The sequence below is a fragment of the Filicampus tigris genome, chromosome 3, assembly GCF_054856515.1.
Source record: "Filicampus tigris isolate MCC_2025a chromosome 3, RoL_Ftig_1.0, whole genome shotgun sequence".
Classification (NCBI taxonomy): Eukaryota; Metazoa; Chordata; class Actinopteri; order Syngnathiformes; family Syngnathidae; genus Filicampus; species Filicampus tigris.
In genome coordinates this window covers 11,558,772-11,702,950 of record NC_141219.1, presented here as the reverse complement: position 1 = coordinate 11,702,950, position 144,179 = coordinate 11,558,772, and the positions used below count along the sequence as shown (strand labels likewise).

Sequence of the window (144,179 nt, the reverse complement as noted above, 5' to 3'; positions counted from 1 at the left end):
AGTGTGTCAGCTTTGACATCACCAGACACGACAGCAGGCCAGTCGTGTGCCAGTTCAGTCCAAGTCTAATCAGGCCGCCTGCACATCTGCCCTATCAGTCTTGGAAGCATGTCCAAACAAAACATTTCTTTGTTTGTATTGGCACTGGCCACGCAGCCCACTCTCTAACACTAATATAAGATTGTGGCCATGCGGGTTGCATGATGCATAGGACGATACCACTGCAGATGGACATCCAATTCCAGTAAAATCAACATCAAGAAAATAAAGCCAAAATATCATCACAAAGTTCAACTTGTCGATGTCAAAGTTGGGTCTTCTGTCGCTTCAAAACAAAACGGTTGGACTCCATCAAGCGCTGAATCGCTGCCATGTAAAGCATGTACTGCGCAGAGGTTTATAATTATGCCCCCGTGACCGCCTCCCCAACCCCAAGGGAAGAGGACACAGAGAGACAGAGAAATATGAGTGGTATCTCCATCTCGAGAGTCCATGACCCCAAAACGTAAACAGTGTCTTGAGTGTTAAGACAGGAGAGGACCAAGTGCGACAAAGGCCCGCCGCCGCTAAGTCGACGCTGCCACCTCAGGACCCTCCCAAATCACCACACGATTGACAATTGAGACTCGACCACTTTAAACTTGAAACCTTACAACTTGTTTTTCACATTTGTTATTCATTTGCATGCAAATACTCGGACTTAAACTGCTACACAATGTAATTGTTCCAATGAAACTCTTGGGCCATAAATTCCAAAAGGTATTTCGGCACAAACACAACACCATTCATCACTAAAAGGCACCATGCCTACAGGGAAGCATGGTGGTGGCAACCTCAACTTTGGGGCTGTTTTTCTTCAGCTGGAATTATCTACTTAATTAAGTTTTCGAAACAGCGGTTAGTTTTAGGATAAAAACGTAGAGATTATACTTGAAACAAAAAAAAAAGTCAGGAAAAGCCTACTGGAACAATTGAACTTTATTTAGCGGAACAATTGAACTTTATTTATTTATTTCAGGGGCACTTTAAATGGCGGCAGGTGCGTGTTGACTCCCATTTAACATGAGTCTGACTGTGATTGCTTAATTGTGAGCACAGCCACAAGAGAGTGTGCACACTTGTGAAAACACATTATTCCAATGATGTAATTTCACTTTCCCTTTCATAAAGATTTTTTAAAAATATATGACGTTGTACAGGTTACAGTAATGCAGTAGTGTCAACTTCATGTATGCCCTGAAAGCAAACAGATTTTTTAATTTTTATTTTTTTTATATTATCACCTCAGTCGGCATGTATTCTTCTGCTGCACTGTGACTTTCATTTAAGTCTATAGTCTTCCAGCATGGTCTGATTATTCTGCCTTGAGCCGAGGGTTAGGGTTAAATACGTTCTTAACCGATGATATAATATTTCCAACCATAAGAGACTTGTTAGTATCTGTGTTCTGAATCCAGAGGACATTTTTAGCACAAAGTCCGCCTTACATGTGCAGAAATCCCCTGCTAGACAGATGAGGCGAATAGTTTTATAATTAGCAACAAAGCACCTCAACAGAACACCCGTGAGATCCCTGCTTTGTTCTGTTTTTCTGTTTATTTGTGACATCTGAATATCTTCACCGCTGATTAATCTTCCATGTGTTGATCATTGAAAATAATTATCTTCCGTAATTATGGAGGTAAAACACCATCGAGCGAATAGTGTTACAAAGAAAATGGGGGAGGAAGGGGATGGGAAAGACAAGAACTGAATGGAGAGCGCGGTGGAAAGTAAGAGGGGGAAATCTTGGCGGTTCTTCTGGGTGGTCCCCGTTAGGCAAAGGAAAGAGGAGAGGCAGACAGGCATTTGTAAACTGTAGAGCAGCTCCACGCCACAGTGGGGCAAAATGGCATCAAAAATCAAAAACATGACAAACTGCTGGAATGCGATGAATCGGCAAAAGTCAGGTAACACGCGATCTACTGTATGTACACTTTCCTTGAAAAGCAAAATTGAGGAAATGGAGAGCAGTTTGCTGACTCAGGATCCCCCCAGACACACTCCAAACACACACACGCATACGTACCTAATAGTAAGCTAGAACAAGTAGGAAATGACACAATTTGCTCGTGATTCCAACTGTCAAACATGAGGATGTTGACCCCTCCTGAAAAGGAGCAGTGGAACCACAAAGCAATCAACTGTACACTGAAACAGGTTGGCGGCCCAGTAGCGGAACTCGTTCGCTCCTTCGGTGGGGGACGCAGGCACGGGGCTGAAGTCCGGCCGGCCGGTCGGGTTGAGGAACAGTGGGAAACGCGCGCGTCTGGCTTTGTGTTTCTGCTCGCCACGGCACGCTGGGAAGCATCGGAATTGGCAGGGAGAGGCGGGCGAGCGGAGTCTGCTGGCAGGCGCTCATCATCCCTCACCACAGGAAATCAAAGCAAACAATCAAGACCTTACATCCTGTCCTCGAGACCGCACCATGCTCTGATCGCGACGCTTTCTGTGTGCGCGTGTGTGCGAGCACCTCATATTTCTCAGTTTGTGGGACGTAAATCTGTTAATACAGTCGCTTTGTGGGGACTTGAATAGCATAGAATTTTAGGGTGGAGGCTTGGTGTCAGATGTGACTAAGTTGAGGCTAAGTCAAGGGGAGGTTAAGGGTAAATGAGGTTTTTCAGTTCCAGGGTAAGTGAAAGGCTATGCCACTGCCTTTTCACCTAATGAAAAAAAGAAAGACTGGTTATAGGGGACCGCCATTCAGGAGATTCATGAATCCTGACTTGTCTTTGCAATGTCTACAGGGGGTTCCAGTTGGCTTGTTGATATCAGCTATCTCTCGGGGCTCCCCAAGAGCCACCAGCCAGAAACAGCTCATAAGAGGACCTATGCGAGGGATTCACGACCATTGTTTTTGCGGTGTCTAAAGCATTGCCATTATCGGTCATTGATACGGGCCAATGTCAACAGCCGCTTGGGGTCGCCTTCAGATCAGGGCCCTGTGAAATCGCTGCAGTTGTCTGCCCTCTTGCGATGTCAATTCTCTAGATCGTAATGTTGTAGAATCTTCGCGATTCCAGTATTGAGCCTTTTAGACGCTTTTGGGTCACCGTATCTCTGGCTGATGTTTGTCAACATGGAAGCGAATCAAAACAGTGGCCTCTTCAAAGTCGTTTTTTTGCATAGGAACTTTCCTAACCTGACCTGTAAGTACATGGAGGAAAGGCTGTTTGGATTGTAAAAATGCTGAGGAAATGTGCCTCAATGCAACCTTTAACGCACGTTTAGCATAGATTACTCCTGACCAACCTTTTACGAAAGGATCATAACTATAAATCCTTTACGGCAGCTATATTAAAGCAACAGGCCACCCATGAAGTTTACTGACTTTACACAAAGATGCTCAAGAATAAAAATGCGAGAGAAGAGAAGAGAAGAAAACACCAGCCTTTGGATTTGAAATTAGGCCAAATCATGATGGTCATTTTGCAGCCCATATGTTACACCATAACAAACTAAAATGCCAACTTCTCATTTAAGAAAGACTTCTGGGGTAGTGAATTTCCACATTAACATAAATTTACTCTCTTAAGTGATTCTCACAGTTGGTGACAACCTGACTGAAAGAAATACGACAAGCATGCATGGATCGAAAGAGTGGTTTTTTTTTGTGCTTCTTTCAAAAATAGTACTTTCACACTTGAGACCAAAGTCAACAAAACGCGTCGGCGTGAGTTCGGTTTGGAAAAGTGTAGTCGAATTAATTTTTATAAGTGTATTCGTATGTCTGAAAAGGAAGCACCTCTACATCTCGCCTTTTCCGCAAAGGTTATAGAAAGGTGCCGCAAAGGACGAAAGATTTGACTTTCCATAGAGGCCCCAAATCTAAGTCAGTGTTGGTGTTATTACAATCGTTTGTGGTTTTGTGTATCACTACGCCCATAATGAAAATGTCAGTCTGATGTACGGGCCTCAAAGACCTCAATGCTCAGTAGGACCATGATTTTGCAACAATTCAAAATTATGCCAATGTTAAAAGGTATTTTATGGTTCAAGTTAAGGGTTAAAAAACAGTTAAGCCGACGTTATAGGAAAGTTCAGGGCATTAAAGGTATTAAACCACCAATAGCATCTTTTAATCAGAGCTCCTATTCCTCTTCATCCTCTCGTCTTAATCCACTTCCTGTGGCCGTGTACCCAGCCCTCCCGCCTTTCCCCACGCTTCCTCCCCTGCAGGTTTTCTCAGGTTACCATGCGTCACCGGCCCAGACAAGATGGGGATTCTTTCAACGAGCAAATTACAGGCAATTAGGAGCCCAAAGGATAACGTTTAGCAAGCAGGAGAGAGCCAAAGTAAGAGGGAATAGTGTGTATGTTTGTTTGTGTGTTCAGTACACACAGACCACTCAGGTACCGCAGTCACAGAGTCTCGGCCTCCTATATTGAGCCATCAAAATGTATATGCGTTGTAAGTGTAGTCTGCCAACATACATTTACCACAACAAGCCCAAATTGATGAGATTAGATCAGGTAAATTAGAAGGAACGGGGAAAACGAAATCGTCGTCTCCTGCTGGTGAAGTTTGATTTCTCGAAATTTCTTGAATGAGTCCAATTTATCCCGGACGAGCATTGTGCTAAAATCACATTTGGTTTGTGTTGCAGTTGAGTAGGGGTTCAGAAGGTCAACTTCATCACTGCTAATAAGATGAGGCCTCATGGAAAACAACTCCAGATGCTTATTTCAGCTTTTATCACACCAACAGTTATGTAACGCTATTAACATTTTCAAGTTGGTCCATCTTTGTATCCTGAGTGTCACTTGGACACCACCCACTTGGTGCTGGCCTGCGATGTGTTTGATATCGCTGTTAGAATTGGTAAACAATTATAGCAAATTAACCTTGGATGTCCTTAGGTGAGAGAGCAAGAGAGGATGAGTCCACAAAGGAGGCCACATTCCGCTTGCAGTGAACACACAAGAAGCGGCATCATCATTGCAGGCCCATCATTGCAATCAGGGCTGCATCACAAAATCAACGTTGTCAGGGCACGCCAAGTCCACTCAGGGCTGCCGTGCTAAAACACATCTCCAGCTGGTTTCTTTCACGTTTTCTCACAAAAAAAAAAAAGCAAGAAAAGGATGAGAGCCTGTTGCAGGGTGCGAATCGACTCTTGTTGAGTGAAACTGGTTTGGATTAGCTCTGCATCTTGTTTAATCTGACACTGAAATTGACGTGTTGCCACGCTGGCCGTTCTGCGTGTGTGCTCCATGCGTGCGCGTGAACTTGGGCTCGTGCACGTACCTGCCGCCTCGCTGCTGACCGGGAATGCCGGGAATGCGCCGGACTCTCACCCCACCCTGTCCCACTGGCCCAGCCCACTCCGGAGGGACGCTGATGGGGAGCAATCTAGGGGGAGGGAGGGGGCGGGGGGGACCCAGAGGGAGGAGGTATAGTGACAGTTCAGTAACACTCACCAGAGACCTCCGTCCCCTCACTGCAGAGTGGCATCGCCCACCCTCAATGCCAGAAGGGAGAGTTTATTTTTTTTAGCTCCAGCTTTCCCTGAAAGAGGACCACCGAGAGCGGGGTCTTGTCGACATAATGCTAAAGCCTCTTCTTGGTTTGACGGAAAGAGATTCATTGGATGGGGAACAAAAGTTACGACAAATACTGTATAGTATTTGTACAGTATTGCCTCTAATGTAACATTTGAGTGGCTGGTGCTCCACCACTTTTCTTTATGCAAAAGGCCTACGATTGATGTCAGAGGGAATTGTTATGTTAGACATAGAACCTCTTTATTATCAAACACATACAGATGGTGATACAGTGGCCACCTGGGGGCAGTATAATACAGACATGCGTAAACACTTGATGACGGTCACAAGCTCTTTAAGATACAGTAATATTAGCTGTTTTTCATGGGGAATAAACAATATATGCCTGTGGCTATTTTGATGTTGTCTGTCTACATGTGCAGTACCACCATTTGTATTCAAATCGGTTGCTTAAAGGGTTATAACACGATGACACAGAGGATAGTTGTTAGCCCGTCGTTGGAGTTTTGCATTGCTCGTTCGGATTTTCATAAGGAAAAGCTATGTGGCTGTTTTAACTACATAATGCGTAACTCTCTTTGTTTTATGTTTAATTTGACAGTAAACGTCAACTTGGAGTAGTATTAAACTGCTGGAAGCCTCCTACTTGTTGGGTCAAATAGAATATCAATGCACCACTGTATGCGGAAGAAGAAGGGGTGACAATATTGCTAACAAATAAATCACTATTGAAATATTGCAAGGCAGGTTTGACCAGTAGTAAGTCAACTCATCTTAGTGGTTCAATTTAGCTTCACTGAGTAAATAAAAAGGCCCAGAGAAATATTTGTTATTGAGTCACTGATTGCAGCATGTGCATAAAAGTATTTCTCATCTCGGAGGATATCTCCATCCGAAATCAGATCCAATCTTCCTCCCTAGCAATTAAAACACTCACCACTAATAACCCACATCTGTTCAACATCATATTTATTTTACAAGGAGGACGTCAGTACCACTTGATTTGGCTTGTTCAGCTTTGGGCTTTTAGAGCCGAGCTTTGGCTACAGTAGACTTTCAATAAGCTTGCAGGATTCTGATAATCAAGTGTAACTAATTAAAAATGGATCTTTGGAACATTTTACCCAGTCATACTGTTTAGCTTTAAGAGCAGATTCAGCAGATTACCAGAAAGTATTTCATTTAAATGACTAGTTCAACAAAATAAGTACAGGTAAGATTATGGCGTTACAACATAATCCTGAATACAATTATGTCTGTTTTTTAAAAAAAATAATAAATGGCAATATTTTTATATATGGATCAAAAACATTGATTGGCATTGTTGTTGTCATACTTACTATTGTGGTTGTAGTTTGAAGTGATTTAAAACTGCATCACTCTGAGAAATCCACCTAATGAAGTGTCCAGTGAGCGTAAGTATAGTTGCATTAATAACATTGCTAAACAAGAATGACTTACAACTCAACACTTAAGGGACTAAGCCCTGCGATTTTCTCTGTATTTGTATGTATTACGATAGTATGATGGACAATTTTTGGACCTAATAAAAGTGAGCCAAAGCAAAACAACCCTAAAACACTTTGATGTTCCAGTGAAATGTCTAAAACGCAGGTGCGTAATCACGCTGATACAGGGTGGGAGTGAGACATTTAAACGCCAGCGATTACGCCACTGTTTTCTACGCTGCCAACAGTTACACAATGTTCCTCACATATCAGTGAATTATACATGTTTTCCACTTGGCTTGCATTTGAATCACCAGGATTCCTTTTTTTTTTTCTAATCGTTCTATCTTGTCTCCAGCCAAGTCCCTGAGATTGCTCTTGATATTTAACATAAACTGCCTATTAGTTTTTATTTTTTAACATTTGACAAGTGCAAGGAGTGGTGGGTGTGTAGGTAGGAAGGTAAAGTAGGTCAGTCTGCTGATTGATTGGTTGGTTGTCAGCTTGGTAGCAGTGGTGGGTAGAGAGGCCACAAATTGCACTCAAGTAGGAGTACGTTTACTTTGGAGTAAAATGAATCAAGCAAAAGTAAAATGTAGTCCTCCAAATAATTACTTGAGTAAGAGCAAGTATTCATGAATGTCAACTAGGCCAAAATATGAAATGGTAATGCACAGATTCTGATTTTGTCCAACAATACCAGTTTAAGTAAAACACCAATTTATCATTTATAAAATAACAAATCAAGGCAAATTCTGCCATAGGAAATTGTTTTAAAATACGTTTCTAAGTTTATATTCATGAACCAGCTAAATATACTTGAAAGGGAGAGGTTACATAGCCATTTTTTTCTCTGTTAGTTATACCAGTTTTCACAAAATAAGTCACTCTGAAAATGTTGCTTCTCTGACACGCTCCACCACCTTCCCCAAAATTACTCAAGTAAATGTAACATGTTTCTTCCCACCTCTGGTTAATTAGTTGATAGACGGATTATGCAAAATGTACACTCCGGATTTTCTTGGAATTTGGTGGAGGGGTGGCAGGTACGGATCTGGATAAAAATACGGAACAAATCATTATTTTCCTGTTGTTTGAATTGTTTGAATAACAGGATGTAAATAGTGTCATGTCTAACAAACGGACAGATTGTAGTGTTTATTTTCAAATCATGAATTTATTCAGAAATGAAACATTCTCTCTGCTAAAAAATCAAAAATGGTATGCTTCTGTCATCTTATGTTGTCCTCCACGTATCACCTATTCTGATTTTTTTCTTCTTCAGAGCACACGCTCCTGATTGCAGAAATTACAGCTCGCCACAGTGTGGTGGGACAAAACAAACAAACATTTCAACCTTGGCAGAGGTATGTGCTCCACTGAGTCCCATTGTATTTTTATTGACCTTTTTTGACCTCTACACCTCCAGTTTTTTTTGTAATTTGTGGACTCAGCAACATATGTGGCCGCAGAGATGGTCAGTCAATGGGAAAAGCCACACTGACCATATTAAAGCACAGACTGTGCACACACACAGTGGACCTTGCATTACCAATGTTAAAAAATAAACACTCCCTTGCTCGTCTGAGGGACACGCTGAGCACCGATCCAGAAATCGGCCTGCCCCCACAGGGCATTGGATGTGTGAAGCCCGGGTCCAGCCTTCCTGTCTAGACCAGTGGAGATGGGGTTAATAAAACGCTAAACGCTGTCTGAACATCGACCGCGGCGTCTTTCGTCGGCTCATTCCTACCGTCACACCTCCATACGCACCTTGGTTACTTTTACTTACCATCCCGCCTCCTCCACCTCTTCCCACCCACATCTGCTTTGCCCGTGCTCATGTGGTCTCTTTTCCATGAAGAAGCATCATTTACGAGTAAATGGCGGTCAAGGGTTGAGCGCCTCGGCTCGTCCAACTCTGTAAATATAGTGGAGCGTCCTAGCTAGCCAGGAGAGGAAAATGCGTGAGCGTACTTAAACAGCGATGGGATCGTTTCTGCCAGCAAAGCACCTGGACGGCGTGAATCACTGCTTCACATAAACAGCAACTTCAAAATGATAGCACACGTGAGCAGTGTACTAATGTGTGGGGACACATGCATGACACTTCTGACATTGAGCACTTGTGGCAAAGAGCTAAAGAGGTTAGGCCAGGTCCACACCAGAGTGGGTATTTCTAAAAAAAAAAGTTTATTTTCTCTGTGTTTTGGCCTTTTTGTCCAAATTTAAACTCTGTCTTAGTTCACTGGAAATTGATTTTACTCAGTTTGTATCTTATTGTGACCCTTACCAAATTTAGTTTACGTTTATACTTGGGCTGCACTGACACCACTTTTTTCAGTACAATTACTTGAGTTTGAGTAGTGCTGATGCAGAGCACCGACAGTTGATAATGCCATTAGGTCTTGCAATTTTGATGAAAAATTGTTTAATTTCAATCAAATATTATGTTGCAGCAGGGTCAGAGCCAGAATGTGGCTGATGGCTGGGCCTGGAAAAATCTGGGTGCGCCTGAATATTTCTCTCACTGAGCACAATCCTCCCATCTCAACACAACGTATATTCAAATAAAATGATCAACTGAATAATATGAAGTTCAGATCTTCCTTAGACAACCACAATTGTGCCATTCTTAATAGTCAATAGAATAAAAAACACAAATTCCAAAATAATGCAATAATTTACAAAAAATGTAAAAGTACATATTTTTTTCATGAATCTCTTTGGGTGGGTAGTCTGTCAATGTGGGTGGGCCTGTGCACACCTGTGTTGTAGTATCGCAGCATTTACAAGAGTACGAGTACAGTATCGGCACAGATACCAATACTTGTATCGTAATTGATATATCCCTGTTTTGTACGATATCAATCGTACAAAACAGACATATTGTATCATATTATGTCAATTCACATGGCATTTGTCAATGTTTGCTTTATAGTGAAATGAAAACATGAGCATAAAAAAAACCCCTCCAACTTTTTCAAGTTCTCATTTTTGCACTCCGAAACGATGTCATATAAACAGATTGGGCAAACACATTTTAGTCATTTTTAGTGAAAATGTGTGAATGCAAATGTGGCCTTAGAGTGGGTTGCCAAGATTAAAAACTAAAATGCTGTAATATCATATATTATCATTTTCTTAGCAAATATATTCTTGTTTGTTGTAATAAATTCATGTCAGTGTTTTCCTTATCATTGTTTTAAATGTGTGTATTTAGCAACGCTTTGCCCATACATTAAATATTTTGGGTCCTGGGATGGAAACCATTTTGGTTCCATATCTGGTATTAGTGTCATTGGTTTAGTTTATTTTGTTCATTTTAGATTCAAGACTAACTCCAGTTCACTATCAATTCCTCATTTTCTTTCACGTGCCATTGTGTTGTTGTACTTTTTCCAAAATTGCTCCTGATTGGCCAAAATAGCATTAAGTTGAAATGACACAGTGCTTTGGCATGCTCTTGAAAATGTGTTTGATGGGTATTAAAGAAAGTGATGCATATTTTGACACCAAACTAAATAGATCTTATAAATGCACATACACTACAACTTACTGTGTAAAATAATTTAACACATTTTGTGTTTGAGGTCAAAAACTTAGCTCAGTCTAAGCCAGAGAGGATGAAATAAGAGTACAATTACATCTTTGTTATGGACACATTTCGATATAGGCTCTTTCACGACAAAACTAATTTGCTCTCCAAAAGCAGTTTAAATGAGTCTTACTGCACTTGGCTCTGCATGTATTTATCTCTGTGAGACCAAGACTCTTCCATGGATCATTCCCACTGTCACTTTAGCTCCAGTTCAGCTGGCTAATACGTAAACACATGCTGTCACACACCGGCCCATCAGCCAAAGCTTTCCAGGCCCTCCAGCGGAGGGGGCCGCCGATCCAACATCACTACCCAGGTCGGACCACTTTGTCAGGTAAACAGGAGTTCACCGACAGCCCGGGCGCTGACAATGACCATGTTTTATGGCCGCATGGCTGGGCTGGGATAAACACTGTTACTACGAGAGGCTTGTGCATGTGTGCGCGCGCCCAAAAAGAAAGACATATTATCTGTTTAAACTCCCTCACTGCTGCTCGGCCACACAGCAGGCCTGCTGCTTATTTCACTTTAGCTTACACAATCTGGCCTACTCCTCGTATCTGCAATACTTAACATTTTTTAGACCTTTTCAATCCTACATCAAGTGTCCGTGCTCTAGTGGCACTGCTGTGTTATTGTTGTAGGCAGTTCAAATTTATATTCAGCAAAACGATAGTCCGCCACGTTCGACCAGAATGGTTCTGTTGTATTTCAGTCACAGTGCTACTGATGCTCAAAGAAATACCATTTATGGTTCATATTCTCTTGGGGGATAAAACTGCGCACATGCCTGTTTCTCAGCTGCCTGTCAAATTAATGCAAGTAAGTCAGTAAGTAAGTGAGTAAATTTTATTTAAATAATACTTTTCACGGAGAGGACTAATACAGTGCTTGACATTGGTAAACTACAGACATACTTAAATGAAACACAATATATATTTAATGCTTTATAGTTAATACAAGAAAAACAAATCAATCAAAACACAGACAAAAACTTTAAAATACAAATACCGTAAAATAAAAACTAATTAAAAAATACTTTTAGGAATGTCAATTTAGCTTTGCTAACGTATTAGAATCCTAAATAAAGTCCTAAATAGTCTTAAGGGGTGCTGTTAACAACCCTGCCAAATGTAGATGATTAATATAACCGACGAATATATAAAATAGGTTCCAAAATCGAGAAAAATCAATTGATTGTATCTGCTCTCAAACACTGATTGCATGAAAACATGCCCTGTTGGGAAATGGATGCTACTTCAGATACACATCCTACACATCCCTACATGTCTGAAATTTGAACAGGTAGGGATATAATTTTATGGTTTAAACTTTAATTTGTGAAAATATATCCACTTAAAGCCTACTTAGTTGTCACGGAGCTTTTACAAACCACAACAAAGAGGCACACTAGAGATGTCATGTCAGCTGGCTATCCAACGGTTAGATGTATTTTCAGAATGTGTAAGCAAAGCTAGCTAGCTAACAGCACACCAAAATTGCAACTGATGACCACTAATGTGAAATAAGGCATTCAGGTCCTTATATAGTGGGGGATGAGGGCCCCAAGTGCATCACACAGCCCTGCTTTAGCTGAAATGGTGAAAAACAGTTTAAAGCTAAATCTCCTAAATTCATTCTCAGTTTTTGCAGATGTTGTCAGCAATTAGATCAAAATGTGTAAAATGTATTTTGAAATAAAACTCAGAATTGACCTTCCAGGGTTTTTAAGCAAAAGGCAGTCAGCAGACCGCAGTGACCTCTCAGGACAATAAAATACACCAAGTACGGAGGAGCTTGACCATTAAAGGCTCTGTAAGTGACTGCTCAAATTTTGTACTGAATCCTAAATTGTATATTTTCGATCACTCTCTCTCAATTGTTTGCTTACACCATGATGTGAAGTAAGACCACAGTCAAACAACCACCGTGTCCCAAGGCTAAACCACAACGGAGCAGAGCTTGTTTTTTTAAGACACTTAAATTGAGACAGGCTCAATGACAGTGGGTGGCTTGAAACTGGAGCATAGCTTGTCATACTGTACGCCTTTTAAATTCCCATATCCCAGCAAGCATTGCAGAATGCGTGGAGAGAGAGAGAGAGAGAGAGAGAGAGAGAGAGAGAGAGAGAGACATAGACATTTTTTCACATAGAGTATTTGATCAAAAATGTCTGATATAGCTTTTTTGGGAGTTTGAGCAATGGACATGAATGCTTGATTCCAGTTAGCTCAAAGCTAAACTTGAGCTGAACCGCTGACCTTTACTTTGTAGGCGGTGCTGCAGCCAGCTCACTTGCGCTCTGGAAGCAGCTGGGGTGTCTTCACTGCCAGCACATTAGCACACTGTAAATCCAGCTGGGGCCATGTCAGCATACAGGCCCCCCCTGCTGCACTGCACACCTCACACAATGATGAGCACCAACTGAACTGGGATCAGCATTAAAATTTGCTTCAGATAGTCAGTCTCAGTGCAGTACAATATATTGGCTCTTTATATGAAATAACTCCCGATATGTGAATAGAGTGGTACTTAGAGTTAAGAGTGACCAGACTTGTGAATTTTTCAAGATATGAGTCATCTCTTGACCCATTCTTTCGTCTTCGGTTGTCAGCAAAAATTGAAGTTACTCACGCTAAATGGTGGCAGCTAACTTCACAACAAAGAGCAGATAGTGAACAATTCAATACAAAGTATCTTGCTTCAAGCTCTTTATCATTTCTGCCACTTGAAATTTAAAGAGTGTACAAACAAAACACATAACTTACAAAATTCTGTTAACTTAATGCTAGCATACAGTACAATGCAAAACACTATAGATAGGCTAGCTAAAGGTCAGGCATCATCATCACATGTGAACAGACAATATAATAATAATCATCATCATTCTAATATAACTAAAGTTCATACACGTTTTATTTTTATGTTACCTTATGATTTTGGTCAAATTAAATAAAGAATACCCTCTATATTTTCATTTCACAAAAATGGTAGCTATGTTCCTATATTGCCACAAATGCGTGTGTTTAAAATCTCGAGTCAGTTAAGAAATACATAGTTACTCCCCGGCCCCCCAACAAATGTAACTTAAGATAAAACAAAAAAATGTCCATTCACGGCTAGAGGTTGCAGCATACCAGTGTTAAAAATACATTTAAAGATTAGGGAATATAATTGTGTGATGAATTAGTACAACATACACATGGAGAATTCTTTAAATTGCATGTTCAACAATTTTTGTCTTTGAACACCAATTCAGAGAGTTAATAAACTATCATCGCATTGGACACACCCTCCAAATGTCACCCAAACTCATCTTGACTCTTTAATTGACTGACGGCGGAAAGCAGCGTATTATTTCGAAACTTGTATCCCTGCTACATTTCATACATGTGACGTGAATTTATTAGTGAACAATTTCTTTCTGTATTGCATCCACACAGTTGGAACAAGCAAGCGGACATATTCTGCAACCTGTGTGGTTCTGGGGCCCGAATGTAGCTGTCTACTTGCACGCTGATTAACCCTGAGAGTGTTTGGCCATTAGAGCACGATCTACCGAAATCAAACCAATATGTGAACTCTATGATTAGTGTCAAATGTATTACAACGCCTTTCACTCAGAAACCAGAGCTGCATTCCAGCCCTGCTCCCCATATCTCTAGTACTAAATACAAATAGTCTACAGTGAGAGGAGAGAACAGGAGATACAGTAACGCAGGGTGGGAGCCATCGAGCAGCTACATTTTTTCCAACCGATTCATTTTTGAATAACTTGTCAGCTGGCTGCACCTTCATACGCACACACTCTCAGTCAACTAGAAAACTAGAAACATGTCGAAGAAAACAACAAGTGTGTAGACCGCAAGTAAAAGTGATCAAAGATGAGTCGTAAAATAGATTGAGAGCAAAGTGAAGGAATAAAGTGATTTCTCCGGATCACGCACCCACAGTGATGTGCTGACTGCAAAAAATAAGGTCAATAGACATGTTTGCGAGTTGCGACGTACTCGGTTCAGATCAGATTTTATGGCTCCCTTTTCCCCAGGAGACAGCACTGTCCTGTGCAGCGCACTAATCTAAATTGCAGGATCCTAATTGAGATATGGTATCATGTATCTAAGTTAGAGCCTGTTCACATGAAGGCAGAGACCAGGCAGGAAGTTGGCGATAGGAACAAATTGTTAAGAGGAAGGAAATGTTTAAGTCCAGATAGCTTTTCGGACTCTGTTCTAATATTACGGTGATTTAAGACACTGTCAAAGTTGACCAAACCACATTTGTCCTTGTCCCACAGCAAATGCCAGTGTAATTTCCTACAATAGTATTAGTCTTTTTTTTTCAATAGGGTGAGTTTGAGATGCATGTTCTTTACAGAGATGAGCGCTTTACCCTATTTTGCCGATCGGTCCTCCGTCCTCCATCCGCGACCTGGGCACCCTTCCGTCATCGTCCCACCGTCCTTATTCATAAAAATAATCGTCCCCCGAGCCCGTCAGTCCTCGTCCTTTTAAAGGGCATTCATTCTTAGATTCCGACAGTCCCCGCCGCAGCTCAAATAATTCCTGAAATAATTGAAATAATTCCTATAACGATTCAGATTCATATTTATAAATTAAATACAATGGCATCCACCACACATGTGCACGGTGTGCAGAATATGTCTGCTTGTGCCCTGATCAAATTCACCAAAATCGTGTTACACTACCTGTGCCAATGATTATTTGTGGTTCCAAGAAGGTGTAAAGTTGAGTCAAGTTCCAGCCACCAAATGGTCATGTGCGATGGTCGCATGTCAAAGGAAACGCCCTCTGTACGCCAGAACATTTGTTTCAACAACTACAGTGGCCCAAAATCGAAAAAGATAGTTAGTACTGAGCTGGTAGACACTGAAAGATTGGTACGCTATGCCGCTAATACAGGATTTTAATTTTACATAAGGAAATCTTGTTAGAACTTCTCACTTTAGGTGATACACCTAGCCGGATAGCCGCGTTTTTCAAGTTGTACGTCTTGACCAAATTCCCACAGCCCTCTTCCTGCTACAGTGTCACTCAAACCTTAGTGGAGTGGCTATGGAACCTTGTGAGAGATTTATCTTTGCACACTCATGCATACTTGGCATGCATATACATGAATAAACAAAAGCCACACACATCCTTAACACGCACACACACACACACCCACATACATGTGAAGAGGGATAAATGGGAGCGATCAGCTGCTGGGTCCGTGTACCAGCGTGAGGGTCACCAGCCGTGGGCCGCGGTCTAATGCCTCTCGCTGTCTGACTCGTTGTCAGCCATGGGCAAACGCTGCCGCCCAGTAGTGACGTGATGGGACAGCGTACGTTTCCAGTGGTGAGATTTAACCGTGCGTGCGGACATGCTCTGAGACCTGTGGAGGAAATTCGCACCACCCATTGGCTTCTTTGTCTCATGAGTGTCGGGAGCGCTCGGCCACACGCATCTTATCCAAACATCGGACTCCACTCCGTGACACAGCGCACCTGGTACTTCGGCCTCTCTTTCTCGAATTAGCCCTATGAAATCCTTCTGTATAGTACTATTCATTGGGCGAAATACAAATTTCATTGATGTTCTTCTTTCTCTTTTCATTGTTGTAAATCTTTATATCTTTATATCACCAAAAGATGGAATCTTATCGATTCCACTGCTTAAATAGGTGACACCACATCAGATATCTGGTGTCAGTCTGGTGTGAGTCTCTGATTAATTGCGGGTTATTTTGCTGTTCAAAGTTGGCTGCTCTCCACTTTAACGCAGTTCCAGCCAGATCTACTGTATGTGACAAGCATACCATATCACCCAATCACTTATATCAGTGTTTCACGTCTACATGTCTGTCGTGAAAGCTTAGCAATTAGCATGGCTTCTCCGTGCTTATGTGGCATTCTGGATTAAAATAAAAAAAAAACTCATGCTGAAAGGACACTTTCAACACTGCTGGATGAAAAAAATTCAACTTCAATTTCAATTGAATTTATTTAAAAGGGACAGTGCAATACCTGTGTAAATGTATTCAGCTAATTTACGAATGTACTTTTGTATACACTTGGCAGGTGACTTAAAACATAAACAAGTGCAAGTAAGAAAATGTAACCCAATGAATAAATAAATGACCCGATATGGGTTAAAGATCGCAGTATGGGCAATAACCCAAGGTGGGTTTAAAATAGTCTTTTTTAACCCAGCAGTTTTTAGGGTGTAACTTTCTATGCATGTAACGGGGACAAAGTCGAGTTGTTAGTCATAAAACTATAGTGGTAGTTCAATGCATGTACGTTAAACGTAAGCCCTTTTTTTTTTTACCAAGCAGAACGGTTCCAGTCATGTTGGGACAATTCGCTTGCAATAAATGTGTCAGCAGCATTCATAAGCCACACAGGATTGTGATTGTTCCCACCGCACTGGACGTTGATTTCCTCTGACAAGAATATGAGTGCGTTTCGGTACTTAATGGAGCGTGACAAGCAGCCTTCAGAGTCCAAAAAGCCAGCCACGCAGTTTGACTCACAGGCCACTCAACTGAAGCCCTTCCAGCCTTTCTCACATTGCCTCTCGTCACATTTCGACCTTCTCGTCCACCCCTGGAACCTTCTCGTACTCTGCGACAGAATTAGAGAGTCCTTGAACCATGGTGATCACGCTTCCTGTTGCAATTACTAATAAGAAGCAGTGGATGGGGCGCACGACAGAGGAGGAGGAGCTTTGGTGACAAGCGCAGCAGGAGCAGCCATAGATGTTCACAGAAAGAAGCTGCCAAGTTGTGGAATTTGCTAGCAAAATATTTTTTTGCCTTTCGGATAGCAAGCGTGCTTCCAAGGTTAACATATCAGAGTATGCGAGGAAAGCTTTTTGTTGTGATGTGAGGCCCAATATCGTAAAGAATAAGGAACATGCTTTCAACAATACAAAATAAAGAGGTTGCAAAAAGGTTCTGTTTGTATTATTGTTTTTTTTAGACTAATTTCAAAGTAAATCATGGTCATCCTCTCCTCACGCTCGTGCCAGACTGACGCAGAGCGTCATCTTATCCAACTTCATGGTCTTCAGGACAATTTCAAGCATAAACCAGCTGTTTATTTTTGGAATGGTCTGTGTTAAATCTAATTTCTGCAGGATGGGTGCTGGGAGAACTCGGAATCCCCTGCAGCTTTGGAGGAGGAAGAGGAGATATGTGACCCCGGGAGGTCAGCAGTCCCCTCTCCTAGGTTACAGGGGCTCCTGCGCGAGGGCTGGGCCGTGGTCAAAGGTCAGTCTGCTCGCTCATTCTACCCTGCCCTGGCGCCTGCCGGCACAGCCCTCAATTTGTAAAGCGGTACAGGGTGACCCCAGAGGGCCTCTCCTGGTTTCCCTGGCCAAACACGGGTCTTAAACACTACCAGCCTCCCTCGAATTCCCCTCCTGTCTCCCCCATCCCAAACCAGGACCTGAAGTCAAGCACACACGCACACACGTACACGTCCTTAATAAGAGGAATTACCCCAGGCAGGGACAGCAGAGAAGAGGAGGGGGAGCAGGTATGCCGCCATCTCCGCCTCATTACTCAGTGGATTTATGTAGGATAATACGCCCTGTGTGTAGTGGCGCGCTTGAACGCTTAACTTCTTGACCTTCACTGTAAAGAAGTAAATTAATAAATACAAAGCTACGCTCCGGATAGGAAGACATTTATGAAGCCGAATTAGTGTGGACTTTCGGATTAGCACCAGGTTGACAATGCAGTGGTAGAAATACATCTTCACTTATGGGTGTACATGTCATGATCTGTGTTGTGTCGACTTTGTTCTGATTAGATTGCCTTTTGTTCCATGTTGCTTGTATGTCTCATTAGGTTCTTGTTTCCACCTGTTCATGTCAGGCCGGTCCCTTGTGTCAACCTATCTGCTCCTTTCAGCCACACATGTCATGGCTCTTAAATTTGAGGGTGTTTCAAGCCATTAAAGACACTATGATAATACTCACAGGCACATATTCTTTATCTTATTGCAAAAAAAAAAAAAAAAGGCTAATATTACCGCAGTTTACCGAGTCAGTTGTGAAACTCTTCTTTGTGTGTGTCTATATGTTTTTATTATTCTACCCCCTGGCGGCCAATGCACACACACCAGAATGAGCAGCGCAGTTTTATTGTATCAATTCATTATTGAATGTTTATATGAAATACAATATTATTGAGTGCTATTTTTTCTTATTGAATAACACATTACAAAAATGTATTTTTTGGGGGGTATTTTGTGGGGGTCTGCAACAGTGTGGCATTAAATTTCATTTCAATGGCGAAAGCTGATTTAAGATGCGTTTTGAGCTACAATTGTGGCACTTAATGAATTAAATTCGTATCCCAAGGCGCTGTTGCATAGTGTCAATAACCTTTTCCCATATCGAGCAATTAAAGCATTATTCTACCCGAACGCGAATAGGCGTCTGACAGCATCATCACAACATGGCAACCATGCACATGCCAGGGTGCGGTCAACAGGAGATGAAACGGGACATGGCGGTGGGTCTGAAAGTGTCCTAATCCACCCGCACCCAACATAATGTCCCGTCACGTCCTGGACTCTGGGGGCTCTCAACGGGCTGCTGAGACTCGGAGCTGGGGTCTGATTCGGCCCAGCTGGAGGAAGCGGGCGATCAGAGTTCAGTTGGTGCAGACAGAAGTAAAGTAAACAGCCGTGGTCATTGGGCAGGCCGTTAGCAGGCCTCGGACAGATGAGCAGGGGGCCGGGAGGACCACACACATACTCGCAGAGGCAGACCACACAAGGGCCAGGGCTCAGGGGCCTACGCACGCTACAACACGCCCCATCAACGGGGCTCCCCTGTGGGCGAAAGCATGCTGCAGGTCAGGGCGGAGCATCGTGCTGTGGAACGGAAGAACGACATACTGGTACGGAGATGCTCGGCACCTCGCGCATCACACACAAAACAAAGTCATTCCGAGAGAGAAACTGACAGCCGTGATGCAGTAATCACATTCCAACCAGGTTCCCAAGTATGTTACTCTTCCACTGCCATAAAGTCATAAATTGCAGTTTAGAGAGCGTCCGCTGGGATGTTACAAAGTCAAATTATAATTTGTGGCATGTAAGGATATTTCAAAAATGTGTTTTATGATTGTGGTTTGTATCGCAAAAAGCCCCAACAGGGAGCTAACCACATCGAACAAGTGAAATTGTTGTTTAATCACTGGTCTTGGATGGAGTGGCTTTTTCCTAGAGATATGAGCCTCGGAACAAAAAATACATCAGTAGAGTGGAACCTCTAAACTTGAATGCCCCTGACGTCGTAAAGATACATCTCTCGAGTCCTCTTGGACTGTCCGGTCAGCAAGGGATCATAGAGTATGTTTTTCATTTTCTTTCCTTTTTCATCTGGGGTTTTTGCAACACATCAAAAAGAAGAACCAGCCAGGTCAAAGGGTATTGTGTTAGGGTTACATGAGTGAGTGAAAACCGAGGGACACAACTAAAGTGGGAATTTAAAGTAAATATTTTTTTTTCCCAAGAAAATAAAGTGTAGATGGGATAAAGACTAATACAACTTATGCAAATTGTATTTACTGAATATGCAGTCAGAAAAAAGTGCAAGACACTTTGCTTAATAAAACAGGAATTTTATAGTTTATTTTACAATGCAGTTAGGCATTTTAAATGGCCCTTAGGAAGAACATCAAATACACACAGAAAGTTACGTGCAGTAAGCAGATTCACATTTAAAGCAGCAACTCTCAAGCTTTACCATTTGTGTCACCACTTGATGATAGTTTTTTTTTTTTAACAATTTGATATTGCAAGTCATGAGTCCTCATTACACTTTCAAGTATTTGACTGTTTTTACAGCTTAATATCACTGTGTTTACATTGCTTTATTTAGTTTTTGGTTGTTGTTGTTTTTTTTTGCATTAAGAATGTAAGATGTTACTGAAACATTGTATAGTTAATAGATGTTTTATGATGGCACAACCTGAAATGGATGACTTCCATTTCCATTATTTCCAATGGGAAAACTATCCAGAAGTCCAGACATTTCGGTAGAGGTCGACTAGTGTTCCAGAACAGATTGTGTTCCCCCTCATAGGTTCCACCCTAATATATTAGACACTGTCTCTCATTCACACACACTGAAATAAGATGGCAAACACATTAACACATGAAAGCTAAACAAAAATAAATGTAGTGCGCAAACACACACTCTCCCTTTCTCTCTCGCTCGAACCATCCGTCTCTTGCTTTATCTGGACAGTGTCAGAATGACCCATGGGAGAGGCAGCACGCGTATGTGTGTGTGAGCGTGTCTATGCATGTGTGTGTGCATGACATACACATGGGTGGAGTGAGGAGTAATGCTCTCAATCACAATTACTCCCTACTGCCACCAGTCACGCTGCCTGCCTCGCATCTCGTACACACTGAAACACACACCCGCGCGCACACTGAAACACGCACACACACATCAACGCAATGAGGCACAAGGTCAGCATTTTCCCTCCGAACACATGATGTGAAGCAGCGAGGTCCGACTTTGGTGTCGGAGCTCACCTCCGATGAGGATCCGCCGCAGCTGTCGGCGGGATCGGGCCGAGCCATCTGCCTGCTTCCAGCACACACCCTTGTGTATCAACACAATACCTCCCTCCTCTTTTATCGCTTATCTCGACACTTAATACCGCATTTGTGATAACGAATGACAGGTAGCCGGGGCTGGATCGCTCCCCCTCTGGCCTTTATCTCATAATGGTACGAGCTGCATTCTTCCATCCAGCACATGGCTCTGCAATTCATCATATGTCTTCGTCACAAGGTGGCCAGCCTACCCACGAACACGTTTTTCAGGCGGGTTTAAAATGAACAATAAAAGCAAGATTTGCTGGTAATCTGCATGCAAAAAAAACAACAACAAAGAAAAACTTAACTCTGAAGCCGTCGCTGACGTTGGCGTTTTTGAACCATGAGAAAGCTGTTGCACACACTTTGGCTCGGGGTCACGCTTGGCAAGGACACAACGAGGGTTCAGTGTCTGGGCAGGAGGTTGGGGGTCAGGTGGGGTACAAGTGGCTGAGATTGGAGGTCAGGGATGAACGTTTGAGGGGAAGGGCACCATTCTCAAAGGCAGGAGAAGTTTGGGTCAGGGTTGGGGGAAGTGTTTTTTGGAAGCAGGGCTTTTCAGACGTAAAGCTGGACATTTCTTATCTTCTGCCAAGGAGCTGGTGAAGGTCACACAGAGAAGTGAAATATGGCTGTCAGGTACCAGGGAAGTTTAACACAGACTCCTTCCTGACCTGCCACAAGAGCGTCTGGGTCCCCCACGGGTGACAGGATGGGGGTCATGCCCTGTACAGGCTGAGAGGAGGTTCTCACGCACACACACAAACACCGCACATTCCTATAAAATATGATGAGTCAAGAAGATTTTCTGAAATAGTGCTTTGAGACATGTGTAACCCGACTGACAAGTTTTTCAGGTACGAGCGATCGTTTCACTAATTTTGTTACGCTTTGACTTGCTTGTAAAAATTCTCGACACCAGTGTTTTATGGGCAGTGAACTCAACGCAAGATAGTTCAGATAGCGAACAATTCTTCTTCAAGCTGTTTAATGCCACTTGCCAGTTGAAGTTTGCTGTCAAACTAAACACGAAACCAAGAGAATTGCGTAATATGTATTTAAAACAACCACGCAACTTTGCCTTCTGCTAGCTTGATGCTAACACCGTACACACAATGCAAAACGCCACAAATGGACTAATAAATAATTGAACACAACAGATGTGGACAATACAACAATAGACACAGGCATATTTTAGAATCTTTCTTTTTTTTGTTTCTTAATTGTGAACATTTCAGACATCAAAATTGAATCCAAGCATGTCTTTGTTCAAAGCAATGTAGAGACTGTACATATAATATAAAGTACACATAAGTCTAGGTCAAAATATTTCACAGGCATGACCTCCAATATTGACATCAGAGGCAGCACTCAGGCTGACTGCAAGTTGAAGGACCTTGGCTCCGACTTCTCCATTGTTTGATGGAACAGGAGACTCGAAAACCGGTCCTTTATGAGACTCGCACGTAGGCCACTTCCCTTCAACCCCGACATCCCCAAGCTTGTTCTCTGGTTCCTCTTCGGAAGAGGAGGCCCAACTGGTGGGGAAAGCGTGCAAACGGGAGTCAAGCTTGAGACTCAGTGGCCAATGAGGGGCAACATCAAACAGAACTCATCTAAAATCTTTTGGTATGATGGCAACAGCAATGTCACCAACTTGCTGGTATGTGTGTATCTAGTCATATGAGGGAGTAAATGTGCATATGCAACTATTAGTACATATGCCAACAAGGGAGCGATTCAGATTTTCCTTTTCTAACAATGACAATAAAATATTTGCTAAGAAATTTGGAAACGTCATTATATTTCATTTTGATTAAAGGAATGTAGGTTTAGAGCATGAACTTGTATTATTATCATTATTATTATTATTTTTATTATTATTATTATTATTATTGTGTGTTTTTGTAATGCATTTGTTTAAGAAAAGTACTGAGCTAAATTACACAAAGTGCCTGTTAATGTTTTATACCAATCATGAAAAAGATGTACAGTGCATTGAAGATTTGTTTTCCCACATTTACAGTGATAAGATTGCAAAAGCTTGGGCATTTAAAAAAAATCTATATGTGAACAACACTTAATTATCTTGTAATGATACTAATAATAATGATAATACAATTCAGACCAGGTTGGTATCTCTGTAGGGGTAGAATAGTCGTGATTCAACTTAGCAAGCTCTTCCTTTGACGGGATCCTGAGCTGTTCAAGTGACATTCTTGTTGAATGTCATTTTTTGCTGACTCAGTATGTTTGTTGTTGTAGTATTTTTAGTATTTTGCTGGCCTATATTGTCCAACTATTTTCAACTGTTCTTTTTTTTTTTATTCGATGAAATCCATATTATGATTTATATTAATGCTTCCTGGCTGGAAGTTCCAGCCCTCAAATTGAAAGCATAGAGATGAGAAACACCACCCAGCTTTCACTGTGAAACCTTTTTCTTTTTCTCAGTTAGTGTTCTCTGTCTTGTTCACAACCAAGGCGATTTGCACGGTTTATGACTGACACATGACGCATGAAACCTTTACAGTCCATGCTCAAAATAACACCCACGCTGGTGCTTTGACACATCTGGCAATCCTAACCCTTACAGCATTAAAAACACACCAAAAAAATTGTTTAGTTTGAATACAAATTAAAAATACTTTTAGGACATAAAATATAGTCAAATATATTCAAATAAATGAAAATATCTACGGATGCCAAAAAAATATAAGGAAATGCAAATTAAAGTACTGTTACAATGCAGTTGTATTTAACAGTTAAGTACATCACGTTTTCATTTCTGTTTTTTTCAAAACATTTAGGAGACATTTTTCTTCACGTTTTTATGTTTTTATGTGTATCAGTGCACAATTAATGTTCAAACTGTGAATTAGGTTACAGTGGTTCAAAAGAATATCAGCTATACATTTTAGGAGTAAAACCTCTGCTTCATTTTTGCTGAACACTTATGCCCACTGGACTACTGTATTTTAATGTTGGTCATTAGGGTGGTACTTTGAGAGTCAAGTGTTTTTTTTTTTAGTTGGAATTTGGTGTAAAACGTTTTAGAACAGCTAAGTTGTACACCATACATTGTGTTTTGCGAGAAAAGTTGATAATTACAATATTGAAATCCATATATTGTAATGGATCCACACATAATAGCATATTACCATAACCAATATTGTATTCAAATACCGATGACGAACTTCCCATTTATTGTTGGTTAGTTTATTCCCAAGTGATCACAACGTGTTCACTGTGTGTGAAGGTCTTGCTGATAAACCCCTCTAGAGGGCGTTAACATACTTTAAGGGTCTGTGGGTTCTGCACAATCAGTTCACTACTCCTAATGATATAAATATCTGAATTAATTTCAGTTTGTTATTTTCACCACAGACTTAAGCGTTCATCTGTGGATTCAAAAGCTAAAAACGTTGCTCTAATGAGGAGCATGCCTGCCCGCTTGTATCTCTGTCTCGCGCACGCATGCACACTCACACACACACGCATTCAATGACCGGGTCATCATTCAGAGACACTTTAGTGTGCCTGTTGGCCTTTCACATATTTTCACATATCTGCTGCACTAAATGCTCATAATTGATGCATCTGTCTGTCAACTTGCAGCACATGATTGCGCTAAAACGGTCCTGTGAAGAGAGAAGGCAGGGTGGACATGCAGGGTGGGGTGGGGCGAGGGGGGTATGCATGGGGCAAGAGTCTCACAGAGCCCTTATATCTAATGATTTGGGGTCCCGGGGTCCCGGGTTTTTTGGCTGTGTGGTCTTGAGCAGACACAGCAGACTCAGTGAAAGGCAGCCCCCCTCTGGGACAGAAACAACATTCATTCTGCAGATCAAATGGCAGCATAACACTCAGGTCCACATCAGATCTCAGCACGGCACAAAAGAGCTGTTATGTCACTCAATATCGGACAGAACAAGCTTTTAGAAAACACACAAGGTCAGTGTCACCCCAACATGCAAGCACCTTCTACAATATTGCACTTGTCCCGGGACAACACAATTCTGCTGTACCTTAAAAAGGACTTTGTTAATTGCTGCCGTGTCCACATTTCTCCTTCATCTATTAATAGAAAGTGAAATGCAATACTGTGGAATCCAGAGATGGAATAAAAGCCAAGGGGATCTGAGTGATTGCTACTATAAAACGTCTCCCAGGCCTTGTAGAGCTGTAAAGGACCAAGTAGAGATAGTGGGACAGGCTTGTTCTCAGGCTGCAAACATGCGCCTGGCTGCCTTCAACGCTGCTCTGTCTCGTCACTTTTTCCCTCTTCTCGCCCTCGTTTTTCCCCTCTCTTGCTTGTTCTTTTACTCGCTCTCCTCTTTTTTCTTTGTCTGACGTCTCTTTTAGTACTTTGTCTCACTGTGGCTCTTCTGGCCCATGAGGCATACAAGAACGCTTGGACAGGGCTATTTAAGGATGTGCGTGCGTGTGCGTGTGCGTGTGTGAGTGTGTGTTGGTGTGTGTGTGTGTGTGTGTGTGTGTGTGTGTGCGTGCGTGCATTTGCCAATGCGTGTGGAGGGTTAAGGCAGAAGTCTGGGGAAACAGTAACCAGAGTGTGTCGCCGGAAGGTGCCGGATGGGTTCACAGGGACTCCGGATTGTTCTGTGATCCATCATGCAGCAGAGAGTTCAGCAACTCGCGCTGCCATTCACAAATCAACTGCTTAAAGTTCCAAGTTAGACTTAAAAGTGCAGGTTTACTGATCGTTTCTTTAAGCATATTTTGTCTTTACCTGGCTTTGTCTTACACTTCTGAGGTGTGGTTTATTTTTAAGTCAATGTGCGGGGAACACAAATTAACGTCATGGATCATGCATGTGTTCAATGATATGACTCTAAAGCAATAAATGCACATGCCAATAAGTCTTTATCATATATATATATATATATATATATATATATATATATATATATATATATATATATATATACAGTTCATATTGTACATAGTAACGGTAGCACCAAGACTAATTCAACCTAAGTGTGAGCCGTGCTTTTATTACAGCTTGGCTGGATTAGTGTTTTGCACTTCATTTTGGAGTCAGCCAGCTAGCTTTCCCTTAAATATCACCAGTTGGCTCAAAATGCTGCTGCTTGCTTGCTTACTAACTAAAGCATTTCCATTTTTAAAATTGTCTTAATAGTGTAGTGGTACACACGCCTGAGTTGTGTGCGGGCAGCGTGGGATCGATTCCCGCTCAGTGACAGTGTCTATGTGTGCCCTGCGACTGGCTGGCGACCAGTTCGGGGTGTAGTCTGCCTTCGCCCATTGACGGCTGGGATAGGCTCCAGCAACTCCCCGCGACCCGATATAGGATAAGTGGTTTGGAAGATGACAAATCGTCTTAATACCCATGTTTATTCTTTGGCTTTCAACTCGTGAGAGTCTGCACCTGTTTTTGTGTTTTATTGTTTTGTATTGTCTGGTTTTGTTTTATCTTGACATTGTTTTATATCTTGTGTTTGTCTGTTTGTACTTTGTTCCAGCTGTGGTTGTTTTTGTTTTTAAGTTTTTGAAGGCCACAAATAAGTGTTACTTTTTTTTACCCATGTAAATTTTGGGATTTATCATTCATTCATTCATTCATTCATTCATTCATTCACTCATTCATTCAGTTCAATTCAATTTCTTTACCACTGCTCCACCAATTAATTTTTCCATAGTCTCACATTAACACATACGCACACACTTTTTTTACGATTTTGTTCAGTATAATTAAAATATATGTTAATATACATTTGTTTATTTTGTGTATTAAACTATGAATATGCACCATATCATTGCAACAGCATTTTAATATGATATGAGGGCTGCAACTAACAATTATTTTAATAATCAACTAATGTATCCCTTCTTTTATTTGATTAATAGATGAATCTCCGTCCTTACATTCAAAAATAGGACATCGTTTGAAATTGACAGTGCATAAAATGTACAAACATAAATTGGTTATCATTCAGTTACTGGTTTGGTCCATAACGTATCAGAAAACAAGCGTGTTTTCTGAAGTAAAAGCAGATGTTTGCAAATGTTGGATTGTGGTAGAAACAAAAGATAATCAGTCTGCTTTCATGGAGGACTACATACATCAGACATTTACTAATGAGAGTCTAAAATTAAGAGGATTTAGACTAAATAAAGGTCACAGTTGTGTAATTTGAGAATAAATTGTTTCACCTCTATGTGATCTTCAAGGTAAGCATTCAAGTAAACGCAGATAACATTCACATTTTGCAAAGTTTATACAAACACAACTCTGAACTCTAACCTTAGCAATACCGCTAGCATGAACTCAGTACATGTCCTAGCAGGGCCACCAATCCAGCAAATTCAAACTCATTAAAATTCCTTTGTTGACAAGTTTGGTGTTTATGAGTGAATACCTTAGTTTTCTTATACCTCTTTATTTGTATTGTGTGTCTCTCGTGCAAGCGTGTGTGCGTGTGCAAGGAGTCAAGTGCCGTTATTCAGCGCTCAGAGAGGTCTCAAATGTCTGTTTTTCTGACGTGTGCTCCATAAATATTTGAAGTGGAACGAGCTGTGCTGCGTTGTAGGACAAATCTAATTAACCTAGAACTTCCTCAGGGTTTCTCTGTCTCCGGGGCAGCATGGGTGTCTTTAAGTTGCCTGTTCACTGGCTTAAAAGGGCCTTCAACTAGGACACCTGAAGTACTGAATAAATAGCATAACTTGGTGAATATTAGTAAACGATAAAACAATCAGCCAACCAATTAGGGTTCCAGTTTTGATTTTTCCACACTGTACAGTTGGCGATATCAAATATTGTTTTTAAAAGATTCCATTCAATGTGCAAATGCTGAGACAATTAATGTTGTTGACATTGCTCCTCTCAGCTTAGCGTGCTTAATGGCCTAAAAGTCATAGCTTTAATGGTTGCAAACTCAATCAAACAACAAAATTCTTCAATTGTTTTAGATGGGTGAGCTTTTACTAAACACTTATTTACTACTTACTAAACGACTATTGCTTCTGATATACTGTACTTTACCATTCAAAAGCATGACCATGGGCAGACAATCAATAATATGGCAGCGATGGCATGACATCAGAGCACTTACTGCCGCATTGTCATCACATTTGAACTCAACAAATTACTGGATGATTTGTTAAAGCAGAAGGCAAGGCAAAAATGTTATTTGCAATAATACGGTGTATGTGCCTCCACTAGTCGAAACACGGTGTTCTGATTAATATCGCAATAGTGGAATAAGAATTAAGTAGATTTAGCCAGCTGTTTTTAATATATCTCAAGGGACTGCCATATTGGCCTTACAGTATATCGCCCTTTGGCGTCGACTGAAGTTGGTGCCAAACAGCCCTCGGGTGCGCATCGCAAATGTCACAAAACCAAACCCAGAAAACAGGGAGCTATGATGATCCAATTCCCAATCCTTCCAAGCGTACTCCGGTTTCCTCCCACATTCCAAAAACATGCATGGTAGGTTAATTGGACACCCTTAATTTTAGGTGTGACTGTGAGTGTGAATGTTTGTTTTCCTCTGTTTGCCTTGCGATTGGCTGGACACCAGTTCAGGGTGTACCCCGCCTACTCCAGCATGCCCGCCACCCTACCGAGGATGAGTGGTTAGGATAGCGGATGGATGGATGGATGGAGGTTGCTATGACAAAAATTAATAAATGGGCGATATCTACGGCAGGTTGGACGTATTTCCAGTGGAAAGATTTGGAGGCGAACAAGCTTCCGGTTTACGTTTATTCCAAGCTACCGAGACGCCATCTGGAGGAAAAATAACCTCATTCTTACAAGTGTGTTAAAATTAGGCTTTGTGATAGGCAGAGCTGGGCATTTTACTAAAAATGGAGTGTCCATTATTCATCATCCGTCTGCAGGATGAGTACGATTCCGTCGTCTGTCATTTGCCTTTTTTTCCAGCGGGAAAAAAATAGTACCCGTCTATTGGCCGGTCCACCTCTAATTTTAAATGGGCGTCCATTAGCGAGTTTGACTAAACTTTCACTAGCATCCACCCGACGAAGGTAGTGTGTCCGTCTTTCTCCATGTCTCTCCTTGATCAACATCCCGGCGAGTCACGAAGTTACACACTTTCTCACTCCCTCTCTCCCCGGTGGCTTTTGCGAGGCAATGAAGTAAGATTGAGAAACACTGGAGACTATCCCATCTGATTTTTGGCAAGAGGACTGGTCGCCAGCTGAGTGCAGGGACCTAGTAATTCCCACATTCCGTGAAAATTTGTGGACAACAGAGATTACATTCAAGCAAGTTGATTGGACTCTTTGTAATTTATGATCCTCCAACGTTCTTCTCTTTTTGCATAGTTTAAGGTAGAGTAGGTCAATTCATCTTAAAATGTTTTGCAGGTTCACTTAAAGAGTAATTTGTTGTACTAACATGCGGTGGTAATGTGAAACTAATAGTTGCATTTTGACACAGTTCCTTTCAAACCGCACAAGAAAATCATTCCTGTGTCTTAACCGGATAAAGTTGCAACTCTTACAAAAGTAGCCTATGATTTAGTGGTACCCGCATTTAGGAAATAGGGTGCCTCTAAAATCCCAAAGTGCAGCTGATTCCAAGATAGGCCTCAAATCCTTTTAGCGCGATGAGACCATGAGACCTCTTCTTCTCCCCGCCAGTGCTGGAACACCCAATTGAAGAGAGCACTTGGGTGAGCACGCGCCGTATGAAAAGCCAATGCATGGACCTCATTCATGAGGTCCGGTCTCGGTCGCTGATTTCATTAGAGCGCACCACACTATTAGAGCGGCCTCAGTTTGCTTGGCTCTCGCTCTGAGCCTCACATTTCCATAATGCTGGAGAGGATTCCGTTTCACACACCATGAGCACATTCAAACCATTTCCTGCATAAACCACTGGTTGAAGTTATTAGACATTTTCACAATAAATATAAAGGCAAGTCTGGCCAGAGGCACGTTTAAGGAGGTTAGCTCGAAAGCCACGTCAAAGCGTAGGGTGTTTCCTCACTCTTTGACATCATTGGCGTGTACGACTTATCCCCTACTTCACAATGACATGGGCTGTCCATTTATTTGTTTGTGACCAATTCCATTGCTTAAAATGTTGATATGTCATGCCATTGGGCCAGTATTGTAAAATGTCTACAGCACACACAAAATAAAAAGCAACACATAAAATTCATCCCAGAAGTGACTTGAGTAAATGTTAACAGGGTAAATTTAGCTCTTTACTACCCACCTCTTCTGATCATCATATAATTCAGTTTTCATCTGTATAATCGATGCAAAATGGATGATTAATCTGGAATATCCATTTTGGACATAATGAAATGTAACTGAAAATAAGACCACTAGACACTTCCTGTATCTTGTTATACTTATATAGGATCTTTTTTATATTAATTCCCTTGGATGAAAAAATAAAAGAGAAATTGCGCATCCCGATGAGACCTATCTGCTTTGGGAGAAGTATCCTAGATCTTCACCATCCCATTTTGCAGGTGTAAAATATTTCAGCCTTGACAGCGATCTACAGTAAGATCTTTAGCTGCTCTCAGAAAGTATTTTTCTTTTTTTTTCCTTTTTTTTTTTGGTACCTGTCACATACTTTTTTTCATTCGGTTATTATTTTATCCATTCTAAACAGTACTGTCAGTCCTCACCTCCATAGAAAGTCATCGGATATATTTGTAATATGGTTTTACATAAAACCAGAGACTACTGAATAGTTCTGAACACTTACCACGCAAACAGAAGGAAGAAGAAGGCGGCTCCAGATGTTCTAACACATGCTGCAGCGGGGAATTGGATGAGACCTTGAATTAAAAAGCATCACACACTGAGCATACAGTGAGCTTCCTCTGCGCCTCTTAGAAGTGCGATTCCATTTCACTACATACCACCACCACCGTGCCACTGAGGACGTATAATGAGAAGGTCCAATTAGGAGCTGTAGGACAGCATGAAAAGTTGGAGAACAATACTGCTTTTCTTGGGATTTCTCCGTTACGTTGGCACAACCTGAGACTGTGCGTGTGTGCATACATGGGTGTGCGCAAGTGTGTGTGTGCGTGGGTGTGTGTGTGTGTGTGTGTCCAAGATGGAAATACAGCTCATACACTTCAGTCTCACTTTGTTTTGGTCAATTAATCATGGGGATCGATGTTACCCTTCTCTGATTAGCATAACACACAAACACACTCACACAAAGGCACACACACAAAAGCCAAAGACAAAGGAATTCATCCGATGCTCAGCACTCACTATTCGCAATTGAGAGGCATGTTTTTCATTCATTCATTTTAATTCATCTTTGACTTTTACAAGGCTGCGCCTTATACATTTAATGTCTTAATTTACGAAAAATTTGCAGTCCATTTATCGCCTCCCACCTACAGCCGGGGTACCCTTCCAACTTCGACAAACTACAACTACCACCCACTTTGTAAACAATCACATTTACAAAACATAATAATGATGAAATGTCTTCTTGTGAGGATTGATTAGGATTTTTTTTTTTTTAATACATACAATTTTATGTTTCATCAGGACATTTTTGGAGCTTCGTGCATCAGTGTCAATGATAAACAAATACAATATATTCTTTCAAATAGCCTCAAAAAAATAAATCAGTATAGTATGTGAAACTAATTAAAGTGTTTTAACAACTTAAAGTCTCTCTAATTACGCGCAAATAAAGCTCAGATTTGCTGGTAGTCTTTTCCTGACATTTTTGTGGTTGTTAGCAGAAGCCTGAAGTTTTTAACATTTCTTAAGAAACTGCATTATAAGTCATACTGATTGAATGTCAAAATACTCCCTCAAATGTAAAAACCAAAGGAAAGTGATGATGGTAGCTGCTGTTGCACTCTACAGACTTGACATATGTTCATAGAGAACAGACACAAATTTGCACAACCAAGTTAAACTTGCCTATGATGATGCTGTCAGTGTAAGCGAATATTGACCATTTCATTTCAAACTTATGCAAAATGTATCTGCAAAAGTTGTAATACATACTTCTCATAAAATACATTTACCCTCGTAAAATTGCTCCTTTATCCTTGAAATATTTTTATTTAATTTTCGTAAGATTATAACTTTTTTTTTTTAGAATTCTATGACTTTATTGTCTTTGAATTTATATTTAAAGCACATTTTATTATGTTGCTGAGAGAGAAACCACTGGGACACCGTTAGGGCGTAGGTGAATGACTCATACAATAAAGTTCCAAAGTCGCAACTAACTGCGTCATCAGTTACCCAAAAAAAAAAAAAAAAAAAAGGGATTATAAATAACCCATTCTAAGTGATGTGGTGCTTAGGCTAATTTCCTCTGATAAACTAAGATGGAAAAAACCCAACATGTATGAACCGGATGAGCTGACAAGCATCAAAGAATGTCTTTGTAGATAGAATAATTATTGAAGCACTTGTTAAGAATGATGCTCTAATGGATAAATACTGAATTGCTGATTTTTTTTAACCTTGAAATAATCACCCACTTCTCTCCTCTTTTCCTTAACTAGACCTTATCTGGGTTACTTGATGATGAGACAGCGTGAGTTGGATGAGGGAAATAGAGAACATACACGCTATGTCGTCAAGTCAGATAAGCACTCTGCGTGTCTGTGTGTGTACGTGCCCGTGTGTATTCTTTTTCTGTGCACGTGTATTTCTGTGTCTGTTTGTGTGTTTGGGTTTGCGTATGCTTGTGTGTTTGTGTGTGCATTTAGAGGGGTTTGTTTGACTTTGTCTGTTCGCGTGTTTTCATGTATGTTTGTGTGTTTTTAATTTGTGTGTGTGTTTTTTGGGAATGTGCGTGTATTTTGCAGTGTGATTTAGTGTGTATTTTGTGTGTGTGTGTGGGTGCTTGTGTGTGTGTGGGGGGGGGGTGTGCGCTTGTGTGATTGTTTATGTGTGGCATAGAGGAGTCTGGGTCTCTGATTGCCTTTGCCGGGCTTCCCACATTAAAGTGGTCTCTGCCCCAGGGAAGAGATTCCTGACTGCATGGCAAAATGTGGAATATGGCAGGAACAGATAGGGGAGGAGGCGGTAACACAGGCGGGAGGAAGGGGGACGTTTTAGGTAAAAAAAATAAAAATAAAAAAAATAAATTAAAAAAAAAAAAAGCTGCCAAAACAACTCCCAGGCTTCATCTGGCCTGCATCCAATAGTCTGACACACACTTGTTCAGTCTCTTACAAACACACACATACATGGGCTGGCTTCGGCCCCCACCACATGTTCCTAAGTGTGGACCGCACAGGGGGTAGAATCCCACCACGGTAACCTCCCTGCCCCCATATCCCGTTCCTGTCTTCCCCCTCTCAGCTTTAATTGAGAAGACAAATGGATCTTTCAGAGCTCACTACCACGCCACCATACATCAGTCATGACAATGTTAGCTTTATAACGGCGGGCTCGCTGTGAGCCGAGCCATGTGTTTGGCCTGTGCCACACGCACGAGCAAACACCTCGGTACCATGCTAATGGCGCCCCACTAATTGCCTGTTGTTGTATTATTAAAGGTAATTTCGGCTCTAATGGAATTCATTCAACATTGTGCGTCAGCCCCGCCCACGCAGACGGACAGACAGCGGAGCTGAGGGCCCTCTCCGCTTACGCCATGCTTTGAAATGTTTTTCTCTTCTAAAAAAATACAATTTTCAGCCGACGGGAACTTGCAACGAGGAGTCACTGCAACTGAGCCACAGTCATTTGACACTCCGAACACTGAAGGCATCGCAAGGATTTTATATTGTTGTTTAAATAAACACATCGTTAGAGTAATAGCATAATTGCCTAAGTCATTTTTAACTTACTGTCAAAATATCAATAAAAAATACCAATGTGGTTGCTAAAAATCGTCTCAGTCATCCAGGTCACGGTTCAATCAAGGTAACTGGACTCTTCTTGTTTGTTGAACTTGTTGTGTTTTTATTTTCAGAAAGCATTCAACTATGACTGAGGCAACTATGCTAGAAAAGTGAGGTAAGCCACCATTTCAAAATGCCACACTTTTGAAAAAAAATAATGAGAATGCCTGTTTACTCTTGAACACTATATACAAGTTAGACTTTAAAATCAAAATAACAAAAAAAAACAGTTTGTATTACTAAATATACTACTAATAAAATACTTTGTATTACAAAATAGCTGATAAAATGCCCTTCGGTAGAAAAACACAGCTTTTAAATATAAGACAGCTTGGATAATTTGGATTTTTCTCAGCAACATTAGCAGGAAAAACATTTTTTGGTGAGCAAAAAAAACTGCGACGGCTGTTGTTTAAAATATATTGCACTCTGTCTTTGGCAATAGTATAACTGGTTATTTTATGCCGGTGTATTGTATTTTTACCTTAACAAATTGGGCTGCAAAAATGATTCAAAGTACCTATATTTCTACTCATAAAACAGAAAATAAATGTAGGCAAGATCATCAGTTTAGATCTACTGTAATTGGCACAAATATAGCCATACTTAAAATGTCCTCCACATAAATATGAAGGGGCTGAAACAGGCCGGTGAGTTACGGTTTATTAATGGCGTAAAACAGTCATGCGAACCTGATAACGCTGAATTACAATGCCGTAGTCAAATATGATGGACCGTATCAGAATATATCATCATAAAGAAAAGCAGACGCCCCTTGGACACGTGAGAACATTTCCAAATCTGACCAAATTTACGTATTATGCTGCCGTGCACTGGAGACATTCGAACACCCTTTTACAATGTCAACATAAGGCTTATGATTGAAACAAACTTTGTCGGTCTTGCTAAGTCCTCAGTGATCATGTGTCATGTGTCATCTTCAACACCGCTTATCCTGTACAGGCTTGCGGGGTGGTGCTGGAGCCTATCCCAGCTGACTTTGGGCGACAAGACCCTGAACTGGCCGCCAGCCAGTACACAGGACACACACAGACACCGTCACTGAGCGGGAACTGAGACCACGGTGTATAGTGCTACTAAAAGTAGAGATCATGGCATTTATTCAGCTTTTTGCCTGTATGAAAAGAACAGTCCACCAAAATCGAAGTGCAATTTTCTGAATCTGAATGTGTGTCTTTGTAACATGTTGTATCATACTTTGTGAACCAAGACGTAGCCTGCTATCGAACAACGGCAAACAAACAAACAAACAAACAAACAAACCCAAATACTATACAGTAGCCTACTCAATTTTGTCAACAGGCCTGAGCGGAGTTCTGTTGTCTACGAGGTGCCAATCAAGGTCACTTTTGTCTCAACGATGTGTGAATAACTCATTTACACAAAGCCCCAAATGATTAATCATATTTTTTTTAATCATTCTTTTTTTTAGCCTTTAATCTCCAGTGAATTTTCTGTTTCTCCTTTGACACATTTCTCACATTTAGTTTCCAGCACTTCCACAAAATGTCCCACTTTACTCCTTTCTTTTTACGTCAGCGCCTGTGTTTCCCAGCATAGGAAGCCAGCGTGGTACCCTGGGATCCTCTTAGGCTCTGTGAGTGTAATTGTGCTTCTTCCTGGTCCTTGCTCCCATGGTTTGTCGTGCCCGGTGTCCAGCATGCCGATCCTCTGACTGGACTTATACTGTCATCTGGGGGCCCCAAAACACCAAAATAAGCATCCTCCCACCCCTCTTCTGCTCACTCTATTTGCTACTGTTCAACATTAACATGGTTATAACAAAATGTCTTGCCCTGGGCACGACATCCCATCGTTTTATTGCTTTGAGCATGTTAAGAGGTATAATGCTTATTACAGTGGATTCTTTAAACGTTTCTATAACTAATAAAAAAGTCTTCCACCTACTGCTTTTCTCTCACCAAACTGTCCGTGCTTTCTCTCTCTCTCTCTTTCTCTCTCTCTCTTGTTCCCAGAGGCATGTGAACCACAGCCAGGGTTTTTATCAGCAGGCCTTCCCAGGAGAGGAGGCTACAGGAAGTTGTACGATGATAAAAGTGGGCCATTAGTTGTCCAGCACTGGACCTCAGGGTTCATTACCCCTTTCCTCCAATCTCACTGTGTGACTGTATCACAACATAATCCCCGACACACACCCATGATATAGCTTGATCTACGCCAAATTATTATGTTCATTTCATCTCCTCTGACAATGGGAATATTGAAGAACTTGAAGTAAAGCTGCAAATCAGGATCACGTAAACACTCAGACAGATTTAACGACCAATCGGGGCTATAATGTTATGATTGATATCCAATTAGCCCAATGTTTGCATGAACAGAATGTACAAAATCAAAGTAAGGGGATTTCGAGGGGAAAATCACAGTTGGATGATTTTTGTAGTCCAGATTTAGTTATCCTATAGCCGAAACAGAATCATAAATCACCTTGTGATAATACTGCTAACTAGCTCTGTGTAATGTCGACATCATTAACCTCTGTCATGGCTGAGCAATAATGCCAGATAACTGCATCTACCATCCATCACATTGCTCCTCATCTGGATAGCCATTAAGTCGTTTTTGCATTATTCTGCTAAAATAGAAAGTTACAAACGGAAAACAAACAGATCAATAAACGGTGGTCAATATTCATGAAAACAAGACCCACTCCTTTCACTTTATGAAGGTAAAAAGTCTTATATTTAGAAAAGTTTTCTGTCCATGGACAAACAGGATGAGTAGTAGACATACATCAGAAGTTATGTAAAGCAATTAGACTCATATTCTATCTCAGCAGTAACATACAGAGTAAGCTACTTGTTGCCATTAATGTGATGTTAATGTTTGTTTCAATTACCCTTATTCTTGTATGACTGTTGAGAATTATCAATAAAGGTTTAGAATGGTGACAGTTTTCACACTTGAACAAATCATTTCTGATGGAAACGTTTTTTGTTTTTTTTTCAAAATGCAAGCAAATTGGGCTTGCATCCCCAAACAGTTGATGTTTGACCCAAGAGGTTCCACAGTATTCATTCTCCAATTTTCCAAGCATGTAGGAGGTTGAACGCTCACTTAATCCTCAACAGCATTAAGCTATTACTCAGCATTTCGCCGAGCAGAGCGAGTGGGCGTGTGGATTGAGGAAGGATGTCAACAGCTGCCTACAGTGTGACGTCACAGCCTTGAACGCTACTGATGGAGCGCCCAAGAATAGTACACAAAATCACGGAGTTGTGGCCCTGGAATAGCAGAGCAGCCGCGACGCAGATAATTATTTGGCAGAGACGGTCTCATGAAAGTGATGACAGCTGATAGAAAGAGCAGCTGGATACAGAAGCGACAACTCAATGCTATTTAGCACCCAAGTACAGACAACAGTTGGACATGAATATGACTGACATGAGAGGGGAAAATTATTTATTGGGGAGCAGAAAATAACATTCACCCATTCCATTGTTTAGAAGCCGAATTGAGTGTAACATGGAGACAATTCTGGAGAAATGATCCTCCTCGGGACCTGTCACGGTTAGTCGATGCAAATGCTTTCAGCAACAAGCCTTTCTTCGCTCATCGTCATCTAGCCCTCTCTCGAGAAGAAGCAGCAGCAAAACAGACCAAAATCCAGATGTCAGGGATTGAGTCAGAGCAAGCGTCAAGTTGCATACTTGGTGTGGTTTGACCAAATCCAAGAGTGTGAAGAGGGAAGCCTTAAATCAAGATTGAAAAATTAAAACAGAGGTAGCTGCTGAAATACGGGATGCCGAGTAGCAAAGGCTCTAGAACCTTCTGACTTCTATTTAGCTGTTGGAGTCACAAAATACCAGCATGTTGTGAGTGTAAGGCTCCGGATGGAACATAAAGTACCAAAGGTACCAGGTCTTAACTTCAACAACAAATGGTAAAGCAAAATGTAATAAAGGTGAGGTGAGATAATGACAATGATGTAAAAAAAAAAAGCCACAAAAACCTAATGAAAACACAACCTGTGTGTCTTACTTTTGTCCACTCTCAATTTTTTTTAAAGTCTTGAAATGAAATCTACCTAGGTTAAATTTAAGATAAAAACATGTTCGCACTTAAAATGCACCAATGGCATTTTTAAATTTCTTACTTTACTAGCGGTACTAAGATAACAAGTTTTCTCCAGAAAAGACACCGCTCACTCTAGCTGAGTCTCAGTTGTGAGTCTCAGAGCGAATGGAGCCAATAAAATGTGTTTTGTTGCTGCAGACATTCCTTTGCCAATCCAGAGAGAGCAGTCAAATGACCCTGATGCTCTGAGGACAACAACAACCACTCCTAATCCTCCCTTCATCGTCTCTCCAGTTTCCTTATCTGGTCTCTGCTCAATTACCCTGCGTTACAGATGGTATTAGAAGCCTCAAACACACAGCCTGCTGGAGGTTGAACTGGGAGGAGGTTCAAGCTGCTGATGGCCCTTTAACCCTCCCAAAACAGAGATACCTTCAATTGGTCTCTGTTCATTACACGCACACTTTTGTTCCCTAAGAGTCATCTTCATGACAATTTATGCTTCTGGTCAAAGGTCAACTCATGGTCAGTTTTTTTTTTATATATATATAAAATATATATATATATATATATATATATATATATATATATATATATATATATATATCAGAGCAACAATCCTAAAGAATTTGGCCACAATGTACTGAATGAGCATTAAATTGTTAGCTCAATGTCGTGTTAGAATCTCCCTTCATTGTTAATTCCCCTAAGAATACAGTACTTCCTGTTTCATGCAAATAATCCACTGCTTATGCTACCCCCGCTACTGCTGGGCCAATGCCAAGCACGGCCTTCATTGCCTTGACAAGTACGGACGGAGCTCGAGGGCAGCTAGTTGTTGAGCCAAGACGAATTTTATTGTTACATGTCTATGCATTACTTGCACATGTAAAAGCATTACTTAATGTGTCAAATATTTTATTCAACTGCGACGTGAATAATTGAGATTAATTAATTAATTACAAAGCCTCTAATTAATTAGATTTTTTTTTTTTATTGACTCACACCACTTCTACACTTTTCTGTGATGCAGAATGTTTGTTGATGTTCACATCTCTTACCAACTATGATTCTCTTGACCTCTTTCAGTAAGGCTCTCATGAAAGTATAAAAGACAAGGATCTGCCGCTCAATTTGATACATTCTATTTGCAATCACAAGGTGCCATTGCGGTGAATGGAGCAGGGAGGACTGCACAGAGAACATGTTGTCTGTCTCTGGTTTCCCTCCTTTTAAGGCAGCACTTGTGTGGGAGCTTTGTTCTGCAGTGCAGCAATGTCAAATTAGCGGGATTGCACAGATTTCCAAGAAGACACAGCTCCAGAGCATGAATATTAAATCTCTTTCATGATGTATAAATGATTCTGTTAGAGGCCTTTGAGACTTCCCCATTTCACCACGATCTTCTATTGAATGTACTGTATGAAATGCATATTGGTCAAGCTCGCACAGTTAAGAATGCACTAATATTAGCATTTAAAATGCACAATGTGGCACCTTCACTTAGCAGCAGGACTAAGTTAAAAAGCTGACTGTGTAATGATGAACAAATATATTTGAAATTTCTGAAAGTTTTTTTTATAGATTGATATTTCACTATGACAGAGTGGACATTTTATGCTTGACAACATCCATCTACACAAATATGATGAAAATACTGACTCTGTAACTATGCATTGTGTCAGCATCCACTGCAGAAAGACTGCTGAAGAATGCTGGTAGTAATGTCACTGAAGACATTAGAGGTTTATTTAAAGGAACAGCTACTCCACAATGATAATGACAAGGATTGCTGTGGAGAATGAAACCATGTTAAAAAAAATCTAAATCATATACTGGAAATCCAATGAAAAAAATTATGAAATGAAAGAAACACCTTTTAAGAGACTTACACAGTACGAGTATGTGTGCAACTTCTTGGCTACTTATAAGACCTCAGTTTCATCATTCTGCTCCATTTTCATGATGACTGAGTGAGTCTAATGAAAACACCAACGGAACCACAAAGTGATAATGACCCAAATTCCAACTAAATTGTATAGAATTAGGCCCAAAATACCTCCAAAGCCATTCCATGAAACCGATTCTTGGGATATCATCCTCACCTTTGGTGAAGCAGAGCTCCATCCTGATACAAATTGATTCGTTCACCTCTTAACCTTCTTACCCACAGAAATGACAGCCCAAGTCTGACTTGGTGAGATTGTCATGTGATCCATCATCCAGACTTTATCTCCCTGTCAACGCCCGGCTGCTTTCAAGAGCTATCACACCCTTGGTGACAGCATCTCCTCACCTGTCTATCCATCAGACCCGAGACGTATCGCAGCATGTTTATCAGTAATTAGGGCAGGGGGGTGGTGGGGTTCAGACTGAAACCAGCTGTGTGAGACCGCTGCAGGACTTAGTCAGCTGACATGAACTCTGATGATGACAGCCAGTTAACGTGATTTTTTTTTTTTTTTTTTTTTTTTTAATAGGGGGATTGGTATTTTTTTTTCACCCATGGTCTAATGATCAAGTGGTGGTTTTTGGTCCAAAGATGTAATCAACACGACGGCGACTAAGCTTGTTAATTAAGGCAAAAACAGCAGTAACACAATACCTTAAGGGATGAGCTAACACACTACGGTGTGTGTGTTGAATTGATTGATCGCCGTAAAAGAACTAGCACGATGAACTCAAAATTCACAACTGTAACAAAAAAACTTGAAGGTTTTTTTAATGTGTTCATTGGCGAGTTAAAGTGTGTCACATTTGGTATGATGTCTCATTACAGGGAAAGCTCCCAAGGTTGAAAAAAGTCCACTTTGGGACACTGGAAACAATTTTCCCCAATGGAAATAATGGTGCGTGTGGGTGGGTGTCACAGACATAAAACCATTATTAACCTCTTATTAACCATACAGGTAGCATGTTAACATTATTAACCGCGACACAAGTATAAACAGAACATCAAAACAATAACTGGACTTATATGGAAATTACTGATGATGCATATAGTGTAGGACTGTCAGTATTGAATATTTTAGGAATTGATTATTGCATCAATTGATCGAATAGTAGAATAAAATTGTTGTTTTTTTATTTGGTATTATTTAGCACATAAACAAATCCAAATAAACAACAATTAAACAAGAGAATATGACAGGGAGTGATGTTGTGCTCATCAGCCTTTTTGATCATGAAAGCTATTCTTGAGTACTGATTAATGTGAAGAGCAAGCAATATGCTAAGTCCACTTCTGAGGCTGCTTCAGCTTCAAGTACATGTCAATTACAGATTATTTATACAATGGCTGTAAATAATATTTTCTTTATAATGGATTAAACGATTATTTTTTTTCTATATGCTGATTATGATTCAGTCACTGGTTTAGTAAAGAAAAAACTTCTGTCAGAAAATCGGAAAATATGTTGATCATTGTTTTCCAACATAAAATCAGATGTTTGTCACCTTTAATGAAGGACTTCATAAATATTTATAATAAAATATCATTTTATTAGACAAATGATTTTGTTTTTAAATTAATCTAAAATTATATTTACAATTGAGAGGCTAAAATCTGAGGATTTGCACAATTGTACGTTGAACAATGGCGCTAAATGAATAATCGATTATCAAAATAGTAATTAATTTGATAATCGATTAGTTGTTGCTGTATGATTTAAAATATGTCTCAACTAATATAATATTGCTATTGTTTTAGAAATGTTAACTTTTATGTAATTGATATGTTGTTTCCATGTTCATTAACTTTAATTCATCATAACACCAAGGAATTTTATTTCAAAAACTCAATCAATATTGAGATTACAAATGTTTCGTGAAATATACCCTTTTTTCCTGATTCCCAAAAACTATGAATTTGGTTTTCGAGATATCAAGAGAAATTTAGTCACATCAAACCATGATTTAAGATTTTCTAACTCTCTTCCAAATTTACACAAAAAATTTTTTTTTACCCAAAAACCAAATGTGTGCCAACAGCAAAAAAAAAGGCATAAAAGTAATTGTAAATCGCACATTTCATTGACATATAGTCTGTATAGTTTTGGACCAATAACTGACCCTTGAGGTACTCAACATGTAACCCTTTGAAATTCTGACACAATGTTATTCATTTTTACACATTGTTGTATATTTTCCAACTGGCTTTGAGCTATGAATAGCTTATCCCCTTATCCCCTACTTCCGCCAATTTCCCCTACTCCAATTTCCCAAATAATTGACTTTGGTCTATTGTATCAAACACTTTCTGTATATCAAACATATTCTGTAGATCGAGATACAAACTAATAGAATATTCATTATTTTCATTTGCATTTGCAATACCCTCGACCATTTGCATCACTGCATATGCAGTCGTCCTATTTTCTCTAAACATAAATTGTTTCTCACTCAAAATTATATTTTTATTAATAAACAAATTCAGTTGATTCACAAATAACTTTCATAATATTTTGGAAAGCTGGAGAAGTAGGGATACTGGTGTACAATTTTCAATGTGACATTTATCACCATTTTTGAAGATTGTAATCACTTGCCAATTTCAGTGAAATTAAAAATAAAAGACTGAAATAATTATAACTAGGATGTTGTTACATTCAGAATTAACTAAACACATTGAAAGTCATGTTAAATAGGAGTTAGTACGTCCCTGCCACATTTTAAAGTTCCTATGATTAGCACCAAATAGAGTTCAGATGTTCTAGTAGGCTTTTTTACAGGGGTGTGTCGACTTTTTGGATCTTTGTCGCTGACATTGGCTGACACCATGCAACATACACGCCCTGCGGTGGAAACACAAACCGTATTATGTCCAATCAACCTGAGAGCGCCAGTTGTTGGCTGCTATTGGTGGAAGCGTAGTCTTGCTACTAAATGCATCACTCGGAAGTCGACGTGAATGCTGCTGATTAGTGTGTAGGTGCATGTTTGCGTGTTGCTCTCTTATGCGTGTGTGCAGAAATTTGGACAGGATCTCTCATGTTGTTCATGTGTGTTCCACGTGTTCCAACCACATTGATGCAAATATTTAGAGCGGGTGTAAAAGGCTCTTGATCTCCCTGCACTGTTTACTCTCCTGTTCTCTCTCATTCAGACTTTTTTTTTCTTCATCCTGACTGAGTGATGAGGGCACGGAGTCGGGGGCAGAAAAAGAGCAAGCGAGCATGGAGGAGCCAGCAAGGAGAGAGCTTACGTTGAGGAGCGAGAGGTGGTCTGGGGGGGCTTTCAGTGTGATGGATGACTTGTCATCTTACAGAAATCAAAAGCCTGATCTACCAGTCTCTTATTTGGCAAAGGCCCACCGTGTAGTGGTGGAGTGAGGCCCGTTGGGCTAATTGTGAAGTCATTTGACATCTGCTGACATCTGAAAACGTATTAGCTACCTCTGCGGGAGAGAGCGAGTGAGAATGACAGAGAGAGAGAGAGAGAGAGAGAGAGAGAGGGATGGGGGGGTGAGGGCGGTCGTAATGATCCCCTGCTTGATTTCTAAATGCCGCTTTGGGTGAACATGCCGTAGCAATGAGAAGGAAAACACGGATCCCGTTACAGAACAAAGTATCACATTTGTGGTCTTTGTCATCAGCGTGTGCTGCAGTTTGATCAATGGTCTTTGTGTGGTGATAACATGAATGTGTTGCGGAAACTAATGAGCTTTGCTGCTGGGTGGCCTGCAGGACACCTCACTCATACACACACACACATTTAAACACACCCCCACACGCACACACAATAGACCTACATCCTCGTCATGATCAATAAAATATGTCAGCAACGCAACACCATCTATAATTGGGAAATGAAAAGAATATGTTTGGAAGAGAGATATGGAAATTTGAGGGCAGCAGTAGCTTACTCCATAATTACTTTGCTGTGAAGGTCACAGGTTGGAGACCACTGCAGACCAAACTATGGAAACTGGGACAGGTTGTTGGAGAAATACAAGTCCATTTCATGAGGACAGCTCAAGGTGCCCTTGAGCAAGGCGCTGCTGCTGTCACCGCCTTGATCGATTAAGCTATGCATTGTGGACAAATTTGTCAGAGGTGTTCATTTGTTTTCTAAAAAAGTGGCAAAATCTTTGTTCAGTTTTAGTGATGTCTTTGTCAGCAGTAGTATGCAAATGTTGTATGACCATTTTCATGACACTTTAAAGTGGGGTAGGCCCCCTTTGTGGGGACGCGGTGGGATCCCGAGGGGCGGGGGGGGGGGTGTACAGGGTGCATGTGACCTGGGGAACATGCTTTTTTTTTTTTTTTTGCCGTACAATAATAAAGTGTAATTGCACATCCACTACAGTAAGTGGCAATGGCGCTCTCATTATGATTTTTTTCTATTTCAGGCAAATTGACTTCTTCAAATATTTTCTGTGACAGAGTAACAAACATGTTAATAAAGTTATTTTTGATGTAAGGTGATATACATTTCTTTCTTTCTTTCTTCCTTTTTTTTTTTGTTTTATCTGATGTTAATGAGGACACAATTTTATGCGGAGATACACTTCTAACAATTATACTATTTATGAAGGGCTGCAAAATGTGTTCTTCTTCCTCTGGGGGCATAACAGAAAAGAATTGAGAAGCATTGCTTTAGAGTTGGCGGATGGGCCAAGAAAGTACCTGTTGAATTTTGTTACATATAAAGATCTGAATCCCACAGTTTGCAAAGTTCCAACATGTCTCCAGCTGAGTCCTTCACCTCAATACCTTCACATTCCTTCCAGTGTAAAGGCTTCTGTTGTCTGAATATCGTGAGGAAACAGAGCTAGAGGCTGGATTCCTCCCCTGTGTGCTGGCAAAAGTGGTGGAAGAGGCCTTAAGATCATTAGTGGGGCTGGCATGGGAGTTCGAAAGAGATTTGCTGAACACGCCACTATTATCCAGTAAGAATGAACGCAGCTTTTCCCTGAAACTAATCACGCTGCTAGTATGATCCTCTTTTTTTAAAAAGGCAGCTGTCAAAATAGTTCATATAACACCGGCTAGGCAGCAGGGACATGTTCCAATTCTCTGTCCGTACGTGATTGCTGACCCTGGTATGCTGCAGATCTCTATGGCCGCCATCACATTGTGTAGACGACCTTGCAACAGGGTCACTTGATAGTCGGGTTTTTGCGCTCTGTGCGAAACCTTAATAACCACCTAATTGGTGAGCCCTCAAGCCAGATAATAAGCAAATCCAGCAAACGGAAGCAAAAGGCAGGCTAGCAAACGCTGAAGAGCAACACAAGGGCGAGAGAAGATGAAAAAAGCAAAAAAAAGTTGTCCTCTCCATGCACCAGTGCATGACATCACAGCACTCCCAGCTTCCATTAGTGCCTAATAAATGAAGGCCTAACAAGCCGGAGTGGGTGGGAAATATAGGAGCAGGGGATGGGGGTGCCGCCACCTCATGCCTCTGTCAACTCCATCAAGAACACTTGAAGGCGAGGGGGTGGTGGGAGCGCCGAGAGGTTTGCAGCAAAGCAAGGGTGGAAGCAGGCTAAAAAAACCTCTCGGCCCATTAGAGAAATCAGGCCGGGACTCTAAAAACACCCTGAGAGCAGAGAGGCCGAGTGGCCCTGATGTAAACATACGGTGGGTGGCAGCCCCCGAGCGCTCTGACAGCCCACGGCGGCCATGATGGATCTGCCGAGTTATCTCATTTTCCACTGTTTTAATTAGAGGCCGAGCTATGAGCCTCGGCAGCTGGCTCTGCTGTACTGACTCCTGTGGCCTGACATGGAAAAATGTCCAACGACACGGCGGCCAAGTTCAGCCTGACCACCAAGAGGCGATCCATAGCACTCTTTGCAGGTTGTCACTTTTTCAGTCAATATCGCCACATGTTCTGATAGAGTGAAACCTCTAAAGTCTAATAAATATTTGGGAAGTATCTACATCTCAAAATGCGAGATCAAACCGAACCGCTATTTGTTTTTCTTTTTTTGTCACAACAGAAGAGTACCAAAACAGATGATGAAAAAAACAGAACAGAATGCACAATGCTGTACGGTATGTAAAGCTCTGCAACTGAACGCAGCAGTAATCTTCCACCTCATTCTGAAAGGCTATGATCATACTAAAGGTCAATTCTGATTTTTTTGCCCATATGGGACATGTACTATTTGCCACTCATATCGTTTTGAGCATCTCGCCTTCCAAGTGGCCAATTTTACAGCGGACTTTCGACTTTCCTGTCGACTGCCGTCGCTGAACAAAAACGTTCTGTGGATCAGCAAAATGGGCAGCTAACAAGGCAACACAGCCTTCATATATGTTAACAACTTGGAGAGAACTACAATAAGATCACTGTGGAAGACTATCTCAGTTAGCCTCGCTAGCATTCACTATCCAATTGCCACTAGCCTAGATGGTGGAATGAATCAATGGTGATCAGTTGATATTATATACAATAAGTAGGTAAAAAAACAAATTGCTAATAATTTGGGTGAAATCTTAGTTTCACTAGTAAGAGTTAGTGATCACAAACAAGCACACTCCAACACAAAGCATGAAACCCAAAAATGAATATTAAGGTCAATGGATGCCTTTTTCCTAACATGCAGTGAACCTCCTGTTGGCAACACAAATCTGCCACTCATGTCCATCAAAATAACGTAAGAAGGCTATTGTTACAAACAGCTACCACGTTCGCCCAGCTTTGCTTTGTGTCTCCTCTCTGCCTGTTGAGAATGAATGTTGGCATCCACTGAATGCAGGCAGAGTTTTCTGAGAGCGGGCTACTGGAAAGTGCTGCACTGGGGAACATGGGAATGCAGGAATACGGGAACACAGGAACACACGCATGCACAATATAGACACACCCTTTATCATCATTGCACATGAACGAACACACACACTCTAAAAACAGTTAGGTTAAAAATAACACAATTTGCGGTCAAAAATGGACCGATACACAAATTCGGTCAATTTGACCCACTTTCTTGCATTGTTTTGCACAAAACAGCTTATTTTTCCGGGTCTGTTTTGTGCAAAACTACCCATTTTTTGGTTTGTTTTCTGCAAAAACAACCAAGAAAGTTGGGTCAAATTGACCCAAGTTGTGGATTGTTCCTTTTTTTTACCCCAAATTGTGTTCGTTTTAACCCAACTGTTTTTAGAGTGCATGCACATACATATGTAACACACGTACAGTAGTTTCAAAAAGTCTAATTATTAGTTGTCGTCTTGGTCTCATAAAGTCAAAATGTAAACGGCATGCCTTTTATACATTAATTTGAATTGAACCAGGGAATTTATGGGTGGATTACTTGATCAAACCTGTTGCGGATTTTGCCATTGATCTTCTTGTTAGAGAGAGGTGCAAAAAGTACTGAAACACAAAACAGTTGGACATGTCCATTCAAAATTTTTGAGACAAATTAAGTTAACCTGGCAAGGATGCAGTTGTTATAGTAAGGTTCATCCTGAAATTTCACTCAAAAGGTGAGTGACTTTTTTTTAATAATGTATCTGGCATCACTGTCTGACTTCATCTCTGCCCTGCTGGCAACCTTTTTGAGTTTGTTTACTTAAAGATCAGCCCTAAGTGGTCATTACCTGCATGAGTTCTATGACTACATCAATAGTTTAAACGCAAAAGCAGACATTTCAATTTTTGTTTTGTTTTTTTCTTGATGGTTCCAGGTTAAAGCTAATGACTTTTTTTATTGGTATTCTGAGTCAATATTACAATTGAACGGATAACTTGGAAAACAATCAAACTTTTATTGAAAACGTCTTTCAAAGATGTATTTGATGCCAACTATTTTCTTCAAAATGAGAAAGTTCATACAAAATGTTCATACATCCATAAAATTGCACTGAAATGGATGCAAGACTAACAGTCAAGCGTACTTGAACTATAGTCTCTTGAACTAACCCTTTGTTTAATTTAAATTAACCCTGAATTCCAACATTTCAAAGAGCAAGACAAGTCCCATTGATTGCACAATCAGAAATAAAAGGGCGCAGACATGTTTGAGGAAGTACGACGAGTTCTTGGCTTCAATGGAGATGATACTATCTACAGTAGAAGGCATATGGCACTTGTCAGTTTATGCAATGTAACCTTGATTTTCAACCAGTTTTACAGAGTAGTTGTTTGGTTTAGCAGGGTTAGGAAATGCAACTTGAACGAGGCGGTCCGCTGGTAGACCTGGCTCTATTGTTGTCTCAATGGCGCCTCTCAACTTGAACTCGTCACTTACTGTACATGGCTGTGCACTGCCAAAACTACTAGGAAAGCTGGCACACCTGTAGAAATGTTCATCTGTTTAATCCTGATCTTATGTGACCACCTTGGTCAAAAGAACTTGTTGGAAACTAGTGTTGCATGTTTCTGCTTGTAGTGTGTGAAAGTGAAGGCGTAAGATCAGTAAGTCTTAGTAAGTCACGAAGATGCGACTGTTGTGCTGATGTTTCTCTGAGGCAGCTACGCTGTGAACCGTTTGACCTCCGCAGGTGGGTGTCATTGGACGAAGCATGTGCTGCCTCCTTGAGACATTTGTTTGTACACATGATGAGTTAGTGTTAGCGCCAAAAGGATGTTTGGGCCCTGAACATGTGTGAGAGTGTGTATCAGTGCGTGAGTGGGTGGGCTGCAGGATGAGTAGGGGGGTGTGATTGTTACCCAAAAAGTACCGTACCATACTATACACCTGCCAGCATGAGGGCTTTAATTGTGAAGTTTGAACTCTGTCAGTGTGCAGTAATGTTGAGTATAGCAAAGCTGCAGTAAGAAGAAAAATAACGACTAAAAATACTTCGGAATGTTGGAAACGTCAACTAGTCGGAGTGGAGCGTCACTGCGATTTCGTCGACCTATTCTGCATATTCACTTTTTCCACATTTCACATTGACCAGTTTGATGCATGCTGAAGGAATGTAGAGTGAGCAATCATGGCGGGGAGCAGGAGGGAGGGAGGCGGATTACACTGAACAAGTGAAGAGGCGATGGAGACAATTAAAGTGAAACGAGAAGGAAGGGGAAAGAGTGGGGCCTCAGTGTTCATCACTGCACTGTGTGCGATCATTTGGGGTTGATTTGGATTAATGTTTTAATTGGGAAACACACACATACTGTTAACATCTGTCGCCCATAGCTGCAGAGCAGCAGCCAAGACAAACCGGTGCGACGTAACAAAGTCAGAACTGCCTAGTAACAAGTATGCTCTGTGTAAGAGGAAAACTACACTGGTTTAATGGTAAAGTAGCATGGTCTTATAACTGGAGACCTTGAAGTGGCGCTGCCATGTTAGAGATTAAGACTGGGCACCAAAAGTGTGGAGGAGTAGATAGCATCACCAACCAGCTCAGCAGATCTTGGGCTTTTGAACTGGAGGGTCATGGTTTGGGTCTCGATTCAGACAAATGTAAAATAGCAACTAGTTGTTGGAGAGATGTTAGTGTCCCTGACTACTGTGTGATCTGGTGATGTGCAACAGGGTATTCCCACACTATCGTCACAAGCTGTGCGTCGTAACCAAAAGAACAACATCACAGATACAAGCGACCAAAATGAGATTTCTCCGCAGCGTGCCTGGGCTTTCCCCTACTGACTAAATGAGAAGCTTAGTCAGAGAGTGACTCAGTCGAGCCGCTGCTTCTCCGCATCGAGAGGAGTCGGATGAGGTGGCTCAGGCATCAGTTTAGGATTCCTCCGGGACACATCCCTGGTAAGGTGGTTATCACATATCCACCTGAAAAGGGGCCTGGGATGTCCCATGACCTGCTGGAGAGACTATGTCTACCTGTTGGCCTGGGAATGCCTCAAGAACACTGCTGGAAGAGCTGGAAGAAGTGTCTGGGGAGAGGGAAGTCTGGGGTTCCCTGCTTGGGCTGCTGCCCCAGAGACCTGAGCCCTATTTGAACATTAGCTACAGAAAGAAGAAATAGAGCTAAGAACTTGAATCATAGATTAGAAGAATGAGAAAATTCTTCGAAAGTTGTATGTTTCTCTGTAATTTGCCGTTATCCTGGAACTGATATAGTGTTCGATAGTGCTTAGTGTTTCACTGATGACTACACATGTGGACTGTTGGTAAAGGAGGATCAGCGAGACTGTATGTTATGTTGCTGCATAAAACCCATGAGTGCACACGTTCTTGGGGACAATTGTGAGAAAATGCTCTCATTGCGGCATACCACTTTTCAGGTCTGGCTACCTCAAAACAATGTACGTCCCCACACCCTGTCTGTGTGACCCCGTGTGCCCCGCAGCGTCTCTCTTAGCCAGCCTGGCTTCATGATACCACTCCAGCCCTGACCCCTATTCATTTGGACTGACCCGTCTTATCGGCTCTGCCAGTTCGGGCTGCCGCATACCCTCGTCCTCCTCTCCTCCCCCTCTGCCTCGCTCGCCATCAACCACACACGTCAATTCCGCTTTCCTTCCCCTGCACTGACACGCATGCGAAACCACATGCAGTGGGAAAGAAAAGCGTGCTGTGTCTGAGCTCTTGGACGGCGTGCTCCTGTGTCAAGGCCACAGTAGTAGAGCGGGAGGCCAAGAAATCAGGCCTGTGGAGGGTGATTAATAAAGCCCGGGCTCAGTGAAAGGCCACGACATGCAGGGAGCATTCCAGCCAAGCCAGGAGTGACGGTTCACACACACATACACACGGCGACTGCCGAGATGGCTTTCGTGACTGCTTCCTCGCGTCTCTGTAAAGCCTCACATTCAAGCTACTGCGTTTAATCACATGCTCGCCTGCAACCTCTCTCAACCTAATTAACATCGAATGGTGCGGCAAGACACATGCACGCATGCACTCATGAGCAATCTGACCTTTTACTCATGTATGGATTAGCAGCGATGCCTGTGAGCTGCAAACAGTTGCTCAAGGAGGAGGATACCGCACACAGGGAGCAGACGGACTCAGTAGCAAATACCACAGGATAATGAGAATGGTGTGCAGAAATGACATTTGAGTCGAGATGAAGACAAATTTGAAATGAGGGAAACTCACACAGAGAAGATGGTGAGAGGAAATGAATTGCATCAAATGATCTGTTTTATTAAAACAGCAATCAAACTTTTGAAAAGTCCTCCACAGAGGAGCAGGGGAAGCAACTTTCTTCAGACATATCGTTGACATTTTCCTGAGTCTGGCTTTGGGTTTTGGGGCTAACCTAAGTGTCAAAATATAACAGTCCTTCAGCAAGACAGACAGTCCCAGAAAATTGTTCCAGTTCTTTATAAAACACAAAGGTTGGGCATTTGACTAAATCTCCTTGATTGACTATTGAGTAAATCAATAATCACATTTTATGTGAACTTTCAAGCAGAGCATCTAGCATCAGACTCTTGAGAGACATGAGAGTGGAATGCAACGGATCTTCTTAAGTGGTCTCTGACTTACTGTAAGTAGCTGACTGGCTCGAAGAAACAAAATGAATCTATGGGGTCGAAGGTAACACATTTGATTTCAGTTACATACAGTATATTTTTATCAGGAAGTGCCAATTAAAATAGCAGGTCTTACAGATATATTCTTTATATTTTCAAGAGAGGTAATGTGTCATTGTCTCATGCCTTTTGACAGCTCTGAATATTTAGTTAACATTCTGCTTCTACTAATCTGTTTTAAGATGATTCAAATACAAGGTGACACTAAGCGGTGGCTATCATCCCTTAGCTATTTAGATGAATGAAATAGCTGGGATAATCTTTATATTTATATATTTTTACGGGGGTGGCTGTGGCTCACAGGGACAGTGGTTCTTCTGGTAACCGGGGGATCAACTGTTAGATTCCCACTTTGTCCGACTCATGTGTCCACTGTTTGCAGCTCACAGGCAGCGCTGCTAATCCATACATGAGTAAAAGGTCAGATTGCTCATGAGTGCATGCGTGCATGTGTCTTGGGCAAGACATTTCACCCACCTGGCCTCAAGTGCCACTCCTACTGGTGTACGGCTGGGTGTGAATGTTTGGTGGTGGCCGGAGGGGCCGTAGGCGCATACTGGCAGAGTGTGAATGTGCGAGTACATGAATAATGTAGCCATTGTGAGCGCTTTGAGTGTCCAGGTGTCCAGAAAAGCGCCATATAAATCGGATACTTTATTATCTATCTTTTTTCAGGCCATCTTTCGCTGGGCATACTGTGTTATAGCTTAGTGGTCAGTAAAATACTGTACATAAGAAAAACAGAGCCACAAACACATGATCGCACAGTAGACTGCCAAGTCATAAACTCTGTTATGTCAAAACTGAGTCAAAGTGGAACAGTCCTAAATTGCGTTGGTCGTAATTCTACAACCTCCACCACAATCAGTATCTCAAAAGAAGCAAACTCTTGGCCAATAAAAAATCAAAACCACAAAGCAGCACTTAAAAATACAAAAACAAAAAGATCTTGTGACAAATACTAACATTAGTCACTCTCGTATGAAATCAATCATAGCCAAATTAAAGCTAGTCTACTATTTGAAGCTATTGTTTAACAATTGCACAACTGCTCTTTAAAGAAATGAAGCACTACAGTGATGCCAAAGGTCAATAAGAAACATCCCAAGTTATGTATTCTTCTGGAAATTCCGCCTTATCCATCCTTCTACCACTTCCCACTCCTATCACCTACATGTGGCACTCTTAGTCAATTCCGGAGTCTCATCAGTGACTTAATGTGCTTATGAGTCATATCTAGGCAGCAGAGTCCAATTACCAAACTAGCACTTTCAGTCACTCACCATCCATCCATGCATTTGTACTCTGCTTATTTGGTTGTGGGAAGGCCTCTCCAAGCGGACTTTGGGCAAACGATGGACAGCACATTGGAATCAGCCGTGAGTTGTATAGCAATTGTGATTGGGACATTACAGGATAATGTAGGATGAACGCCAGTTGCATGAAAGTTAGGTGTGTTAACCATTACAATCCTAACAGTTTACTCACCTTATTGCTGAAATCCATTAGCATAACTGTCAAATTTGGTAGTGTCACCCGCTAAATTGATAAACAGATCTGAGCATTATTTCTTTCTTTCTTTCTTTTTTTCTTTCTTTCTTTCTTTCTTTCTTTCCTTCTTTCTTTCTTGAATTTTCCACGCCGCAATAGCAGGCGTAGCCTCCAATTAGCACATGAGCTAACTTGCTTTGGCATTGTACTAATAGCTGCTAAGCGAACAAAGGCGCTCAAATTCTTATATGGTGCGGGAGGGAGGACTCATGTCTGATGCCAAAGTGCATTACTGGGCATCGGTTCAGCCAGGACCCCCAAAATTAGGAAAACTGAAATGCATGGTGAAAAAATAAATATTTAACACTATAACTCCACAACTGAGTCCTACATAGTTCTCATTCTTTGTATGTTTCCAGCAGTTATCTTCAATCATGTATAATGCATTTAGAACTAAATCTCTGAAATCACTTTATAAGGTCTTTAAGTGAGTAGCAGCTACTCAGTAACTGTACCGCTACGTCTGGTAGCTTAATGGCTATTTCTTGGGCCATCTCGGTTTTGAAGACCTTTAAGTGTCAAAGCCAAAAGCTGGAAAAAAGACAAAACCAAACAAAAACCCTGAAAGATCAAGCAGGTAAGAGAAGATAAACAAAGGGTGGGCAAAACCATGGATGCTAAAATGTAACCGGGAATTAAAATGTGCTTTGTCTGGAGCTTTTTTTTTTTTTTGCAATCTAAAAATACAACATTGCAAACCCAAACAAATGTGCTCCCACAGAGATGCCAGCACATTTTACATAAGATGTTTCTCTGATTGAGAGAAGTGTAATGAGTACCCTGAAAGATTCAATGATAGTTGAGGTAAAGAACGTCATACAAACAAGTCATCAAGCTCAAAACAAAGGTCCATAATGAGAAGTCCTCTGTCAGGTGATATTGAGTGGCTCCCAACGCTAATGGGACAGGAGGTGTTGACTGTGTTTGGTGTTTTCCTCGGGACAGCAGCCACACCGGTGTTTTTCAGTACGTACGTGACTGTTTACACATGTGTGTACAGGTCCATTGAGAGGTTTACACATTGAGGGTAATAGGATAACTTGCAGGTGCTTATCTTGTCATGGCTGTTGTGTTAAACCGATCTCTGACCCCAAAATGAGCCAGTTGATAAATAAAAACAAGAAATTTGTGCGTCTACATGCTAGTCTCTTCTCCTCTTTCATTCATTGGAGCAAAAACGAGTACATGTGGTAAAGGTCAGCAAGACGATGAATCATTTTATAGGTATTTCCGAGAATCCTTCATTGGTGTTAACTAAATGAGAAGCGAAAGAAGAAAAAAAACGACAGGATGTCTATGTTTTACCCCAGAATTGGACCACTGGCTTTGGGGTTTCTGCAGTAATGTCGAGGACGGGTCTTGTAAGTGGAAGCGGACAGGAAGAGCTCAACACTGTGTGGGGCCTATTGATTTCCAGACTTGAAGCAATAACATTGCAATGTAACTGTGAAATGTGCAAAAAAAAAAACATGGCATGGAAACTGTTATTTACAGCAGTGGTTCTTTTCGTTCCACATTGTACTAGTACCATAAAATATGTATATATATAGTATACTTAAAACATCACATTGTTGTGGTATAGCTCAGATATTTTCACTGTCTATGTAACCACCAAAGTCAAATACACCATTTCGTGTCCAGCTGTTGAAATAAACCCTGTATATAGGTTTAGATGTGTTAACGCAACATTCAGCAGCAGTTGAATGACAATTGAAATGAATGCTGGGAATTACACACACACACAAAAAATGTTGTTTCTGAAGCCACTATAGTCATTGACTCACCCTGATGTATCCAGAATCGACAATTATATTTCTAAACTGAACCACAATGAGCTGAATAATGGGATGATGACCACGGAGTTGAAATAGAACTTCTTTTTTAATTGCCCAGGCAATAATGTTAAGAATTTAACTCAACTTAACATTATCTATAGAGAACTTTAAATAACAACCACAGCTGTAGCAAAGTGCGGTACAACATAAAGTGCACCATAAATCATGACAGATAATACAAAGAAAATAACAAATAACTAATAATAAGTCGAATATTATTTTTGAACTAACATATACTTATTTGAAAACAAAGCACTGCAGCACTTCCACTGTGCCTTAAACGAACTTTAGACTATAAGAATAAGAACAATATGGTCAAAAAAGATAAAGTCTATATCTGTTTCCAAATCTGTAATCTTCATGGTAACGGAAACTCCGGTTGACAGTGAGATTAGGATGTAAACGTAAGGCTATTATAATAAAAAATGTCAGTTAGTTATCTTATTTTTAAATGAAGTCCCTTGTCATCCTGTTAAATGTTTGAATTCAACGCTTCTTCATCAGTGTGACATCCAATTAAATGTTTAACCCGTTCTCCCACAGAAAGAAGATGTCAAGTGTCTGGGGTTAGTTCAACTGAGCCCGTGTGTCTCCAAACTAATCTCCAGGCCAGAGAGGGCTACGGATGTGAGAGGGGAAGACGGCCTGAAGGCTCAAAGCAGATCTGGGATGGAGGTAGATAATGAGCGGGGGGGATAAAGTAGAGTTATGGTGGTCTTATCACCCTGAGCCCCTGGGTCAGGCGGCACTGCTGGTGGCCATGGTCGACTAAATTATCACAAAAACACAATGTTGGAGTGTTGTTAAGTAGTTTATTTGGTCATGTACACATATAGCGCTTGGCGAGGAAAACAAATATGTTTCCTGTAGGTAAATCTATTTGCATGTAGACACAGCCCCTGAGTGATCCTGAACTGGGTCCACTCACCATCTATGTGGGGGTCATGTGGAGGAGATGCAGACAAAATGAGCTGCGGGTCTAGCCAGACCTCAGGCTGTGATTTGTTGAAGCGCATCAGATGGGAGTCAACCGCAATCGGAATAAATCACTTCCATGGCACCAACGTTGATAATGCCCCGATTTTTACATGCATCGTACGCACTGACAAACAGCCATTAATTCCACCGAGACAACACACAAACCAGCTGTTGGGTTTAAAGCCACAATATGCTTTTCGCCATCTCAACTGCATTGTTGTGCGTCGCAATTTTGTGGCGGCGCTGTGGGGAACAGGAGCTTACTTTACGAGCGTCATGCGTGATCCCGGCCAGGATGAGACAAGCCAGTATTGTCTTACCATTACTATTCTTACTCCAGGCAGCTCGCAGACACAAAGCTGATGAAAAGATTGATTGGAGGAGGTTGAATCGCTATTTGATACGGCTGAGATTAATTCAATGAAGTGTTTGGGGGATGAAAACGGCATCAGCCGAGTGTGACAAGGAGCAGAATTGCTTCCCGATAATTAGTCCGCTCATTACAGTACGTAAGTCGCCCCTTTCTTTCACAAGACACATTGTTCTCAAAGGAAGCAGGACTCCAGCTCAGGGTGTCAGTGTGTATCCCATTATGGTTGGGCCGCGTGGACAGAAGAGCTCTGCCGGATTGCCACAGCTTTATTTATTTGACTGTCTTTCATCTGCAAACCACCACAATCTACATCAGAGGCAATCCACCCTGTGTATCCCATAGGTGTCATTTAGGATTGATTCCCTGGAATTAGCAGACGTCAAACGAAACCATGTGGTTGTCTGTCTGACCAGCTGTCCGTCTTTCCCAAACGCCCACGATAAAGAAGCCACAACTGCAGACAAAAAAAAAAAAAAACACGGAAGTTGCTCCACTATAATGAAGAAATAAAGTTACACCTCAAAGTGGTCATTGATGATTTATTAATTTACTCATTGATGATTTCTATAAACAATAGTACCACCAACAGATAATCTTGTTTTTATTTCCATCTAATGTTTTTAAGTGGAACCTTCTGAAAAATATATAAAGAATATCGTCGATGGGATGTGAAAAACACTTATCTCCCTTTTCATTTTCTTATTTTTGTCTGTACGCATTACAGACATCGCATTAAAGTGAAGATTAAAAAAGTTTCCAAAATTGGAGATAAGTGCATTTCACAGGACAGCGACAATATGTTTGCTTCAGGGTGGGCGTGGGGTGGATTTTACAGAATGTGGAATAAATTTAAAAACAAAAAACAACTATACAGATCCAAAATTGTGCTGTTAATTTATTTAGGGGTTTAGGGTAATTCGTAGTACACAAAGGGAATTACAAAGTGCAATTTTTGCAAACAGTGGTAAGTAGAGTAGCCAAAAATTTTAAAAAGTAAGAGTAATATTAGTTTGGAATCTGACTCAATTAAAATCCAAAATTTACTTTAGTGTTCAGTGAAAAACTATTCAAGTAATTCACTACTCAGTGAGTAACTTCTGATTATTATTTTAACAGCGCTTGAACGTCAAAAAGACTGATAATATGTATAAAAGATCCCTTTTCAATATCCATTTTAAGCAATATTTTTATAGGACAACAAAAGAAGGCAAGTAATTGTTTACACACATGAACCAGCACAATAGAGTCACCAGGCAGATTATTGATTTTATTTTATTATTATTTGTATTATTTTGCTTAATTTGACAATGTTGAATTTCCACAGGTGGATATGAGCAATACGTACATCAGGTTTATTAATCAAAAACAAACTGAGTTCTTCCAACTTACATCTTTATCTTCAGTGCTGTGCATATGTTGTGGATTACTTTTTCTTCCTGATCCTTTTGAATGCACACAAACTGCAATTCGCTTTCATGTGATGTGGTTGACCTGCTGGAGCATTACATTTTTGCAAACGCAGACTGAGACAGCCTTTTGCTTCTCAAGTTCCAAGTGGAGCTCTTGTAGGCTGAAATGATCAGATTTTTAGGCAAATTAAAATGACAAAGCATGATATAGTTTTTTGTAGTACATCCATACATTTTATATACCGCTTATGCTTATTCCCATTGCAGTTGAACTGGAGCTGGGTTTCTAAGGTACAGTAAATATTGATTCTGCCATGTTTTGAGTCAATGACTCACTTTACAAACTTTACTTCTGTGAGGGTTTATTGATGAAATTAAGCCCAAGATCACTTTTAGTCACGTTGGATTACTAATACAGAGTCATGTGACACCAGTGTCTGTCAAATCAAAATAAATGGCACAAGCAATAATACATAAATGTAAATAGAAGTTTTGTTTGTGGAACATGAATTAAGCAGAAAAATCACCTGTTTTTGTTCATCTCAGGGGGTGGCCATTTTGAATTGCACTGCCACTTGCTGTCAACTGAAAATGACATCACAGTGCCTAAGGACTCAGTTTACGAGCGTCGCATGACCAAACCCAGAAAATCTTAGGCGCTGTGATGTAATTATGAGGCGATAGCAAGTGGCAAAATGGTCGTCACCTTAAATCACGGACGTAAATAATAATTGGACTGCTAATGCCGCCTTACCCGTTGTTGCGAGAAGTGAAGCCACCGGCGGCCATTGTCTTGCGTTGCCACTGTCGAAGCTCGCCTAACTTGAATTAATTGATTACTCCGTGGCGTTTTCTCATTATTTTCTGCCTCTACAGCAAAAATGCCACCGTGTGTGGTGTACGGTTGTAGAAATAAGTCTGAGACAAGCTCTAAATGCACATTTCATCAGCAAGAATGAAATGATAAATTTGATACCTGATTGATCCCTGAATCAAACTTCTTTGAGGAGCCATTGAAGCCAAAAACATGGCCAATGATCTAATGGCCGTTCATCAACAGATTGCCAGCATGTCCGCCTGTGTAGTGCCACAGTGCTGCCTGTCTTCAGTCAGGACACACTCAACAGCATGTCCATTTTGCCGTGGCTGTGTTTACTCGGCCGGTACACAAAGTCAGCTGGCCGCTGGCGCTATTAACGAAGCAAGAACAAACCTCTGTTGAGTGCTTCTCATTTTATGCACTTCGAAAGTTGCATATGTACTTACGCGTGGGCATTTTGCACCATTTTTACAACAATGTGAAAGCGTCTTAAGAGTATTGAAAGGCAGGATGTTTACAGTTCTAATGCAGTTTTGCAGCAGGACCAGATCTAGAGCAGTCACTCCCAAAATGCGGTACTAATGCTATGCAAAAGATTCACTAAGTATAGTTCAGTTGTATTGAACGTTTTTTTTTGTAGATTTGCTTAGAATCTTTGAGAGATGTTTGATTTTAAACTTTGATTTAGTTACACAGTACTTTTTTTAAGTCTTAAGTGCAATACATTTTAATTAAATCATTATTTTCTTAAAATATATAATATTACATGGCACACTTTATCTATTCTAAAACGTTTCTCTTTGAATAAAATATTACTACTTTAATCTTGTTTAATATTCTCTTTATTTCTTGTAATATTCCAACTTTATTCTTGTAAAAAACATTTTTTTTGTCATAACAGTTTTATTTTCCAGGAAAAAAGGACATAAAGTTGGGGTTGCCTTTTTGGAATTCAAAGGATTTAGTTCCTATCAAATGTTCTTGTATTCCTTTTAAGTTCTTGAGTTTTTGTTCAGAAAATGTTGAAATCTCACAAGTTATTCATGTTTGTTATAGAATATGTTGACTTTATTGTTGTTTCATTTTGAGTTTTCTTTCTCTTGCCGCATAATAGCATTCCGACTTCAGCCTTGGATAATGTTTTTTTTCTCCTAATATTTCGAGTTTATTCCTGTACACTTGGGTGTTGTTTTTCCAACAAATCACTACTTTACTCACATATTTTTTCTCCTAATATTTTGCACGCATTCATTTATAATTTTAAGTTTTTCTCCATATTTTATTCTTGGAGTTACCTCTTTTTTTCCTCTTAATATCACAACTTCAGGAATAAAAAGTCGCTCTTTTTTTTTTACACAAATATTTAGGCCCACTATGCCATTAGATTTTCATGTTGATTATTACAGAGGTACATGGAGGATTACGTCATTTTTAGGTGGTACTCGTCATGAAAAGTTTGAGAACGACTCAGCTAGAGGTTGCATCCCACCGAATGTTCCCAAGCATCTGCTGTAATCAGGATACTCCTATAAAATGCTTAGATATAGCTTCTTTTTTTTTCAATCACAAGAATAAACATGGACCAAACCTTTAATTTGCACTGAAGTGGAATTGAGGAGCTTGAGGCCCTGCTGTGGCGAGCTTGATTACTTAATAATATGGTGATAAACACAACTATCAATCAAAGCCCCTGACAAGAGTTACAATTCAGGAGAAATCTTGCCAAACTCAGGAATGTTGGCTCTTATTGAGCATATGTGTGTGCGCACGTGTGCGTGCGTGCATGTGTGTGTGTGTGTGGGCGTGTGCGTGTGTGTGTGTGTGCGACCATATAGGTGGAAAGCAATGAGGTGTTACGTTTATTTATAGAGCATAAGTGCAGTAATGACCAATCTTGATAACAGCTTTATAATCAAATGGTCACTCAGCAGATTGGCCAAGTGGGACCATTTCAATGAATTCATGAATGAGAAATATTTTTGTAAGATGGAGTTGAGATTTGACAATACTTGTTACTTTTGAAAGAAAAACAACAAAAATGATCAGATGTTCAGATAAAAGAAACTTAACATGAGGAAATACATGCTTTTTGTTGGACAGCAGCAATACTGTAATTGTGTAATTGGGTTGGGGTGGGCCCGCAAATTCTACCTAGCAACATGTCGGCATGCAAATGTGTGACATAATGAAGAAATTCTAAGCAGATGTTCTGACTTACACATATCTATTGTGCTGGACAGGTGACTTCACCATTTATAAGGTTTGAAGGTTATATTTCCAGTTAGAACTGAAACCTGTGGGAAAATGCACTGTGGTGAAATTACTTTGTAGAATAATATCTGCCGACCAGAGTCATGGAGATGATTGTTGTTGACTATCTCAAATCTTCTTTTCCATTAAAATGAATGTAAATTAATAGCACAACAAAATGGTGTAATGCATGTTTTAATCATTGAAATAGCACTCTATAATATTGTACTGGGAAACATAGAACAATAACATAATTAGGTATTAAGTACAGGATAAAACAGTTTTGCCCTACTTTCTGCTTCAATTAAATGGACATTGTGCTGCTCTTTCTGGTGTGCAGGCCTGTGCCCCGAGGGGGAGGTACAACAGTCAAACAGAGGGATTACACGGAGACAGTCACAGCTCCTCAGTAAACTGAAGTAACATTGGTCATACTATGCAGAGGATAAAGTAAATACTGTATTCCTGAGTATTGCACTGTTATATGTCTACCTGTGTTGCTCCACCATTTGTGTTCAGACGTCATTGCTTAAACCATGTTGAACCAAAATTTCCTACCAGCCAAACCAAAACAAAACAGAGGTAATTGTTTTCGGCAATAAAGAAAAGAGGATTGCTGTTTGAAAACAGCTGGAGTCAATGTCTTTAGAAACCAAAGACCAAGTCCGAAACCTTGGGGTACTGATGTACTCAGACTTGACCTTCAGCAACCATATCAAATCAATCACTGAAGCAGCCTTTTGCTAGCTGAAAAACATATCCAGACTGAATGGTTGCATGGAGAAACGTATTCATACTTTCATCCCCGGTAGACTTCATTATTGTTACGGTCTTCATACTGGATTATGTCAAAAGAGCATCAAAAAGCTGCAGCTCTTGTTCTGACCAGAACAAGGAGATCAGAACATATTACTCCAGTACGAAAAGCTTTCTTTACACTAGCTCCCAATCACCTGTAGATGAGCTACTGGTCTATAAATCACTGAATGGTTTGGGTCCTTAATCCATTAAAGAAATACTGATAGAATACAAAGCCAGTAGGGCTCTGAGATCTGCATACTTGGGTCAATTAGTGGAGCCCAGAGTTCAAAGTAAACATGGTGAAGCTGCATTTTGCTGTTATGCTGCACACAAATGGAAGCTGCCAACAGTAAATCCTCTCAAATCCCGCTCAGCTCGAGGTACACCTCTGAGGGGGCTGCAGCTATTCTCTCTCCGAGCTCGCCACTTGTAGCAGACCGTGGCTGATTTCCTTCCTTGCGTGACTCCGGAGTGTAAACAGACGGTCGGAGTGACTCATCTCTATTTCTCACTTCCATGCTCTGATATAAACATACGGATGGGTCAGGGGTCATTTTGGGGTAACGAATGGGCGTGGGCGGGCCGAGTATGTCTCCCTGTAAGACATCTTCCATTCTTCGAAGAATTCACAGCTTCCTGTGGCCAAAGCCGCATGCCTGCCCACTCCAGCCTAGAGGAAGCAGAAAGAGAAACACCGTTAGAAATAGAGAACGAGAAAGAACACCGGCAATCCAAGTGATAGATTGTCTTCTTTGCTGTGTTGTATGGAAAGAATGCCGATGTGATGTATTTCTGTTCACTTTCCAGACGCGGGTCGTGTTAAAAGAGTGATGCTTGGATGCGAGCAGGAGGGGATGTGACTAAGTTCAATCGCGTGGCGAGAATCAACTTCATTCATTCTCCAACTGATTTATAAGACGTGGAAAGCGTGTTTATACGCAGCTGCCGGCTCGTCTTTGGGGAAGAACGACACCATGTTTCAAAAAAGGGATGCCTTCAGTAAGCCCTGTTCAGCACTTTAGTCCCTTCACCCGCTGGTTGCCGCAGGTTGGTGTGGGGGCGGGGGGGACGACACTTCCCGTTAGGCCCCAATGTGAAGAAGGGCCAAATACAGTACAACATCAATCACTTGGCACTCCACAGCTTCCCCAGTGCCATTGTTATAGAGCAGGAAATAGGCTGCTAGCAGGTGGAAATAAAAAGGCTTTGACAACTGCATTTTAGGATTGAAGATTATTCCCAGGATGAGCCCAACATTTACACAAGCCCCCACCGGCACCCCTCACAGTCACGCACGCACAAACACACAAGACTGTATAGCAACATTTCTGTGTACAAGATTTGACTTAGCGTTTCACCACTGACTCAGTCAGCTGCAGTAATATTTATTCTTCGCAGAGGATAAAGAAAACCGCTGGCGCCGGGCCAATACCTCATAAGTCACATTTTGGTGAATTTCATTCAATGTCATGTGGGTGTTACTTCTAAACATTATTGACCAATCTAAAGTGTTGAAAATGACTTGCCCTCTTTCACGATGCAATGCTAATGCTTGAATAAACTGTTTGGGGTCTCCTGAAAAGTTACTATTTCAGATGCAGAAGATTTTTGCCCGACGCCAGCGATATGCCTGTGAGTATTGCTATAGTCTGTCTACATGTGTTGTTGCAAGGTTTGTCTTCAAATATGTTACAACGCCACCACATACAGTACATAGATGCTATTCTTTAACCATTCTATGGCATTTTGCATTGTGTTAGCATTGAGCTAGTTCACATTCACATGGAATATTCTTTGTTTTAGATTTTGTTTAACAGTAAACTTTAACTGGGAGTGGCAAAAAACAGGTTGAAGCTTTTTTTGGAGAGTATTTCACAATTTGCCAAATAAAGTTGAGTTGAGTGTTCTGCCTGCATTTAGTGCTTGTACTGTATCTCAAAGTTTTGCTCACAAGTCAAAGCAGAAAATCGGCTGAGCCACGACCTTGTATCTTGAAAAACATGTAAGCCGGGTCACTCATAGGTCAAGGTACCACTCTATTTGTTAAATATTCTGAATTTGATTTTGCAGTGCACTTAACTGCATCCCACTGACAAGCGATGGTAATATTTAGTGACATGAGAAAGGACGAAACGATGCTGTACAGTTCTACACCACTGCCAAGTAAAACGGATGCTCAAGAAGGGTCCTGCCATGGAAAAGGTAAAAATGTTGAATGTATTGCGCCATAGCAAAGTGGTACATTCTGTACATCTCTGTCCTCACTGCTCACAATGGTATGGCCATAGCGTCTATAATAAGAGAATAACAGATAATACGATACCTCGGCCTCCGCGGCAGCTCCAATGTTCTCCCTTGTTTTGTCTCGGGATCTGTCCCATTCCTTCTTATTAGTTTTTGTTGCTAATCGGAGATGGGTGCTGCGCCGAATGATTGATACCTCGTCAGTCGCGTCTTCTGTCTCTGAGTGGTTGTTTTTCCTTGGGTGTGGTGGTTTCTTAAAAATCTAATTAAGTAGAAGATATGGCCAGAAAGGGCTGATATTTTGTCACAGATCATTTTACCAATGTATTACTGTCAGTTCAGCCTGACAAAATTGCAAACATCCCCTTTCAGAATGTTAAAATGTATATATTCAAACAATACATTTATAGTTAAATACAGTATAATGAGGACAGGCTGGCCCTTGAATTTGATTTCCATTATTTCCTATGATTCTAAGTCTAAGTCAACCAACATTCTGGGTCCTGTTCGGGCTTGGAGGTTCCACTGTGTTGTATTTTTAACAACCCTGCAGATTCATTGCAATTAGTACACAAAAGCATCTGCTGTTCCCCCACAATGACTTGTGGTGCTGTGAAAATGAAAAATACTGAGGTTTTTTTGTGTGTCACTACATTTGACATCATGTTCTTCATCTTTCCACCATTCACAGGTTTGCGTTGGACACGAAACTGCCACATGTTTTAATTGCAGCCTCTCCCTGCCTTCTTTCCGTCCCCGCCGCTCTTCATGTGGGATGGAAGGCTGAGACCTGGCAGGGTGGCTGTCACATAATGCCCACGCCTGTGATGCTTCGCTGGGACCCCCCTCCACTCAGGAAATGCTCTCGGCCTATTTCCCACCCTCGCGCTCCACGGTGGAGAGCCGGGCATTACACTCCGAATCCAGTTACCGTCCCAGAACATTCCTGACTGATTCCGACCGCTGCCTGGCCGTGCATTCCCACAGACAACGAGGACGTGCCCTCAGTTCAAAGCGACTGGAGTATCGAGTTGGGCGCTACCAAAGCTCTTCATGGCAGAAGCTTCATGACAGGAAACTAGCTTGACCCCCCTCACATTGCTTTCATTTGTGGTTTGTACGTAGGTGGCTTCAGTTGGGTGCAGTATTAAAAATATCCCACTCAGGTTGCCAGAATGATATCTCCCATTGTGGTGGCATGTTTGGGAATTCTTAATTGCTTTTTCCGAATCAGCTTACCACAGGAAAATCCCCCTTCAGAGCAGAAAAAAAACAAAAAAACAAGAGAGCGGGTAACCCGTAAAAGCTGAAGATTTCGTGTAAACACGCACATTGGAGTCCATGTTGCTGCCGGGCTCGCCACATCCCACTGCCATCAGGGTGGCAGCACGGCAAACTAACCTGCAATGGTGGCCCACCAAGCCTCTGCTCATGCCCTCGCCACGGTGGTTTATGTCTCATCTCCTATTATTGACGGCTCGGACAGCATCAGAAACGTTGTGACGAACGACCGGCCCTGCATGGGAGGTGTGCAAAGCCGCAGGGTGGGGCAGGGTGACTGGCTCCCATGCGCTGTGTGGGACAGACCCACTGTGGCACAGAGTCAGACTGCCTGGAAGAAAAGCAAACAGAGTGGACATTATGCAAAATAAGTGATTTTTTTTGTAGATATTTTTCAGTTGTCAAACTATGTGTCTGTTGTCTATGTGAGGTTTTATTGGGTCACAAGTTGTTTCTGTAAAATTCTGGAAGCTGATTTACTGACCATCAAGCTGGCACACATTCTTGGCGAAGGCCTTTTTGACTCATAAGATGAATACAGTTGTGTGTTATTATTCACTTATATTGTACGTCATTGTGACACCAATGCACTACACACACGATGGGGACTTATAGGGAGTAAGCAAATTTCTAATCTGGGTCAAAAACACAGTAGAATTTCACTGAATTATCACTAATGTACAGAATAAAACAAATTGTGATTCATACACAAAATATAGAAGAACAGAAAAATGTGTTTGCATCATTTCATTCAGAGGATTACATAATATTTGAATTAGTTATTGGGAATTTAAGTAGCCATACATCAATATGCAAAATAAATTACAAGTTTCCTCATTTAAAAAAAAATGCAGTTTTGATTGGATTTTGTGTATAAAATGGACTGGGGTTGGGGGGGGCTGATAAGTTTTTTTTTCAAGAACAATTTATTAACTCAGCTATCTGATAAACTATTTCCATTCAAAATCGCCTTCTTCCCTCCACATTCAGAATTATGTGTGCACTGTAAAACAGCAAAATGTGGATTCTTTTTTTTTTAACAGTAATTCAAGTTGGAACACCTTTAAATTGCTGAATTGTTCTTACTCATACAGTATCTCCAAGTTGGCGGACAATACAAAAGACAATTAGTTCTGTAAACTGAAAATGTAGAAAAGACAATGATCACATTAGCAAAACTTAAAACATTTTTTGTTGAATTGCCCACCTTAAAAATGTATCCAAGTTTGTTGGCTTGAATTTTTTAGTACACTTAATTTCTTTTTTTTACAGTGCTGCGTATAAATAAATAATCATCTATTTGTGTCATGTGTCATCTTCCACACCGCTTATCCTGTACAGGGTCACAGGGAGGTCCTGTAGCCTATCCCAGCTGACTATGGGCGACAGGCGGACTACATTACAAACTGGTCGCCAGCCAGTCCAGGGCACACACAGACACCGAGCAGAACCGGTCCCACGGTGCCTGCACACAACTCAGGTGTGTGTACCACTACATCATCAGCGACATTATCTCTTTGCATAACAGCATGTGTTTATATTATTTAATACTTATGATTTTATGATAATCTAACAAATTGGTAATTGTGGCCCATATTGCTCATGCAAGTGACAGCTCATTTGAACACTTTTGGTATTTTTCTAACTTTTGGATTGGATAAAATCCTTCTTGCTGCCTGTGTCTGTCATGTCAAATTGCATGGGTATAACATGATTTAATAATAATAATAATAATAATAATAATAATAATAATAATAATAATAATAATAATAATAAAATACCTAAAGATTTTGTAACTTTTATTGTGGATTATTCAATCAACTCAAAATTATTTGTTCATGGATCCAAAACATCAAGAGCTTAATTGCTGTACATTGCACAACTATGACATAAATGATGCATTGTAAATGATGTTGCTATACATTTTAGGCTCTTCTTTTTAAATTTAGCATTTTACCATTCACACAGCAATAGTATTGCTCCTACATGTGTAACATTACATACAAATACGCCCATTTCAGCTACAGTTGTAACAAAACACTTTACTTTAACAAAATAGCAATAATACAACAACAAATATAGTGAAAGCAATAAATTAAAATACAAATTATCACATGCAGTAGACACCGGAAAACAGCAGAAAAGTGTCAGTCTGACGTCGGGTCAAAAGCCAAAGAATAGAAATGTGTCTTCAAATGAGTTTTAAAAACGGACAGTGAGGGGGCTTGCCTAACATTTAATAATGGGAGGTCATTCCAGAGGGAAGGACCGGCAACAGAAAAGGCTCGATCCCCTCTGGGGCTCTGCTTAGTCCTCGGCACCTCCAGTAGAGCCTGGTCGGCAGACCTGCGGAACCGGCAAGGTGCCTCCTCCACATACGCACCGGGAAGGTGCGTAGGGGTGGAGGAGCTCAGAGAGGTACCTGGGCTAGTAGGCCTAACTAGCATGTATAAATTCTTAGCGCATCTTTGTGAATTCAGTGCGATTAATTGTACGGATCCTGGACGTGCACTTGCACTTATCCGACTTACACGACGACAACATGAGAAATATCAACGTAATAGTTCCAACATGACAAAACCACACATAGGTACACAAGGAGATATAGCTAGCAACAGTACCTTGTCATGTTTTGAGAGAATTTTAGGCCAGAGGTGGCTGCACTTGTTCCTAAGGGCCTTTTTAAATATTATGCGCCATTCAATAACATGCAGTCAAAAAATATTATCGATCTCGACATTCATCTGTTTTGTCTGATGGAGTGCATGCCTGGGAACCGTGTTTAAAATCAAATTTAATTCAAATATCACAAACATTAAAGCAGCACCCACAATAACATTCTTGTTAAAGGAATAACTATTGAGTGTCAAGAAAAAGGCAGAATGTTTTCTGCAGCACTGTATTGGATTGCAGGTGTACCTAATGTTATGGCCTGTGACTCTATTTGGTTTCACGGCCTCTTACGGTGATTATTGTCCTCTGCATAGAAACGGCACTTTTCGTTAGCTGTGGCCATGAAAAGAAAGAAGCGCATGCATGCATGGCAACTGCATGGCGGAGGCCATCAAACACACTTGACGTTCACCGAGCGACCCAAAAAGCACGAAATCAGCGGTCTCTGAGTTATCCCGTCCTTTCTCGTTCACATAAACAGCACTTAAAGGAAAATATACACGGCCACCTACAGCGCAGAGAAAGTGATGAGGCCTCCACATCACACTGGTTTCAATTAAAGCGACAACCAACTGCAGGCGACACTTGACGTCAACACTGGCTCATCGAAGCCTTACAAACGCTCTTTTCCTTAAAAAAGATTGAAAAATTACTCATACCTGGAGAATTAAAAATTGCTATCTTATTTTAGTCGCCTATACAACGTATATTTGAAATTGTTCAAATGTGTTTTTTTTCCCTTCAAAAGATATAATATTGGGACATTTTAATAACTGGTGAGTGCATGCATAGTGGGCATGTTGAGTATTTAATTCAATTCACCTAAAAACAATAAAATATAATAAAAATAATAATCAATGGTGGTAACATTTGTGTTGCATCACTTTCAAAATGTCGCAAAACCTTTTGCATCCCATATTGGACAATAGTCTTAATTTTACGTACAATGTCACGGACGCTACACTGTAAACGCTAAAAGAAAGTTTTTGAAACATTTTTAAATACAATATTTAGCGTAAAATATATGTATTTGTATTATTTTTAAAGCTGTTCTTTATTAAAATTAATTAATATCTCTTTAAATTATTTCACGTCATGTACTCAGGTATAAGAGTTGGCATCTTGTAGTTTTATGTGTGATTCTATTGCAATTTTGTTATCAGTGTTTTTACGTCCTGCTTTTGTTTTAACCGTGATATAGTTTACCTTTGTACACGACTTCAGTAAACAATGCTGCTTTTTAAATGTGTTTTATAAATAAATCAGATTGAATTTGAGTATTTTCTTATTATAGGACGTTGGATGGATATATAACTTTATTTTAAAAAATTGACGCACGTTTGATTTATATTTACTGTACTTCTGTTAATCATCTCTTGCCTTAATCGGAAAGAAATATTGTATGTTTTTATCTCTTAGCATGCATGTCCAACATTTGCATGAGAGTCATGCATTTTAAGCTTCTATTTGGACAAATTATATTTTTATAAAAAGAGATTTTATGTCACATGACATGACATTTGCTATAGCAAAGGTCCCTAAAGTCATGACTACAGAAAATTAAACCACAAGGTATACTGTAAAGAAACAGCCAGTGAGTGTGTTTCTTGGTAAAATGATGAGTTCAGAAGAAAACACATGAAGTGTTTTCAGACTGCATGGACAGGCAGGAGTGGGGCTATATTGGGTTCATTGCTGTAAATAAGGTATACACGAAGTCAGGAAGGCCTGTCAGGACTGTGCACTCTGCGGTCTACCTCCACCTAAGTGGCCCTGCTTTCCTGGGTATGCAAGAGCTGTCCAATATTTCACCATGGGACGTCATGGAAGAAGAAGGGGGAAAAAACGCATGAATGCTGGGTGACGAACACAATCTGCTTGCGACACCATTAAGAGCTATTTCCTTTGCTCTGCTATTTATTCTAACGAATACAACCTGTGATTCAAATAAATGTTTGTTGATGTTTTGGGCATAGTTCTCAACATTAGGGACTATAATGAAAATTGTGTAATATAGTGAAGTCAAGTGTACATGAAAAAAGGACATTTTTGTCAGTTTAAAAGCTGAATTGTTGACACAATATTGTATGTGTCATACCAAAAAATTCTGCGTGTTCAAAGATAGTATAGTGCATCTATAGTGTAAAATCAATCTCCTTGTTAATGCTGAAATGTCATTTATTGCAGATTGTGCATCAGTCTGTAATTTGAACATTTAACAACCATTTGCTCACTTTGGATTTGGGAGAATCAGACAATACCGTCTCATATTGATCTCGACAGTAAAATGGCAAGAATACGAGTTGGTGTTTAGGCCGGGGAAGGGGGGGGGGTAATGGAATGAAGTCATGAGTGGTAATTAAATGCAGTGGGCAGGGAGCGGACGGGAGCACGCATGCCTCTGCGTGGTGCGCGCTGGGTGGTCCCAATAGCTGATAAACGTGCCCCCCACCCTTTCCAAAATCTACGCCGATTTCCGCGCAGTCGTCGGTTAAAACAATATGAACATTCATTTATCCAGGCGTGCGTGCGCTCGACGGCATAACTAACAATAAGCATCTTAATTTGTCACCTTCAGCCTGCCAATGACATTTTGACCATGAACAAAAACGACGAAAATTGAAATGAAAAATATCAGTCTTGCAACATGCTGTGACATTCATCATTTGTTTTACGCGCTTTGTCAATAACGAGCGTGTGGCGTAAAACATGATAATAATGAAAATAAAATAAAATAAAATAAAATAAAATAGACACAATAGGAACAGTAGGAAATTCGAGCTCACTGTGAGGGGAAAGGTTGCAGACTGCAGCTCTGGAGCTCTCCAGGGAACAATAAGCAAGCTACTGTCAACAGTTTTATGTTATAAACTGATCCGTTTGCACCATAGCCTGCTGCTGCATAAATGTCAGTAAAGAATCAACCTCATGACAAGTGCACCCTTTTAAGATCGAAAGATTGAGAATAGTTTGCAAACATTATTATGTTTGTTATTATGTTCTATTATGTCCACGAGGCAAATTGACTACAATAAAACTAAATCAATGTAACTTACTTTTACTTGTGGATCGTTGCGAGGGTCCCAGCATGTCTGCAAGGAGTCACTCCGTGGTCTCCATCCGAAGTTCTGCGCTCACAGTGCGGCAGAGCTTCGGCTTCATTCCCCGGGCGTCTCCTGCGTAAATATTATGACTTACACAAACAATATTCGGCTGCATAAAAAAACGTCCCTCGACTTCTCTGTGCGGGGCACATCACATCAATGACTATTAGCTGATCGGACTGGGCTTTTGTTGATTTTTTTTTTTAATTTCAAGAAGTGAACATGTTTACATTTTGTAGTGTAAACATCCTGCAGTGCCCACCCGCCTGCTAATTTTGTACAGAAATTTGGAGGCTGGTTTTGAATATGAGGGGCATGCCCTTTGGAAAAGGCTTTTAAGACATTGTAAAAATAATTTGTGACATGCTTTCCATCAGGGGCTGCACCAACATGTAGCGTAGGCTATCTATGTGAGAACGTGCACACACATTTTATATAGAATATTATATAATTTTATTTGGACTGGAATACAATTAGTTTTCAAATAAAAGAAACAACCTAAAGTTAGCGCACACATCAATGACAGCGCTTAAGCACGACTGTCAATACAAGTATTTGCATTGCTTGAGTGCAGTAAGGCTCTTTATGGAAGATGACATTTTTCGACGAAAGGAACGTCTTTTTTGAATGCAAAGTAAAAAGTGAGCGCACCCAGATGTCCATGCTTACAGCCCACCACTGGAGTAGGAGGGGAACTGGGCGGGCCCCACTTTTTTTTTTCTGATGGCCAAGACATGCAGCTTCCAACTCGCTGATGGCAACAGATAAGTAAAAAAGTCAGCAGGACAACACACGGCAAGTGAAGTGGAAAGCGACTCCTGTTCTACTCCTTCTCCCACTCTGGAAAACCTTTGGACGAGTCAGTCTTTCGGGAATCTCCCCGCACTGAGAATCATTCCTCTCTTTTCCCCTCTCTTTATGCCGGTGAGTTGACATCGTCGCGTGTAGAAGGTGTGGAGGTGGAAGACATTTTGTCTTCTTCTACCCAACGCGCCTTTAAGTCTAACTAATGACGGCAGAGGTCCAGCAGCCCCAAGCGCACACTCCTGCCCAGAGCGGCCCCATGTCTGCTCCGGACAAGACCGCGGTGATGGACACTGCCGCCTCCTCCACCGCCAAAGCCAAAAAGACCAACGCGGGGATCCGCCGGCCGGAGAAACCTCCTTACTCTTACATCGCCCTCATCGTCATGGCCATCCAGAGCTCCCCCACCAAGCGGCTGACCCTCAGCGAAATCTACCAGTTCCTGCAGAGCCGCTTCCCCTTCTTCAGGGGCTCTTACCAGGGCTGGAAGAACTCGGTGCGCCACAATTTGTCCCTCAACGAGTGCTTCATCAAGCTGCCCAAGGGTCTGGGCCGGCCGGGGAAGGGTCACTACTGGACTATCGACCCGGCGAGTGAGTTCATGTTCGAGGAGGGCTCGTTCAGGAGGAGACCCAGAGGCTTCCGGCGCAAGTGCCAAGCGCTGAAGCCCATGTACAGCATGATGAACGGCTTGGGCTTCAATCACATCCCTGAGTCGTACAACTTCCAGGGGAGCGGCGGGGGGCTGTCGTGTCCGCCCAACAGTTTGTCCCTGGACAGCGGGATCGGGATGATGAACGGACACCTGGCGGGGAACATGGACGGCATGGCTCTGTCCGGCCATTCAATGACGCACTTGTCGGCCAACGGCGGCCACTCGTACATGGGGAGTTGCGCGGCAAACACCGCCGAGGGGGGCTACCCCCACCACGACAACTCCGCCTCGCCTCTGCTCACCAGCGGCGGTGTAATGGAGCCGCACCCGGTCTACTCCAGCCCGGCGACGGCGTGGGCTCCGAGTCCCAATAACGGAGCTTCTTACATCAAGCAGCAACCGCTGTCTCCGTGCAACCCGGGAGCCAACCCGCTGCAGCCGAGTCTGCCCACGCACTCGCTGGAGCAGCCTTACCTGCACCAGAACGGCCACACGGCCACGGACTTGCAAGGTAGGCTTCCATCCAGAATAATACCACAATAACAACAATAATACTCGGGCTTACATTGAAGCAGATGGCGTGGAAAAATGAAAACAAAGAGCAGCCACATAATTATTAGTGTTGGGCCAAGTTGAAGTGTTTCACTGACCTTATGCCAAGCGCGGGCCTTTAACTTCAGTGGAAATAGGCTACTGCATTTGTGGCAAAAGCTTGTTTGGAAAAATGACTCAACTCTCGAATTCAAATGAATATTTGATTCCAAGTATTAGAAAGCATTCAAAAGTGTCTGGAGAAAGCTCACAATTATAGTGAATATAAAAACAGACAAACAAAATCATGGTATACGTTCAGACTGCTTTGTCTCGGAGCAATGCCAATTCATCCTGCATCTTGTTTTTGACCCATTATAAAGAAACATGCGCCTTCCGAAGAGATCCTTATGCGGCGTAAAATGATAATAATTATTGTTTAAATAGCATTAAAAATCAGTACACTTTGGGAAAATGCATGAATATGTTTCGTATGGAAAATTTGGCCAATGCCAATTAAGCCTCCATTTTTTTACCAATAAATAAACAAAAGGGGAAGCGTGGTAGTTTATAATTACAAGAAAATAACGTAATTTCGTATTGGGCAAATCCAGGTATTGTCTTTATGCGCATTTTTCTTTTTTAAGAAAGATGTGTGGAGCTTCAATTTAATTGCAAATGTATTTTACTTATTTTGACTATACTCGAGAGTCATTTATTTTATTCACGATCATTCTTTTTATTCTAATTTGAAAAGAAATTGAGGGAGGGGGTGGGTGTCAGTACTAAGGGGGGATAAATAAAAGTGGAGGCCTATAGCATGTTGTAAACGTGTATGTTTGTGCGTGTGTGCAGGCATCCCTCGGTACCATTCGCAGTCACCGAGCATGTGTGACCGGAAGGAGTTCGTCTTCTCCTTCAACGCCATGACGTCGTCGGCCATGCACTCACCGAGCAGCGGCTCATACTACCACCACCAGCAGGTCTCCTACCAGGACATCAAGCCGTGCGTCATGTGATGTGGGTTCGGTTCGGTTCGGTTAAGCTGAAACGACAAGGAAAAGAAAACCACTGAGGGGACGTGAAGGCCTCTCAAAAGACAAGCCGGACTACTTTTTTTTTCTCCCCTCTTCCGCCTCACGCAAGAGCGACCATCTGTAGTGATGATGATAATAATAATATATAATAATACAAACTTTTACGTGCCGTCATCATGGAGCAGCGGGGTGAAAGTCTGTTGACGTTTGGTACTAAGTCCTGCAGCGCGGATGACTACAACTTCACACTTTTTATCCAGCTTCTACTCTTCTTCATCCTTGTAAAAAAAAAAAAAAATGCACACTTTTATTTTCTGCGTTGTCTTTTTTTTGGCATGTAACACTATTTTGGAATTCCATTGACATGAACAATTGTGGACATTGTATTGATGTGTCCATGTATGCTGTATATAAAAATGATTAAGGCACTTTTTGAATAGCCCATAAGCGCAACTTTTTATTTATTCTGAAGGCCTGCATATGTTTAATTTTAGGCGAATTGGCCAAGGGGGTGTTATGCTTTATTGGCAATATTTGTCAGAACGCTTATTATTTGTTTTAAAATGAAAATGGAGGATATATTGTAAGCACCGTTTCTGTCGTTAGGATATGTAGACCATGAATTAATACCAGCACTGTATACTGTTCTATATTGTTGGAGAATTTAGCGAGGGTCATCTTTAATACAATCTGTAAGAAATAAAATATTTGTGGGGGCTGTTGACGCCTAAATTCTCAAAAGGGATACATTTGGATTTTGTTTGAAACTCAAAACACGCAAACAAATTGAAATTCAATCTGATCGACAATTATCATTGTGAATATACGTTTTCGGTTTATTATAATTTTGTTCATTTAACAGAAATGCAAATTAATTCTAAATATCAAATTAGACCTCACGTCAATGCCAGTCAAATTTCTTTGACAGGGCAGGAACTGTCAGGAAAAAGTATACTTTAACCCTCAAAATGCAAGCAAAATGTAAAAAAAAAAAAAGCTTTACATGCCACATGAGATACAATTAGTGAGACATATTTTGTGGCGACATGGATGCATGTTAAGAACTTAAATGCCTGTCTAAATGAACATTTCTTGTATAAATAATACTACTACTACCGTATTTGATTAGGATTGAAAAACATATTTTTTCATGAAATCCAATCACAAACACACGAAAGAAAGCTTGACACACACACATGATTAAATGCAAACGCTGCATCCAAAAAATATTCTGCTAACTGCATAAGTCAAGTTAAATTTACTTATACGGCCCTTATAATTACAGAAAAGTCTCAAAGGGCTTCACATGCTAACAGTTGACAAATACTAACAAGATATTTTAATTGTTAATGTCAAAGATGCTTTTAATTAAAAACACTTTGTAATAGTGATTTACAATGCACAGTGTAGGCTACTGCATCACTGGAAGCTGTTTAATATTTTGTCCCGGTTAAAATGAGGAAACCATAAAAAAAACATGCAGTACAGTTCTATTCCAACCACAATTTGAAACATTCGACTGTGTCAATCGAAACGGAACATTTAACTCATGATTCTTTTTCCCTGGGAATTCATGATTATGAATGTCGTCCATTTTACATGATGCAGCCAAAAAGAAGGGATTCCAAAGTCCAAGATGACCTGAAGAGCAACACCTGACAGTGTTTTAATTATAGGGATAAGGTCACAGTTTAAAGTACATTTCTTTCAGATTAAGATAACTTTTCTTTGGGGCGGGGGAAGAAAATAGCAGCTGCCACTATAGTTTAGAAAAGAGAGATTCAAAATGTAATTCTATAAAAGAGCCACACAGCTATTCATTTACATCAAGTACGTTCGTGCTGACTTTTTAGTGTGCACCCAGCCAATCAATGCTGGTCATCGTACATGCACATCGCACCTCGGACTGTAAATGCAGTGCACCTAAACACTGGCTATACATCATGGAGGACATATGTGTCCGAACAGCATGTGGAATCTCTCATTCAAGCTGATGACATTGGCCGAGGTGTGGCACGGCAAAGCGAGTGCAGATGACTAACCACAGCTGCTCCCCCGACCTGCAAGCCTGCATGCCAGCTCCATAAAAAGCCCGAAGAAGGCCGCTGGGTGCAGACTGACATGACTTGCTGGATGTGTGCGTGTGGACCATTGTACACATGCAGTGACGACAGCAAGCAGGTAAAGTTTGTCCAGGAACATGAAGGTGACGCGTGATGGTGTGATGAGGGACAGATGTAGCATGCGTGTTTTCTTGTTGTACGAAGTGACCTCTCAGTTGTTTGCAATTCGCCGGGAAATACGACTATAAATGAAAGATACAAGTTGTTCAAAAGGGAAAATTAAGTTTTTAAATCTAATATTCATTTATGTTGAAGATGTTGCATCATAACCCGGTAAAGCGTCCACGTAAAGAAAACTCGGGAAGGTTTGGCTACCACGGCTGTTATTCAACTTTCTGGAAGGATTACTCAAGTACATGACAGACATTAGACAAAGACAATGAAAAGGTAAAAAAAAAGAAACTTGAGACGGTGTGCACAAAAATCTTTAGTAGTATTACATTCCATTGCAAAAAATATGATCAATTCATCCAAGAGAATTAACGCAAACATTTGATAGCCTTAAAATCAGTCAATGTTAACCAACTATGTGGTACAATTTATTGGATGAATATGAACTGTGGCTAATAGTCATTAATGTTTAACTAAATACTTATGGCAGATAACTGATGACTGTTGTCAACTTATGAATGTTGTTGCTTTTGTTGATTACATTGCTGATATACAGTACTGTGCTGTATTTATCCATTCAATAAATGTCACACTGTTAATAATGTTAATCATGACACACAGTGGCTATTAGGCATGCTGCTGAATCTGATAAAAATAATAAATAAAAAGGTTACGTCTGCATGGATTGTATTTTTGCAGTGGCGTACAGAGCATGCATGACAGAGTGGTTTCTAGTAAATTAAAACAGATAAGTAAGGTTATGAATACATTGAATATACCATTAATTATTAGAAATTAATATCTCTATCACATTCTCAACCCAAACTGAGCATTTTTATCTTTGTAAAAGCTGATTTGCTGATACAGCTCTTGCATTGGTTGGCCAAGGGCTGCTAAAGTCGGAAAAGTGGGGAGAAAGCATGGAAGTCGTTTATGTACAGTTTGGCCACATGGTGGGGCTGTTTGCACCTGCTTGGCCTTCAACTATGTGGAGGTGACCAGCAGGGGTTTTTGTTACAGGGTAAGGAAAGCCTAATTCACCTAATGTGCATGTTTCTGCAATGAGAAACGCCACAAAAACACAAGGAGATCGTGGCAACTCTACATAGAGGAGAGTGTGAGGCAGATAAGCTAACCACTAGCTTAGCTTTTCGTGCATTTGAATTATTTAACTGAGAGAGAGAGAGAGAGAGAGAGAGAGAGAGAGAGAGAGAGGCAGAGAGAGAGAGACAGAGAGAGAGACAGAAACAGAGAGAGAGAGAGAGAGAGAGAGAGAGAGAAAGAGAAAGAATCTTCACATTTAGATGTGCCATTGTTGCATATTTAATTTAGATGTTTAATATAAAATTGTGTCTCTACTGTATTCAAGCCTGAAAGATATAGCCAAACCAAAAGTGTTAAGGCATTTCAAGGTTAGTGCAGTTACTCTTCTTTGTCTACTCAGTCTGCTCGTGGGCTTCACTCTTGGAATCCACCGCTTCGATGTCAGATGTTGGAGCTGCTGCTGGTCTGGCTTTCCAATTGGACGGGCCGGGCCTCTTGCTGCGCCGTTGGCTCTTGGCCAGCTCGGCCTGCACATTGTGACCATTCAGGCTGAGACCCCGTAGAGCCTCCAGGGCCTTCTCGGCAGCCTCCAAGTTGCTGTAGTCCAAGAAGGCGCGATGCTGAGCTCCCTGCCAGGTGAGCCGCAGCGGTGCCGCCTCTCTCTCTCGCAGGGATGTCTTCAGCTCGCTGACACGCAGCCCTGTGGGGATCCCACCCAAATACACTGTGGTCACTCCGGGAGGGATCTTACTGTGGGTCAGACCTTCCACTCCAGTCTCTTCTGGACTCTTCTCCTTTAGAATCCGTCCACTTCGTCCCTTCCTTCTCCTCTTTTCGCCACCCTCTCCCTCACTTCCTCGACTTTCATTCCTCACGCGAGCCGGACGTTGTCCGGCGTTCGCTTGTGGCTCCACACTTTTCTCCTCCCTCGACTCTTCCTGGGCATCCTGACGGGCTCCTTTCTGCCTCAGCCTGCGCCTGCTTTGCTTTTTTGGGGGACCGGTTTGCGAAAGAGGCTCAGCAGGGGGTGGACTCGCCCCCAGCGTGACGTCCTTCCCTGCCTGCTCCTCCAGAGCCAGGAGCTTCTTCAGGATGGGGATCTTCTCCACCTTTTCTGTGTCCAGCTGAGGACATAAAACTGGGCAATCTCAGTCAAAGTGAAAGAGGGTGCGGGAATTATTGCACATGCAACTCTTCATGTACCACTATAATTACCAACATTAAAATAGAGTCAAGTGTTTCAAAACGAGAGGTGTTATTCCTAAAAAGTATACTTCAAATTATTGTATGTCATGGTAACATTATGCAGTGTTTCAACGTTAACACTTTAAAATACAGGGAGGAAAAAAAACTATTTGACAATTCAAATAACATTTTTTGGTAATAAGTTAAATCAAAATTGTACATAAATAATTAAACTGTTCTAAAAGGTTGTAAATGTATTCAATTTAGAAAATAAATAACTGAACTGTACTTAGGCAGTGACTCTTTTGAATACCACTAAAATATGGCATATTTCAACAAGTATTATGACCGTAACGGCATAGTTCAGTGTGGCATTTAATTTATGATGAATAGTTGTCATTAGCACACAGTTGTCGTCTCCACACTACTGGACATGATAATCTGGCGATGAAGCTTCACTGTGTGTCACTGCCATTGTTCCTCACCGCGAATATGAACAACAGGTACCAGGGTGAGCCTCAAGATGTTAGCTTTCGGCTAACATTGGACTAGTCTGCTAGTGTGCACGGCCTACAGTATAAGTGAGCAGGGGCGTACCCTGGAGCCGCCGGCAGAAGAACGCCGCATCTGCTGCATGTTGTCAAACATACAACATATAATTAAAGCATCTACCAAGTATTTTTGCTTGTTGTCAACCTTATTACGCAATGTGATTTTTTTTTTTTTTAAATATTCGTAACATTCAATGTTACGTGCGTAACATTGTAGCGTTCAGTGATATCCGTAACAAAATACGGACAATGTGTAGCAGTTGGCAGCTCTCCTTTTTACAGCAATCCTTAGTCTGGATTAAACGATATTATATGAATTGAATGATGTCATGGTGAGTTAACCAAATTATTCCCAAACAAATCTATTCAAATCATCTGGTGAAAATTCTTCTATTTTTAATATCGCAATATATATCGCAAACCCCCAAAAATCGCAATGTCATTTATTTCCAATATCGTGTAGCCCTACTTCCCAAGCGGTTAAAAATAAGACGGCTGTCTTGATTTGTTGCATCTTGGAGTGTGTTTGGCAGCCTTTGATGCTGACCAGTCCAGACGAGAATCTACGAGGCTATTGTTTTTACAGTGGCCTGTTTGACCCGACAACACCCTCGACCGCCACAACCCCTGCCTCTGCGGAGCCCGCGCAGACGACGCTTTGATGATCACACACGGCCTTCCTGTCAGTGAGGTCAGCGGGTCCTGTTTACTTACAAGTGTTCTGAGGAGTCCAGAGGTTTGCACACAAAATATTTCAAATGTCGCGATCGTGTCTAATGTGAGACAAATAATCAAAGGGCAAAACACGTCATCTCTCAAAAATGTTAACGGACAACTAAGCTGAAAGTCAAAGAACAATTGTATACTGTACACTACGGATGGGTAATTGAAATGAGGGAGAGGGTCACCATTTTTCATCAGCAATAGTGGGGGCCCACATAGGCCCACGCAGTTACTATCTCCGATGTATGACAAACATGCCATTTTCAATATGGACAAAATATGCGCTCTTAATATAGTTCCTTTCTCATAAGATATTTTTCAATGCATGTATAAAAGATCCAGTCTTCAAAAACAAAGGGTTTGAAAAATTAAAAATAAATAAGTATACTATGATTTTTTTTCCAGTGCAAAGGGCTCTAGTGAGAAGAAAAAAAAAATCCCATTCAAGTAACTGCTGAACAGAAAATCAACATTAACTGCAAGCTTATTTTTTCACAAAAATCTACTCTCAGAATGTTAATAATTAGGTACTATGTTTGTCCTGCATGTCATTCCATACCCACAATAAAAATATTAGGACTACTCACATTGTAGTATAGGGCAGGATAAGACAAGCGCAACAAAAGTCATGTATGCCATCTAGTGGTGAGCGGTGTCATCACAACTTAACTACACAGCGGAACCCCATACAGCATTAGTAGACACCCATTTAGACAGTTTATCATCAAAAAAAAGAAAAAAAAAGTTGATTTGAGGGTGAGTACTCTTTTAAGGTACATATTTGCACCCTTTGCAGGCAAATATGTACACTTGATTGAAGGTTATTATAGCTATCAAAAACTAAATAACAAAAAATAATATTGAAAAAATGTTTCATCAACAAAATTAAAACAAAACTGCTTTAAAAAAATCTACATCTTACATTTATAATAATAACTGAAACTAAGTATAATTATGGAATACATGTCATTCGTTTTTGTTTTTGTCAATTAACATACATGAGCATTTGGGATTCTTTTTAAATATATTGTTCACCCTGATCATTCTTCATCCAATCAAATGTGTTTACAAAGTTCTGGTGGGCAGGATCAATGCCAGCAGTCTGTTTCTGCCAAGGCAGAAAGCTCCTTGCCCAGAGCAAAAATTCTGATTGGATGACAATACAACCTTCTAAATCATAGATTAAAAAATATATTATATATATGAATTAATTGCAAATATCAATATTTTAGCTTGAGGATCGATACTTAAAACTGAGCACTCTGGATCGGCATTACAAATGTGATACTGCCTACTAACAGTGATTACCATGCTAACACAGGGGGACCCTGGAACGCTAAATGTGTTGAAAGTGTCAATAATCAACTTGTGCTTCAATTCACATTAGTTCTATTTTTTTTTTCTTTCATTAGATGATTACTACTGTAGCGCCGAGCTTACATGGCTGGCGTTTGTTTACATAGCTCGTGGGAGAAATCCCACGTGCGCCAGTCAGCCAATCATCAGTGTATTTGTTCAGACGTGTACATTATCACGTGGTTTATGCAGCCAGTCGGGTGCTGGTATTGCGAATATAGGCACCTGATCGGCCGAGTGACATGAACCAGGAAGTGATGCGCTTAAATGCCACATTGATAAGCAAAATTACATTTGAAGAAGAATGACTCATTATTTTGCAGCAAAACAACAACAAGCAACGAATGGGGTTGACGGCACAATGCACCCGGCTAAGATCATTTTTGAAAAGGGCTTCAGGAGCCTCATGAATCCGGCCAAAGAGCCGCATGTGGCCCACGAGCGGCGGATTGGCCAGGTCTGTTCTGGATAAATTCCCCCAAACACACTTCAAAATCTTATAGAAAGTCTTATCAGTGAACGACTTGGAAACAGTTACAATTACATTTGGTTCCTGTATTGTTGTTGTTATGATATTTTTTTAATCTCTATTATTTTGGCTTACTGTTTTACAATTAGCTTTTTAGCAAGGCGCAGTGATACAATAAGCCTGCTAGAGGGCAGTGGTGCTCAGTTAAGTGACTAAATGAGTTGCATTAGAAATTGCTACTCAACCAGAACGTAATAGTGGATAATAATTGCTTTGAAGTTGAATTACTTATTATCTCAATAAATTTTCATCTTAACCAGTGATGGAGATTTTTCCCCTTCTTTCAGTTTAATGTCATTTTTTACAAAAGTCTGGAACTTTTATAAATTGGTATTGATATTTAACTTAAATATTAAAAAGTCTGCAAATTGCACAAATTGGCACTGAAGGTGAAATTTTCGACAATTTTCACTTTACCTTAGTCCAGATGATTCCTTGTGGCTTCGGAGACAAGCAGTTTGTCTTAATGACTCGGCTTGGTGTGAGTATATAGTCCACTGTCAAGTCGTGTCTTTCCATGAGCTCTTCGGGAATGTCCACCACCTGAAGGACCGGATCCAATGAGTTCAAAATTCATTCACAGTTGATGCTATTTTGAAAGTTCACAAATTAAAATGTTCAAATCATTTTAAAGAAGGCAGGAACCATGCATCCATCCATTGTCCAAAGCGGTTATCCTCACAAGGGTCGCGGGCGTGCTGGAGCCTATCCCAACCGTCTCCGGGCAGTAGGCGGGTTACACCCTGGACTGGTTGCCAGCCAATCACAGTGCACACATAGACAAACAAACATTCACACTCACACCTTGGGGCAATTTAGAGTGTCTAATTAACCTACCATGCATGTTTTTGGAATCTGGGAGGAAACCGGATTACCCGGAGAAAACCCACGCAGGGACGGGGAGAACATGCAAACTCCACACAGGGAGGCCGGAGCCGGGATCGAACCCACGACCTCTGAACTGTGAGGCGGACATGCTAACCAGTCAATCACCGTGCCGCCCAGGCAGGAACCAATGTGTAAAAAATACTGATCCAATTAAACAAAGAGGAGTAAAAGCATTTAGGGAACTTGTATGACATTGAGCCATAACATTAGCTACACCTGCAGTTTCCAAATTGCTCTTGTGATTATGGTAACTCCAGTATAAGATGAAAACTGAGCTCAAATGAAACATTTCCACAGCTAGTTCAAAAATAAAAGAAACTAACTTGACAGTCGTGGACAACAGTGACCACCACAGTGGAATCGTCCACAGCTCCCATTGAGGCCATCATTGCATACTCCAGGTCAGCAAAGCCCTCTCCTTTTCCGATGCGGAAACCTGGAAAAGGCGGATGAAGACTTTAAAAGCTATTTTGCATGATGGGGCACACAGCCAAATTACTCCAACAGTCTACGCTTTAGGGTCAGCCTCACTGCTGGAGTACAAAACAAAGCTAAGATCAATCCAAAATAGAGCTGAGGGTAGCAGGACATTTTCCAAGCATTAGTTCTTCCTGATCTGTTTTCTTAACCAAAAGAGTAAAAGACTGCACCGCGAGAAGAAGGCTGAAGCCACAAGGAGCTAAATTGATCGGATTTAACAAATTTGCTTTTTTTCTTATGTCTGTTCTTACTGAAATTTCTTGGTCTTTAGCTGGAGTTCCTATGTACAGTGTACAGTACTGTATATGCCGGGGCCACAAGATGATAGCTGTAAGATAAAAAGCTAATATTTCTCCTAAACTCTATTGGCACATTTCTTTTAGGGTTTCCCCGTTGCAAAGATATCAACATACAACTTAGAGCAAATCAAATCAACACTGAGTTGAACACTTTGAGAGGAACGCAGAGGAATGCCAAACATTTCAGTTGCGAGTCAAGCTTTCAATTCCATGTTTAGTGCACACCTACTAAAAACTTGATACTTCCTGAGAATTACCCTTGCTTCTTTTACACTGCAATTAGAAAACGCCATAATAAACACATACTTCCTCACCTTTCTCTGACACAGCCACAGAGCCAACAACCACAAGGTCAACCTTGACTTTGGCATCCAGACCAATTGGCACGCTGAACTCTTTCACACCCTGCAGGTGGGAAACACTTCAGTTCAGTGTTGGCTAAATGGAGTGATAAAATGGAACATAGACTCAAACCTGAGAGGAAGAGCAAATACGCAGCTGTTCTTTGTTGGCCCCCTGTGGGGGAACTATCTTGTTAAAAAGGCCAGAACGAAGACGAGGAGTTGGGACCAATAAGGTTTTGTGTGCCTGTGAGGAAAAAAAAAAAAAAAAAAAAAAAATCAAACATTACTTGCCACTCAATGAACAGGGTACAGAAAATGTTCGATGCAACAGACTAATAGAACTCTTATCATAGGGAAATGCGTTGTATTTCTAATTTGCAAGTAAATATTAGTTGTTCTTGTTTTTTTTTTTTGTTTTTTTTTAAATCAGCAAATTTTCTACAATGTGTTGCTTTTTCTTTAGCTTCATCGCAATGCATATTCCAAACGGACGACCAGTCACAAGAAGGGAAGAACATGACAGAATAAGTTAGAGTACGTGAAGTAAATGTACAACTCGAGCATCGCCATACATGTCATTTGTTGTGAAAGTCTGAGGTTTTGTTATATTCACACTCGTGTGAAAAAAACACACCACAGAGAAGTGTTTTGTTCACAAGCCTACCCAATGTGAATGACAAAAAAAAAAGAAAAAATTCAAGTGGCTCCATAGTCATGAAAAACAGCCTTCTTACCTGCAGTGACGGCTGAAGCCGTCCTTCAGCTGTCAATCAAATATGTGCCTGCTCCACTCCTCCTGAGCGATACATCGGCTCTCATGGGTCATGTATGTTCAATAATATAGCATTCAACTGTATAAAAAAAGGCATTTGAGCTTCCTCATCAGCCAAAGGAGACTGTGTTTTAAATAATTATTTTATTACTGAGGAAGTTGCACCCAATGACTCTTGTTCACTGACAGAGGCCTCTCTGCAAGCCATTTAACGACTGTCGTTTTGCATTCCAGAAGAATGATACCATTCGTGGTTGGTGCGTGCCTCCAAATTGGTGTATAAATATTTGAGTTGTTTTTTTTCAACACAAACTCCAGCTAGTGCTGTCCTAACTATGCCTTATTGCATGAACTGATGAAACCTGCTCGGATGAAAGGCCGAAGCATCTTCTAACACAACCAGAACCAGTCCAGTTGCAAGCCAAACCTTGGACGAATGGCAATGTTTACAAGCATTATTCTGAATGTAAGCAGAGTGAGGTTAACACAACGGGGCCGAAGGCCTAAGTAATGTCCCTAACTGCCTGTGGCAGTAATTTCTGGGTCTTGGTGTGTGTGTCCACCTGCAGCACGGCTAGTCGGGCCCCTTCGAGAGGTTTATCGGGATCCACCTTGACCTCAGCTGTCTGGGTAAACACTTCCAGCTCAGACACTTTGGGGCAGGCAGTCAAAGCTCCCTGGGAGGGAAACAGCAAAGTGTATGGTAGGTTTATGAAAACGGGCAACTTACTTCCAGTGTGACAAAGCGAGCATGCTGCTGAGGTCTGTCTGGATTTATTTTGATTGTCTGGCTGGACTTGAACTCCTGCAGTACTGTGATTCTGCTGCATCCTTGAATTGCACCCTGGTCAGTAAATACAACGACAGGAGAAATACTGTAGAAAACACTGCTGTGTTGATCTAATACACTGGTGTCATTACTTGAGGCGATAGCGTAGCACTAAAGAATGTACCATCTCAAATAATTCAAAGTCGACAGTTGTTCAAGTATTGATTTCGTGTTGCTAGAGGGGGGTCATTTCGCCTCTTAATACACGTGACATTTCCTATCTCAAAGTAATCCAAGCATTTAACCTGATATATGTAACAAAAAAATGACTGCTACCAACCACGGGTAGTTGGACAAATAAAATGGTTCAGCGATGTCTGACAGACGGTCACCAAACAGAGAAATCCACTCGCATTTGGCCACTTAATGGCGAAAATTATTAATTTATATGAGGTATTCCACAACTTTTCGAAAATTGACCTAACAGTATAAATCAGTTTAGTAGGATACATATGAACACGGAGGACAGCTACGGTCAAATGAAATTAGTTTCAACTTGCCTTAAAATTCGGGATTCTATTATGAACGGGCCTTGGAAAATTAGCCAGATTCTTGTCTTCGATGTAATCCCAAATCTTTTGACGAATGTCCCATTTTGTTGCTCCTGCATGGCGAGAAAACAAAAGTAGCGAGCTACATTGCGCATTTGCTAACGGATTACGATAGCGATGGTGTCAAGGTTCATGCAAAAGCATTGAACCTACCTGGGTTGATTTTTATGAGGGGCTCCATGACGTTATGTGCTGTAAATAATTGATCTTCTCGACTTTATCGTTCGAAGTAAGCGCTACACGTGAGATGTGCAGGTAAACTGAAACGACAGCAACAGCTGCGTGATAATGTTTATGCTCGCTACGGCGACTCGTGAGGGTAAAATTTAACAGAAGGCGAAATTCATCACAGCGGCCCGAATCCCTCAACAGCATAATTGTTTCATGGTAGACGTGTGTACTTTGAGGGGATTATGGACATACCAAGGTAACACAAAATATAGGTTGCCTTTCTATTTTCTCTCTCTCTTTTTCCTTTATTTATCAAGTTGTAAGCCACATAGAAAAACAACACACAGAAGAAACACAATACTAAAAATCATACAGCAAATCAACAAAATAAATAGATACTAAAAACTAGACCAGTTCAGCGTAATAGCATGCTTTTATTCTGAAGGGGAATTTCGCAGCTGGTCGGATACCTATTACCGTAATGCCTGATATGAGGGAAATTAGGGGCGGCTGGCTTGACTTCATCATTTCGAGTGGAGGCTGGCTTGATCGCAGTAAAACCACGTGACCAAATTCCCAAACAAATGAACAACGAAAGTACAACACACTTTGTTGTGCACAAAAATAACACAATAACGCAATGGGAACACAATATGTGCTGCGTTTTTTGTTGCTATATGATTCCTGTTTTCTTTTTTTAAAAATGTGAATACATGTATGTAATTAAATAAATTACTTTGATGGACAAGCTTTCAAAAAGTGATTATTATTTATTTTTACGTCAAGGAGAGGAATTGGAGTTCTACTTTTACCAGAGACGATCCATCCATCTATTATCTACACCGCTTATCCTCACATGGGTGGCGGGGAGTGCTGGAGCCTATCCCAGCTGTCTTCGGGCAGTAGGCAGGAGACACCTGAATTGGTAGCCAGCCAATCGCAGGGCACACAGAGACAAACATCCGCACTCACAATCACACCTAGGGGCAATTTAGGAGTGTTCAATTAACCTACCATGCATGTTTTTGGAATGTTGGAGGAAACCGGAGTACCCGGAGAAAACCAGGCACTGGGAGAACATGCAAACTCCACACAGGGAGGCCGAAGCCGGGATCGGACCCACGACCTCTGAACTGTGAGGCGGACGTGCTAACAGGGCGACCACCCTGCCGCCCCTACCAGAGACTTTAGTGTAGCCTATATCTGTACAGATATGAGAACCTCTGCAAATTACATTATTACATTATTTTCTGTCAACAGCTCTACGAATAATCGTTACAAAATGATGCACAATTATATATTCGTACACATGTTAAGTTATAGTGCAAATTTCTATGTATGCATTTGTTTTTTTGTTTTTTTTACTAGTCCCTCAGTCTTTCTTGCCTAAATGGTCAATTTCAAATTACACTACCCTGCCAGCTCACGTTTTGGCCAGAAGAGGGAAACCTCTACCAGTATATCCGAGCATTATTATTTCAGCGAAGGTGTGGCATTGGGGCGCTACATCCAATTACAAAGTGTAATGTGTTATTTACTGCCATATTCATCATAGAATAAGAAAAAAAAAAGGTGTTTAAATGTAAATCACTTAAACAATATATGATTACATCATACACTAGACTTGTTACGTCGATGCCGCTGCACTTGACCTTTCATCTTTTTCTTGAAAACTTGTAGCCCTGCATTTTAGTCCTACATGCATGTACTTCTTGAAGCACATTCATAGTCATCCATACACCCTCCAGGAGAGACCTCCTTGACACCCCTAGCCTCACTTTCCCTGTCTGGGCGGGGAGCCAAACTACTCCCTCCCTTCCCTTCCCCTCTCTCGCTCTCTTCTCTGGCTCTCAGTGGATTCTATACATGTCAAGCAAAGCCTCACAATTCCGTGCTTACTGAACCTGCGAGCTTAGGAATTTACAGTGATGTGGCTGTTCCCGGACGCCCTCTTCGCCCCTCTGCGGTGGACCCACAGTCTGAGGCTCTGATGGATATTCTTGGCACGTGGACCGAGCGTGCAACTACACGTTTGGGAAATCTGTGACAACATAGGACAAAAAAGAAAGAAGGGTCCATCCACGAGGATCTGAGATTTTGCTCTGGTTAAACCCACTAACCCCTCCCTCTCACTTGCACACACACACACACACACACACACACACACACACACACACTTGCCTTTCCCTTCTTCCCTCCCCGCTGGTCTCCTTTGCTGTCGGATGCTGGCGTGGTGAGCAGCAGGTCTCTCTTGGTTGAGCCGCATGGAGGCACAGGGAGGGGCTCCCAGCCCAGGTAAGAACAGAATTCTGCTTGTTCTTTACATTGATTTTAGTGCTTTTTTGTTCAACTCGAACGTATGACCTGCTAATGGTCATTTTTCATGAAGACAGCAAATGCTTGATGCTCTTTTTATCAAGAGTTAGTTCACATGTGGGGCAGCAGAGAGCCAACACACTGTGGTCATTGTCTTCATCATGCCGTGGAGGTTCCACTCTGAAGTTGCATGCTCATTGCAGAATTTGAGGGCCTCTTTCTCGCTTACACACCATAGGTCAGCCATGCAGAAAGTGTACTGATGAGAGACAAATTGCTGCCTACAATAGTGGATGCATTGTGTGAAGGCCATCCAGGGAAGCCTCACACAATACCACTGTGCTGCATTGCATTGTTGACAGTGTGGAAAATATAGTCAACCTAACTTTCATGCTAACGTCAGACAGTTTGGAGGTAGTGGTATTGAAACTCAGTTGACCCAAAAAGTCTACCTATACTGTTCCAATAGCAGGCTTTTGTGATACAAATGAGATCAAGATAAATTATTTCAAAACATTTTCTACCATTAAGGTGACCTATAAGCTGAACAACACAATTAAACACATGAATTTAAAAAAACATCTTTTGGAGATGGTAAGTAAACAATGAAATAATGTGTTCACATTATAAATGGGATGTGGCTGCGTTCACAATAAACCAATCACATTCAAACTCATGTTGTTGATCTATTAGGCTCTCCCTGACTTTTTTTTTTGCTTTCTTCTTTTTTTTTCTTTTTTTTTTCTGCTTTCTGGTAGAATCCTGATTTTGTGCTGTGTAAAGGTATCATGCCTGCACTGACTACCGGTACTATGTCGAACTGTGCATAATTCCTTATACCTTGTCTACGGCCCCAGTTACAGCTGAACAAAAACAACCTCAAAACAAGGTGCTGCCACCTCCACACTCCACTGTAGGTGTGGTGTGCTTTTGGTGATGCTGTGTTTGCACCAATCACACTTTTTGGAATTATGGCCAAAATTAATAAGATCATCACACATTTCCCCACATGTGCTTGGGAGATTTTGGTATGGTCCAATAAACCCAAGATTGACCTTCATGCTTCTGCTAGAAAGCGAAAAACAAACAAAACAAGCTCAGAAAAGCCTAAAATAATCGGAAATTAATTTAGAGTTAATCAGATGCACTTATAATGGTGGCACTGCAGCAGGTGCGTGTTGACTCCCATTTAGCACGAGTTTGAATGTGGTTAGTTCATTGTGAACACATGCAGCCGCATCCCAGTTATAAGACGGTGTGCACACTTGTGCAACCACATGATAATTGTTTATTTTAACTTACCCTCTTTACAGGACAAAAATATATATTTTATTGTACTTAAGCGATAAGTTACATAAATGGTAGAAAAGGTTTTGAAATGATTCAATTGGTCACATTTGTATCACAAAAATGTGGTATTTGAACAGGGGTGTGTAGACTTTTTATATCCACTGTGATGATAATCGGTTCAAATAATGGATGGATGCATGTATCAGGTAGACAAAAAATGAGGTTTGGCTGCATAGCTGGCTTCAAACTCAGAGTCTTTATCAAAGTGTCAGAATGCTCTTTGACTTTGGACTACATTTGCATGAAACGTCTGAGCTGCTTTGTCAGCATATACTGAAATTAGCTGGCCCAAACACACTTCTACTTATTATTACATTCATGTTGGTACTTGTTGATGAAATATTATTCATTTATGTAGATTAAATTCAATAAGACAAAAAAAGAATCGATCTATCCAAGAGTGAGTTGTGACGGCAGTATACACGCACACACACAGGCGTTGTTCACTTACAGGCCAATTCATTAGGCACACCTGCATATCTATTGAGACCCAGTAGAAGAGCTGCATCATATGAATGTGCCTTTACAAAGACAATAATGTTATTGTTAAATCATGTTGTTATTGAGCCAGTCTGAATTGCAGTGAATTATGTGAAACACCTTTTAGTCTGATAGAGTCCACTTTTATTACATTGCTCAGGTGTACCTACAGAATTGTCCAGTAAGTGGAAGATGATAAGGCTTTGAATGCTTCAAAATTATTTTTTGAAATGTCTTAATGAGAGCATATTAATTGTGGTAAACATGTATTGATTCATAGTGTGGAGACACTTGGCTCAGGTTTTGGCAAGCATACAGCACATCATTCTCCTTGCCTTCCTCATTTTCTCATCTCTCACCATCTGTCACTCGGAATCACATAAAAGAATGTCTTGACAACAGACATGGCCGACCAGATCCCAGGATGACGTTTTTTCTCCTCCTCGAGAAGCAGATTCAGCAGGTGGTGTGACGTCAGCCTGCGTGCACCCTCCCTACACAGTTTGAATGTGCATACTTTCTTTCTTGCAAATTCACATTAGACATGCATGCACATGGCACAGTATCGAAAGCCATTTGAGCTACAGTAGATATATTATTATATTCTATATCCTAGATATCTTACGGCCATGTACTAGTATGCTCTTTGTCTTCACTAGCAGGACAAATTTTCCATACTTTAGTTCGGGGTATGCATCTCTCAAATAAAAGTTGATTTGATACCTATCTCAATACATGGGTTGCAATACGATTCAAGGATGGTTCATTTGAAAGTGGAACGATTTGATTCAGTTGATTCAGTGGTATTACTGTTTATTATTGTGTAATACATTTTAATTGACTCATTATTCAAGTGAAGTTGTTTTCCCTTTGTTTTACCACGGTGCTTATGTTCAAGCTGTGTATAATGTTACAGGGGCTTGCAATATTATTACTAGGGATTGTCCGATATGTTTTTTTTTTCCAGGGCCGATACGACATTATTAGTAGTCAAAGAGGCCGATAACCGATGTTTAAGGAAAATATAACATTGGCATCAAAATCCCAAATTTTTTTTTTTTTAAAATTAAAACTCTTAACTTTGTTGAAACATCTTTAAGCATATGTTTAGTGAACAATTTTTCAGATTCGCATAATGTTTAATTATTATTATTATTATTATAATCAGTAGTAGTAGTAGTAGTAGTAGCAGTATGTATCAGTTTGCCAGTAGGTCTATACGTTTGTTGTAAAATTCGAACAAAAAGGGAGCTCCCAGGGTCATTAGCATGTCTTCAAAAGTTGAATGAAAACTTAAACAATAGCTCCATATAGTTTTTCGTACAGTAAAGGAAGTCCACCAAAATTTCAAAATGTTAAACTGCTACTAATCTTTGTTTTGATTTCAAACAAACACCAAAAGTACAGAGTGTTACCAGGGTCAGTAGAATCTCTTATAAAGTTACTTGAAAATTTAAATAAATAATTCCTTGAAGTTAACACAGCTTTAAATTGATTTATTATTGGCCATCAGATTTTTAAAAAAGGCAGATGCCGATACTCGTCAAAACACTGAATATCAGAGCCGATAATCGTCCGAGCCGATAGTCGTCCCGGCCGATAATCGTAATACAATGAAAATGGAAGTTTTTGATGAACACTTGGGCCTATTACATTACTATATATTAATGTTATTCAATATGCTGGTGCTTGGAGAGCAAAGTATTTTTTGAGGTGGTACTTGATGTCAAATTTTTGGGAGCCACTGCCCTAAACCCTTGACAGTTAGAGCTTGGGAAAATACAGCACTTGTATCTTTTGGCCCCCGAAAAGGTACAAATACATTATTTACCTTAAACGATGTCTGTTAGCCTTGGTGGGCACATTAGTAGATTGTAGCAGACACTGAACATGATGCACAATTGCAGTGAAAGCACGTTCCATCACACTCCTACACCCCATTCTGGACGCAGGCCCATGCCGCACACAGGTGCCACATTTTAATTATCCAACTGTGTCCATCTATGGGTTCTATCACACAGGGGTCATCCAAAGGTATTTTCCAAGTGAGCATACAACTAATGGCCATCGCACTTCTCATGCAGTTGACCACAAAAGACCGAGGAGTACCCTACCCCAGAATTATCGGGTTAAACAAGCTGCATGGAACATAAACCAACCATGCTGGCTCTGAAGTATGGGAGACAGATCGCATACAGAACAGTAGTGAAAAAAAAGCTCCACCAGATATCTCCTTTGTCAAGGATCCTCCAACGAGGCGCAACCAAGACAATCTCACAGTTAACCATTCCACTTCAGACACCATTTTTAATGGAAGTCTTAGGAGGAGTACCCACAGCAAGAGGCGGACTTACCATTAGGCAAACAAAGTAAATTGGCCGGGGCCACAAAAGTCTCATAAAAATGGATTATTGACAATTTCTTCAATTTAAAGCAGTTATTATAGTTTTAGTCCATTCATTCAACGTATGCACATAAAATCCTGGATGACGCTACTCCTCCTTAGAGTGCCATCACTGAAAGATAAGATGGAGACAAAAATAAAATCCAATTTGTGGTCTAAATTTTGAGGAAACATTTCAATCTAATAGACAAGGTCATGCTATTGTTGGCCCTGTCTCTGGGGAAATTAATCAATGATTCCAACAAGTGCTGAGAATGCATCATGTTCTCTTCTGGTCTTCATATTTTTCATCTGAAGGAAGAGAAGAAAATTAAAGAAAAAAACTGAAATGAAGAAAAAAAACTGAAATGACTCTCACCATCTGGCACTGCCCACCAGGCAGCTGCTGCTGTTTGTATCACGTGAAGAAAAAAGAAAAAATACACACTAGTGCTTCAAACCTCCTGTCTATTCACATTTGCCATACATTTCCAGAAAAAGATTATAACCAAATTTGGTCTATATATAAATACATTTTTTCCCCGTATATTTAAAAGCATTCAGTCACTTTTTGAGATTTTGACATTTTATTAAGGTAGCACTTGCAGCATTGAGATGGGGGTGTTCTTGTACACGAATTCAGAAAAGGGGTGTGAAAATCCACTACCTTGAATGTTCTTTATATGTGAGAAATATGACCAGGTTTTCGTTTTATATATTTAGAATATAACAGTGAAGACACTGATTATAGTTTAAAAAAAAATCTGACCAAAAAATAGAAGAAAAAAAAAACCCCAGATAGTTTGATATGGTTCAAATTTGGATATTTTTGGATGGAATTGTTGAGCTGAGTCAAGAGTGATCCAGTGTAAGATATGATGGTTTAAAGATTAAACCCTGCTGTTGCTCCTTTAATGTAATTCATTGAATAACTGAAAACAAATCATCGGACAAATCCATTTAAGTGCATTTTGGCTCCCAAGTCAGATAAACAGTACCTGCTCCCACTGTTTGTGCCCCATTAGAGCCCGGTAAAGACATCCAGAAGCTGCTAAAGCCCTCCAGCTCGGGCAAGCTCTCTCGGGAGCAGTTCCAGCAGCACGCTGCAGGCGACGAGGAGGAGGGGGAGGGCGAGGAGGAAGACGAGGAGGAGGAGCATGAGGGCGGCTGGACAGGACCCACCGCCAGCATGCTGCACATCTCGGAGAAGAGACGTGAGTAGAGAGGGAGGAGGGGCAGTCAAATTTAGGATATTCAGAAACATTACGACTACGGTGAATGCCTGCTATACTGTATTGGGGATTTTTAAGCATGACTTTCTGTTCTTGTTGTTTTTGCAATATACCAGCAAGTTCAAATGTATTCAGTTAAATTCTTATGCCAAATCTCAACAGAAGTTATCTCAAGGCATATTACATGGAGCAGGTTTAGAACCATACATTTCGCACATGGAGACCAACCGAGCAGTGAGTGAGCTTTATACTAAATGTAGATGTGGCATAATTAAGAGCAAGAAGAGGCAGCGAGGGTCCCTTACCAAAGTGAAGTTGTTCACACAGAACAATGAGAATATATGCCTGTGATTAATGCGCTATGCTGTCTTTGTCTGTGTGTTGAAGTAGTTGTTGTTTGAAGTAATTACCCGGTGTCTATGCTAATTTCCATCTGCCTGTCCATGGCGTTTTGCATTATACTGTATGTTTGCGTTAAGCTAGTGGACTTTTATTTGATGAACTTATGGTTTGGCAGAACATTTTACTGTTTAATTATGCAGTGCAGTGTTTAATACTCTTTGTGTGAGTAGCACATGAGTAGCCCATGGCACTATTCTAAAAATAGCTCACCATTAATGGGACATATATTATTTTCTAGGAATGTTATGCCTGTATAAGTGATCATTTGAAAATGTAAACACTGGCAGAGATTTATATTAGAAATAAATTGTTGCATGTTGATATTTATCTGATTCCCATGTATTGTGAGAAAACACGATTAGTGTCTACATATAAATGAATAACAATGACATATAATGATTACATATGATTATAAGCAATTTTGGTAGTTATTAAGTGTGTATCGAACTGATAGCCCTTTGCACTAATCAGTAACCAAGAAGTAGCTCTCAGTTTCAATAAGGTTGGTAATTCCTGGTCTACCAATTCTTGACAGCTACAGAGAGTGAGAAGCGGCACTAAGAAATACTTTTACAAATTGTGTGTTTTGTTTGCATTTTTATAAGTTAAATGTATTTAAAGCATGTGGGAGGAGTAAAAATGATAATTATGTGGTCTCTCTTATTGCATTATCACCTATCAAGGGCGGGCCACTGATAGTGTAGTGGTACATACGCCTGAGTTGTGTGCGGGCAGCGTGGGATCGGTTCCCGCTCAGTGACGGTGTGTGTGTGTGTGTGCCCTGCGACTGGCTGGCGACCAGTTCGGGGTGTAGTCTGCCTTTCGCCCAATGTCGGCTGGTATAGGCTCCAGCACCTCCCCGTGACCCTGTGCAGGACAAGCGGTTTGGAAGATGGCACATGACACATGAACTAACAAGAGTGACTCTTATAAGTTAATTATGGAAGGATGATTATTTGAGCAGGGTAACTAATCAATATGTGTATCATAATAAATGAGGTAAGATGCGTTCACTCATGGCAAGAGTCCGTGTTTCAATAACCTCATAGCACTGGTCCTAATGCCCCACTGACTTACATTTTAAAGATTTAAAACAGAATTCAGAGCCATAAAGTACCCTTTTATCAAACGATCCTCCCGTAGGTCCTTTCAAGCCTGTTAATGATTACAGCTCTTTTTAAGTATTCCGATCCCACATTCTTGAAGATGGCCGCGGCACAGGCCAGAATGCTGAAGGGCCTCATTGTGCATCCGTGCAACACAGCGCTGAATACTGGGGCTACAGCTACATGTGACAAGGCAGCTTTTATCTGCTTGACTAACTAAACCGTTTTTTCACTGCGGCAGCTCATCCGGAGGCTAATGTCTGTGACCCACTGGCTGGCCTTGCCACCTGGCAGTACAACTCACCGTGCGTGCCTGGAGGCACGTCAATTCAATAATAAGGAAAAAACTTTACTTGGGCCGCAGTCATGCACTCATAAGTGGGACCACATTTGCTCGCTAGACGTGTGCAAGGATCCCGTAAAAGAGCAGGTTGGAAGTTTGTTGAAGCAGATCCATTCATAGCATTCAAGCATAATATTGGACAATGGCTCTTGAAATACTTGTGAGTCGGGTCACTTGTATCTCAAGGCACCACGGAATTAACGGTTGTTCCTGCTGGGCTGATGACCTCTCGGTATGGTTGGGCCACTGACGAAAGTGGCTTTGTCAGAGCTTTACTATTCACTCTTCTGTAACCTTCCATACTGCATAAAACACTGAACTTAATGGATAAACATGCTTTTCTTTACTGTGAATTTCTGGATGAAACAAAGCGTCGTCATTTATTTTTAGAGAATGAAGAGGCATTTATTTCCCTCACATTAAAAGCATAAATATCGAATATAGTGTGGGATTAAAGGCACACTAGCAATAGTGGAAATGTGTCAAATGAGTACTGTCGGCACACACCCATTTGACTGCAGGCTACTACAGCGTCACGTCATCCCTTTGTGGGGTAATACATATGTCAGTTCACACACATGCGTTTACACATGCGCACACACTGGCAAACACACACATGCACACAACAAAGAGGCCATTTTTCTGTCTGGAACAGAAAGCCTTGTGATAAATTATTTAAGGAGACGAGGGGTGGGGGACGGGAAGGATAAAAAAACATGTTTAACAACCAAGCACTGCACAAAGGAGGCGGCAGGAAAAATGATTGCGTTTCCATCATTCCTCATTTTCATTTCATTTTCATCATTTCCTCCATTTACTCCTTTCGTTTCCCCAGCATTCCCTCCCTTTCATCTTTGTTTCATCTCCTCACGTCGTCTTCCCCGTTGTTGCCGTCACTACTCTAAATCTTCAAGTCTGGGCTGAGAAGCTCTGGACTATCAAAGCTCAAAATTGCAATTTTATCAGTGAGGAGACTAGAATGTCATAACTCCCCATGAGAAGACTTCCTGTGCATCGTCACACAGACTGAAAGGCCAAGTGAGAGTGCTACCACCTTCTTTTTGTATTCCACAGTTCATGTCTTAATGTCTTCTTGTTGTAGTCTTACTGCACCCATGAGCAGCCTGGAAACGGGAACAATAACACCTTGCTGTGGAAGCCTTTTTAGCGCCCACGCAGTCTGTGAAGGCTTTAATCCCGATTTGGCAGGCAGACTGACTCACATGGAAACACAGACTCGCTTCCATCTGCCACAGCACGTCCTCCAGACGTCTTTCAATCTCGTTCAGCTACTAAGCACACAGCTGTGAAGGACATCCGTTTTGCGACGCATGGACAAAAACACTGTTGAGGTCAGGTCAGAGGTCATTGACTTTGGACCTGATGGCTGGCGATGTGTCTTTGTCTAGTTCATCTCAAAAGTGTTTTAATGGGCTTGAAGTCAGTGCTCTCTAGTTCTTTCCCACCAAAAGCAGGACGCATCGAATTGGCTAAAACATCTTAAAATAAGTTCATCAATTATCTCTACCATCCTGACGAGGGTCGCGGGGGTGCTGGAGCATATACCAGCTGTCTTCGGGCAGTAGGCGGAGTACACCTTGAACTGGTTGCCAGCCAATCGCAGGGCACAAAGTGACAAACAAACAAACGCACTCACAATCACACCTAGGAGCAATTTAGAGTGTTCAATATCATGCAAGTTTGGGGAATGTGGGAGGAAACTCCACACGGGAAGGCCGGAGCCGGACTCGAACCCACGGCCTCTGAACTGTGAGGCGGGCATGCTAACCAGTCTTCCACCATGCCGCCCTCTTAATATAAGTCAAATATAAAATTCAGGTTCAATATATAGTAAATTATATACTGTATAACCTCTGTATTTTCAGCTTTGGGGGAAGTCTATGCCTCCTAAGACACACATTTGGATCTAAATGTGGGGGAGAGACTTTCAAGGTCCATTTTGAGAGTCAAGACTGGAATGGCACAAGTTTTCCAAATATGCTATTCACTGTTTCTTTGTCACCTCTAGAACCTCTGAGCAGTGTGTCTTCTTTGGAAGTCCACTTTGACCTCCTGGATCTGACCGAGCTGACCGACATGTCGGACCAGGAGCTGGCTGAAGTCTTTGCTGACTCCGATGAGGAGAACCACAATGAGTGTCCACCAGGTGGGACGCACACAGAGCAACAACTAACATGACTGCTCCAGCACTTTGACACTTTGACGCACTCACTAAGCCACTTGAAATGTGACAATTTGCTTGTTTTGCCACAATTTTATACTCTTAGAAGCAAAAGGTATGACAGTAACTTCCAATTTTTAATGGCATGTAAATGGGACTGTACAATCAAAAGTACTGCTTTTGTACTTTGGAAACATGGAAGATTTTTGTTACGTGCAATTACTGTACCTTGGAGTGATTCACCCAATGCAATCAATCACTGTTGATTGTGGCTGATGGACCAAAATGGAGTCCTACTGTACAGTGGACATAAAAAAAGTCTACTCACTCCTGTTCAAATGACATTTTTTTTGTAATAGCAAATAGTATGATGAAAATATAGTCTATTGTTCAGAATCTATTTGGTATGTGGCAGGCGAGAATCCTTTTTATTATGCCACAATATTAGGAGCTAACAGAAAGAAAGACAATATGATGTGCGAGACACTCAATGGTAAGAAGAAAGTTGAAAGTATTTGTAATTCTAATATACTGGCACATTCCTCACCACAACAGCCGATGAAAGGTTTAGAATATTTTAAAGACTGAATAAACATGAGGACACATCGCGGCTCAAGGACTCATTGACACCGGTCAAGTACACTGTTCACTTTAATATTTACTAATCCTATGAAATGATATGGGCGTATTTTATCCATCACTGAAATAAATAGGAATTCTGCTTCATGTAATGAACAGAATAGGAAACATTCCTTTCGGCTTCATGCATGTATGCATGATGGGAAAAGGTGCATGAGAGTCCATCCTGCTTGTGCTTCACAGCAGCGGGTGCGTGAAAAGACCATCCACATTTTTCTAAAGGAGGCAAAAATGTCCTCTATGTTTTATTCATGACCTGGATGCCTCATCCTGAATGCAGACGGTGAACTCATGCCTGCTATTGACACCCAGCAGCCTTTCTCTACCACCACTCAAGCACCTTTATGTAAAATTAAGGAGTCCGAATTTTCGTTATCATTGGGAAAACTGTCAATGAGATACGGAAGACATTCATATTTTAATTAGTAATACTGTCACCTAGAGGACTGGAGTGGAATTAGTGAATGTACCTTGCAAAACCTCAGCAGGGTTTGTATATTTGATGTTTTTTTTTTGTTTGTTTTTTTTTGCTTAGGTGGATGACTGCTGTACTCCGTCCTTGCTAATACTAATGTGTGCGAACGCTGCAGCACTGCTTACCTTTTGGCTTTGACGTGATAGTGCTTCATTTGCAGCATCAAAGTGGTTCTTTCGGTGTGGAATTTTGAACAGCCTTGCGTCCAATTCCTAGGCTGACAAATTTGCTCTTTGAAGTTGTTATTGAGGTGTTTGTTAAAGGATTAAAAGCATGTTCACACAGTAACATGAAAAAACATTGCTTTGTTCATTTCCTCACCATTTTCCTTTACTGTTTTATTACGCGTTATGGTGCTGTTTGTTAAGTGTGAGTTATTTTCCCGGTGGGCCATCTGTAGCATTTTAGGTGTGTTATACATCATCCACTGTAGATGAACATTAGGAGTGGTTGTGTGATGGAAATAACAAAGAAACAAAAATGTGGAAAAGGCAGGCAGGTCGGAGGCACACAAGTTGAGTCATTTCAAAACCTTTGCCATCATCAATGTGACCGCTAACCTGTAAAACTCAATAGAAATGTTTTACCAAAAATCTTTTGCAGCAGAGAAGTAAAAATAAACAACTGAAGTGTACACGCCCTCTTATAACTGGGATGGGGCTGTGTTCAGAATTAACCAATCCCATTCAAAGTTATTTTAAATGGAAGTCAGAACACACCTTCCACTTTAAGCAAATAAATGTCAGGAAAAGCTTCCTCAAACATAGGAACATTATTTGGGTTTAATCAGACACATATTAGTGTGTGCCAACTTCCATTTAACATAAGTTTGAATGCATTTGCTTAATTCTGAATACAGCCGCTTACTTACAATTGTGTTGTTCTGGTTATGGTTCACATTAATGGTGGAAATAGCTTTGAAATGATTTATCTTGGTTTCATTTTTTTATATCACAAAAACCTGGCATTTAAACAGGGGTGTGTAGACTTTCTATATTTCCTCTGTTAGCATCTGAAATACAAATCACAGTTACAGTGTTAGATGACGTCATTAAGTTATCCATGGATCAGCGAAGGATAAAATTAAAGCCAAATCCTTGTGTTGTTTATGCAAAACGACATAGCCCGTCTGTTTCTATTAGTTCAAATGCCAAACTCTAAACAAGCTACTTTTTAAAAGTAAAAATAGATCACCCCTGTGAATGGTTGGAAACTTTGCTTCCCTTTCAAAGGCCCGTGACGTTCTGACTTTCGATGTATCATTTGTCTTTGTCATTGCGTCGCAAATGTCGCAGATTTTACCTGTTTGCCTCGCCCACACACATACATCACAAAGGTTCAGTCACTTTAATTATTCTCCTTAATGTTTCACCTCACTCATTTTTTTCATTCCCCCTCTCACTTCCTTCGTAATGATGCTGAACGTTTTAAATGCTTTAAAGCAATGTGTGCTAATGATCATTGCAACATTTTCAGAAAGTCGCTGCTAGGCATCCTGAGGACACCACGGAGTTTCTTGATGTATTTTAAGTTGAAGCATTTTATCTTTTGTCATATCGGTATTATTGAACTAGTTTGTGACCACTCCCTGAAGTTCTCCAGCTTCTCTCATCTTAATATCGATTTACACGTTAGTGTTGACTAAATGGGAAATGTCTGACTTTGTGCCGCTGGTTGGAGGCCATGTGACGGTAGAGCAAGATGTTAATTCTGGAGAGAGAGGTGGATGGGTGAGCGAGCTCATGCTAAATATGGGTCCCTAAATAATTCATGTTTTCCCTGACGGAAACAAACTGTCTTACTTGAGGGAAAACAAACATTCAAACAGCTATTATACTGTTTTAGGCTTGTTGTATTTGTCTTAAATTGTTACCATATTCTTTGTGCCTTTTGGATAATTGAGGAGATATGCACAAATTTACTGGAAGTAATAAATGCCCAATTATACATGAGCACAAAGATGGAAATTATTGAGTTGGACGGTTATGAATTTCTCCCCAAATTACCCAACTAATAACGAAACAAGGTACAGTACGTGCTTGGTTAGGTCTGATTGGCTGAAATACACAAGATTTATTTTATAAGCCATGAGAGCATTTATACAATAACCTTGATCTCCAGTTTAAGGTCCATGTACTTGTACACTCTATGCTCAATAAAAAGAAAATTCAGCGCAGTAGTAGAATGACTATTTCTTATAGTAATGCTTTTCCCCCACTACTAGTAGTTGATCTTTTCGTACATGGAATTGTTTTACTAGTGAGGACAAAGCATGTACTAAGCTGATATATATATATGACCAAGTGGTGGAGGGAGTGTTTGTGGAACAGTAGACTGTGCCTTGCAGGTCACTGTGCTTCTAATTAACATCCAGTGGAGAAGCCATTAAGCCTAGGTCAATACTCATCCATCAACCCCCTCCTTCTTACCCTGTATGTGTCGAATGTGTGAGGATATTGCTGTGGCTCTGGGGAAATTTGTGAACCAGCAGTGTGAGCGCTGTCCACTTAGGAGAGTCATCAGAAATACTCCAATGGGCAGAGAGGCAGTCGCTCTCATTTTATATACAGTATTCGTTTCCCAAAAGGTGGACATTGCCACCAGGTGGCGAGAAAGAGGAATGACTAAAACGCTTCAGTATTACAACATCATTTTACGACTGCATTAATGCTTTCAACGTTTATGCAACATTGTCTCTTCAGTAGACTAATTTTGAAACGCTCTCAAACACACTATTAACAGGCTATCAAATGCATTACTGAAACGATCTCACACATAGACACACATACACCACTGAAATGCTCATAAGATCTACTGAAATGCTCTTACATAGTGTATGCTACTGAAATGATCTCACATCATTAAAACTCTCATACACACAACTAAAACTCTCACACGCTACAGATTTTTTTCATTTACCACTGAAATGCTCTCACACTGCTGAAGCACTTCTGAAATCTTTCAGACACACTATTGATTTTGTTTTTTCTCGCTTACATCTGAAACGCTTTCATTTGAGGGCATTATGATACAGATTGTGAGCCCCCAAAAATATGTGGTTGTATGAGTGTTTTAGTTGTGTATATGAGCAAAAAAAAATCTGAAGTGGTTAAAAGCTGATGTGTGAGCCTGACAGTTTTGTGTGTGTGTGTACATGTGTAAGCGAAAATTAAGTAGTGTGTGAAATGGTCACGGTTGTGTATATGAGCGAAAAAAATCTAAAAGTGTTTAACAGCATTTCAGTAGAGTGTATAAGAACATTTCAGTAGTTTGTGAGAGCCTTTTAGTAGGGCATGTGAGCAGAAAGAAAATGGTAAATATGAGTTTCAGCAGTGTATGAGGGAAATAAATCAGTAGTGAATGTGAGTGGGGAAAAATCTGTAGAGTGTGAGAGCATTTCAGTATATGACAGCGTTTCATTAGTGTGTGACCCGTCATTTGTTTGTGTGTCAGGTTCTCAGAAGGCCGCGCTGGGCAAAGGAGGCTACATGCGCTCTCCCTCATGGACACGCTGCAGCAAAGTAGAGCTGCCCCGAGAGAGGAAGCACCACAGCGACTCGGACACCACCGCAGAGTCCTTCATGAAGCTGGAGAGGCCAAAGCAACCTTGACATGGCGTCTGACACGGCGGGAAACGGAGCTGAGAGAGGACAGCCGGCACCTGAGAACCACTGGGCCACTGACAGTGTTTTGTGGTGCTGATGAACCGATCATGTTGAACTCTGGACACTTTGCAGTGTTCCAAAAAGGTTCCATAATCACACGCACACACACTTCTTCCCTCTCCTCTCGTTTCCCTCCGAAGATTTGAATCTTTGTGTTGGAGTGACAGACAGAGCATTCGACTTAATGCCAGGACATGAGCCAAGGAATTGCGTGGTGTGCTGTAATGACAATTGCCTAAATCATAAGTTCATTAGGATCCTTTTCTTTTTGATGAACTAATAGTTTTCTTTATCTTCCAAAGTGATGACTATCTTCAAATTTACTTTGGTCCTCCAAAGTCAAGTCAAAATAATGCAGGAAGGAAAATGTTGAGCTAATGTGAATTTGCATGAATGCCAAACACAATGAAGTGCCAAGACTTGTTTAACGCAACAACAACAAGAAGTGACAGCTCCCTTGGTTAGTTTTTAATCAATTTACCGAATCTATACTTTGACTGATGATCATCAAGAATGATGTGAGTGACTGTGGGAGGATAAAATAAACATCTTGACAACTGTGCTTGTTTTGTTTTCTTCTTAATTTGTAATGATTTCAGAACTGTTACTATCATTCTTTTGGTTTCTCTTAAATTTGCATACAGGTAGGATGAGGCAAAGTCAAGCATCCACTATGACTAACTGATGACAAACTGACAAACTCATTTAAGTCCATATAATGTGAGAATAAATGTTTGAGTATTTTCATATATTTTCAGCAATTTCCCTCAAACATGCGTGACCATGAAAGAAGATCTACATTTAAGAATTGTGTCATTTTGTGGAACTAATGTCTTAAAGGCAACTGAGGCAAAATGGAGTTTTCAACTTGGATGCAGATGCTACGGTCACACCAACGGGAAGCATTACGCTAGTTTCTGACAAAAACATCAGATTAGATCAGAGATTAGAATGAAAATATTTTAATGAATAACATTGATTAATTGATCGTTAATATTCCCCATATTCAATCAAGGAAGTTTAGTCTACACGTACCACATTGTATCATACTCACGCATTCCTGACTTTCCCGAGATAATTTGATTCTTTTGAGACCATTGCTGAGGTACTCTCCCCAACCTTTTCTTCAACATGACTAATCTATAAACTCTTGGATTGAAGTGACAACATCATTAGGTTGAAATGAACTTTTAGCAAGAGGAATTAAGGCATCCTCAAAGAGCTCATTAGATTGAGGTGTCCAAACAAGTGTCTGGTGAGTGTGAATCCATATCATTTAACTAAAGGATGGGAAAGTAATCGTGGGAAACGTTTACAATTATTTTTGTAAAGACTACAGATCATTAATCTAAAGACAGTTGGATCCCTTTCCATTGGAATTATTTTCCATTGGAATTAATCTGTGAATTCATGCTGCTTGTTTGGTGAGTGACACAATACACCATCAATGAATCTCATTGCAAACGTGTTGATTATATTCAACGATCATGTTTTGTGTTCTTCAAAGAAATCAATTACCGGTACTGTAAAATTTTCAAGTGAGCAACTTTGAATATTTTCAAAATTCTCAAACTAATGTAATGTAAAATCCCCATGGAAAGTTTCTTACCAGATCATGCAGACAATTTACAGGTACAAGTATATTAATCCTTCTTAAACATTCTGATTAAATAAATGTTTAAAAAAAAAAAGGCAGGCCAATGGAAATAAAATGTTTATTTTTGTGTCCCCATTGCTTCACATGTTCATTATTACATTTGCCTTCATTACATCCTAATGCGCCCTTATATACTGTACATACTGTATAGAAGGACATCCTAATATTCTTCACAGACATGTAAGGAGTAATGTTCTTTAAACCAACATAGCATTAAAGTAATAGAAAGGAATAAACCTTAAAAAGCTCAATCAAACCAAAAATGCACTGGATGCAGAAAAACAGGTCAAACATGTTCAAATTCCTGAAATCCATGAAATGTTGAGCACAGCTGTGATGCTGTTCAATCTGTGTACAAACTCAATTTTAAAACAAACAGGAATCCTCTTTTAGAAGAACATGTAATCTGTCATGACCAGATTACAGTTTGTTAGGATAAGGTTTAGAAATGCACTTGTCATGATAGGAGATTGGACTGTGAGGTAGTATGATTCTACAGTACATGTGATTTAATTGGAATGAAATCAGTCACAGAAAACACTAAGGGCCTGATTTACGACTGTAAAAGGACATCCAGTCACCACGCACTCGAAGCGAGTTAAATCAATCAAAATGTTGATTTTATGCACTTGCTGGCTTTCCCAAAATTATCTGTGGTCAATGTATTTTTTGTAACAGAGCAACACGTTTGCCTCTTCCACTATCACTTGCAATTCCATCACTTCAAAGGCATTTTGCACTTGCTCTGCACTTCCAAATTTTTCATATAGTGTAGTGAAAACCATCAGAGCTACCTAAAGTGCAAAATCTCCATTTGAATATGGTTGTCTCATCGACTTTTACACTTGTTGTCAACAGCGTACAATCTGTTGTAGTGCAATTTAACGCCTGCTATTTGGAATCTTACTAAAAGAACACGGTCTTAGAATAACACACGCAAAATGTGCAATCTGTTGGTGCAAACACGCAATTCAGCACCCAGTATTTAGCATCTTAGTAAATCAGGCCCTACATGTAGAAATGATGATATGCTACAGGTACATTATTAAAAAAAAAAAAAAGGAAGGTAAGGCCTGGTTGAAAGATGCTAATAGAAAGATAATTGAGTTGGCATAACACCGCGTCAGAAATATATGAATTAAACAGTGTAAAAATCCTGCTCAGTCAAAAGTCGGCTATATGTGTGTACTTTAAGGCAATGTGAATTCAGGAGTATATCTTATACAATGATGCCATAAATATCTTATACAATGATGCCATAAAATGACATGAGAACATGATTTAATACAGTTGATGGTTATAGCTTATTTAGTGCACTTGGTAAAAAAAAAAAAAAAAAAAGGCATCAGGCTAAGAGTGGCATTCTTGAAATTCCATCTTGGATTTCCATGACTTCAATAAAACAATTGCACATGACATAAATATGATCACTGTTGTCCTTGTCAAGATAGTTCACCTAAAATCAGAAGGTCATCTTCTTTGACGCTGCATCAAATAAACGGCGGATTTGTTTTGCTCCTTCTGCAAGTGTCTTTTGTCACTGTCCCAGTTCTTCAGGCCCTCGGGTAGGGAGGTGTCCTCCTCCAGGTCCCCGAGGTCTTCCACAAACTCCTCATAGGTGGATTTTTCTCGAAAAGGACGCGGGCCCAGTAACTCCACCATGTCAGACCTCTCTAGGATCTCTTTTTCGAGAAGACGCTTTGCCACCTGTGACATGTGAGCGAAAATATGAATTCAATATGCAAAATGTGGAACGTTAAAGTGATCAAACCTGGAAAACAGACTTCCAGGAACAGGTTGAGGACATGATGGTTTGAGGGCGAACTTGCGAAAAAAGTTTTCCTTATGGCTTTGGACTTTGGACAAAATTTAAATAATGTAAATCATTTATCTACACAATATTTGGTAGCTCTTGAAGACATCTTGTGCAAAACAAAAAATACATTGTAGCCGTCATCTGTTTCTGCCCCTAAAAAAATTGGCATTTCAGCCTACAAAAACTTTACTCTGAACTTGACCAACATACAAGAGGCCGTCTCGGTCTGCATAGGCAAAATGTATTTCTCTGTGGAATAAAACCAGCAGGTCAACCACAGCTCATAAATGCAAATTTCAGTTGTGCACATTCGAGGGCAAGGAGAGAAGCAAGCTGCAATTTATGCTCGGCACTGAAGATAAAGATGTAAGTTGGCCGCCCTCAAATTGCTTTTGAGTAACGAAACACTTCAGCATTGCTGTTAAATGTGGGTGAATCCACCTGTTCAAGTACAATATGCTCAAATGATACCTGATTTTAATATCAATAATCTCCGCCTGGTGAGCCAATTGTGATTTTTTGCGCATAGACAAAGAAAGTTCATTTACGACCATTTGCTGTGGCTGAATTTGCCTTTATTGCATATTAGCAAACATACTGTTAAAGTGATATTGTTGGGCAATATTTTAATTTGCAAATTACTATTTTCTATTTTTGTCTGTTTGATGTTCATGCACTCTTCAAAAAACAAAAAAAGAATCCCAAATTAATCACCAATTACCCAGTACTTGATTACTTGATTCACCGAATACTTATTCTTACACAAGTAGTTATTTCAAAGACTACTTTTGTCTACTCTACCCATCTCTGGTCCTTTGTAGTTAAAAAGAATTCCCACCTTGTCCACCATTGCCTTTTTCTCCTTGACGAGCTGGAGCGTCCTCTGGAAGGCGGAGTCAATGAGCAGACGGACCTCCTGGTCAATGAGTTGGGCTGTGGGCTCACTGAAAGGCTTCCCGGTCACCATAAGATCCTGCCGTGAGAGCTCAAAAGACACCTGACCCACCGCCTCGCTCATTCCAAACTGTACAACCTGAAGAATGACGACAAGGTGCCTGATCAACTGAGGCAGTCGTGAGTCTTGTGCGGAAATATTTCATTTTGTGGTTTCATTCATGTAATTACAGCAAGAAAAGCACTGAATACAATATGAATGCATTTGGGGGGTTTCTTGAAGTGTGTTTTTTCATCAATTTGTCAATTTCATTAACAAATAAACAGACATTTCAAACAGAATGTGAAACCATGAATTTTGGAATCATGCCAAGAATCCTTCAAGTGATGTGGATTATGCAACCAAAAAAAATCCCTCCCCATGCCATTATGTTCACTACCATACAAAGAGCAGTACCGTCAACTAATGTGAGGTTTTACATTTTCATTGCGTGTTGCTGCAGACATCACCTGTGCGTAAGCTGACTGCGTGACCTTCCGAAGGTCATCGTGCGCTCCCGTGGTGACCCGACAAAAGAAAACCTGTTCTGCCACTCGTCCGCCAAGCATCATGCACATTCTGTCAAACAGCTGCTCTTGTGTGAACAAGTGCTGCTCCTTGGGCAGATACTGAGCGTACCCCAGCCCCTTTCCTCTAGGAACAATCGATACCTGAGAGAAGAAAATACTCCATTTCATGAGAATATGGCAGTCACAGACAGGACAGGAAAACCACCATACTAAATATTCACAACATTTACAAAACAGAATCATAACAAGACAAGAGAGACAGCAAGTGGTTGACCTTCAATAGCGGGTCGGCATGTTCTAGAAACCAGCCAGCGACAGCATGCCCGGCCTCGTGATAAGCCACAGTGGTCCGCTCTGGAAGCTGCAGTACCTGAGACTTCTTCTCCAGACCTGACAACCCCAAAAAATGATTTTTTTCCCACCATAATTTTGCATAAGAACCTGTAAAAATAATTACTTGAGATGAAAAATGTGCAGTTCAACCAGTATGTGCCTTTCCGATCCAAAGTGGCACAGCTCAGATAAAAAAACATCAATCCCACGCTATTTATGGGAGCTAGGGAAAATGGCAGGTATGTAATGCTGCCCCCGAATTTCCTATATCAATAGTATATCCATAAATATAAAGTACGATTCCAGAATACCTTTGTAACATTTCAAACTCATTTTATAAAAATACTCCTCAAATAAATGAGTGACGGATTGTTTGATTTTTTTTCAAATGCTGGAAGTGCTTGTGTACATACGGTAAAATGGGGCGAAGACTCTCTCGTAATTTCTTTCCATAAACAATTAAAACTAAACTTAGCTCCTCTCTGACACGGGAGACAATGACAATGTCAAGATGTGTGGCCTTTCAATATGGCTCATTGACATAAATGTACTTTTTTCCTATTAGACACGGCGCCATTTTGTGGCACCTAAGACATTTCAGAAAGAAATCAAAAGCCAAGAACACCTGAATTTCTCAGCAAACAGCTGCGATCGTTTTACAGAAAAATGCATATACATGAATTTGCTAATAGTGAACTGCCAATATGCAGTATCCAAATAACCACACGACTCTGTGCTAACACATACTATGAAATGCCACAGACAGGCTAGCAAATAGCAACTGTCTCGCAATGTTACAACCCTTCTATACAATGGATATTGTAACAAAAGGCAGAGCAACACATGTTGACTGATAATATAAAAAAAAATCACATGCATAAATTATTTATCCTCTGCAAAGAATGACTAATATTACTGCAGACTACCAAGGAGCTGAGTCTAGCTCCATGTGCAGTATATCCATGTCTCTATTATTCTGTCCCTACATAGTCAAGGTGGATACACCAGGAAAATCTGAACAATGTCTATTGAACTGGAGCGAAAAAAAAAGGCCTCAAACTATTTGTTTACATTCTATTTAACTGTGTCATTACTGTATGTTTTCATAAATTATCATTTATAGTGTGCTATTTTTCTTACAAAAAAACATCAGAATCCTTTTAGTTGTTTTTTGGGGGGAGAATTTGAGATACGCTTGTTTTGAAGCACGAGCATTCATGGAACAAATTCAACGGATCTCAAAGCACCATTGTGTATAGTTAGGACACAAATGTGGTTGATAACTCACCACCAATGACCCTCTCGACCGCCTGTTCAAAGTGCTTCGTGCTGATATGCTGGTTTAGATGGCGTGCTGCTATCAATGCAGCCTCGTTACAAACATTGGCAATGTCAGACCCTAAGACACACAAAGAATCATTAATTACACTGATACCATTATCAAATAGTCATTCTTACTTATAGAGAGGTCATGTCCACACAGTAAATTTCATAGTGTGCATTTTACTCTAAAAATACTATTTGGTTCCAGTTTAAACAGAGTAAAATTTGGAAGAGAATAATATTCAGAGTAAATTTTACAAAGAAAAACATTTGTAGAGTTATTTACTTGAAAAAAACGATTCGTTTTTTCACTCAGAAATTCAAAGTAAATTTTACAAAGTTTTTGAGTCAATTTTACTTGCATTGTATTAGTTTATTTAAAAAGTAGCACAATGGTTGCGGAATGTACCGACAACCTTCATGTTTGGAAATAGCCACTCGACCACATGAGCTATGTTACACCTAATGTGAGTTTGTAAATTACTGGTGTCTCCAAAAGGAGAACCCCCCCGTACTCTGCAAAATTAACCGTGTTCACACGAAAATGATAACCTCTTACCAGTAAAACCTGGAGTGTGTGCAGCTAACTTTCTGGCTAAAGCCTCAACTTGGATGCTTGGGTCCAACTTTAAAGGTCTCAAATGCACCTTAAAAATGGAAGCTCTGCCTTTAATATCTGGTGGGCCTGGAGAGAAAATACAACAGTGGAAAAACAGCAGCAATGCAATTCCAAGAAGCACAGATTAAACTGTGGGAATAGTGTAACCCCGGGAAACTATATCAAAAAACCTTTTGACCAACATTTTCTTCGATACACAGCAAGAACACAAGCACTACACTTACTTACAATATTGCCAGCTACATTTACTTTCCATGGGTCTAATCCTACCTTTCTCTGGTTTAACCTACTTGTCTTTGTCAGAGTGTCAGACTGCCCACCTCAGTGTAAAAAATGCATTTCATAAATTAGATCTTAAGATGGGCTTCAAAAGATCAAGAACAGGCTCAGCGCCAAGATAAAAGAAAACAGCAAGACGGTTGCAGATTATGACATGAAGAGTGAACAGGTGCAAAGAAGGGAGCAGGCCAATCTAATAACCTTGAAGCTATTTTATATATCACTTACATGTTGAAAAACTAATTGACAGCGCTATAAAGTGAGTGCTGTCATATAATTATAGACAGCAGCACATGATGTACCAATGTATATGTGTCGATCAAAGCGTCCTGGCCTCATCAGAGCTGGATCCAGGATATCAACTCGATTGGTCCCGGCCAAAACAACCACATTGGTGCTGCTCTTGAACCCTGAAATGAAACAAAATAAATGTAACACAAAGGTTGCGAGAGACTCCCATATATTAAGAATAGAATCAATCTGGTTACCATCCAATTCAACTAGTAGTTGGTTGAGTGTGTTTTCTTGTTCACTGTGGTCCCCAAAGTTTCCTCTGCCCCGCTTTCTACCCACTGCATCAATCTCATCAATGAAGATGATGCAGGGGGCATTTTTTCGTGCCATAGCAAACATGTCTCGGATCTAAAATAGAATGAAACAAAGAGACAGTCTGTTTATTTGAGGCTTTCTGGATTCATCACAACAACAACTCAATTTAATTATCGATGACGTACATAGCAGAAAATAGGATGTTTGTGTCGCTAACAGAAAACCACAAGACACCACAGCTCTGTGAATTCGGTCGTGATGTTTCTGTGACATGTTGCTTTTTTCATTTTGATGTGATTTATTGACACACAGCATCTACCAGAGTGAGGCCACGGTGACAGGATATAAAGAGAACATAATGTAATGATCCTCAGGTATGTCCAAAATTTATCCTCCTCCTAAGGGCCGCATTATGAAAAATCGAAGGATGCAGGGGCCACTTTTAAATTTGTCAACTTTAATTTATAATTCCATCAAGCAATTCCGCTCCAATCAAATCATTTTTACTTATATATAATAGTTATTTTGGAAAAACTGCTAACTCCCAGTTTCCTGTGAAACGTTACAAGGCAAATAGTTTAGGATTTTCAGGAGTTAGAGATTATCCGCAGCTCTGCATCCCACTAGAATAAATCTACCCCTTGGTTGTGTAACTAAATCTTGCCCACTTTCAGACCGAAAACAAGAGCTATCTGTAGTAAGATGGTCATCTTTATATCAGTTCACTTGAGGATCACTAATGTGATATATTCACAAATAGGATCTTGACGTGCAGAAGAATGTGCACTCTAAAAACACTTGGGTTAAAAATTACACAATTTTGGGTCAAAAATGGACTGATTCATTACTTGGGTCAATTTGACCCAACTTCCAGGGTTGTTTTTACAGAAAACAATCCCAAAAATGGGTAGTTTTGTTCAAAACAACCGCAAAAATTGGGCGGTTTTGTACAAAACAATTCAAGACATGGGTCAAATTGACCCAATTTGTGTATCGGTCCATTTTTTACCCAAAATTGTGTTAGTTTTAACCCAACTGTTTTTAGATTGTGGAACCAACCATTTTGCCTCTGAAATTGAATCATCTTTTATCCACAGAGGCAATTTGAAGACAAATTTTGATCATATTTTATCTGTAGAGAGTTTCTCTGCATGTCAAGAAAGCCCCCCAAAACAATTTATTTTCGCAGTAATGGTAGTCATAGCGGTTGATAGGGCATCACACCAATGGGGGGTACGGGCTTACACTTTTGTCATAGTGTTTTGGGTGCTTTTTGTTTTTTTTAGAAAATTCCACGTGCCACTAAAGAGTGGACGGTGGGCCACAAATGGCTCGTGTGGGAGACACCAATTTCCTACAATTTCCTGTGTGCTTAAAATGTAAAGCATGTAGATATAAACATGTGACAAACCCTCGCAGCGCCTACACCAACAAACATTTCCTGGAACTCTGAGCCACTGACAGTGATGAAAGGAACATGAGCTTCTCCAGCGGTGGCCTTAGCTAGCAAGGTCTTCCCTGTTCCAGGTGGACCCGACAATATTGCACCCTGCACCAAGAGAAAGGACTTAAACACATCTCACTTTCCCTACGACACAAACCCAAATTCAATATTCCAATAGCCTACTTTGGGGATCTTGGCTCCGAGCTCCTTGTACTGCTGAGGGTTCTTCAGGAAGTTGACAAACTCCAAAATCTCCAATTTGGCTTCTTCACAGCCTGCGACATCCTTGAAGCGAACACCAACATCATCTTTGATTATCTTGGCTTTGGACTGAACCATACTGAAGGGGTTTGCTCGTCCTCGACCCCTGCGGGGTCCCGCCAGCAGCAAGAAGCCGACCAAAAGTAAGGTTGGGAGAACGCTATACAAGAGCGTCCTATGAATGGGCAGACAACAGGCTGATGCAACCACGCCCAATAGGAGAGCTGGGAATCACGGGATTAGAATTCTCACCCGTCACTCTCACTTGTGTAGAGAATAGGTACTTTGCAAGTGGAGACCAATCCCAGTTCCTGTTGAGCTGCTTCCAACTTGTTCTCAAATGAATCCACGCTACCAATATTGAACCACAAATAACTCTAAAACAAAACACATATAAACTATTATAAGAGTGGAAAGATTATACAAGTACTGTACGCGTATTTTTTGACAGTCTTGGTTTCAACTTTTCCTCAGGGCTAAGTGGAAAGCTACACATTGTCTATTTAACAGCACTGCGCAATTAAAACATTTCAGAAATGACACAGTCATTATTACCGTACTACTAACCACATCTGATGTGTTAACACCATGGGCAGGAATTACTTTGACATATTGTTTATTGACAACTTCCAGGTGATCAACCTATATAAACAGCAAAAGAAGAGTAGAGTTAGTTCTTGCAGCTGGAAGCATAAATACGAGGAGAAAAAAAATGGAACAATCTGCATATCTTACTAAGCCTCTACTCAAGTAGTGATGCACAAAGTCCCTCCAGGATATCTGGATGCCAGTCTCCCGGAAGTAAAAGTAGAAAAATGCAGAGGCCATGCCAGCTGCACCAATTGCAAGGTTCCATAGGGATTTTCCATCCAATGGAAAATGATCCTGGTCGATAAAGACGTAAAAACATATTGGACCCAAAGGAGTTTGACTGATGCAGTATTTGAAGTGATTTAAAGTTTACACATTTAAAGTTTATAATCCTCATCGTTACCTGAAAACGTGCCCACCAGTATGATTCTTTGTCCTTTTTTCCACCTCGTTGTCCTTCACCACCTTTCTTTTTCATCTCCCCTTGCTCCTTGGTTTTTGCATCTACAGTACAAAGAAACAGAAAATTGGTCACACACAATGGAAGAACAGAAACAACAAAGTGTTTCTATTTTGCTTCAAACCTTCCTCACCGTCATCTGATTTGTTGGCGCCAGCAGCCCCTTCGCTCTTCGGGAAGAACTTTTCAAACCCTAAATGAAATGCACAAGGAGTACAAAATCTGTGAAAAAGCCTCACCTGACCCCAAAATGCTTCAGCCATTCGATGTACTGTTACAACACCTCTAGGTGGTTTGCCTGAGTTGAGTAAACGAACAAACGCAAATCTGTTTTGGTGAAGTCCAGCACATTTCCTTTGGATCTGTGATGTCTTCTGCAACAAAGAAGGTGCACATGTTAACAGTGGCGGCCCATAATGACCTGTGGAGGGGAAGTACATACAGTATGTTCAGTTACATCAGTTGAAGGATCAATACTGAATTGATAATGAACAACAATCCCAGAAGCAAATACTACTTACTTTTGTGTTACAAATACTGTTTCAAATCTTTGAAAACAATGCAACAAAATTGGTGAAATCTCGCACAAGTGCACTGCATCCTCTCCCCAACTAAGTGCAGTTTCTGCTACATTTTGGTAAAAAGTGTGGCAAGACTGTACGAAAACCATGCCGTTTTTAGAACTCGAGATAGTGTTATATTTGAGTGAAACGTGTGTCATGTTCAAGAAAAAAATCGTTTTGGGTTTCTGAACAATATTTGATCATCACAATTCAAGTCAAGTAATTTATTTATAAAGTCCTTAATCACAAGTAAGTCTCAAAGGGCTTCACAAGTCCACAGTTGACAAATATGAACGACATCCCCTGATCTTAACCCTCAGGAAGGAAAGGAAAAACAACAACAACAAAATTGCAAGACTATATGTATCAGTACTTGATGATTAACTAAAATATAAACACTTGTACTCATACTAAAGAAAGTGGTATCGTTGCATCCCTAAAGTTATAGTACAGTTATCATATACCGACCGGTATTACTTTGCCCCGCTGCGGACGAATGTACAAATTTCAACTAGTGTTGGGGGATGCGAGTCAGCTTCCTAGCAACTGTTTTACGTTTAAACGAATATCTCCATGTAACCAAGTCATTGCATGCCTGCGCAAGTGTGATCTGCTCTGAGGTGTGCAATACAAAATATAAACTCAGAGTTGAATTTCACCTTGAGGGATTATGGTCAATAAATAAATTAACCAAATTCGTTGAATTTCTGCTTTTGGATTCGCTTTCAGCCTTTTTTTTTTTTGCTGGCCGTTATTTTGTTAAATCGTGTAGTTGTGTGCGTGCGTATGTGTGTGTGGGGGGGGGTGCGAGCGTGTGCGTGTGCGCGTCTGTGTGTGTGTGGGGGGTGTATGCGTGTGTGTGTGCGCGCGTGTGCGCGCGCGTGTGCGTGTTGTTTTTAAAACTTCATTTTCTTTATTTCTGTACATTGTATTGGAGGCAATTCGGGTACTGTACTTTTCACTTAATTTTGTAAAGGCAAAATAATAATGTTTTCAACGGCATCATTAATCCGTAATATAATTAATACGTCAGTACGGTCTGCCCTAAGGTCTTTAGACCACCACAGGTAGCTACGCCCCCTTAACTGTATTATAAAACTTTGAGGCGATAACAAACGTTTTGATAGGCACATAACTAACCTTTGAATGAGAGATGTACATTTTCTGAACGGACTTTGCAACCAACAATGTCAAATCAACAAGTGAAGTTGGTGAGCATCGCTGAGTGGAAGTAAACAAAGGAAGCTCGCACACAGATTGTAAATAAACAATGAACATACCAGCGCGAGAGCTCCACCATCGCGAAAAGTTGCTGAAATGGACGTGAACTCTCGCTCCGGCGTCCGAACTGACCGTACCTGGTTCCGAAAGCAGCCGACGGTGACAGCGAGCAGCCTCATGGTGTCAGCAGCTTCGTCTGTGCTTCAATGTGCACTGTCAGACCAGCACGTACACGTTCAGTCTGTTGCGCTGTGATGTAAATGGAAGTGGGAGCACGTCTACGAAATCGCGCGAGATTTAGTTACACAACCAAATGGGGTATTTGCGCGCACACCCCTGCCCCCTCAACTGAACCCCGACCCCCCTCACCCCCGTCCACAAACATTCCACTCTGTGTGAACTCAAAAGTTCACAGAATCCTCTGTATTTAAACTCTCTTTTCTCCTAATCCTTTTTTTTCTTGGCACTTTGTTAAACATACACCCACCACACTTCATTTCGTTTATCATCTTAATAATACAGTGTTGCGAAAAGACTTATGTGGTTGTAGTTTTCAGTGGTGTAGAACTGCAGAATAATATAACAAGATGTGTTTCTAGTATAATTTTCCCTTATCAAATAATTGCTTATTAGTGGTGGTTGAGTGGCCGGCACGCCATTGTTCTAATGTTTAGGGTCGCATCTCAATCTGTGTGGTTTTAGCTGTGCCTTTTATGAAATACCCTTTGGCGCCCCCCTGTGTTCATACATGCGTGCATCCACTGCTCGTCTCTCCAACAGATGCAACTGTTGTGAACACGCTATATAAATAAAACTGAGGTGAGAACTGCATGGCTGTTATTTATGACCTTTTCACGTTTGCAATACCTACATTCCCCATAAAATCTGACCTTTTCACGTTTGCAATACCTACATTTCCCATTAAAGAAAATTACCTCTTCACACCCACCATCTCGCATCTCTTCAACAGAGGGAGACAGATGGTCGAACGAATGGAAATAACTGGATACACAGGTTGATTGTACCTTCTGCAATCTAGTGGAAGGGAATTTGTTTGTTCTGCCTGTCACTCCAGTATATGTTGCTGGCATAGAAAGATCATATTTTCTTAAACAAATATGTTTTGGACCAATAAAGTGAAATTGGATAACCTCCGAAGGCACACCTGATGCACTCTCTTGGCACACTAATGTGCTGCAGCGCTGTAGTTGGGAATCATTGCTTTATACGACTCAGAAGCATAAATTACGTTTTTTTTGCATAAGACTTCTAGAATGAAAGAGGAGGCAATGACTTAACCTACGCCTTCAAATACATTATAACAGTATTTTATTCATGCATCACTCCACTTAATTTTTTTTTTTCACTACAGAATGGAATCACTGACACCACTGATGTCCATTCGTTTGTTGGAAAAACAATAAACAGTGCATCATGCTGAAAAATAACACAGCGAAGAGTAATTATTTTAAAACAAATATTTTAGGTCAACATGTACACATCGTCAAAGGTGTCTTCTTACATCCTTTGTATAAAATGTGCTGTAGGTATATTATGATTAAAAAAAACTAACACATTGCCAAGTGTATTATGACGTTTGGTTAACAGCTCCTTGTAACCTGACAATCGCATAGGCACATAACGTGCACAAGTATTCACATCTACTGGGTTTGATACACTCGGGTACATTTCTGTGGAATTAACGCATCATTTGGAATGAAAGCTAACACTGCTTTACATGTATCCTTACAAAACCAACCACATTTATACCATACTATATATGGATTTATAATTCAAGTTATACGCTGGGGAATGACGGACAAAGAACCCTGTAACTTTGAATGTCAAAAATGCATACATTTTTGCTTCATGTTAAATAGCTGGACCAGCAGTGGATATGTAGCATCTTCATCTTTACATTTCAGTTTTCATTTGTAGCAATCGTTAAGTTCCATAATATTGATGCTTTGAACTCCTGCATGTAACGTGCAAGATGATCAAGACAATAATGCAGGAGATTACAAAATGTTAGTTGCTCCTCCACCAGGTTTCCTCTTTGTAGACAACCTTTTTCAGCGAAGTGTAATCCCAAGTTCCTTCATGTTGTCCTTCATGCATCTTTTGTGTCTTCATCCTGTTTACGCTCAATCATCCGGGCACACCGTGGACACGTTGTCGAGTTGTCATAGTAACAATCTCTAAAGAGAGGAAAATCACCTGTTATCAATTGAACACGTTGATGGTGTTGTTGGACACATACAACTAGGGAACAATTAATTCACCCCTACTTGGTTCAAATGACAATTTAAGATTTTATGTAATATAAATAAATCCGCCCATCCATTCATTCTTTGTACCACGTATCCTCACTAAGGCCACCGGTGTGCTGGAGCATATCTCAGCTGACTTTAGGAGACAGGCGGGGTACACCGTGAACTGGCCGCCAGCTAATCGCAAGGCACTTGTACACAATCAACCATTCACACTTACACTCGCACCTACGTAAAGTTTAGGTAGTTCATTTAACCTACCATACACGTTTTTGGAATGTGGGAAGAATACATACATTAATAAGTAATGTAAATTATTAATAAATTAATTAAAGCAAAGTACAGTGGTGCCTTGAGAGCCGAGTGACCCGATTTATGAGGTCAAACAAAGGGGCTTCGAATTGTCTATTGCCCGTCCCAGTGAAGTTTCGTGTCAAACTAAAGATAAAACAAAGAGAACTACACATTATATATTTAAACAACTCTGCCTTTTGCTGTCGTATTGCTAAAACAATGCAAAATTTCACTGATGGGCTAACGAATAGCATTAATAGTCTTGGTGTAATAGCTCTTTAATCACCATTTTTTTGCACATTAAAGGTCCATCAATACTCAGACAATATAACAATACTCACAGGCATATTTTCGTCATCCTCAGAAAAAAACAACTAGTATTACTGCAGTTTACTGAGTCACCTACTTCGTTGTTTTGCCTTTATGAGTGTATTATACTGCCCAGGGTGGCCAAGTTACACACTCCAGAAGGAGTTGCAATGAACCAATCATTATGCAAAAACTGTTTAATTCTTTACACGATTACTTTTAATTCTGTTCATTCTTTATGTGATTACTATATCGAATGCTATTTTCCTTATTTAAAAACACATTACAAAAAAATACTTGAACACAGTCACTGCATTTCCATTCATTTATATGGAACTTGACAAAAAATTGTTTTCAGTTACGAGCGTTAGTCATTAACAGATTAAACTCCCATCTCAACGCACTGCTTACCGGCACTTATGTTTATCTTCCAAATCAAAAGTGAAGAATATTTCTTTCAATGACCATTCCTCATTCTTACGTAAATTTCAAGTACAGCATTGACTAAGTGCCATATTCTCCCGTTCGTGCGCCTTTTTTTTCCCCACGTGTGGCTTGTGCACTTTTAAGGTAAGCGTATTCTCCCGTCATGACTTCTGGCAAACACAGCAGGTGGTAGTGGCTTATGTGTGAAAAACTAAGCTGTGAATCATGGAGCATCGAGTTTTCCTTTAACTTGTGAATGCCACAGATATTTATTTGGAAAATATAGCACACTTTAAATGTAAAATTAACTTCTGTAGCGGATGTGCCGTCGCCCATGAGACATGCGCACCGTCTCGCACGCTACACTTTGAAGGAGCGTGTTTTTATACTCTCAACTCAGCTCAGCTGAATTTATCGTGCACTTTAAAAACAAACAGCATACAAAGTACTGTACCTTAAGTAAAAAGCATGCATCCAAAAAGAAAGACAATTAAAACGATACATGAAAGCATAAAACGAGTACACACAATAATGGGTGCATGTTTGGAGGTCCATCAATAGAAAAGCGCGGTGAGTCATCTGTTATTTATCAGTGGGGCCCTGCGACCAGCTTGCGTCACAGGCCACAGGTGAGTCACTTAAAAGTATTTTACAACTGACACAGATCAAATAAAAACAAATGATTCAAAATCTAACTCACCACTGCGCCATTACGATGACTGCAGTTGCTCCACCAGTAAGTAACGCTATCAAAAAAAGTCCAAGGTGCATCAGAATGTTGGAAGGGGTTGGGTTGCTCCACCCATATTGTTTACCAGGCACGAGGCTCCGTCAGTGACAGATTTAAATTGACGGGAGAAAGTGCGCAGCCAGAAAAGCGCAGCGCTGCACCCCTTATATGACTTAACGCACACAGGAGAATATGGCCCTAAGTGATAAGTAGCAGGTAAAGAATTTCCTCAATACAAACCAAGATTTTTTTTTTTGTGTATATTATATTATATTCAAAATTGTACGACCGTTGATGGCAAACCTGTGGAAGACGGCTGAGCAGTCATGGCAAACGGAGGTGTGACTGTCAAAAGGAAAGAGGATGTCTCCCTCCTTGCACAGCTCACACACAAAGCCTTTGGCCTGGCAGCGCTGCAATGTTCACAAAAAGAAAATGTTATCAAATGCTTCAGGACTGCTTTCCCGTTTACACTCACCAAGCTTCTTCTTTAGGTACACCGGCTAAATACTGAATTTCTGTACAGCATATGCATCAAAAGTGCTCTAAGGGTATCAATCGAAAATGAGCATTATTACCTTTGTAAAGGCAATATTTTTAATGCAGCTCTTGTATTGGATCTCATTAGATTTTCCAGGTGTACCTAACTTTATTGTTGGATAAAAAGCGAGATAGACTGATGATAATTATTGTGAAAAGTGTTATTTGTGCTTTTTGTGAGCTCTCACGTCGCAGTCCAGCTTGATGTGTTTTGCGAAGGTGGTGTGGACTTCTGTGAGGGAGCAGCTGAGTCGCCCACTAAAGATGTCAATCAAATCCTGTAGTGAGTACATGTCATCGTTCTCCACAAAGTGCTGGCGGTCCTGAAGCTAGAACCAAAATATAAAACAATTACATCTTAAATTAGATTAGATAGATAACTAGATAGACAGACAGATTTTTTCAGGTTTTTAGAAAGGGCATCTTTATTGAGCATTTACACTTAACGACATTCACGAGCAAAGCAGAGAAAACAAAAGCAGTTTACAAATATTAAAAGAACATCCCTTGACAATATTAGGAACACATTAACAGAAAACTTTACATTTAAAAGTAAAGATATAAAAGTAGGTTTTGAAAATAACTAAAAAGAAAAATATATTTAAAAATGTTTATAGGACCTTAATCAAAGGTAAGGGAAAAAGAGCAAAGTTTTTGACCTGCATTTACACTGGGGGCTGACTTCACTTCTGTTGTCATCTTATTCAATTGGTGTGCAACACAACAGCTAAATACAGCTCCACCATGTTTAATTTGAACTTTGAACTCCACTAATTGACCCAAGTTTGCAGATCCCAGACTGGGTTAAATTCAATCAGCATTTCTTTATTGTATTCAAGCCCCAAACCGTTCACTGAAGAACTGAATATAATGCACAGCAGCAAAATTTTAAAATCTATTCTACAGCTGATTAGGAGCCAGTGTGTGCTCTAACCTCCAACCTTGTTTTTGGTCGGAAACCGATCTGCAGAATTCTGAATGAACTGTTTGATGTTCTACTGAGGGAGTCCAGTAGGAGGACTGTGACAATAATCGCTCTATTTGAGATAAGAGCATGAATACGTTACTGCTGGTGTGCTTGGAGCATGCAATTATGGATATCTGGATTGTCTGTATATTTTCCACCTGCAAAAGGGCTGTTTTAGTGGTTGATTTGATGTGATTTCCGAAAGTTAGGTCAGAGTCGATTAGTACCCCAAGATTTCGGACTTTGTCTTTGGTTTCTAAAGACAGTAATCCTCTTCTCTTTATTTTATTATTATTTTAGGACTGTACTATTTAATCCCACACAAGTTTCCAGCCTGTTCAACACTATGTTTGATCAATTGAATCAAATGCTGCACTGAGATCCAGTAAGACTAGCACAGAACTACTAGGGCAATGGTCGGCAACCCGCGGCTCCAGAGCCGCATGCGGGTCTTTCGTCCTTATGTTGCGGTCTGTGTGGCTTGGGAAAATAAATTTTAAGTGTCCGATTGAAGTATATTGTAACGTCTCCCAAAGACAGGACGTCAGACGTATTTTACTTATCTCCGTTTTTATTATTCCAAAAATGGCAAAATGAAGATGTATTGTATTGGGCAGGTGTGTTTGATGGTGTGACGTTTCAAAGGCTGGGGGTACGATGGGGCGTCACTTTGAGCGCAGACTTTGAAGTACTCGGAGGTCTCTGCATAGCTTGATTTTTGTACTCTTTTTATCAATTCAAGTGTCAAATTACCAATTGAACGTATTTTGTAGGTAGTATTATGTGGACGTGAGTGTGCAATAGCAATATAAGGTGTTATACAAATTGAACTTAGTGGTGCCTGGGAACTCAAAAAAGCTGACGTTTTTTGGAGGTTAATGTCAAAAAGTGTTTGTGGCTCCCTGTGCTTTATTTTCCATGGAAACCGGGTCGAACTGGCTCTTTGACTGTTAAAGGTTGCCGACCCCTGTACTAGGGGTTGCATGGATCATCCATGTTAGGTTCTTCGAAGACTAGCTAAATTCTCAATAGATGTGAATGGCTGTTTATCTATATCTACAACTGGCTAGTGACCAGTTCAGGGTGTACCCCGCCGCTTGGCAAGTAAACTAGGGATCAGTGCTTGAGAAAATGCTAAGAAATATTCCAATGTAGCATATTTACAGACTAGGATGTGAGGACCATTGGTTATAAGGGGATCCATGTTAAAGTAAGATATTTTCCCCAAATGATGGTGCTGCTGTACAGGACGTGCTACTCATTTTTCCCCACGAGGTGGTGCTGCTGTACAGGATGCGCTACTAGGTGACACGGAAGCCAAATTATGAAGGTCAAAGTAAAAAAGGATGTGACATTGTACGTGCTAACCTGGAGTAGAAGTCGTGCCTCCATGGCCTCCTTGCAAGTAATAAAATAAGGTTTCATCAGTAGAATATCTTGACGAAGTTTCTGTCAACACAAACACATAATTAGCTCTCTTTTTAGTGACCAAAGAGAGAAAACATCTCTTAAAGTAACAGGCCTCCTCAAAAATGTGTGGGCCATCAGCGGTACAATTGGTTCAACTTCGGTCATTGGACCATCCAGCAAAAATTGATGTTATGGACATTTTAAGAAAACTTCACAACAACATCAACTAAATAAGTGTCTGCAAAAATAGTTGTTTTGTGTTTTTTGTTGTTGTTTTTTTTAGAAAACACTTTCACCAAAATCTTGAAGGGCTTAAAGCATTGCCTGCCGACTTACTCTGATCTCAACCAGTTCCTCGACAAAGTTAAAAAGCAGCGGGTTGATTTCTTTCAGCTTCAGCACGGGCCGTGACATCATGAGGGCCAGATAACGCAGTGAGGATCGACAAACCTACATGAAGAACAGATTAATGAATAATGAGTATGAAAAATACTGCACACCACACCCTCGCCCATACACAGTGTCACTTTCATAAACTGCCTGCCAACACACATCATGTAACTCTTTTCTTTTTATCCTTCTGCTCACCCTGGAAGCACTTCTCCAAATTGGCAAATGCATACCATGAGGCTGCGTAGTTCAATTAAAATTATAAATCCAAAGGCACAACTGTCTGCCGCACTGTTAGTGACTCAAGAACGTATTTGAGGGTACCTTGCGGGATTCAAACTCCCAGTTGTGGATGACCCGTGCCGGGATGATGGCTGTGTCATTCCAGTGACAAGCACTGCAGAAATACTGGCCAGTGTAGTCACATTGTCTGGCTTCACTTGGTACACCCCCTATCAGATTAACAATGTATTAAACAAATGTGCGCAATGTTCATATTGTAAGCATACTGTTTCATGAGCACAACGAAATAGAACTAAATACAATAGTTGTCTTTCATCATCTGAACATTACAGTTTCATTAAGACTCCTTGAAGTGGAATTCAAGACTGATTTCATGTTTTGCACGTCACATTCTTAAAAGGAAAATGCCAACCTTATTCACAATGATTTTCCAATGTGGTTCTGAATCAAACAACAAATGACACAAATGGAGCCATGTCAAGTATCAGTTAATAAACAGAAAGTCTGATATTTTGAATTAGATTACATCAGGGTTGTTTTCTTCCATGTCATGATGATATGAACGCTAATTCCTTTTTTAAAGGAATTTGTGCACAAATTACTTGGCAATCACCAAACCTTTTTTGTTTTTTATTTTGTGATATAAAATGTGGTCATTTGTCATGGTTTGATCTGGCTTTGGGCTGTGTATTTCTTCAGCTTGAACCGAGATTTTAATCAAAGTGGTTGGACTTGTGAACAGTTCTAAACGGCAATCGATTTTCTGCAGATAAAACGAAGGCATCTGCGCCGGGGAAGATACTGTGTTCACCAAAATGACTCTCGAATACACACTGGGGGGAAAGAGTACTTAGCCTTTGGATGCACATGATTAAAATTTAGTCAACTGACGTAATTTTCTACTATTTTCCTTAAAAATATTCAAATGATATATTATTTTAATACATTTTAATCAAGTGCAACCGATGTAGATGTCCGAATTATGTAAATCCAATGGAACCAAGGGTTTTTTTTCCCAGTGTACTAGGGGGACATTGTGGTGCATAAAGAACACAAACAAATAACATTCATTATAAGTTACAAATCAAATTTGGCAGAAGATTGTGTCCTCAAATGCCAAGCTGACAAAAAAAAAAATCCAACATCTTATGCAGACGGATAATTCATCATTGGTGACTTTTTGCCACCCATTGTAGTGTTTTTGTTACCAGAAAAGATGATCAGATCCATTCCTCATGTGGAAGTAATTTTATTCAGATGATTTTTATGCTTCTGCCAGAAAATGTGTTTCCTCCTGTCTTTTTGTCAAGGAATTTTGCTTCAAATTTGAGACGGTTGTTAAAGCAAAGTGATTTCTGCCCAGTACTCTAAATGTCAAAGTGAAAAATGAATATGTATGTATAAATGTCATTTTAATATGATTAAATAATTGTTTTTTTTTCAGTTTTCACTTTTTATTTCCTCATTACAACAACATACCAGGGCTACACAATGTCAGTTTATTAAAACAAGACAATTTTGTGTTTTATAAAAATACAATTTAACAAAATTGAGTTGCACGGCCTGTTCGAAAAAGTAATTGCCCATCTCTGACTCGCAGTATGGGACAATGTGATCAGCTCGCTAGCTCAGCACACTTCTCTACTAGGGCAGTGGTCCAGTGGCCAATATTTTTTTACACCACAGACCCGCAAGGACCGCCACAACAATGGTTGTTCATACGCTACACAACTCGCCTCGAGGCTCACCTTCAAAATAAAAGCACAACAGGTAGGACTGTGCATGGATATCAATGCCTCACAAAGCCTTTATTTTGAAGTTGGCCCTCGGAAGCTACCACTGTGGCGGCTGACCTGACTTCAAATTGAGACTGCATATCCTGACGCAGTCAAGCGGACTGCTGTATTATTCTAGTGCGCAAAAGCGCGGTGACAGACAGAACTGATGTGCACTAGCGCACTGCTTATGTGCACCCCTGACTATAACTCCATTGAGGGAGCCAAATGCCTGGTCATCTAGTTAATTTACACAAATAAATGGATGAATGACAGTCCCATGCTTCTAGTACCCACGATCTAGAGAAACCACAGTCAAGAGACCAGGCTTTGCAGAATCAGCAGGAAAAGAAGATCCAGTTGATCTTGAAAGGTGGACAGTAGCATAAGCAGTAGGGCCGCCGATGAACTACCACTAATATATTATTACTTTATTGTAAAACCTAAAAATCTGCTGGTCACGCTAAATGTCATCGTTCCCTGTTTACTGAAACTTTGTTAAATAACGCTACTGTTCTGATTATATTTGACACGCATTTTGTCTTTTGATGTAATCTGCGGGGGGATTTCCTCAATAAAGAGGTTCAACAGTCCTGCTCTGTTCACAGCAACAAATTTATGTTTGATATGGAAACTGCAAAAACCTCAGGAATTGTCACACTTGCCAGGTGGTACACATCAAGTAAGCACTGACTTGCAATGAGGAAAATTGGGAAGTAGCGCTAGTAGTCTGCTGCCACAAAAAATAATGATGATAAACCAGTTGGCAGAACTGACAAAATGGCCGCCCCATAGATGGCTAATAACAGGTGGATTAACTCTTATTCCACAAACGCAATACTAATCAGAATGCCGTGTTTCAACTAGTGGGCCTGCATAGAACATACTCTTGAAATAAATATGTTTGGGTTCACTTTCCCTGTTAACATTTATTTAAGTACAATTTTTAGTTGACTATTATGTGTGATACATGTTATGATAAAGTGGTTATTTTTTTACGCACAGTGTTATTGTTCAGACTGTGCATAATGTTACAGTGGGATACAGTGGGTACGTTCTAGGAATAAAACCTGTCCCTTTTTGATAAAACACTTGGGCCTTCTAAACTACTATATTTTAATGTTGTTCATGATGGTCTAGATGGAACTTGGTGCAAAAAATTTGACAACCACTGAATAGGATTTGGAAAGGACTAAAAATTCCAATAATAAGAAATATATCAGTTGAATGTTGTGACTAGAAATCATTTTCAGAGATGTTTGATTTGTTCTCTGTGCTAGCAGCTCACTGTACATTCGTACTCACTCAGTGAAATTGGTGAACGGCATTCTGCACAACGATAGTCTTGGCGGTCCAATCCGATCTCAGGGCAGATGCTGAGCTCGTACTCTGACTGATGGCTGACCTTTGACCTCACGCAGGGCTTAGTGATCAGGTTCATACACTTACTATGGCAGCGGTAATAGCAACCTGAAGAAGACAATGAGTGATATGAAAGTGAATAATTGATATACAGTACTTAGCTGATGCTACTAAATGGAACACAACTGTGGTGGGGAAATGGACATCTGAATATAAGAAATCCATAAAGAGTAACAGGTGAATTAAATCTTGCATACGTGCCTTTTGGTGGGCCTTTTGGTGCTGTAAATAGTAAATCCTTGTCATGGCGGAAGCCGCATGCTGAACTAGCAATACGTCACACATTAGTTGCCATGACTATTTCTTCCATTTCTTCTTCTACTTTCTTTTGGCGGTTGGCAAATACTTTTGGTGCACTAGCCCCACCTTCTTCATCATATGGCATCCAAACTTCGGCATCCGCATGCTAAAGAAGGTGGAGCGAATTCTGTTTTTTTTTTTCTTCTTAATGACGACACATTTTTTTAACCGGAGCGACTTATGTCTGAAAAATATGGTAACGTGCATGGGGGGAAAAAAATCATTGGAAACACCACTTGGAAATGCAGGAATCAACGTCTTGAGAAACCACAGTGCAGAAGTGGAACAACCCTACTTTGGGGTTCACGATGAACTATGGAGTTGTACATCTTCAGAGATATCAATCTACTGCTAAGTGAACTATGAAGTTGTACATCTTCAGAGATATCAATCTACTGCTAAGATTCAGGTGTTATTCAGTGGAAAATTAAGGAATGCTATGAGGAAAAAATGCATATCGCACAGTTTCCACAAGTGGAAAAACAAATACTGAATCTGCAACTTTATCTGATTTATTCCGAACAAGACCCCTAAGGTTATTTTTTTCCCATAAATCGCTTGAGTATAAAACCTCATCAGTAATTGTCAACATTGTCGTCTTTGTCAAAGAAAGACATTTGACTTTTATTTATTTTTGTCATGGGTCTCATTCGTGGTATCTCATGAAGTGGCTGGTTTATTTAAACACAGTGTTGTGCAGTGGTTTGAGGGCCATCACCTGTGCAAGTGTACCATGTCTGGATGAGGCCCCAGATGATGGTACTACATTTGTCACATGTATGTTTGACACTCTTGCTCTTTTCCTTGGAGAATCGGTGCTCTAGAACCAGTCTCAGATTAGGCTCGTCCTCATCAGGATCCTGTTGGAGGCACAAGAATGCTATTTGATATGGTATTTGCACACACACGTATACACATTGTAAGCATAAAATGTATGTAGGCAGGGCCTGATGGACATCAGCAAGTCTGCATATTAGTGTATGAGTTGTGTTCAATCAATAAATGAGTTTCACATTTTAACAGCATTTAATAGTCATAGCGTACAAGCATGCACAGTGTACTTTACCATTTGCATGTTTCTGGGCTTACTGTGCTTTTCGCGCTGAGGCATCACATATAGAGATTGAAGTCAATTACCCATTAAGGCCTGAAGCGCCTGGCTCAACATGTCCCCAAAACCTCAGGGCGACTACAGAATAACCTCTTAAACCTGAGGTTCTCCCAGAAATTCAACACCTAAAAAATAATTGTTATCGCAGCCCCTGTAGCAGATAGAAACATCATTCCAAAAGAATTTGAGAGCTTAAGACATGTGGCTTTCACACCCATGCCCGAGTTCATTATTGTCTACTGTTTCAATCGAAGGTGTAAAAAAAAAAAAGTGGCAGTGCAAGAGAAGCGCTAGTTAATTTTATTTTTTTTCAAAATCGAGTGGCAATTACCACCCTCTATTCTGTTACAAAAACATTGATATTGTCATTGTCTACAAACATATATCTTAACCATATATCACGTTTGACTGGTTCGTGTCGTCTATAATATCCCTGCCGTTACTTATCTCAGAGCTCCCGCAATCGTCTACACTTCCGCCATTGTGGTAGAAAAAATTCCTGCAACATCCTCAGACGGGTCATGATACCGTCACGTGTATATTCTGATGCATTTAATTATCTGAGAGACAGAGAATTTAATTTAAAAAAGAAAATGATGCAAATGCTATCCCGGCTTTAAGGGTAGAAAGAAGCAACAGCGCTCCCGGCTTTACTGCTAAGAAACGTGGTTATGCGGTCACAGCCTTAATGGGTTTTAACATGTAGCACCGCCATCGATTTGCTCAACTTGTACTATACAGGGAGTTTGACATTGAAAGAACCAACCTTCAGCTCCTGCAGTTTTAGCCGAAGATGGATCAGTTTCACCACCGTGTCCTTTTGTCTCTCTGAGTGCTCCGGCAGCTCTAAGATCAGCTTCTTGCACTCCTCAATGGCCAGTTTCAGTTGCTCTATGTCAGAGGCCACAAATGAACCCTGCGCCCATAGAATAGAGTGAAAATTGTATACATTGTAAGGCAAGGCAGCTTTATTTATGAAGCGCATTTTATATACAAGGTAAGTTCAGTGCTCCAGTTCACATAGGCGTAGGTACGACATTTTAAATCATTTACTAACAAAAGAATTAAATACATGTTTAAATACAATACAAAAGCAAAGTAAACAAATAAAAGTAGTTTATTGAAATTACTAACAGAGCGTGTACATGAAGTTGTGTCTGTAATAAGTCTGTGCTCGAATTTGTGCTACCAAGATCAACATAACAATTATTTGTAGTTAGCTTTAAAAAAAAAAAAAAGACAAAAAAGTAAGCCTGATTCGAAGATACATTTCTACAGCAATCCTCCCCCATCTGCCAGTCATGTGACTACTTTTTCCAATGCCGGTCATCTGACTGGAGTGAGAAAAACTGGCTACCGCTAACGCTAGTTCAACTATGTGATGGGAGCATGGCAAGTACTACTAATCACCATGAAACCGCAGCCCCTACAAGCTGATTTAAGTCAGCAGTAGGGGAGCATTTCGGGTACCATGGGTAAGAAATCCAGAAAAAGAATTGAATCTTGGCTTTGGTGTATCATTACAGTCCTAATCACTCAGTAACCAAGTTCATTTGAATACAATAGTGTACTAAGAAAAAGAGCACTGCTTGCTCACCACCGGTCTTGAGAAGTGGTCCTCAGCTAGACCAAGATCCATGGTTCCGTCTGAACTTTGGATTCTGGTCCCAGAAAACAGCTCCTGTCTCGCTTCTGCAAAAGGAACAAACTACTTTCACGCGCATGACTCGTCAGAAAAAGTAAATTCTCATGCACTGATTCACCTTGTTCACCAAGAAGCAGAAGAATGTGTGACTAAGTCTACCACCGTGTCATTTAAACCGCTGCTCAGCATATTGACTGAACTTTGATCTTTCATCTCTTTGTGCCTTCCAGACCAGCATAGTTACAAGCTGTTATGAAATCGCTGACATTGTACAACATTTGTCTCCAGTGTCCACCATTGGCTGAAGTTCCTGTAAATGTTAAATACTGAAATGAAGATGAGACTAATTGTAGTGGGATAATACATCCTCAACGCTTTAGAACAGCTATTCTCAACCTGTGGGTCGGGACCTGAAAGTGGATCGCGGATTGAGCCGGATTCATTAAAGGCAGGAAGGTAGGAATAAAATATAAGGGGTCTTTGTTTTGTATGGGCATACGACTCACTGCTTTTCATATAATTGTTTTATATTCATGTTTTTTACACAAATACCGCATTTACTGTCATTTCAATTTTAACTTTTGTGTTAGTGTGTATGGCGTTTTCAATGGCTTTTTTTAACAATACATTTTCTTTACTGCTCTTGACTTAGAAGTGGGTCACGACTTAGTGGCAACAGGAAAATGTGAGTCCCAGGGTGACAACAGTTGAGAACCACTGTTTTAGAAGATTCTTACTGTGGTCACGCGCAAAGGATTTAATTTTAGCTAGTGTTACATTTTTATGGCCAGCAAAAGCTGTTACAAACTATAACCAACCTGTATTAACAAGAATTGCACAATGCTAACGTGGATGCAATATTCCCAAAAAATTCTGAGAAAACTTAACGTGTTTCATGGAAATTAGTTCTTCCTCCCAATGTCCCCTAACAAAAAAAACCCCAAACATGAACAACAACAAAACTGAAATGGCGCTGGACATAATAACCTACCAGTAATTGTCAGATATAATTTGATTTACATATTTTTTAATCCGATCCATTTGGGTATATCTATCTTCACTAGCTCCTCATTGAATTGGTGTTGTTTCGCTTAACTCTAAGAAAAAAAATTAAATACAGTGGTATCTTGACTTTCGAGTCGAATTTCTTCCATGACCGTGCTCCTAAGTCGAAACATTTGTTGCAATTAATACTTTCTAACACCCCAAATAGTGACGTGCGGTGAGGTTCATGACTGGTGAGGCACTGGCTCCTCTGGAGTAGGATCCAAAAATATTAAACCAAAATAGATTTAGCCTCCATTTAAAATTTGACCTGAATTGAACCTTTTTTTTGCTGATCTCTCTTTTTTTAAATTAAAAAGCACTTGTACGGATACTTTAATGTTTAATTATGTTAAGAAAGACAAACTTAAAAAAATGGCTGGACTAATAAGCATGGCCGGAAGTGGATTTTAGTCCGGCCATCCGGCCGGTCATACACGTTTTTTTGGGGTTTTTTTCTTGGGGGTCGGAATGGGGCGGGGTCCGACAATGTTTATGAATATGGCCAGGGGGTCGCGGCCGTAAGGGCACCCAGGTCAAGGGTGGAGGGTCGCTGCCGGACGGGCAAAAAAGGGTCAAGTGCCCAGCTCTGTCTAGTACATTCATGCATTGTGCCTTTAAATGACAAGGCCAAGTGAGTGCCATGGAAGCAGGCAATTTTTCCCTAGCAGAGGTTGCATTCCATAAAACTCTTCTGCAGTGGTTTCTTACGTGCACAACAAGTGACTGATCAGCGCGCTCCAGCTCTTTCAAAGCAGAGTTGACAACTCTTCAAAAGACACAATAAAAAATGTGGGGTGGCACCTGACCAGCCCGCGAGCGAAAGCTCAACAGATCACACTGCAACAATGACACAGGACACTTTTCAGTTTTTCTTAATAGCAAAATAACATGCACACTTCACTTTCTCGTGAGCCATACTGACACTGACGTCTTAAATAACTCATAAATTGGGGTGCTCATAAGTCAAGGTACCACAGTAATAGACAGGACTGGAACTAAAGAAGTTCTGTGTCAATCAGCATGTATTATTATCAAATACTACCAGCTATGATATATAACTAGGAGGGGGAAAAGATGATCAGACGTTGCAGATTTAGTCTTAAAACCAAATGCGTTCTGACAGGATTTAACATAGCAGGGCTGCTATCCTTTGGCTGCAACAAAACAAATGACAACAGCAATTCAGACAACTACTTTTTACCTGTGTATAACTCAAACCAAAACATATCAAGAACAGGAAATAAAGCTGAAAACACCAACAGCACAGCCAACCTTTTGGTCAACACGGTTGCAATTTGCCTACTAATGACTTTTTTACTTTTGCTTGTTACTAAGGTAATACTCGCACGGGCTTTTCATTTCCTCTGTCTAAGCAAATGCCTTTGTAACGCCCTTAATAAAATGATAAACAAATGTAAAATGGGTTATTCACTTTTTATAAACTCCCACAACATGATTTTTTTTTCCTAAAGCAGAGCATGCCGAACGATTATAATTAACAAGTGCACAGACTTCCTAGCAATACAGAAAAATGAAGGCTGTGGCAGTTTTCTCTCCTGCGGTCTAATCAATTTCCAGCTGCATGAAATCATGTCAACACATTCATCCGTTTCCCCTCTGGGGACTTCCCTTTCCGTTTAGAAAAAAATAATGTCCAGAGGGTCCAGTTAACATGTAGAATATTTACACTCCAGAGAAAGGATGGGCATTCAATGAAATTCCCTTGATTAATAAACCTAAAATCAACAAATGTGTTATTGATTACACACACACACACACATGCATACATACACACAGAACACAAACACACAAATTATTTTTTCCACAAACTTTATTCCAAGAATAAATCACACTGAATTTAAAATATTACTACGACCTACTGTTTTTTTGTAAAATCACCAACTTGTTATGCAATGTTTCCATGCACTTTAATGTAGCATTAGCTTTAGATGTTGCTGGAAATGGTACAGATCTTTTTGCTTCTTGTTCAGTTTTTTTGTCGACTTGCTCGGAAGAAAAATACTTGCCCCGCCCTAGATACATCGCATTCTGACCTTTTCATTCATAATTTAATACTAACAGTAACTATATCTTAAATCTAACCCATTAAGGACGGGAGCGCATAACCGCGTTTCTACCACTAGAGTCGGGAGCGCTGTTGCATCTTTCTACCCTTAAAGCCGGGAGAGCGTATACGTCATTTTTTATTTATTATTTAATTCTCGGTCTCTTAACCAATGAGATGCATCAGAATAGATGTGACGGTGTCGTGAGTCGTCGGATCTTTGTTTCTGGAAGTTTCTCCTCGTTGTTGTGTTGCCAGTGTGTTTTGTGGGCATTGTCTTGTTACATGATAAAGCTTCCTCTGATTAGTTTGTGTGCATTTTTCTAAGCATTACAAGACAAAATGGTTTTGTAGACTTGAGAATTACCATTATGAGTTACATCATCAATAAAGAAGAGTGAGCCTGTTCCAGAAGCAGTCATGCAAGCAAAGCTGTGAAATTATCTCTACCATCCTTCACAGATGTGCTTGTGTGTCTTGTGATGCCACGCCAAGAGCAATAGACCAAATGCATAGTAGTAAATAGGCAATCAGAACCTTTCTTTCCCCATACTTTGGCCTTTCCGTCACTTTGGTAGAGGACAATCTTGGTGCCGTGAGTCCATAAGACTTGGTTCCAAAACTTTTGTGTCTCATCTCTGTACTCACGTCAAATCCACTCTGTCTTTCCGATTCTTCTTGCTTCTGCGTGTTTTGCATTTTGTGGTATGGCCGACACATTTATTCTCTTGAAGTCTTCTTCGAACAGTGGATTGTGATATCTTCACCCCTGACCCGTGGAGGTTTGCGGTGATGTCACTGTTGTCTTTGGGTGTGTTTCTGTCTTCAACTGCTTGGCTGACCTGTTCGATGTCTGTTGCTCAGTCAGTACACCACTAGTTTCTTTCATTTTCAAGACATTCCAAATTGGTGTGTTGGCTATGTGAAATGGTTCCGCAATAGCTCTGATCATTTTCCCTCTTCTCTCCGCTTCAAAATGGTTTGCTTTTCTAGCTCTCTGTTCTTCATTTACACTTAACAGTAGGGATGTAACGATTCACGCAAGCCCCAATTAAATTCGATTTTCAGTTTACGATTCGATTTTTTTTTTAAACTCGCTACCATGCTTGTCTCTGTGCGCTAGTATGGTGCAGCAGCCATCCACAAACGCAATACGCAATGATGTTTGGTGCAAGAGTGTCAAGTAGGGCTGCCACAAATTATTATTTTGCTAGTTGACTAATCACCAACAGTAGTCGTGAATAGTCGACTAATCCGATCATATGTAAATCGCGACATAATCGCACCGGGCTCTTACAGCTAGTATTCTTTAAGGGATACACAAAAGAATAATAAAGACAATTAAGATGAAAGTACATTCAACTTGTATTAAACTTTGCAACAAGAGCAATATACCAAGTGCATAGTAGTAAATAGGCAATCACAAATAGTACTTCAGTACTGTATACAGAGTATAGGGGTAATTTTATACCATAAATAAATAAATAAATAACATGCTGTGCAACACTTTAATCAATCATGATATTTTTTCTGCATTTCCATTTTAACTTTTCATTTTAGGCTTCATTTTATTCAAGTTAATTAGCAACTAATTCATTTTCTTCTTTATTTTGATTTAGTCTGGATTAGACCATACCTGTGACCTAGGGGTGGGCGATATGGGAAAAAAAAAAAAAAAAAATCTCGATATTTTTTCCAAAAACTCGATAACGATAATTTGACGATAACAATACCAAAAATATTTTAAATCTGCACTTGCTTCACAGACCAATTGTGGATAGACAGCATTTGTGAACAACATCTCTTTTAAATTGCTAAATACAGCTTCTGCAAAACATAATGATATTCTACGACAATATTTAACAAAAACGAACAAAAAATCATGTATAGAGTTACATTGATTTTTGGGAATATTTACTGTGTCACCCAGCGAGGGGTAAAAAAGACGTCGTCATGACAACACCCATTTTCATACATTGCCCAACGTATTCAGAATAAAGTTGAATAACAAAACTGCAATCTACCGAAAAGTGCATTTTCCCACTCATTCATCGCTGCGATATGTAGACTTGTGACTTTATTCACCTTTGGGTGTATGCTGGCGTCACACTAATAAACCGTCGTAGTTTGTGCAACATGCCTCAGGAATACAAGCTAGTTATGAATGATGACTAAAAGCGTGTAAACTGAATGTTAACCGATCATCCAGGATGTCACGTTTGACTTGCTCGCTTAAGTACTGAGTGTGTTTAAGCTTTTGTTTAGCGTGCTTGCTCGTAATCCATATGGCTCGTGGTACAACAGAATTGCTCTTCACGGTGACCGTTTTGGCACATTTAACAATGTTATTCCCACCGACGTCAGTCTTGTCAACCCCGAACCATTTACAGACTACGGACGACGTGGACTCGCGCCTTGCTATTATTCCCCCGCTGGACACTCCTCCATACTTGAAACGTAGTTTGGCTGCAGTGCGGACAGAGTCACGTGACCGGGTCCTGCCCGCTGATTCGGCGAATGATTATCACTTCCTCCTCTTCTGCCGTCAATGCACACTGATTATTCAGCATTTCCTCATACTTTGCGGCCGTCGACTGACTCGAGTCAGAGGCAGTATTAATACTCAATGTAAAATTACAGATTGTGAAAGCAAGATTGACAATGATATCGATAACGATATATATCGCCCACCTCTACTTTGACCTTTAAGTGAAGTCATAATCCACACATGGGAACAGTATGTCATGATAAATCTTACCCTGCTGAGGTGGCGTCGTGCCCCTTTGGGGAGCCTCTTCCTCTCCGCGATCGAAGGGATTGAGGCGGGTTTGGCGAAATTGTGCCAGTCTCTCGTCATACTCCATTTCATCAGCTACATCTAAGTTAAACGGAACAGAACACAATGGACATTACAGAGGCATATTATATGTCCACTATTCCCTTCGTTGTGCGTTAGTAAATTGAAAAGGCAGAGAGTACATTTGTAAATGATCTCAGAAGGCATTTTAATCCCAACAAAGACTCAGAGGTCCTCACCAGATAAGTTTTGACAGGAAACAATAGGCAATGTGTTTATCCCGACGTGCAACTTGATAAGGTTTACCAGTAGAATTTTGTCAATTCTGTGTAACTGATTGTTAATTAATCACATTTTGAAGCAACTCCCCTACAATGGAGGGCACTACTTGGCTGCAGCCAGCAGTGGCGCTGGTGATTTAGTATCAACTAGTTGGCGTCTGGAGCTAGAATTGCACTATGGCAGCCAAAAATGTAGGTAAGATTATTATTTAACAATTCATTTTACTTAAAGTTTTTTTGCCCTATATTTAAATGCAGCAGTAATCAAACTGTTCCCAACGCTGCAGCGATTTACAATAATATTAAAAAAAAAATTTTTAATTTATTTAAAACATGTCTAGTTTTTGATGAACACTTGGGCATACTATGCTACTGTATATTAATGCTTGTCATCCTACAGAGCTAAGAATTTGATGGGTAGTAATTTGTTTAAAAAGAGATCCAATTGTCTAAACCAAAAATATGTCAAATCTGACCGCTTTACTTTCCAAACCAGGAATCCTGACATAACTTGGAGCTTAGGAAACAAACACCCAGTAGTCTCACAATTTGCACAGTCTCCTCAGATTAAATGAAACCTGTTGTATATGCTTTTTGTTTTATATGAATGAGTGCAAAAAGGATATCACAGTCACTTCTTCTATTAACAGTGATGGTATATGCAATGGCAAAACCCCACAAAGTATCACTTTACAATCATGCAAAACGTCTAGATGCATTAAGATAATGTTCAATTCTACCGGCTCATAAACTCATGTCATCTGTGTTTTTCCGTTTCAAACTGTCACTAGATCCAAATCCAATTGAGTACCTTTGGAATGTGCTGGAGTGGGAGTGCTGCATCATTGCAAGTAATGTTCCTGTTTCCCTTTCTTGCTACATGTGAGAAAATATTTGGAAACAGCTCCCAGTATTAAGTCTACATATCTGCATTACAAATTACGACCACAACAAGAAACAAATTGTTTAATTAATACCTCTCTGAGAGCGCCAATCAAAACCGTGCATTATCTTGTCAAGCAATATATTTTGATATAGCTCTTACGCTGGAGCTAAATCAATAAATGCAATTATTAAGAAACCATCAAAAATAAAAAGTTGAATGAAAGAAATGAACATTCGTCAACAAATGCAAAACGTGTCGTTATTGTGCCTGTCTGAAAAACTGCTTCGACTCATTTAGTTCCCATTTAAGACAATGAAGGAGATCATCATATTCATTACTCAGATATGGCCCATCAACATCATTGCATGTCAACAAGCTCAAGCTACATAGCTAACAGTCATGTTTTGATGCAAGGCTGTTAGCTAATTAAACGGGACGCAACGATCGAACATCAGTTAAGCTAGTTCTCATCTTACTTGTCATTGAGTCGGCACCTCTTAATTGTGTTTAATGCTCGACGCGTGTGGTGATTACTGAGGAGTTCTGCTCGTGCCTTGTTTCTCTCAATCATCAACAACACCGAATGAAGTGTGATTTACCATTAAAAAAAACTCATTTCCGTTACCCATTTTCAGAATAAAATGTATTCGAAAATTTGCAACAATATCAATTATTATATGATGATAATGTGAGTAAGAAAAGTAATACATTGGACTTCTGAACAACCTTTTTCATATGAAAATTGAATAGACAACAGAAGACGTCTATATATTTTCCATGCTTGCAGTTAAATGTAACGTTTGGTGCTTTATTTTGAAAGTAAATCTCTTCTTCTGATTCCCCGTGCCTTTCCAGATCTCGAAATCCGGTCCTCGCGAGCCCCTACCGAGCCTGTTTTATATGTAACCATGTTCCAAACTGTGTTTGCTGAATGGGTATTTCATGTTCCCAGGAGCATGTTTGTTTGTTTGTTTGTTTGTGAGGGGTCAAGGCAAACCCTGTTATGGGGCAGTCCATTCGGGTGCTGCAATTAAAAAGTGTGAATTTCAGAAAATTCTCTTATTTCCTCATAAAGCCCTTAAAAATCAATCTTGACCAATTTCGCACAATACTTTTACTGTAATTAATGAGAAAATCAATCCATAATTAATTGACTATTTTGACCTCTTTGACTACCTTCCATCTTCGTGATGAAAAGCATCACTGGTCACTTTCAACTTCAGGTTTTTTGCATCATCCTCGACTGACACAGTGTGCTACTGCACTGGCAAGAGTGCCTGATTCTCGCTGTTGTTGGTTCTGCACATTCAATATCACAGTGGAAATGGTTGGAACCTAGGTGGTTTGGATAATAAAATTTAAAAATTGTTTCATTTTCCTCAAAATCATATTAAATAAATTATTTAACTGTTGCCCAAAAGGCACCTATTTGAGGTACGACTATAGTGATAAGCCAGTGTACTAAAGGTATACATTTGTCCTTTTTTTTTATTTGAAGGTGTATGAAAGGGCATTGTGTTCTCTCCCATGAAAAGATGCTCTGTTTAAAATGACTGTATCTGAGAGTTGTTTTGCACATGCTCCCAAGCATGTGTCGAACTGCTGACACTTTTGAGCCATGACTTTTCACCACATTTAGTTTCCCACAGACAAAGCAAGAGAATTTAAGGATCTCAGTCAAGCACTGACCACATTGCAACACAGCTTAATCGACTGAAACTTGTTTTAATTTGGGAAATAATGCATTAAAGCACAGTTGTCTAAGAGATTTTCCCAGCTGTTATGAACCCGAAAGAAAATATGCGCCCGTAACTTATGATAATTGATAATTTATTGGTTTTGGATGTCTAGTGAACTGCTGCTGTTATGTCATACATGTGCCTGTGGTAATATAACATGTTCATGACTATGGTTGAAGTTTGCACACGTGTACTTGACCATATTGAGAGATAAAGTGGTGCCTTGAGATACAAGAGTGATTTGTTCTGTGACCTTGCTTGGAACTGAAAACTCTGAAACCATTTATTCCCATTGAAAAGAATGAGCTTATTTCCGTGGCATAAAATCGCCCAGTACAGTACAAGATCATTGTAAATAAATACCAAAAAACTTGAAGCAGTTTATTATTTTTTTAAGTTTATCCAGACTTACCTCGCTTGTACTTGTGCAGCTGGTGGCTCTCATGAGCCACCAGTTTAGAGTGCTTCCTTTTTTCACCTCTGTTATGACTAACAGTTTGGGCTTCCAGCTTGCTTAGTATGCATGTTAGGGTAAATGAAGACTAAAAATTGCTATTGAGTGAAAATTGCTTGTCTATACGTGCCCTGCGATTGGCTGGCGACCAGTCCAGGGTGCACGCTTCCCCAAAGTCAGCTGGCTCTAGCTCACCAGAATCCCTAAGGACAAGCGCTTTAGAAATGTTATATACGGAAAATATATTAGATCCTCAGATAGTTGGGAAATAGTTGAGTCCCAAAATGCTACATTTGATCTTAACGCTTGTATGACTTGAGTATTTTTAATTAGTTTATCACACTTTTTTTCCATCCACTTTTTAATCCACAGACTAAAATAAGCTTTTGTTTTATACGTTATTTGTGTACACCCTCTGGGATTGGAGCCTGCAGGATGGATACAAATAACTCTGTTTTGTTTTCAGTAGTGGATAGCCCTAATCCACCAATTTTCAGTGAGTTTATTGTTTGGATAGTTTAACTGTGAATAATTTTCTTTGCTGTGAACAGAGCTGCTTTGTGCAACTAAATGAACAAGGCATTACTGCTCACCCGCTAAACATGTTACTCCTTAAGGCTGAGTTGTGTTAGCCTATTTAGGATATTATCCATCCACTCATCCATTATCTACACTGTTCAGCGAGGAGCTCCCAACTGACATTGTGGACAGATCATTAATCGGTTGCAGTGATGACACACAAACAAACAAAAACACTTACTGTACATATGGCTCATTGTCATATGATTTGATCAACAACAGTAAATACATGCACCGTTGAATTTCCTTTTGAAAATCAATTTGACTGATATTCATATTTGCTTTTTTGGCAGTTGCTATCATTGAAATGGTAATACTAATTGATTGTTAGAAAAAAGAATATTCTAAAGTATGATTTTCCAAACTTTTAATGCCTAAATGTTTTTGCTGTTATGTGTCCCAGACAAAGTTTTCTGAAGACACAAATTTCATCTCCAGTAGACTTGATTACTGTAACGGTCTTCTTACTGGTCTCCCTCAAAAGAGCATCAAACAGCCGCAGCTCATTCAGAGCTCTGTAGCTCGGGTGCTTGACCAGACCTGGGCATACCGCCTATGTGAACGTAATCTTGACGTAACGAGCAGACACGCCGCCAAACAAAGAAAAACTATCAAACAAAAACAACTGACACACACACACACACATAAAAAGATTGTGGAGCACATGTCATTGCGTCTGGGGGACCGCAAGGTACACAACACTGTTTTATTTTTTATTTTTACCTTACTCAGCCGCGTGTCAGGAGTGCGGCACCTATTCCTTTTGTGTGCAGCATTTGGAACGACTGGGACCACGTGGGTCGTTTAAATATGTAGAGGGGAACTTGGTGGCACCGTGGCAGTTCTGCAACAGTCTGATTTAGTATATCATTTGTAGTGAAATGATTATTTGCCCAATATGCTGGCATTTTGAACTTGTAAAATTTAAAATAAAATACATCCTATTACCTTCATTGGAAATCCCCTTCCTTTCAATGTGGCTATTTACAACCAGCACAGCAACACCATTTGATCATGGGTTCAATTAAAATCATTTCACTTCGCTTGACTTGTGTAAAACATCAATGGCGCCTCTATCTAATGAGAACGTATTATGTTGCATTGGGGAAAAAAACCAAAATATCCATGACACTTTTGTGAAAATATTTATGCTATGCTTAGTGCAGACAAGTAGTAAAAGCGCATCGACTGCCATCCACTGAAAATTGAAAGCATCATCAAAACCAAAGAATAATGCCAAAGCAGACTGAAAAGTATGACCTAATGAGCAGAACTACATGGTTGCATTTTTGAGTTTGACAACAATTTTGCAATTAAAGAATTGTTTTCCTGTTGACGGGTGAGGTCTTCAACCACTTATGTTCAGGGCACACATTGCACATGGCCTTCGAACACAGGGTACACATTACAAACAGTACAAGGCAGGTTGCATACAATCAACAATAATCCTGAATGTCCAACAGATATGTACATGTGAAAGTGATTCCATTTTTATCACAACATTCCCAAAGATGCCCAAAGGGTGTCCTGGCATCACACAGGTCCCACTTTGGCAGCAACACTAGCTGCAATTGAGCACTATGCAGAGCTCTATTAGTTGCTATGAAAATAGGAATCGACAACAGCTAAAGGCACATAGCACATGACAGAAGTGGAAGTGCTTTGTGGAAGTGCTCCTTGAAAGAGTGATTGTAGTGTGAGCTGAAAGAGGCGACTTGCTTTGGGGTAAAGGATAGTTGTGGTTAGAATGAAACCTTCTTGACATGCTGCTGGCAACACAAATCGAACAAGAGCCTTCTGATGCAGACTTCAGTGTATGATTACCTGCTGCCCTTAGACTTCAGCAAGAGAGAGTGACACGATAAGCGATTTTCATACGATAATAATGACAAGCAATGGCAGCTGGTGCTCGTTTTTCCGATACGTACTGTACAACTGTAAAAATATTTTTTAGAGTAAACGCAAAGGCCAGCAATCGCCATTTAGACAAAAATAGAGCTACGCAGACAAGCAGGCTGCTGCCTAAAATTGCATTGTTTGATGTTGCATATGCTAACCCTGCAAAACCAAACAACCACTTTTTTTAAATGAATGTTTTACTGTAAAAACCAACAAGTGCCATACACATTTAACTGCAGTTATCATCATCATCATTCAAGCCAATTACAAACCTAAACCTATTTCTTTCACTGAGAACTACGGTAATCTCTTTTCCTGTTAGTCTTCAAACATTTCTATGCTTTTTATTTGTTGTTAACTTGCTGATTTGTTAGTTTTGCCTGTCCTTTTTAGTTTCCACAAACAGCCTCCACTGGCCAGATGAGTACTGTTCAATACTTCAGGAGAAAAGTCAAGCATGCTGATAGGAACGTGCAAGTGTATCTAATGCAACTGTTGCTGCTCTTAGAATAGTTCAACAATACTCAAGAATTTGATGGTCTTTTGTGTTTGTATTATGTTACAGTTTATTTTGTAGCACTCTGAGTAAATTGTGAATTAATAAAGTACGATGAACAATGTGGGCCCTATTTTTGTCCAAGTCTAGCACAAAGCGCAGTCAACTTTGCGCATGGGTGGCGTTTTCTTTCTTTTTTTTTACTTTCATATACAGGCACAGGTAGAAAGGGACGCTTGCGCCATTGCGGGAGTGAACACAGATGACTGACTTGCTGGCCAATGAAAGCTGCTCCACTCCGTACCTTTAAAATCAACTCAGGAGAGGCACGCAATGTCATTTACATTGCAGAAGCAGAAATAGACTGTCTGGAGTCCATCGTGTAAAGTACGTTTATAGGGAACTGCAAACAGATTTCCATGGGTGGGTGATGTAAAGTCAGCCAAGGTGATCAGAGTTCAACACTGTATAGTGGACACCACCCTGATTGTTTGTGTCCGTTTGTGTGAACCCAATAAAAAAACAACCCCAAATGCCGTGGCCCAGGGGCTTGTTTTATGGCACAGCGTGGGCTGCCAGAGATGGCTAGAAACCGTTGTATTTTGCTGCTTCAATCATATTCCACAAACACAATATTAATCAGAATGCCATGTTTGGACTAGTGGAGGCACATAGAACATATTATTGTAAAGAACATTTTTGGGTTGACTTCCACTTTAAGGAAATGCACATAAGGGGATTTTTTATCACGTGGTCTCTTTATTTGAGACAAAGTGAGAACATATAAATGATTACATTTTACAGAGTATTACTTAACATCTATATCAAGTCTATGTACAAGTTTGGCTTGGCCTATGGGATGTACCTGTATAACATCATTTACACACTGACGGTGTTGGGTTTGTATTACAGTAACGTTAAATAAATAAATTCGCTAACATTGCTGCACATAAAATCATTGAGAAAACGTCTCAGGCATATTCTGGATACACCACACACGGATAAAGTACTTCAAAGCAAATACACTTGCAAGTGTCTCTCCATTAATCATAGCAGTGCATTAAAGACCATTAAATTAATTACCGTGCATTAAAAGTGAAATGAATACAGTATGTCTTGTAACTGTGACATAGCACCAGGAGTGTCGTTAACAACCCTGCCAAATTTGAATGGTTAAAAACATCAGCAAGTATTAAAAATGAGGCTTCAAACTCATGAAAAATCATGCCGTTGTCTCCACTCTCCAACGCTGTGGGTGTGTGAGCTGAAACCACGCCCCACTCAAATGTCAATAAAATACCACTACTGTAGATAGTAGTGTATACAAGCACTATGAAAATGAAGGTAGCTTGCATGTTGTGAAATCATTAAAAAGGATCACTTCCCAAGTTGATTAGTTACTATGGACTATAATCATCAATAAGCACTCAAGCAATCAAACACATTGGCAGAGTTATAATGTGACTACCAACTGGTTGCCCAAAAAGTGTGTCACTCCACAATTCAATGCTACATAATTCTTATTGTTTCAATGTGTTTTCAGCAATCATCTTCAATAATGTATAGTGTATTTAGAAACAAATCTCTGAATTTAACTTCCATTGTTCATATTCAAGTTTCAGGTTAAGTGTAATCTCACAATCTCAATTGAGGGCAAATTTTGAAACCCAAGGCAAATTTTCATGTGTGGTCTTTTTTTCTATGGAGAAAAACACTTGTCGTCACATTGAATTGTTGGATAAAGAAACATTGCTACAATCAGATAAGTAATAGAATAAATCATTTCTACACTTGAACACTTTAAATTTAAAGTTTGTATTGGTTCACATAAGGGCGGCACGGTGGTCGACTGGTTAGCACGTCCGCCTCACAGTTCAGAGGTCGTGGGTTCGATCCCGGCTCCGGCCTCCCTGTGTGGAGTTTGCATGTTCTCCCCGTGCCTGCGTGGGTTTTCTCCGGGCACTCCGGTTTCCTCCCACATTCCAAAAACATGCATGGTAAGTTGATTGGATACTCTAAATTGGCCCTAGGTGTGATTGTGAGTGCGGATGTTTGTCTCTGTGTGCCCTGCGATTGGCTGGCAACCAGTTCAGGGTGTCCCCCGCCTACTGCCCAAAGACAGCTGGGATAGGCTCCAGCACGCCCCGCGACCCTTGTGAGGAGAAGCGGTACAGATAATGGATGGATGGATGGTTCACATAAACATACACAGCAAAGTCCAACTACATAATGCTAACTTTTCAACATTTTTTTTTTCAGTTAAAAATTGAATGATTTAAGGAAATGTATACCATAATTTAGCTGACGTCTAATTTAGAGTATTCCGAAATAAATTTAAGTATTTTAATGGCTATATATGCAATTTAGATTGTAATTTGTTTGCCCGTGCTCTTGAGCTGAATAAAATTAAGTCATTCAAATTAGCAAAACTAAATTCATAAAAATCTTTTTTTTTAAATCTTATTCTAATGGGGGAAAAAATTAAATGTGAAACCAGTGTAGACCAAATGTGTCCCATTTCCATTTATGAAACACTTGCTCTTTAGTTCATCTTTGAGGTCTGAGTGTGTTTATAGCATCAAATAACTTATAAAACCATATTGAAATTGAGTGAAATGGACTCTTGAACATGATGAATTATACCTGAAATAACAAACACGCCATGACCCTCGCACATACAGTATACCAACTCACTACAACAGAAAAACTGCAACTATAATGTTTTTATCGACAGACCATATTTTGAAGCTCCACGCGTACTTCACTGAAACACAAAAATAGGAAAGGAAAAACAATTATTAGCTATGTTACAATAAGGAAACTGGCGAAAATAAAGGTCAGTGTGGCTATTTGAGAGGCTGTTGGCTCCATTTATTGACTGAACCTGTGCATTACTGTAACAGAGACTCTCCATGCTTTGCTCTCTCAGCTACAAGTAACTTATGAAATTGTAAATTTACTGTACTGGTAAGGCCTGGATCTCGCTTCATGCCCAGAAATGTCTTTTTTTCCCCCACATCATTCAACTATTAGAGCAATGTGCACAGTGGCCGCCATCTTGTACCTGAAGTCCTACTATGGTCCTGCC

The 144,179-nt window shown here is 40.4% G+C and overlaps 5 protein-coding genes and 1 long non-coding RNA gene across 12 annotated transcripts; 2 read left to right on the top strand and 4 right to left on the bottom strand.

Annotated features, from left to right (window-relative positions):
* Positions 1 to 60,956: 60,956 nt before the first annotated feature.
* LOC147149913 (uncharacterized) lies at positions 60,957 to 74,204 on the bottom strand. Of its 2 annotated transcripts, XR_015086318.1 has the most exons (5): positions 74,067 to 74,191; positions 73,822 to 73,915; positions 70,833 to 70,952; positions 65,224 to 65,434; positions 60,957 to 62,248 (listed from the first exon to the last, which is right to left on the bottom strand). It is a non-coding gene; the product is annotated as an uncharacterized LOC147149913 (long non-coding RNA). The 2 variants fall into 2 exon arrangements; XR_015086317.1 differs by having other exon boundaries at positions 73,822 to 74,204.
* Positions 71,655 to 74,648, top strand: foxf1 (forkhead box F1). The gene is made up of 2 exons (XM_086026903.1): positions 71,655 to 72,850; positions 73,726 to 74,648. Exons 1-2 carry the CDS (start codon positions 71,890 to 71,892, stop codon positions 73,887 to 73,889), a joined length of 1,125 nt encoding a protein of 374 aa, XP_085883029.1. The 5' UTR covers positions 71,655 to 71,889; the 3' UTR covers positions 73,890 to 74,648.
* Positions 74,649 to 76,444: 1,796 nt separating this feature from the next.
* Positions 76,445 to 86,084, bottom strand: mthfsd (methenyltetrahydrofolate synthetase domain containing). 3 transcript variants are annotated; one of them, XM_086026772.1, is made up of 9 exons: positions 85,846 to 86,084; positions 85,642 to 85,745; positions 85,064 to 85,156; positions 84,876 to 84,989; positions 83,671 to 83,784; positions 83,511 to 83,601; positions 82,741 to 82,853; positions 81,947 to 82,072; positions 76,445 to 78,309 (listed from the first exon to the last, which is right to left on the bottom strand). In XM_086026772.1, the coding sequence occupies exons 1-9, from the start codon at positions 85,871 to 85,873 to the stop codon at positions 77,578 to 77,580; spliced, it is 1,515 nt and encodes a 504-aa protein (XP_085882898.1). In that variant the 5' UTR covers positions 85,874 to 86,084; the 3' UTR covers positions 76,445 to 77,577. The 3 variants fall into 3 exon arrangements, with proteins under 3 accessions (XP_085882898.1, XP_085882897.1, XP_085882896.1); XM_086026771.1 differs by lacking the exon at positions 84,876 to 84,989 and having other exon boundaries at positions 85,043 to 85,156; positions 85,846 to 86,078; XM_086026770.1 differs by lacking the exon at positions 85,064 to 85,156 and having other exon boundaries at positions 84,876 to 84,985; positions 85,638 to 85,745; positions 85,846 to 86,075.
* Positions 86,085 to 87,721: 1,637 nt separating this feature from the next.
* dbndd1 (dysbindin domain containing 1) lies at positions 87,722 to 102,998 on the top strand. The gene is made up of 4 exons (XM_086024903.1): positions 87,722 to 88,158; positions 93,418 to 93,606; positions 97,505 to 97,642; positions 102,225 to 102,998. The coding sequence occupies exons 1-4, from the start codon at positions 88,128 to 88,130 to the stop codon at positions 102,380 to 102,382; spliced, it is 516 nt and encodes a 171-aa protein (XP_085881029.1). The 5' UTR covers positions 87,722 to 88,127; the 3' UTR covers positions 102,383 to 102,998.
* A 1,139-nt stretch (positions 102,999 to 104,137) lies between these two features.
* LOC147149909 (mitochondrial inner membrane m-AAA protease component AFG3L1-like) lies at positions 104,138 to 115,239 on the bottom strand. 3 transcript variants are annotated; one of them, XM_086024863.1, is made up of 17 exons: positions 115,076 to 115,239; positions 113,516 to 113,606; positions 113,366 to 113,425; positions 113,176 to 113,276; positions 112,917 to 113,066; positions 112,749 to 112,823; positions 112,434 to 112,558; positions 112,104 to 112,356; positions 111,888 to 112,025; positions 110,416 to 110,569; positions 110,230 to 110,337; positions 109,589 to 109,714; positions 108,995 to 109,105; positions 107,648 to 107,814; positions 107,314 to 107,514; positions 106,748 to 106,942; positions 104,138 to 105,800 (listed from the first exon to the last, which is right to left on the bottom strand). In XM_086024863.1, the coding sequence occupies exons 1-17, from the start codon at positions 115,193 to 115,195 to the stop codon at positions 105,564 to 105,566; spliced, it is 2,412 nt and encodes an 803-aa protein (XP_085880989.1). In that variant the 5' UTR covers positions 115,196 to 115,239; the 3' UTR covers positions 104,138 to 105,563. The 3 variants fall into 3 exon arrangements, with proteins under 3 accessions (XP_085880989.1, XP_085880990.1, XP_085880992.1); XM_086024864.1 differs by having other exon boundaries at positions 107,648 to 107,763; positions 113,357 to 113,425; positions 115,076 to 115,238; XM_086024866.1 differs by having other exon boundaries at positions 107,648 to 107,763; positions 115,076 to 115,237.
* Positions 115,240 to 116,328: 1,089 nt separating this feature from the next.
* Positions 116,329 to 136,525, bottom strand: def8 (differentially expressed in FDCP 8 homolog). Of its 2 annotated transcripts, none has more exons than XM_086026400.1 (12): positions 136,401 to 136,525; positions 134,719 to 134,838; positions 128,801 to 128,895; positions 127,970 to 128,119; positions 126,811 to 126,952; positions 125,676 to 125,840; positions 122,677 to 122,804; positions 122,299 to 122,412; positions 121,921 to 122,001; positions 119,774 to 119,914; positions 119,349 to 119,458; positions 116,329 to 117,214 (listed from the first exon to the last, which is right to left on the bottom strand). In XM_086026400.1, exons 1-12 carry the CDS (start codon positions 136,405 to 136,407, stop codon positions 117,127 to 117,129), a joined length of 1,341 nt encoding a protein of 446 aa, XP_085882526.1. In that variant the 5' UTR covers positions 136,408 to 136,525; the 3' UTR covers positions 116,329 to 117,126. The 2 variants fall into 2 exon arrangements, with proteins under 2 accessions (XP_085882526.1, XP_085882527.1); XM_086026401.1 differs by lacking the exon at positions 136,401 to 136,525 and adding an exon at positions 135,850 to 135,943.
* Between the last annotated feature and the right edge of the window lie 7,654 nt (positions 136,526 to 144,179).

Bases quoted from the DNA above. Each gene is read 5' to 3' on its own strand.
- foxf1 (XM_086026903.1), top strand. From the start codon at position 71,890: ATGACGGCAGAGGTCCAGCAGCCCCAAGCGCACACTCCTGCCCAGAGC. The intron at 72,851-73,725 runs GTAGGCTTCCAT...GCGTGTGTGCAG, and splicing joins CACGGCCACGGACTTGCAAG to GCATCCCTCGGTACCATTCG.
- mthfsd (XM_086026772.1), bottom strand. From the start codon at position 85,873: ATGGAGCCCCTCATAAAAATCAACCCAG. The intron at 83,602-83,670 runs GTTTGAGTCTAT...TCCCACCTGCAG, and splicing joins GTATTTGCTCTTCCTCTCAG to GGTGTGAAAGAGTTCAGCGT. The intron at 82,073-82,740 runs GTTAGTTTCTTT...CCGGTCCTTCAG, and splicing joins CTGTTGTCCACGACTGTCAA to GTGGTGGACATTCCCGAAGA.
- dbndd1 (XM_086024903.1), top strand. From the start codon at position 88,128: ATGGAGGCACAGGGAGGGGCTCCCAGCCCAG. The intron at 88,159-93,417 runs GTAAGAACAGAA...GTGCCCCATTAG, and splicing joins GGGAGGGGCTCCCAGCCCAG to AGCCCGGTAAAGACATCCAG. The intron at 93,607-97,504 runs GTGAGTAGAGAG...TGTCACCTCTAG, and splicing joins GCACATCTCGGAGAAGAGAC to AACCTCTGAGCAGTGTGTCT.
- LOC147149909 (XM_086024863.1), bottom strand. From the start codon at position 115,195: ATGAGGCTGCTCGCTGTCACCGTCGGCTGCTTTCGGAACCAGGTACGG. The intron at 112,559-112,748 runs GTTAGTAGTACG...GTTTTGTTTTAG, and splicing joins GTGTTAACACATCAGATGTG to AGTTATTTGTGGTTCAATAT. The intron at 106,943-107,313 runs GTGATGTCTGCA...GTCATTCTTCAG, and splicing joins CGCAGTCAGCTTACGCACAG to GTTGTACAGTTTGGAATGAG.
- def8 (XM_086026400.1), bottom strand. The intron at 119,915-121,920 runs GTTAGCACGTAC...TTTTGGTTCTAG, and splicing joins AGGCACGACTTCTACTCCAG to CTTCAGGACCGCCAGCACTT. The intron at 119,459-119,773 runs GTGAGAGCTCAC...TGAACATTGCAG, and splicing joins ACATCAAGCTGGACTGCGAC to CGCTGCCAGGCCAAAGGCTT.